At 60.1% G+C, this 138088-nt stretch overlaps 6 protein-coding genes across 8 annotated transcripts in view; 1 reads left to right on the forward strand and 5 right to left on the reverse strand.

Moving 5' to 3' along the window:
* Positions 1–4279, reverse strand: part of LOC135893063 (myosin-10-like) — a 17997-nt gene extending 13718 nt beyond the window's left edge. The window contains 8 exon segments of the mRNA XM_065420852.1: positions 1–24; positions 1446–1528; positions 1944–2035; positions 2352–2432; positions 3051–3068; positions 3333–3422; positions 3689–3763; positions 4150–4279. The exon segment at positions 1–24 is cut by the window's left edge and continues 56 nt beyond it. Of these exon segments, the coding sequence (XP_065276924.1) occupies positions 1–24; positions 1446–1528; positions 1944–2035; positions 2352–2432; positions 3051–3068; positions 3333–3422; positions 3689–3763; positions 4150–4279 (593 nt within the window).
* Positions 4280–11880: 7601 nt separating this feature from the next.
* On the reverse strand, positions 11881–25505 carry EPN1 (epsin 1). The gene is made up of 10 exons (XM_065420810.1): positions 25278–25505; positions 24485–24734; positions 20500–20633; positions 19096–19170; positions 16048–16137; positions 14776–15067; positions 13699–13866; positions 13288–13368; positions 12643–12879; positions 11881–12221 (listed from the first exon to the last, which is right to left on the reverse strand). The coding sequence occupies exons 1-10, from the start codon at positions 25503–25505 to the stop codon at positions 11881–11883; spliced, it is 1896 nt and encodes a 631-aa protein (XP_065276882.1).
* Positions 25506–39909: 14404 nt separating this feature from the next.
* Positions 39910–68296, reverse strand: LOC135893023 (sacsin-like). The gene is made up of 7 exons (XM_065420809.1): positions 68274–68296; positions 63086–63173; positions 62693–62804; positions 53362–53508; positions 51487–52858; positions 50999–51087; positions 39910–50714 (listed from the first exon to the last, which is right to left on the reverse strand). Exons 1-7 carry the CDS (start codon positions 68294–68296, stop codon positions 39910–39912), a joined length of 12636 nt encoding a protein of 4211 aa, XP_065276881.1.
* A 4803-nt stretch (positions 68297–73099) lies between these two features.
* Positions 73100–93947, reverse strand: U2AF2 (U2 small nuclear RNA auxiliary factor 2). 2 transcript variants are annotated; one of them, XM_065420898.1, is made up of 14 exons: positions 93849–93947; positions 87316–87451; positions 86490–86540; positions 84936–84965; positions 84496–84599; positions 84183–84334; positions 83173–83289; positions 78509–78647; positions 77887–77966; positions 77208–77330; positions 76839–76898; positions 75166–75252; positions 74189–74437; positions 73100–73580 (listed from the first exon to the last, which is right to left on the reverse strand). In XM_065420898.1, exons 1-14 carry the CDS (start codon positions 93895–93897, stop codon positions 73446–73448), a joined length of 1512 nt encoding a protein of 503 aa, XP_065276970.1. In that variant the 5' UTR covers positions 93898–93947; the 3' UTR covers positions 73100–73445. The 2 variants fall into 2 exon arrangements, with proteins under 2 accessions (XP_065276970.1, XP_065276971.1); XM_065420899.1 differs by lacking the exon at positions 76839–76898.
* A 10092-nt stretch (positions 93948–104039) lies between these two features.
* Positions 104040–107150, reverse strand: CCDC106 (coiled-coil domain containing 106). Of its 2 annotated transcripts, XM_065420904.1 has the most exons (5): positions 107120–107150; positions 106575–106682; positions 105910–106086; positions 105183–105389; positions 104040–104781 (listed from the first exon to the last, which is right to left on the reverse strand). In XM_065420904.1, exons 1-5 carry the CDS (start codon positions 107148–107150, stop codon positions 104465–104467), a joined length of 840 nt encoding a protein of 279 aa, XP_065276976.1. In that variant the 3' UTR covers positions 104040–104464. The 2 variants fall into 2 exon arrangements, with proteins under 2 accessions (XP_065276976.1, XP_065276977.1); XM_065420905.1 differs by lacking the exon at positions 106575–106682.
* Positions 107151–132415: 25265 nt separating this feature from the next.
* LOC135893121 (zinc finger protein 581-like) lies at positions 132416–133066 on the forward strand. Its single transcript, XM_065420907.1, has one exon. The coding sequence runs from the start codon at positions 132416–132418 to the stop codon at positions 133064–133066; it is 651 nt and encodes a 216-aa protein (XP_065276979.1).
* Positions 133067–138088: the final 5022 nt, after the last annotated feature.

The following is a 138088-nucleotide window of genomic DNA, read 5'->3' on the forward strand; positions in this document are numbered from 1 at the left end:
TGTGCAATGGGCGCCCTGCTCTTCCTGGCGCTGAGCGTCGCGTGAGTGTGAGGAACCCCGCGCCCCCCAGAGTCCGGCCGCATCCCCCACGCCCCCCAGAGCCGGCTCCATCCCCTGTACCCCCCCAGAGCCGGCCCGCATCCCCCACGCCCCCCCAGAGCTGCCCACATCCCCCCGTGCCCCCCAGAGCCGGCCGCATCCTCCGTGGCCACATCCCCCGAGACCCCCCCAGAGCCAGCTGCATCCCTTGAGACCCCCCAGAGCTGGCCGCATCCCCTCCACCCCCCAGAGCACCACCCTCCCCCGAGCTGCCCGCATCCCCTGAGGCCCCCCAGAGCCGGCCGCATCCCCCTCCACCCCCCAGAGCTGCCCCTCCCCGAGCTGCCCGCATCCCCTGAGACCCCCAGAGCCGGCCGCATTCCCGTGCCCCCCAGAGCCAGTTGCATCCCTTGAGACCCCCCAGAGCCAGCTGCATCCCCTGAGACCCCCCCAGAGCCGGCCGCATCCCTGAGACCCCCCTAGAGCCGGCCGCATCCCCCGTGCCCCCCAGAGCAGTTGCATCCCCTGAGACCCCCCAGAGCCGGCCGCATCCCCCGTGCCCCCCAGAGCCGGTTGCATCCCCCGCGCCCCCCAGAGCTGGCTGCATCCTCCATGCCCTCCCCCAGAGCCGGCCACACCCCCTGAAACACCCCCAGAACCAGCTGCATCCCCTGAGACCCCCCAGAGCCAGCTGCATCCCCTGCGACCCCCCTGAGGCCCCCCAGAGCCGGCTGCATCCCCCGCACCCTCCCCCCAGAGCCAGCTGCATCCCCCGAGACCCCCCAGAGCCGCCTGCATTCCCCGCACCCCCCCCCCAGAGCCGGCTGCATCCCCTGAGACCCCCAGAACGGCTGCATCCCCCGCAAGCGAGCGGCGCGCTGTCCAGGCCAGTCTGACTCTGTCTCTCGCCCCCCCAGGGCCGTCACCTACTGGAGGAACCAGCAGTCCCTGAGGCAGTAGCACCCACACACGCACCCCGACCTGGGCCCGGCACCCGCCTGGGGACAGGGCTGGAAGGATGCTGGAGCCGCCGAGGTGGAGATCGCAGACAGGAGGCGCTAGCTCCAGCTGTCAGCCCCCCATCCCCCAGACCTCAGACCCCTCCTACCCCAGCTTGAAATTAAACACAGACAACAAGGTTTTGGGTTGGGTCCTGGCTTCCAGCCCTCACCGCCTTCCCCGCTCTAACCACTAGACCCCACTCCCCTCCCAGAGCCGGGGAGAGAACCCAGGAGTCCTGGCTCCCAGCCCCCCGGCTCTAACCACTAGCCCCCACTCCCAGTGAGGAATTATGTACAAACTACACCAGTATTTTATTTCCAGGCTTACACTGGGGAAGCCATGGGGCCTGGCATGCCCAGGTGGGGGAGGGGCTGGGTCCTGCTGCCCCCTTGTCAGTCCCTCACCTGGCTAACACGCCAGCCACCTGCCCTGTCTGGCCCAGGCCCTGTCCTCCAGCCACCTGCGGTGTCGGCAGCACACGCAGTACCTAGGGGAGAGCGGCTGTCAGGGTCTGCCCTCTGCCCTCATCCCCGGACTCCTGGGTTCTCTCCCTGGCTCTGGGAGGGGAGTGGGGTCTAGTGGGTAGAGTAGGGGGTGCTGGGAGCCAAGACTCCTGGGTTCTATCCCCGGCTCTGGGAGGGCTGTTCAGATTCTCACTGAGTGCTGGGTGGGGTCACCCCACTTTCAGTATCTGCGATGAGCCCAGAGGGGTAGAGGCCCCCAGAATCTGCCTCAGTTAGGGGTGATCCCAGGTTTTGGGGTGTGTGGGGGGCGGGGATGCCATGAAGATGAAGGGGGAAAATATGGGTGTTGGGCATCAGAGGTAGGGAACGTGGGGTACCCAGGGCAGCCCCCCATCCTGAGCCCCCCAGTCTGCCACTCTGTCCCAGCAGGGCACTCACAACAGGGCGGGCCGAGGCCAGCAGCACGGACTGGCAGACCAGGAAGAGATAGAGGGTGATTTCCTTCCTCTCCGCATCCCGCGGGTCCTCCTCTGGGGACAGAAAGGGGGTGAGCCCCAAGCGCCCCCCACACCTCCACCCTACTGACCAGCAGACCCCTGGTTCACCCCACTGCCCAACCCCCAGTACCCCACACCCCCTGCCGCCCCCCAGGTCCCCATTCACCCCACTGCCCCCCAACCCCCAGTACCCCACACCCCCTGCTGTCCCATTCACCACACTGCCCCCAGTTCCCCACAACCCCTGCTAACCCCGTTCACCCCACTACCCATCAGCCCCCCTGTCCTCCCCACCCCCATCTGCCCCCCACTGCCCAGCCCCTCACCCCAGCTCCCCGGCAGCAGCTACCTCCGCAGAGCTCCCCGTCGAAGCACTGGGCATTGATGCGAAGGCAGGTCCAGCAGTCGAGAACTGGCCCCTCTGTAACCGCTGGGATGTGGAAAGGGGGGACCAGTTCAGGGACCCACGGGGAGACCCCGCCCTGCCCTGCAGGGGGCGCCAGCTCCCACCTGGCCCCAGGGCAGGGACTGGCTGGCTCAGGGGGGCAGGGAATGGGGCACGGGGCCTCTCCCCTCTAGGGGGCGCCAGCTCCCACCCGGCCCCAGGGCAGGGACTGGCTGGCTCAGGGGGGCAGGGAATGGGGCACGGGGCCTCTCCCCTCTAGGGGGCGCCAGCTCCCACCCGGCCCCAGGGCAGGGACTGGCTGGCTCAGGGGGGCAGGGAATGGGGCACGGGGCCTCTCCCCTCTAGGGGGTGCCAGCTCCCACCCGGCCCCAGGGCAGGGACTGGCTGGCTCAAGGAGCAGGGAACGGGGCCCGGGGCCTTTCCCCTCTAGGGGGCGCCAGCTCCCACCCGACCCCAGGGCAGGGACTGGCTGGCGCAGGGAACAGGGAACGGGGCCCGGGGCCTTTCCCCTCTAGGGGGCGCCAGCTCCCACCCGGCCCCAGGGCAGGGACTGGCTGGCGCAGGGAACAGGGCCCTGGGCCTTTCCCCTCCAGGGGGCGCTGGCAGGGGGCTGTGGGTAGGCACCAGGGGGGCCACACTCACTGCAGTCCTCGGAGCAGGCTGTGGGGGAAGCACAGACAGACACAGCGTTAGAGACCCCCTCCCATGGGGCACTCCCTGCCCCCCACGCCCCTCAGAGCCCCCCACCGCCCGCCCATCATCCAGAGGGCCCTACCCTGATCTCAGGGACGCTGGACCCAGATCTCCCCGCTCCGCCCTCAATGCTGCTTGCGTCTCATGGGGCTGGAGACGGGGGGTCCCTGACTGTCGCATGGGGGGCGGGAGGGGTGTGGGGGGGAGCCCCCCATCTCCGGGGGCACGTACCCAAGTCGGCGAAGCTCTCCAGGGCCTCTCGGAGGCGGGTTCGCAGGGAGTCACGGTGCTGGGCCAGCGTCAGCTGCAGCAGGTGAACCCCTGGGGGACAGGCAGACATTGCTGGGGGGCAGCCGGCCCCACACGCACCTGGCACCCCTCCCCCAATGCCAGCCGAGATGGCGGGCACCTGTCACGTGGTCCACACCCCCTTCCGGAGACCCACAGCCCCACTCCCGCCCCCCACCTCCCAGCCACTGCCGGCCCCTGCCCAGCATCCCTGCCCCCCGGGACCTCCAGCCCTGCCCCCCCCCCCAGCCTGGGCCACTCTCAGCCCCCCCCGATCCACCCCCCACACACACACTCACCTTTCCAAGGCGTCTCCTTGAGAGTCCTCAGCCAGCTGCTCAGAGCAGCTTTCACAGCCAGCATCCCGCGGACATCTGTACAGGGAACCAAGGGGTCAAAGGGGGCACGCTCTGCCCCCCAGCAGCTGTGCCAGTGCCCCTCACTCCCGACCCGCAGCCCCTGCTAGCCCAGCCCTGGGCTCCCCCCCACCAAGCCCTGCCAGTGCCCCTCACTCCCGACCCGCAGCCCCTGCTAGCCCAGCCCTGGGCTCCCCACAGCCCTGCCAGTGCCCCTCACTCCCGACCCGCAGCCCCCTGCTGTCCCAGCCCAGGTGCCCCCTGGGGAGGGGCCGCACACCCAGCACCCGGTGGTGTTTCTCTGGCAGGTGGGTGCTGTAGAGGCGCTCAAAGGCCTGGACCTGGCGCTGAATTAGGGCGTTCCGGTTGGGCACTTCAGAGGGCACTGCCTCCCCGAGCAGCACCCCCAGCCCCCCGCAGGAAGGGCCGGTCGCAGTGCAGGCAGCCGCCCGCCCCCCAGGGGCGCAGCAGCAGCAGGAGGAGCAGGAGGGAGCAGGACATGGCCATGGATCCCCGGCCCCGCTGTGACCTCATCGCCCCGGTGACATCACAGAGCCAGAGGGGCAGAGTGTTCCCTGGGCGGGGAGGAAATGACATCATAGGCAGACGAGGGGGTTAGAAGGTGTTGGCTGCAACACAGGAAATGATGTCACAAACAGAACTGGGATCTAATGAGAGGAGTGGGTGTAGAACAGGAAGTGATGTCAGAGGCAGAAGAGGCAGTGTGATGAAATGGGAATGTTCTTAATGTTTTCTCTGAATACTGTGTGGGTGCCTCAGTTTCCCCTATGCATTTCTTAACTATCTAGGGTGGTGGGAGAAGGGGATGTGGTTGTTGCAGAGCCCTAGAGGGCCAGTGCGATGGTGTCTGCACAGAGAATGGCCAACACCCTGTCTCCTGGCAACTGATGGCCTGGGGCCCTCCCCTGCAAGTGCCAACTGAAGGTGTTGGAGAACAAAGAGATCAGGTGACCTCCTGGCCTGAGAAAGAGCCGAGGGGCTGGAGAGTTTCAGTTTGAGCTGGCTGGGGAAAGAGAGGCCCCAAGATGGACCTGACTTAGGGGTCCAGTTTCTGTACCTACAAGCTCTGTTTTGGACCGTGTTCCTGTTGTCTAATAAACCTTCTGTTTTACTGGCTGGCTGAGAGTCACATCTGACTGCGGAGTTGGGGGTGCAGGACCCTCTGGCTTCCCCAGGACCCCACCTGTGCGGACTCGCTGTGGGAAGCGCATGGAGGGGCAGAGGATGCTGAATGCTCCGGGGCCAGACCCAGGAAGGTGGAAGCTGTGGAAGCTTCTTGCCCTGGAGACAGTCTGCTCAGAGAGAGGAGGCTCCCCCAGAGTCCTGCCTGGCTTCGTATGGATCAATTCCAGAGCATCGCCCAGTGACAGGCGGTTAAAAGAAGAAGTGGAGGCACAACAAGAGATGATGTCAGAAGCAGAACAGGCATCTAGTGGGAGGAGTGGATGTAGAACAGGAAGTGATGTCAGGGGCAGAAGTTAGGGCTAAAGAAGAATTGAAGGCAATCAGGAACTGACGTCGAAGGCAGAATGGGAGGTGATGTTCGCAGCAGAAAAGGGGCTTAGAAAGGATTGGAGACAGAACAGGAAGTGATGTCAGAAGCAGGAAGGGGGCCCAGAGGTGGACTGAGGCAGAATGGGAAGTGATGCAGAATTGCCAACCCTTGACCTTGATCTCCATCCCCCTGCGCCAGGCGTTGCCCTGTTCCCGCGGGCAGAGTCCCCTGGATCCCAGCCGTGGCCCTGGGGCAGCAGGAGGAAGGGCCGGGCTGAGACACAAACCAGTTCTAGGGAGCTGGCTGGAGAACTCATTCGAATTTTCACGCGCTCGTCAACCCGTGGATGGTGGTGATGGGCTCGTTTCTGGGTGTGGGTCCCGGAGTGAAACCTGATGAGTTAAACTCCCTGTTAAAACACTTTGCGAGCAAACTGAATATTGAAAATAACAACAGTAGCAGTGAAGGTTTGTTGAAAGTGAAGGGGAAAGTGCAGCCATTGAACGTGTCGGGGGAAACTGAGGCACACACAGGCTTAGTACAAATATTACAGAAAATCCCCCCCTTTGTCACAGGAGATCTGAGGAAAACTGGGATGTGATGTCAGCGGCAGAAGAGGAAGTGATGTCAGACGTAGAAGAAGGGGCTAAAGAAGAATTGAGGCACAACAAGAAGTGATGTCAGTGGCGGAACAGGAAGTGATGTCAGAAGTGGCACAGACCTTTATGGCAGGACTGGAGGCAGAACAGGAAGTGATGTCAGAGGCAGAAGCAGCCTCTAAGGAAGGATTAGAACAGAACAGGAAGTGAGGTCATGGTGGTTGCTGGGGCGATGCTGGTGCTGGTGGTGCTGGTGCTGCCCCTGCTGGCCCCGGGCGCCGCCCCCTGCCTGCGCTGCTGGCCGGACGCCCCCCGCTACGTCCACTACGACGTGCGGCTGCTGCTGGGGGCGGCGCAGCCCGGGGGGGCCGCGGGGCTGGAGAGGGAGCTGAGCGCGCTCATCTTGGGGGGGGACCACGGCGTCCGGATCATGGGTGAGGGGTGGGGCATGGGGCCCCCCACAAACACCCCCCTGGCCCACCTGTCACAGCACCCCCTGCCCTGCCCCCCATGGCGTCCCCCACTGAGATCCCTCCCACCAACTCCCTCCTGGTGACCCCATTGAGCCCCCCGACTTGCCCATAACAGCTTCTGACGAGCCCCCCCACTCCCTGCTCCCATAGCTCTCCCCTCCCCACAGCCCAGCGCCCCCTGCTAAGCCCCCAGCCCCACAGCCCAGCGCCCCCTGCTGAGCCCACAGCCCACAGCCCAGCGCCTCCTGATGACCCCCTGCTCCGCTCCCTGCAGCATAGCGCCCCCTGCTGACCCCCTGCCCCCCTTTCCACAGCCCAGTGCCCGCTGCCGAGCCCCCGCCCCACAGCCCAGTGCCCCCTGCCGAGCCCCCGCCCCGCTCCCTGCAGCATAGCACCTCCTTGAGTCAGGACGAGGGGCGTGGTGGGTGCTGCAGGGGCTGACGGGCAGCAAACCTCACCTCTGTCCGTCTGTCCGGCCGCAGAACGGGAGCGCCTGGAGCGAGAAGCCGGGAAGCTTTTCTATCGCCTGGACCAGATCATCAACCGCAACCGGCAGGGTGAGCGCCAGGGGCCCAGCCCCAACTCCGCCTGCCCTGCGCGGAGGGAGCAGCAAACCCCGTGATGGATCAGGGCTTGCCTTTACCTCCCAGAGCCGGGGAGAGGACCCAGGAGTCCGGGCTACCAGCCCCCCCACCCCGCTCCCATAACTAAGGGATGACAAGAAGTTGGGACTTTTTCCCCTTTTGACCTGAGCCATTAGCCGAAATTCAGGGTCTTGTGGCCTGTTGCCAATCAGAGGAGAAATCGAGCCCTAGATTCTAAGGCCAGTGGGGACGGTCTGATCGTCTGGCCGGACCCGCCCCCCCTGGCTAGCACAGGCCCTTGGCCCCCGAACACCGCAGGAGACGGGCCCTTTGCTCACAATCCCGCGCCTCCTCCCACGCAGCCCAGTGCCCAAAAGCTGTCCCGGGCGGTTTGTTCTCTCGTGCACTGAGGTTTCCATCGGGGGCTTTGTCGCCGCCTTCGCCCACATCTCTCTCCCCCTCCCCTAACGTATGACCCGGCCCAGCCCCGGCAGTGGCCCCGGGGCAGACCCCACCGCCGGGACGGGGTGGGGGGTTTCCCATCGCTGGAGGGACTCCACCTCCCTGCGGGACATCGCCGGACGCCGTCTCCTACCCGCATCTACCCCAGGGGCTAGGTCGGCCCAGCCCCGGCACACACGGAGGGTGGGGGGGAGCGACGTCGCCCTGAGTTTTAACCATGGCCCGTGCTCCAGTGGCCTCGTATGAGCGGGTCAGCTCCGGGCCGAGCACGGCGCTTCCTTCCCAGCTGTGTGCGGGGGCCGGGCGTGGCCCAAATAAGGCGTGCAACACCCAGCTCCCCCCACCCCCAACTCCTCCCCTGCCCCGCTCCCCACAGCCAACGCCCCTCCCCCACTCCTGCCCCGCAGATCCAGGGCGCCTGATGAAAGAGGCAGCGCTTGAAAAGCAGAACTTCACCCAGCGCCTGAGAGCAGCGTCGGCAGCCGTCCGGCAGCAAGGTACCCGCCGCGCCCGCCTGCTGCCTGAGCCGGTGCCCCTCACTCCCGACCCGCAGCCCCTGCCAGCCGGGCCCGGGGCTCCCCCCAGCTCTGCCGGTGCCCCTCACTCCCGTCCCGCAGCCCCTGCCAGCCGGGCCCGGGGCTCCCCCCAGCTCTGCCGGTGCCCCTCACTCCCGACCCGCAGCCCCTGCTAGCCCAGCCCTGGGCTCCCCCCAGCTCTGCCGGTGCCCCTCACTCCCGACCCGCAGCCCCTGCCAGCCGGGCCCGGGGCTCCCCCCAGCCCTGCCGGTGCCCCTCACTCCCGACCCGCAGCCCCTGCCAGCCCAGCCCTGCCCACCCCAGCTCTGCCGATGCCCCTCACTCCTGGGTTCTCTTCCCACTCGGGGGGGGGGGGAATCTAGTGGTTAGAGCCGGGGGGGCAGGGAGCCCGGATTCCTGGGTTCCATCCTGGCTGGGGGGGGGGGGGGGGGACAGAAGGCTTGTGGGGAGCTGGATTAGGGGCCGGGGCCGGGGCCGTTCTGCCTGTGCTGATCCGTGCCTCTCTCCCTGCAGTGTGCAGCACGTCCTGTGGTGAGTCCGTCTGTCCGTCCGGCTGCCTCCCGGAGGGTGGGGGGCTGCAGCCCCCGCAGCACAAACCCACCGCTCGCGCCCTGGGCCGGCCCCCAAGTGGGGCCGTATCCACCCCCCAATGCTGCCCCCTGGGGAGGGGCCCCCAGGAATGTGGGGGGCTGGGACGGCTCCCCTGGGGGCGTTTCTCTAATGGGGTCCCCCCCAACAGGCCGGCCCGAGCCCTTCGATTTGTCCGAGTGCGATAGCTGTGAACGCCTCCAAGCTCGGTGCAGGGACCAGAGGGTCTGCGCAGGTAACCCCCGAACCCTGACACCCCCCAACCCCTGACACTCCTCCACACCCCCAAACTCCAACACCCCCTGCCACCGAATCCCAACACCCCCAGCCCCCCAAACTCTGACACCCCTCCACACCCTGCACCCCCCATGGCCACCAAACCCCGCACAGCAGCTCCCCCAAACCCCAGCATCCTCCACAGCCCCCTGAACTCCCCCAACCCTTTTTTCAGTCTCCCCCCCCACGCCCCGTTCACCCTCTAGTACCCCCCATGGCCTCTTCTAGTTCCATCTCCCTACAGCCCCCAAACCTCAGCACCCCCCTGAACTCTCCCCATCAACCTCCCAAACCATTCATCCCCCTGAGGCCCCCCTCCACGACCCCCCAACCCACAGCCCCCTTTCCGCCACCAATTCCCGCCCCACACCCAGCCCCATAACTCCTGCCCTCTCTCTCTCCCCCCAGGCGCTGCTGTGATCCTGGCTGTGGGGCTGAGCCTGGGGGGGCTGGTGCTGGGAGCCGCAGTGGGGTGAGTGGGGATCAGACAGAGGCGGACGGCAGAGAGGGAAGTGGGACCCAGGCGTCCTGGGGAAGAGAATGGAGATGGGCCCCGATCTAACTCTAGGGCTGGGGGCTGGCTGGGAGGGAGAGGGGTGGGGAATGGGGCCACTCCCATCTAGGGGGCACTGGCTCCGGTCTGGAGCGGGGGGGCCTGGCTGGCTGCAGGGGTGGGATGGAGCCACTCCTCTAGGGGGCACTGGCTCTGGGCAGGGGCAGAGGGGACGTGGGGCTGGCTGGGAGGCACCAGCCTGAGACCCCGGCCCGGGGACAGGGCCTTCCTTTGTTACAGGCGGCGAGCAAGGCCGGCAGGCGGCACAGAGGCCGAGGAGGGGCCAGCGGCAGGCAGGACGGAGTCCCCCGCAGAGCAAGGGGCCGGGGCCCCCGCGGACATGGGGAATGGGACCCCCGCAGAGCAAGGGGCCGGGGCCCCCGCGGACATGGGGAATGGGACCCCCATAGAGCAAGGGGCCGGGGCCCCCGCAGAGCAAGGGGCCGGGGCCCCCGCAGACATGGGGAATGGGGCCCCCGCAGAGCAAGGGGCCGGGGCCCCCGCAGACATGGGGAATGGGGCACCCGTGGAGCAGGGGGCCGGGACTCATTAAATGTTGGTGTCTTTTCCCATCCGGCTGTTCTCGAGAATGTGACTGAGCTGCTCCCCCAACCGAAATCCCCAGGTGACGGGCCCCTGTACCCCGGTACCCCCGCCCCCTCCAGCCCCATGGGCCCCTCTACCCTGGTATCCCACCTCCCCCCAGCCCCATGGGCCCCTCTACCCCGGTATCCCGCCTCCCCCAGCCCCACAACCCTGCCCCTCCTCCCAGAACCCCACGGGCCCTTCTACCTCGGTATCTCACCTCCCTCAGCCCCACGGGTCCCTCTACCCTGGTATCCCACCTCCCACAACCCCATGGGCCCCTCTACCCTGCCTCCCCCAGTCCCCTCTACCCTAGTATCCCGCCTCCCCCAGCCCCACGGGCCCCACTACCCCGCCTCCCTCAGCCCCACAGGGCCCTCTACCCCGGTATCCCACCTTTCACAAGCCCCTCTATCCTGGTATCCCACCTCCCTCAGCCCCACGGGCCCCACTACCCCACCTCCCTCAGCCCCACAGGGCCCTCTACCCCGGTATCCCACCTCTCACAAGCCCCTCTATCCTGGTATCCCACCTCCCTCAGCCCCACAGGTCCCTCTACCCCGGTAACCCGCCTCCCACAACCCCATGGGCCCCTCTACCCCAGTATCCCGCCTCCCCCAGCCCCATGGGCCCCACTACCCCGCCTCCCTCAGCCCCACGGGGCCCTCTACCCCGGTATCCCGCTCCCCTTGATATCACACCCCTGCTGGCAAACACCTTGCCTGACTGCAGGGCTCACCCTGAAGCCCAGCCATCACATAAGATTAATTAAGACCCTCCCCCAGCTGACTCCCCCAGCCTCTCCCTCCCCCACATACTCAGATATCTCGGGACCCCCCCATACATCCCCGTGCCCCCCCCCCCCCGAGCAGCCGCCCACAGACGCCCCATCGGTGCCTTAGAAGAATCTCACTTTATTATTAATTCATTTTAGCACGTTCTGCATACACTGGGGGGGACACAAACGGGGGGTAGAAATCAGATGGGGGACCCCTCCCCCCAGCAGGGGGTCAGGCTTAAGGATCAGCCCCCACCCCACTGCAGTTGATTGGTGAAGGGGGTGGGGGGCACAACTGGGAGAATTCATACATAGGTTGTGATTGGGGGGAAATCAGGGGGGCATTATGGGACCCTCCCCTCCAGTGGGGGGTTGAGTCTGGGGGGTGGGGAGCCGGGTTCACGACATCACAGCCACTCACGCGAGCCCCCCGGAGGGCAGCGGGGGCAGGGATCATGCTGCGGGGGGGAGGGGGGGAGAGAGGAGATCAGGGATTACGGCCACACGGCCAGCAGGGGGCGCAGTCGATGCTGCACATCCTGGGCAGGGGGGGGCATGTGCGGCTCAGACCTGCCCCCCCCCCCCACACACACACACACACTTCAGTCCACAGGCCGGCAGCAGAGGCCCGGCGGGGTCCAGTCCTGGGTTTATCTTACTGCTGGCCTGGCTGGCCCTGCTTCGTGAGCTGGGGGGGGGGATTAAGGCAGCCCCCCCCCTCGACTGCAAGTCCCTCGGGGGGGGGTGTCCAGTGGCCCCGCCCAGGTGGCTCCAGAGGAGATGCTGGCGTGGGGGAGGGGGGTCATGGCGGCCATCACTGCCCCCCCCCAGCAGCAGGCCCCCGCCTGTCCGGGGGGGGGGGCAGCTATAACTTAAAGGTGCAGGAGCACCCCCACTTCCGAGAGATGGGGCAGGACTTGGAGGCGGAGCTTAGGGTGAGGCATGGCCTCAAGGGGGGTGGAGCTGTGCAGAGGGAGGGGTTTAACACTGCCCCCCTGCCCCCACTTATGAATTCTCAGGTAAGGGGCGGGTACGGTCCATGAAGGGGAGAATCTGATGCCACACCCAGCAGCCCCTCCCACCTGCCCCCCCCATGGCATGGGCTGCCCCAGGGCTCCCTTCCCCCTCCCCCCAGCAGCCCCTTGGGGGGCTCCCCTCATGCCCCCCACCCCCGGGCCAGCCCCCTTATAGCAGGAAGGGGTTTGTGTTGCCCATGGACTGGACAGAGGCGCTGGTGGGCACGACAGGCTGGGGGGGCATCATGGGGGGCATGGCCATGGGGGACAGGCCAGGGGGCGGGACCCCAACCATGGGGGAGACAGAGGCCAGGGGCACGACTGGCCCCAGGGGGGTGACTGAGACCATGGGGGGGGCAAAGGGGGCAGCGGGGGGGCCCAGCCCCATGACGGGGCTGACGCGGAGCTGGTTGAGGGTCAGCGAGGCGGGCTGGGCCGGCTGGAAAGGGTTGGTGGCAGAGGCGCCGGCGGCTGCTCCTGGTGCCGACACCACGGGCGTGGGCGCCGTCCCTGGAATGGAGGGGGGGAGGGTGAGAGACCAGCCACACGGCCAGGAGAGAACCCAGGAGTCCCCCCAACTGCTAGGCCCCACCCCCCTCCCAGAGCCGGGAGAGAACCCAGGTATCCTGGCTCCCAGCCCCCTCCCCGCAACCACTAGGCCTCACCCCACTCCCAGAGCCAGGAGAGAACCCAGGCATCCTGGCTCCCAGCCCCCTCCCCGCAACCACTAGGCCTCACCCCACTCCCAGAGCAGGGAGAGAACCCAGGCATCCTGGCTCCCAGCCCCCTCCCCCCAACCACTAGTCCTCATCCCACTCCCAGAGCCGGGAGAGAACCCAAGAGTCCTGGCTCCCAGCTCCCCCCCCCCCCAACACTAGACCCCACCCCCCTCCCAGAGCAGGAGAACCCAGGCGTCGGGCCGGGCGCTCACCTGTGGCCAGGAAGGGGTTGGAGGTCTTGGCGGTGGGGGGCGCGTGGGGTTTGCTGAGCAGCGAGTCCAGGTCCACCAGGGCGGCGTTGGGGCCCAGGAAGGACTCGGGGGTCTTGCGGGTGGGTTTGGAGGCCTCGGCCAGCGAGCCCCCGACAGCCGCCATGTCGAAGGTGCTGGGGCTCCGGGCGCCGGCCGAGCGCGACACCGGCACCTCCCCGGCCAGCAGGTCCAGCTCCCCTGGGGGGCAGAGACGGAGGAGGGGCTCAGACACCCGCCCAGCCCAATCGCCGCGAGCCCAATCGCTGGGGGAAATACTGACTGGTCCCGGCGGGACCCACTGCAGACACCTTCCTGGTCTGGCAGCGACCCACTGATAACCCCATAACCCAACCTCCGGACAAGGGGTTAAATCCACCCCCCTCCCCCACATCCCCCAAGCACCAGCTCCCATCCGGCTCCAGGGCAGGGACTGGCTGGCTCAGGGGGGCAGGGAATGGGGCACAGGGTCCCATCAGGGAGGATGTATTCAGTGCCCCCCGCCCCCAATTTCCCAGCAGCCCGGCACACCCTCAGGGCAGCGAAGTACAAACGGGAGGGAAGGCAATGGGGGGAGAGGGAGGCAGCCGGGGGCCCCCCCAAGCCCACCTGTGCTACTCCCTGACTTGGGCAGCGCCGGGCGTAGGCTGTCGAAATCCAAGAACTCGTCCGGCTCAAAGGCGCCACCGACTGGAGGGGGAGGGAAGAGGTGAGTTACGGGGAGCGAGGGGGAGTCCACACACAGGAGAGAACCCAGGCGTCCTGGCTCCCAGCCCCCCACCGCTCTATCCACTGGACCCCACTCCCCTCCCAGAGCAGGAGAGAGAACCCAGGCGTCCTGGCTCCCAGCCCCCCACTGCTCTATCCACTGGACCCCACTCCCCTCCCAGAGCAGGAGAGAGAACCCAGGTGTCCTGAGTCCCAGCCCGCCCCAGCTCTAACCACTAGCCCCCAGTCCCATCCCAGAGGCAAGGAGAGAACCCAGGCGTCCGGGCTCCCTGCGACCCATGGCCCACCCACCTGCGGTGCCGTTGGTGCTGGCTCTCGAAGGTGACCCTCCCCAGCGGTCGGGGAAGGTCTGCGCGGGGGCCCAGGGGTCGGCCGCGGGTTTTCCCTGGGGGGCTGCGGTTGGGCCCGACGACCACGGGTCACCGGCGGGGGCCGCTCCGCTCACTGCAACGCCCCCAGCTGGAGGAGAGAAGAGTAGTTAGCAGCCGGGGCCAGTGGCTCCAGTACCCTCCCCCCCCCATACACCCACAATGCACTGCAGGCCGTGGGGCAGGGTGTCAGCAGGGGGCGCTCTCCCCTGGCAGGCAGTGCTGGCCCCAATGCCCCGTGGTGGCACTAGGCTGCAGGGGGCTCGGCAGGGAGTGCCTGACAGCGGGGAGTGGGGTGGGGGTCTCAGCAGGGGAGCGGGGCTGTGGGGAGCGGAGCGGGGCGGGGGCACTCTCCCCAGCAGGCAGTGCTGGCCCCGATGGCGCTATGGGGCACAGTGCTGCAGGGAGCTCAGCAGGGAGCGCCGGGGGGCTTGGCGGGGGCACTCTCCCCAGCAGGCAGGGTTGTTTGACCACCTCTGCTCCAGGACTGGCACGGACAATCCCCAGGGACAGACCGAGGAGCGTCACGGGCACAGCCCAGAATCCCCCCGCAACACACAACCTCCTGCTTCCAGCCCACCCGCCTACGGGATCTGGAGGGGACTTGGCCTGGGGGTCACCATCTCCCTGCTGTGGGGCCCTTGGGGCTGATCCTAGCCAGGGGGCTGCTTCCCCAGCACTGCGGCCCTATGGGGAGAGGCAGGATTTAGCCGACCTGGGTTCTGTTTCTGGCCCTGCCATGGCCTCCCTCTGTGCCTCAGTTTCCCCATCAGGGACGCGGATACCACCCCGCTGTGGCAAGAGCTTTGATAGCTCCCCTCACGCCCCATTGTGTTCAGTGGGGGACACAGATTTGCCCCCCCTTGCACAGGGATGGGGCCACCGAACTCCCACCACCCCCACGCACTGGGACCCAGCATTTTTTAGTGACAAAGGCAGGAGGGGGCCAGAGGGGCCAGCGCCCAGGGACTGGAGTGATGCGCACGACGCGGAGACGTACCAGGGAGTGGGGAAGGGCCCGTCCCCTCCGGGTTCCAGGGGTCGGAGCTGGCGACGGCCGGGGGGCCCCCCCAGGGGTCTCCCGGGGCCGTGACAGAGGCGGATGCCCCCCATGGGTCGCCAGTGGAAGCCACGCCCCCAGGAGTCCCTCCCCAGGGGTCAGGGGCAGGCGGCCCCGCGGGAGCGGGCACAGAGGCACCCCATGGGTCGGTGGGGGCGGGGGGACCCCATGGGTCCCCAGCAGCAGGGGGGGCCGGCGAGGTGAAGACATCGGCCAGGTCCATCAGCGACGACTGCGGGGGAGAAACGTGGTGAGACGGGGCAGCTGGTCACCCCAGATACACCCCGACACCCAGGCTCCGCCCCCAAATCTAGGCCTAGACCCCGCCCCCTGCCACAGATCTCGCCCCCAAGTCAGATCCCAAACACCTAGATCAGGGGTGGGCAAACTTTCTGGCCCGAGGGCCACATCTGGGTATGGAAATTGTATGGCAGGCCTTGAATGCTCATGAAATTGGGGGTTGGGGTGCGGGCTCTGGGGTGGGGCTGGGGATGAGGGGTTGGGGGTGCAGGAGGGTGCTCCAGGCTGGGACTGAGGGGTTCGAAGAGCGGGAGGGGGCTGGGGCAGGGAGTTGGGGCACGGGAGGGGCTCAGGGGTGCAGGCTTCGGGCGGCGCTTACCTGAACCAGCCCCCGGAAGCAGCGGCACGTCCCCCCTCCGTCTCCTATGTGGAGGCGCGGCCAAGCGGCTCTGCGCCCTGCCCCGTCTGCAGGCACCGCCCCTGCAGCTCCCATTGGCCGTGGTTCCCGGCCAATGGGAGCTGCAGGGGCGGCGCTTGGGGCGGGGGCACCATGTGGAGCCCCTTGGCTGCCCCTACGCATAGGAGCTGGAGGGGGGACGTGCCGCTGCTTCCGGGAGCCAAGCAGAGCCATGGCACGTGCAGAGCCCCCGACCCCGCTCCCCGGCGAGAGCTCGAGGCCGGATGCGCCCCTAGACCATAGTTTGCCCACCCCTGAGCTCGACCCCAGCCCAGGCTCTGTCCCTGAATCTGGGCCCCCTGCTAGACCCCACCCCCTGCAAGAGGCTCCGCCCCCCAACCAGACCCCACCCTCAAGTCAGAGCCCCCTGCTAAACCCCACCCCGTCTCCACCCCCAACTCAGACCCCTGAACCCAAGCTGGGCCCCGCCCCAGCCAGGTAGACCCTGCTCCCTGCCCTGGGCTCCACCCCCATGTCAGCCCCTCCCCCTAGTTAGCCCCAGAGGGAGGGGTTACCTCCTCGCCCTTGGCCGGCACCGCCTCCTTCTTGCTCTCCTCGATGGCCATCTGTAGGCGCAGGTCATCCCCGCGCCGGATCCGCTCCTCCTGGGGGGAGGCAAGGGAAATGGGGGGGGTGTCAGCGGGGAGGGGCGGTCCAGCCCCGATTGGGGGGCGGGGGAGGGGAGCTGGAGTACTCACCTACGGCTGGCCTGGCAGCGTTCCCGGCTGGGGCTCCCTATAGCCAGGGAGGTCGCTGCCTGCCCCCAGCCCGACTCTATCCCATAATTCCCTGGCAACGCAGAGCGGGCTGTGGCATCGCTACTGACTGGCATCTACAGCGTTAACAGATCAAGTCCCGTCCAGAGCTGGGGACTGAACCCAGGAGTCCTGGCTCCCAGCTCCACCCTCTCCCCACCATATCCCACTCCCCGCCCAGAGCCAGGGAGAGAACCCAGGAGTCCTGGCTCCCAGCCCCCTCAGACCCCGCTCCTCTCCCAGAGCTGAGGACAGAACCCAGGCATCCTGGCTCTGCATGGCTGTTACTGGCGCAGCGGGTTTCGCTCGCGGTGGGCAGCGTTACGCGGCTGGTCCGGTATAAGCCGTATCCCTGCCCGAGAAGAGCCAGCAGCAGGACAACGCGAAGGGAAGTGGGGGAACGTGACCCCCAGCTCCCACAATTCCCTGAGGGCACCAGGATCCCACCACACGTTGTGGAAATGTGCCAGAGGGCAGCGCAGGGACGTTTACACGCGGGGCACCCGGTGTGTGCCGGGGCGGGGGGGAGCTGGCAAAGGCAGCCCGTGCTCTAGCACCTGGCACAAACGCAACCGGCCAAACCGCCCGGCGCAGACACCGGCCGAGGCAACGCCACTTTTGGAGGAGATTTGCCGGCTCAGCCGGGCCGGCAACTTCCCAGTCTCCAGGGTGTGCCCCCAGCAAGGCAGTTCTTGGACCAGGGGACCGGGTTTTCTCTGCTGGCCAAAGGACTCTGCGGGTAGAAACTCCACCGGGGGGGTTTCCCGGCACGGCCAGAGGGACCGGTGGCCACAACCACAGGGCTTTGCCGCTACGGCTACAGCAGCAAAGCCCGAGCCGCCCCCTATGGGCCCTGGGGAGCAGGGAACAGCACAGCGCCCTGGCCACGCCCCTGATCTGCACCATGTGCAGACGGCCCATGCCCCTACTCCACTCGCTATGGGCTCTGCGGCCTGCCCCACACAGTGCTGCTCCCTGGGGGCTAGAGGGGGCTAGGCAGGGGATGGGGTTTAACCTGGATCCACTGGGGGGGGGGCGGGTCCTCGATTCTCTCCCGTCAGCTGCAGTCGGAGACACGGCCCCCATCCCCCATCCATGCCCTACAGAGACTGTATAAAAACAGCCCCCCATTGAGGTCTCGACTCCTGAGCCTGCAGCAGCCCCTCCCCCCCAACCTGGTGCAGTCCCGATCCCCCCAGGCATGGCCCCCCCAGCTCCCCTCAATTTTTCAGCTCTGCCCCCACCCCCCAGACACCAGGTACAGACCCCCTCCCCGCTATGCCAGCGGCAACCTCCGCCCCTCCCAACTCCAGACACACCAAATTAAACATGGAGCCCAGACGAGATCCCCATATCAGCACTGGCCCCCACCCCGCCCCAAATCAGGACCCCCGAGGTGGCAATTAACCAGAGCGAAAGCTGGGTGGTGGAGGAAGGACAGACAGAGATTAGCGCTGGGTGTGAATCAGAGTGAGGATTAATGGGGGGAGGGGGGTTAGAGCACAGCGGCCGCGGAGAGACCCAAACGACCCAGAGAGACCCGGCCAGAACCTTTCAGAACCTTCCGCTGCCTCCGTTCGGGGGGGGGGGGAAGATCTGGGTGCGACCGGGGGGTCCTGGCATCGTGCCCCGGAATTAAACAAGGTGCAGAGAAGCGACGAGGGGCCCTGGGGGAGCCGGAGCGGCCCCCCGGAGAGGCCAGGCATCAGGGACGTTTCAAACTGGAGGGGAGGGTGGGGGTCGAGTTTGGGAGAAGGGGCTGGGTGGGTCCATTTGGCAACACTGCCTGGTAGGCCAGCCAGCACCCAGGGGGAGAACCCAGGAGTCCTGGCTCTGACCCCCCTGCTCTGACCACTAGATCCCACTCCCCTTCCAGAGCCGGGGAGAGAACCCAGGAGTCCTGGCTCTGACCCCCCTGCTCTGACCACTAAGCCCCATTCCCCTCCCAGAGCCAGGAAGAGAACCCCAGGAGTCCTGGCTCCCAGCCCCTCTACTCTGACCACTAGACCCCACTCCCCTCCCAGAGCTGGGGACAGAACCAAAGCTTGACGCTCAAAGTGCTCCATCCACCACTAAAAGGCAGCTAGCTGCAGGTTGGGGTGAGGCAGGTGTTTAACGGCCATTTGGGACAGGAAGTGATGGGGGAACTGGTGGAGAGCGTGTGGATTTAGGGAGGGGAAAGGGGATGATCCAAGCTGGGATTGGGCCCAGCCACCAGGGTTCATGCCCCTGACAGGGGAAAGCTGAGGAGCTCACCTGCTAAGCACTTCCAAGTGCATGCGAGGGGGGCACGCAACCAGGAGACCACCCAACAGCACCCAGGAGGTGCTACAGAGCCCGAGTGAAACCGACCCTGGCTCCCAGTGGGACTGAAACTGGCCAGGAGTGAAACTGACCCTGGCTCCCAGTGGGACTGAAACTCACCAGGAGCGAAACTGACCCTCCCATGCAGAGGGACTGAAAGGGACTAGTAGGGAAACTGACCTGGGTACCCAGAGACACTGAAACTGACCAGGAGCGAAACTGACCTGGGTACCCAGTGGGACTGAAACTGATCAGGAGCAAAACCAACCCTGGCACTCAAAGTGACTGAAATTGACCAGGAGTGAAACTGACTGGAAAGTTCACCCCCTTTTAAAAGCATCCTTTCCCTGGAGGAGAGAAAAGCCCTTCGAGGCGATGGCGAGCAGTGAGTGGAGTTAGCGCTGATCTAGTCGGGGGTGGGGGTTAGTGCAGTGGGGGAGGGGGAAGGCCGGCCCCCGCTCCCGTCAGGGGGAGGGTGTTAGATCCTCCGGGGTCGGCTCTAACCTTGTCGTGCTCCTCTTTGCTCAAGCTAAGAGCAAGCTGGAGCTGCAGGTCCTCTTCGGCGACGGCGACGGGGGGCTGGCGGGGGCGGAGAGAGCAGAGAATGAAGGCGCAGCAGGGCACACACCCACACCGGGGGGGGGGGGGGGGGACAGGAGAGGGGCGAGGCGAGGCTTGGTCCATGGATAGGAAAGCAGACAGGACCGGGTGGGCCCGTGACCCCCCCAATGTCCCCCTGGGGAGCTAGATGCACAAACAAAGGGGGAAATGCAGGGGAGGTGAGAAAGAAAGGGCAGCAGACGGGGAAGGGGCACGGGGGGGCCCATGGTGCCGGGCCCAGGCAGGCAGGGCAGTGGGTGGGGGGCAGAGGATGGGGGCGCAGGCAGACACGGCAGTGGAAGTGCAGGAAGGGGATGGCTGGCTCTATTTTGGGAGAGCCCCTCTAAGCAGACAAGTCGCGGCCTGGTCCAGGGGAGCGAATCGGCTCGTAAGGGGATGGGGAGGAGGCTGAGCTGGGGTGAATGAGGGGGGCTGTACAGGACCCTGGCTGGTGCAGAGAGGATCAGGGGGCCGACCCTCCCCATCTACAGCCCCTGCTGGGGGGGGTGAACGTAGATTTGAACAGGCTCTGGTTCTTTGCCCCGCAGCACTGTGGAAGTTTATTGGAGGGCCTGGGGACTGTACCCCCACTGTGTGCAGATGTCTCTCAAGACCTGTGTACCTAAAGCAGCCCAGGATCTCAGATAACCCAGGCCACAAAGAGACACGCCCCAGCTGAGATGCTATGAACAACCCTCCCCCCTCCAGCCGGCTTTCCCTGGCCCCCACCCCACTGTACCTGCCCTCCCCTGCCCCAACACCTGCGCAGGGGAAGGGCCAGAATTCAGCCCCACCGATACACTGAGCAAATACAGGCTTGCTCCTCTGTGGGGGACTGGCTGGCTTGGGAGGGGCAGGGAATGGGGCATGGGGTCTTTCCCCTCTAGTGGGTGCCAGCCATGATCTGGTCCCAGGGCAGGGACTGGCTGGCTCAGGTGGACGAGAAATGGGGCACGGGGCCTCTCCCCAATAGGAGATGCCGGCCCTGCTCTGGCAGCACCGAACCAATCCCTGCCATCAGTGAGAGGAGCTGGGCCGGTCCCAGCCTTGCACCCAGCGTCAGAGGCAGCCTGGCCGCGATCAGGGGCTAACGGGCCTCCCCCCGGACGGCAGCAGGGAGGCCGAGGGCTGGACGCCACCCTGGGAGCAGATGCCCTCGGGGGGGGGACAATCACAGCCGGTCCCGGCCCCGGCCCGACCAACGCCCCGTGGAGCCGCCACAGGGGCCCCATCTCGACCGGCGTCTCAGCCCCAGCCGCACCAACCCCCCTCCCGCCCCGCGCCCCGCAGCCGCCGCTCCAGATTTACCTTGCTCCTTACCTGCTCCGCTTCTTCCTTGCTCATAGCCAGCGCCAGCTGCAGCTGCAGCTCCTCCTCGCCGCTGCTCTGCGGCCAGGCCTGCTCCGCCTCTGCCGGGGCACTAGCGGCTGAGGCCGAGGAGGCTGCGGGGGAGAAAGGGTTAAACTGTCAGCCAAGGGCTCAGAGCAATGGGCAATGCGGTCCCTCTGGGGTGGGGCGCGGGGGCTGGGGACCCGGGGACCCCTCGCCCGGCGCTGGGACGCGGCCCCTCTGGGGTGGGGCGCGGGGGCTGGGTACCCGGGGACCCCTCGCCCGGCGCTGGGACGCGGCCCCTCTGGGGTGGGGCGCGGGGGCTGGGTATACGGGGACCCCTCGCCCAGCACTGGGACGCGGCCCTTCTGGGGTGGGGCGCGGGGGCTGGGTATCTGGGGACCCCTCGCCCGGCGCTGGGACGCGGCCCCTCTGGGGTGGGGCGGGGGGGCTGGGTACCCGGGGACCCCTCGCCCGGCGCTGGGATGCGGCCCCTCTGGGGTGGTGCACGGGGGCTGGGTATACGGGGACCCCTCGCCCGGCGCTGGGAGGCGGCCCCTCTGGGGTGGGGCGCAGGGGCTGGGTATACGGGGACCCCTCGCCCGGCGCTGGGACGCGGCCCCTCTGGGGTGGGGCGCGGGGGCTGGGTATACGGGGACCCCTCGCCCGGCGCTGGGACGCGGCCCCTCTGGGGTGGGGCGCGGGGGCTGGGTACCCGGGGACCCCTCGCCCGGCGCTGGGACGCGGCCCCTCTGGGGTGGTGCACGGGGGCTGGGTATACGGGGACCCCTCGCCCGGCGCTGGGACGCAGCCCCTCTGGGGTGGGGCGCGGGGGCTGGGTATACGGGGACCCCTCGCCCGGCGCTGGGACGCGGCTCCTCTGGGGTGGGGCGCGGGGGCTGGGTATACGGGGACCCCTCGCCCGGCGCTGGGACGCGGCTCCTCTGGGGTGGGGCGCGGGGGCTGGGTATACGGGGACCCAGCCCAGGGAGAGAAGAGGAGGCCCGAGGGTGTGGGAAGGAGCACCAGGAAAACCAGCCCTGGGGCTTTATTTTTATTCTCAGAGTGGAGCACGGACACCGTGGGGCTGGGGTAGGGCCGTGGGGCCCAGGAAGCAGCCGGCCTGTCCTGTCTGGTAAACAAACAGCCGGGGGACCAGCTGGCGTCTGCGCTGGCTCCTGGCCACAGGCTCCCCAGGGCAGCCAAACAACCCACTGACCAGCAACGGTCCAGTGGGCAGGGAGGGGACGCTGGGTCAGGTGTACAATCCCCCTCATCCCCCCCAGAACCCCCTCGCTCCCGTCCCCCACTCCCATCCCCCCCAGAACCCCCTCGCTCCCGTCCCCCACTCCCATCCCCCCCAGAACCCCCTCGCTCCCGTCCCCCACTCCCATCCCCCCCAGACCTCCCTCCCTCCCTCCCGTCTCCCACTCCCATCCCCCCCAGAACCCCCGCCCTCCCATCCCCCCAGAACCCCCTCGCTCCCGTCCCCCACTCCCATCCCCCCCAGAACCCCCGCACTCCCATCCCCCTAGAACCCCCTCGCTCCCAGCCCCCCACACGCAGACCCCCCACCTGCTGTCCCCCACCCATTCCAATCAACAGCCACCCCCCCCCCCCCACACACACACACAGTTATTCCAATCCCCTCCTCCCCATACACACTTCACCAACTTCCCAAACTGCAGGTCGGGCTTGAGGGGCACCAGGAAAGCAGGGGGTGGGGGGAGCCCAGGGCCGGGCTAGCAGGGGCTGCGGGTCGGGAGTGAGGGGCTTGACTCCAAATATATGTTATTGTTATTAGCACCATGGACCATGTGGGAGGGGGGTGGGTGCAGGGTGTGTGTGTCTATAGGGGGGCGCGGGTTGTGGGGGGGTGCAGGGTGTGTGTATAGGGGGGCGTGTGGGGTGGTGCAGGGTGTGTGTGTGTGTGTATGGGGGGGGCATGGGTTGCTTGGGAGGGGTGTAGCACCAGCTCTCTCACCAACAAACCCAGCTCACACCTCGGCCCGGCCCTCATCCCCCCCCCGTCCCCCCACCAGGGGTGGCTCCAGACCCCGGTGCTACCGCCTGAGCCCCGCCCCCAACCGGTGCTGGGGAGGGGGGTCAAGGCGGTGCCAAGGGACAGGCAGGCTCCCCTCCCCCGCAGACACCCTGGCACCAGCTGTCAGCCCTGGTTAGCCGCCCTGCTGAACGGACGCTCTCCCTCGCGTGAAGCCTGCGCCCCCGGGGGGAGGTGCCCGGGTCTGCCCCGAGATCTGCCCCAATGAGCCGACTGCCCCCCAGGCCAGTGAACTGATCGGGGGGGGAGGGGGAGGACTGAGAAACAGAGGGGGCAGCTCTGCTGGGGGGGCACAGAGCCACGTACCCCACGGAGGGATGACGAACGCACAGGAGCGGACCCAGGGGGACGTGACGGGGGCCCCTGGCTGTAGGGCTGGACGGGGGAAGGAGCACCAGGAGCCATCAAGGGGGGCAGAATGGTGTTACTGTCTCTTTAAGGGCTGGCCGTTCCCCTCCCCGCCCTTATCAGCGCTGGCTGGCAGAGGGGCACGAAGGTCGCTGGCAGCTCAGCCCCGATAAGAGCCCGTGGGGCAGGGCCTGGGGGAAGGGACACGTGTGTTCACCCCTTCGCTGCTACCCACTGTGGGCTGGGCGAGCAGGGGGCTGCGGGTCAGGAGTGAGGGGCACCGGGAGGGCTGGAGGGGGGCAGGGCTGGGCTAGCAGGGGCTGCGGGTCGGGAGTGAGGGGCACCGGGAGGGCTGGAGGGGGGCAGGGCTGGGCTAGCAGGGGCTGCGGGTCGGGAGTGAGGGGCACCGGGAGGGCTGGAGGGGGGCAGGGCTGGGCTAGCAGGGGCTGCGGGTCGGGAGTGAGGGGCACCGGGAGGGCTGGAGGGGGGCAGGGCTGGGCTAGCAGGGGGCTGCGGGTCGGGAGTGAGGGGCACTGGCAGGGCTGGGGTGGGGGGGAGGGCCGGGCTAGCAGGGGCTGCGGGTCGGGAGTGAGGGGCACCGGCAGAGCTGGGGGGAGGGGCTCACTCAGCTGCTGTGCTGGCTGGGAGGGGTGCCATGTGGGAAGCAGGGGGCGGAGCCAGCAGTGGTGAAAGGTCAGCAGATGGGCAGAGAATGGCACACCCTCTGATTGGCTCCAGACCCTGCCTGTCTGCACCCTAGATGTCCCACCCCCACAGCTCCATCTCCTCCAGTTGGGGCAGGATCAGCCCCCCCCCCCCCACCCCCCACTCGCAGGCTCCGGCACCCCAGGGCGAACCCTGTGGGCAGCGACCGGGAGCTGCCTGGGCCAGTGGAGGGCAGAGGGGGCCCTACACACAGTTCCCCCCCCCCCCCCCCGGAACCGCACCTGTGCCCCACAGCCACCACCCAGAGCCGCCCCCCCGGGCCCCACAGCCACCACCCAGAGCCTCAGAACCCCCCCCAAGCCCCACAGCTGTCACCCGCCCCCCCAGGCCACCCCCGTGAGCCCCACAGCCGTCACCCAGCCCTCCTGAACCTGAGCCACCCCCCGAGCCCCACAGCCATGACCTGCCCCCCAAACCTCAGAGCCGCCCCCCGAGCCCCACAGCTTTCACCCACTCCCCAGAGCCCCCCAACCATCACCAGCCCCGAGCTGCCTCCTGAACCCCACAGCTGTCGCCAGCCCCCCAACAGTCACAAGCCCCCCTGAACCTCAGAGCCCCCCCCAGCCCCACAGAAGTCACCAGCCACCCAAATCCTCAGAGCCACCTCCCCCTACCTCACAGCCACCACCCTCGCTCTGAGCTGCCCCCCGAATGCCCGAACCTCAGAGCTGAAGGGCGGGTGGCGCTCCGGGGCAAGCAAGGCCCGGTTTAGGACAGGAAGCGAGGGAGGACCCCAGCTCCAGCCAGGCCAGGATCTGAGCGAGGTCCTGGGGGAAAAGGCACCGAGACGGGGGACAGAGCAGGGACCGCCCACCAGCCCCGGCTCACCCGTGGAGGTCTGCGCCAGCTTCTCCTTGGTCTTGAGGGCATGGGCCCGCTCCTCCTTGAGCCGCTCGTCGTCCCGGAGCAGGGCCACCAGCTGCTTGGCCTTCTCCCGCACGTTGACACCCTGGTCCTTGCCATCGCGGTCGACGTACTGGAAATCCTTCAGCGTCTGGATGGCGTAGATGTTCTCTTTGCACTGCTGGGCCACACGCTCCGAGCCCGTCTTGATGAGGTACTCCATCAGCGTCATGGCCTGGGGGGGCAGACACGCCAGCCTCAGCCACGCAGCCCACGCACCGCCCTCCGCCCCACGGCCCCTCTGCCCGCCTCCACCCAGCCCTCCCCTACAACCGCAGCCCCCAAATACACCACACAGTTCCCGCACATCCACCCAAACACCCCACCTGCCTACCCAGTCACAGAGCCGCTCCTCATACTCCACCCCTTCCCAGGCAAAGGGCATGCAGGAGGGGAGTGGGGGCTAGTGGTTAGAGCAGGGGGCTGGAAGCCAGGACTCCTGGGTTCCTTCCCCAGCTCTGGGAGTGGGGGATCAGTGGTTAGAACAGGGGGGGCTGGGAGCCAGGACTCCTGGGTTTGCTCCCCAGCTCTGGGGGTGGTGGATCAGTGGTTAGAGCAGGGGGGCTGGGTTCTATCCCCAGCTCTGGGGATGAGAGGTGGGGCCAGTGGTTAGAGCAGGGGGCTGGGAGCCAGGACTCCTGGGTTTGCTCCCCGGCTCTGGGGGTGGGGGGCCAGTGATTAGAGCAGGGGGTGGGAGCCAGGGCCCTGGGGGCAGCACCTTGTAGACGTGGCGCCAGTTCTTGCCGTGGTCGTTGAGCCGTTTCCAGATCATGCTCATAATCTCGGAGAAGGCCACCACGTTGTAGGTGAGGTCGGCAATCTCCGACATGAGCGAGCTGGACGGGCCCCAGGGGTCGTTGGACGTGGCCTCCCGCACCTTGATCTCCGCCTCCGAGTAGTTGTGGACGATGTTTTTCATCTGGCGCCGCAGCGATGAGGTTGACATGGCGGGGGTGGGACAGGGGGGCGGCCCGGCAGCGGGGCGGCTTCTGATCCCAGTCCTGGGGGGGCGTGAAAGCTCCCTGTGTCTGTGCAATGAGGGGGGACCCCGATCCCAGTCTGGGCAGAAAAGCCCCTGTGTCTGTGCAATGGGGGGCCCCGGATCCCAGTCCTGGGGGGGGGGCAGGAAACCCCCTGTGTCTGTGCAATGGGGTGGAGCTGGCACCAGTGGGCGACAGGGAGGTGGTCAGGCTGCTATCTGTGCCCGGGACGGCACGGGTGAGCCGGGCCTGAGCCGCATCTGCAAGACAGAGAGAGCGAGATCAGTGATTCAAAACACCCAGAGCAGGGCCTGAGGCCGGCATGAGATGCAGCAAGGGGGGCTGGGAGCCAGGACTCCTGGGTTCTCTCCCTGGCTCTGGGAGGGGAGTGGGGTCTAGTTAGAGCAGGGGGGCTGGGAGCCAGGACTCCTGGGTTCTCTCCCTGGCTCTGGGAGGAGTGTGGTGGCTGGCGGTTAGAGCAGGGGGGCTGGGAGCCAGAATTCTGACATCGGTCCCTCCTCGCAGGGAGCGTGTATGGAGGGAGGGCTGGCGGGGAGGGAACAAACCCCAGAGAGAACATGCCCAGCCGCCCGACGGGAGATGACCCCCCAGACAGCAGGAAGAGCCAGCTGCCAACCTCTAGCGCCCCCAATGGAGGGGTGCCAAGGGCAGCCGGAATTCAGCCCCTTTGGGGACGGGGCAATGGACCCCCATTGAAAGGCCCTGAGAAAGGAAGGGACACAGCGGGTCTAGGGGTGCCGGGCTGCAGAGCTCCACCCTCCAGTCAGTGCTGGGGCATAAGAGCGGCCAGACTGGGTCACACCAAAGGCCCATCTAGCCCAGTGGCCGATGCCAGGTGCACGAGAGGGAATGAACAGACCAGGGAATCGAGTGATCCATCCCGTCGCCCATTCCCAGCTTCTGGCAAAAGGGGTCGGCAGGTAACCAGCCCCCCGCGTCCCACCCCAGAGGGGCCGCGTCACAGCCTGCGGCAGGAGGTGCCCAGATAACCAGCCCCAACCCCAGAGGGGCTGTGTCCCAGCGCCGGGCGAGGTGTCCCCGTATAACCAGGCCCAGCCCCACCCCAGAGGAGCTGCATCTTTGTGCCAGGCAAGGGGTCCCCAGATAACCAGCCCCCACGCCCCACCCCAGAGGCAGCCGCATCTCCGTGCCCTGCGGAGTGCCCGGGGACGGTGGCCGCGGCACCAAGCAGAGTGTGGCGCAGCGGAGGGGAGGAAGGAAATCTCCGGGCGTCCTGGCGCCATGACTCACGTCTCAGAAATGCAGAAGGCCTCACTTCCTTCCCCTCTGGTTGCTCCCAGCTGGGACGAGAAGACCCGTGGGGCTGTAGACCACCAGGGGAAGGAATTCAGGTGACACCCCCCCCCCCATCAGAGCCGGCACAATGACCCAGCGGTGCTCCTGGGACTGAGCTGAGGGGCCAATGACCCAGGGGACCCCTCTCCATGTTCCTGTGCAGCACCCCCACCCCACTGCTGCCTGAAGCAGGGCAGCTCTCTGGGCTGGGGGCTGCAGCCACTGATGCACCTGTCTGCATTGAGAGGGGCCAGGGATAGATCCCAGGAATCCAGGCGGCCGGTCTCCCTGCTCTAACCACCAGACTGCACGGCAAGTCGGGGAAGGCAAGTCAAACGCTGAGTGCTAACGGCTGAACAGACAGGCGAGCGCATCCCTGTGGCAGTTGAAGGGACGGGGTAGGCGGGGGTCAGTTCAAAGGACAGGAGCTCCCCATGTTAAGGTGGCCCCAAGTGACAAGCCAGGCCCTCCCCTACTAAGCCCCACAGGGTTCAGTTCAGAAAACACCCCCACATCCCATTCCTAGAGCTCGTTGTTTATATTCTGGTAGTGACTTGAGGTCCTAATGAAGATCGGGGCCCTGTCCTGCCAAGTGCTGCCCAGACACAGAGTCACCGAAATCAGGGCCCCGCCGGGCCAGGTGCTGCCCAGACACAGAGTCGCCGAGATCGGGGCCCCATCGGGCTGGGCACTGTCCAGACACAGAGTCACTGAGATCGGGGCCCCGTCAGGCCGGGTGCCCAGACACAGAGTTGCCGAGATCGGGGCCCCGTCGTACCGGGCGATGCCCGGATACAGAGTCTCCGAGATCGGGGCCCCGTTGGGCCGGGCGCTGCCCAGACACAGAGTCGCCGAGATCGGGGCCCCGTTGTGCCCGGACACAGAGTCACTGAGATCACCCTAGGCCTCCTACCCACTGGACCACCCCAGCCTGAAAACCCCTATAACCACACACTGCTGGGAGGTCTCGTCTCAGCTCTTCCCTGACCCGTGCACCACCATGCCAACCCCAGGGGTCTCTGGTGCCAGATCCAACCCCCACCCAGCTCTGGGGAGCAGGAACCCCGCCTGTTGCCCATCCAAGGTGCACACTGAGGAGCCAAACAGGCTCTGGTCAGTTTCGGGGCGGCTGTGAAATTGACCAGGGCGGCGGGCGCAAGGACGGCTGATACAGGCTCGGGGGAGGCAGGAGAGACCTCCCCACTAGCCAGCCTGGCTGCTCACATCAGACCCTCGCTAGCCAGAGGCCCACGGGCCAGATGGGCGCCCTAAAGCTGCACCCGAGGGAACTCCCAGCACCAGCTGGCAGGCCGAGCGCTGCGGCTACCAGGTGCCTGCTCAGATTTAAGGCCCTGACGTGGCTGGTTTAGAAGTAACCCCCCTCCCGGCTCTGCCACGACCCCTACAGAGGCAGCGACTGCCCCCGCCTCTCTGGGATAAGGGCAAGTACCTTGCGCCCCAGGCCCGGCGAGGGGTGGGAGCGACGGAGACAGCAGCAGCTGATGAGACGCGAGCCGAGGTATGTCCAGCCCTGCCCCAGTCCCCTCTGTACCCCGGCAGCTGCCCGCAGCCCCCAGGTGGCTGCGGCCAGGAGATCGCTCTCTGGATGGGGTGGGAGCAGGTGGGTACGCGCCAGCACAAAGGCACTTCCAGGATGCACTCGCGGGGGGAGGGATGCAATAAATCATCCAGGCCTTATATCACCCCACGGGGCAGCTGGCCCCGCTGCAGTGCCAGCGGCACATATCAGGGCCACACACACACACCCCTACCCTGGGCTGTCAGCCGAGAGCCAGACGGGGAGGATCTGGACAGAGCACGGACAGGGAACCACCCGAGCCACAGTGCTGGGCTGGGGGATTAGAACCACTCCCTGTGCTGGTCAACACCGCTGGCCAGTGGGCCCTCCACCTGCCCAGGGTGCCCCGGGCCAGCCCCACTCTCCCGCCCCCCAAGGATCTCCCGGCCAGGGCATTCCCAGGCCAGCCCCACTCCCCGCACCCCCACCGGCGGGATCTCCCCGGGCCAGCCCCACTTCCCCCTCCCCAGGATCTCCCTGCCCAGGGCGCCCCAAGGCCAGCCCCACTCCCTCGCTGCCTGGGGATCTCCCTGTCCAGGGTACCCCAGGGCCAGCCCCACTTCTCCCCCACAGTGATCCACCTGCCTAGGGCACCCCCAGGACAGCCCCCCTCCCCACGATCTCCATGCCCAGGACACCCCCGGGCCAGCCCCCCACCCTCCTGATCTCCCTGTCCAGGGCACTCCCAGGCCAGTCCCCCTCCCCACACCAGGATCTCCCTGCCCAGGACACCCCCAGGCTAGCCCCACTTCTCCATCCCTGGGATCTCCCTGCCCAGGGCCAGCTCCACTCCCTCACAGCACTAATCCCTCCCTACTTCTGAGCACTCCCTCTCCAGTGCCCCACAGACCAGCTGCCCCCAGGCCTGGAGCTGGTCTGAGCAAGTGACTCCACCCCACCCTCTAAGGGGGCTGCAGTGTCCCAGCAAGATGCCCTCCCACCCCAACCTGGGCACAAGACCGGCCTCTTCTGGATTCCCCCCACGGCCTCCTCCTTCCCCCATTGCAGCCCTCCCACACCCTGCAAAGCTGGTGGGGGTGCGAGAGCCTGCCCCTCCACAATGACTGGGGCCCGGATCCCCCAATGGCAGGTAGCACCGGCCTCTTCCCTGCCCTCAGCAGGCTGCCCCCCGCCCTGAGCCAAAGGCACCGGCCCAACCTCCTCTCCCAGCCCGGCCCTCCTGTGAACTCTGGACAGCACCGTGCACGCCGCGCTATGGGCCCAGCAAAGGGGTGACAGGCAGCTGGCTCACAGTGATGGGCTCCCTCCTCCCGTTCTCCCCTGCCTGCAAAAAGCAATCAGAGCACAGGGGCACCCTGTCCCCATCCCTGATCGCTGGCAAGGGGCAGTGCCCAGGCCCAGAGCCTTCCACGGGAGGATCCCGAAGCACCCGGCCAACATGCAGCGAGGGGAGTGGGGGGGTGGTACAAGCCCTGTTTCACAGATGGGGAAACTGAGGCAGAGAAGAGTAGTGACTTGCCTTTAAATTCACAGCAACAAAGCCAGCAGTTGAACCCAGGAGTCTGGACTCCCAGCCCCGTCTGCTCTAAATACTAGACACCACTCCCCTCCCAGAGCCGAGGAGAGAACCCAGGAGTCCTGGCTCCACCTCACTCCCCTCCCAGAGCCGGGGAGAGAACCCAGGAGTCCTGGCTCCCAGCCCCCCCATGCTCTAACTGCTAGACCCTGCTCCCAGGAGAGCTGACAGCCAATGCCTGAGACAAGACTCACCCCACAGGTTTCACCCAGTCGAGAACTCACCTCACGTCTCCCGTTGAGGGTGGGGTGGAAGCCTCTCAGGTCACCCGGACTCCTGGGTCCGCTTCAAGCCGCACCCAGTCTGCAGTAGGGTGGGGAGGCTGGCGTCCCCTCCTGGCACCTCTCCCCGTTACCGGGGCCTTGGGCCGGCCTGAGCTTCCGTGGGCACCTCCTGTCTGGATTCAGGCCCGATCCGGGCGGCCAGGGGGGAGGCAGAAGCGTCCCCCTGGAGACGTCGAGCCCCCCCGCTGCCCTGCCTTGGGTGGGGGTCTCAGGGGCAGGGAGGGGGTCTCTCGCCCACCTACCCACCCCCACCCCTTACCACCTCTGATCCGCCCCCTACAGCTGGGCTGAGCGGGGGCCTAGGGGGGGCATGTCCGAGGCCCCTATGCGGGGGGGAGGAAGGTGCCCCCCTTTGCCCCTGTGTTGGGGGGGCCTCTGGGGGCTGCTTCGCTCTGACTGGGGGGATTCCCCTTCCCTGGGGGTCCCTAACCCCTGGGCGGGGGGGGGGGCTCTGAGATCTGGAGGAGGTGGGGGGCTGGGCCCCTCCCTAAGGGGGCCCCGGGGGGGGGATTTCTGGGCCAGTGGGTGGAGCTGTGGGGGACCCTTGGGTGGGGGGTCCCTGGGCCGGGTGGGGGCGGGGGTCTCTGGAGCTCTGGCCCCGCCCCGCCGGGGGGCCCCGCTGGCTGACGCGCGCGCGCGGGGGGGGGGGGGCGCTCTAGCCCGTCTCTATGGGCCCCGGAGGCTCCGCGTCCCCGCTCGGCGCTGGGCTGGGGCGGCCGCGGCTGCTGGACCCTCCGCACCGGAAGCGGAAGCCGCCGCCCGCCCGGCCCCACTTCCGCCCTCCTCCTCCCTCCGCAGCGCCTGGCTTCCGCCCTCGCCGCGGCGTCACTTCCGGCCGCGCCCATAGAGACGGGCCCCGGCGCGCGCGGAACCCGGCCGCTCCCATAGCGACGCGAAGCCGGAGGGGCAGCTCCGCGCCTCGTCCCCCGCCCGCCCCGGGGGCAGCGCTGGGGCGGGATGTGCGCCCCTTGCCCCGCCCCAGTGACCCTTGACCCAGTGCCGTGACCCCTTGACCTGCCGTGACCCCTTGACCCCCACATGACCCCCTGCGACATCCCCGTGACTGGCCGTGTCGTGTCGGGCGCTTGGCCCCGCACACGGCTCCTCGCCCTGGCCTGGCCTCCCCGGCTGCACGGCCAGACGGGCCCCTTGTGATCTTCTCGTCTGACCCCCTGTCTGGCACCGGCCTGAGACCACCCTCAAGACCATCCCTGGCGCAGAGCGTTTCGGAAACCATCCCGCCTGGATGTTCAACCTTCCCAGGGATGGAGACTCCACCGGGACCCGTGGCAGTTTGTGCCAAGGGTTAATTACCGTTAAAAACGTACGGCTCGTTTCCAATCGGAACGGGTCGGGCTTTGCTTTCCAGACGTTGGATCGTGGTCGACCTTTCTCTGCTAGATTGAAGAACCCATTGCTCAACATTTATTCTCCGTGTAGGTACTTACAGACTGGGATCAAGGCACCCCGGGACCTTCTCTTTGTTAAGTTAAATAGAGCGAGCTCCTTAAGTCTGTCACTTTTAGGCAAGTTTTCTAATCCTTTAATCATTCTCGTGGCTCTTCTCTGAACCCTCTCCAGTTTATCAACATCCTTCTTGAATGGCACCAGAACTGGACACAGGATTCCAGCAATGCCAGACATAGAGGAAAAAGAATCTCTCTGCTCCTACTCAAGATTCCCCGTTGATGCATCGCATTAGCTTTTTTGGCTACAGTGTCACACTGGGAGCTCATGTTCAGCTGATTGGCCACCATGACCCCCAAATCTTTCTCGGAGTCGCTGCTTCCCAGGATACAGTCCCCATTCTGCATGTCAACATTCGGTGTTCCTAGGCGGATACATTTACATTTAGCTGTATTAAAATGAAATTGTTTGCTTGTGCCTAGCTTACCAAGCAATCTAGATCGCTTTGTATCAGTGACGTGTGCTCGTTATTTACCACTCCACAATCTTTGTGTCATCTGCAAACTTGATCAATGCTGACTTTATATTTTCTTCCAAGTCATTGATAAAAACATTAAATAGCTTATGTCCAAGAACCGCTCCCTGCGGGATCCTACTGAAAGCACAGCTGCTTGATGATGATTCCGCATTTACATTTACATTCTAAGACCTATCAGTTAGCCAGTTTTTAATCCATTGAATGTGGGCAATGTTCATATTCTATTGTTCTAGTTCTATCATCAAAATGTTATGCGGTACCAAGTCAAACCCCTTCCCCGTGGCCCCCCCCAAAACCCTAAAACCTGTAAACCGAACCACATTCCAAAACTACTTTCTGTAAACCACCCTTCCACTAACTAGGAGACAATGCAGGCAGAAGCCCAGCAGCAGAGTGGGGGCTATCCAGTTTATTGCACTGAGTGTTGCATGTATGATTACCTGCCCTGTGGGCGGGTGGCGTATGTGTGCAGTCGGTGCAAGGAGCTCCTGGCCCTCAGAGACCATATACGGACTTTGGAGGCCAGGGTGGCGGAACTGGAGGAGCTAAGAGAGGCAGAGAGGTATGTTGATGAGGTCTTCCAGGACACTGTAGAATTGTCCCACCTCCGGTCAGACAGCCCCTGTGCTGTTGAGGAGGATGAAAGGCCCAGGGAAGCTGAGCAGTCAATGGGAGCAGAGGGAAACCTTCCCGTAGTTGGGACCCTCCTTCCAGATGGTGCTGGGGTTGCCTCTCGCACTGAGGTTGCCTCTCCGGGGGAGGGAACTCCAGTTTCTAGGAAAAGGCAGGTATTAGTATAGTAATGGGAAATTCGATTATTAGAAATGTAGATAGCTGGGTCTGTGATGACCGGGAGAACTGTATGGTGACTTGCCTGCCTGGTGCGAAGGTTGCGGATCTCTCGAGGCATCTAGACAGACTTATGTGTAGTGCTGGGGAGGAGCCGGTGGTCGTGGTACATGTCGGTACCAATGACATAGGGAAGGGTAGGAGAGATGTCCTGGAAGCCAAATTTAGGCTGCTAGGGAAGAGACTGAAATCCAGGACCTCTATGGTGGCATTTTCAGAAATGCTCCCAGTTCCACGTGCAGGGCCAGGTAGGCAGGCAGAGCTTCAGAGTCTCAATGCGTGGATGAGACGATGGTGTAGAGAGGAGAGGTTCACGTTCATTAGGAACTGGGGAAACTTCTGGGATGGGAGGAGCCTATACAGGAGAGATGGGCTCCACCTAAACCAAAGTGGAACCAGACTGCTGGCACTAAACATTAAAAAGGTTGTAGAGCAGTTTTTAAACTAGGAGATGGGGGAAAGTCAACTGCTGCAGAGGAGCGTGTGGATCGGACACAGACTTCTCTTAGGGGAGAGTCTGATGATAGAGAATCTCCAGGTTATAGTCAGGAGCAGAGGAATGAAAAGTATAATGCAAGGGCCGGATCAGATGATAAACAGTCACATAAAAAAGAATCTGGCACATCAGAAAAAGGCAGGCTAATAAACAGGGACAAGTTTTTGAAGTGCTTGTACACAAATGCCAGAAGTCTAAATAATAAGATGGGTGAACTAGAGTGCCTTGTGATAAAGGAGGATATAGATATAATAGGCATCACAGAAACCTGGTGGCCTGAGAGCAATCAATGGGACACAATCATTCCGGGATACAAAATATATCGGAAGGACAGAACAGGTCGTGCAGGGGGAGGAGTGGCACTATATGTGAAAGAAAGTGTAGATTCAAATGAAGTAAAAATCTTAAGCGAATCCACATGTTCCATAGAGTCTCTATGGATAGAAATTTTATGCTCTAGTAAAAATATAACATTAGGGATCTATTATCGACCACTTGACCAGGTCAGTAATAGTGATGATGAAATGCTAAGGGAAATTAGAGAGGCTATCAAAATTAAGAACCCAATAATAGTGGGGGATTTCAATTATCCCCATATTGACTGGGAACATTTCACTTCAGGACGAAATGCAGAGATAAAATTTCTCGATACTTTAAATGACTGCTTCATGGAGCAGCTGGTACAGGAACCCACAAGGGGAGAGGCAACTCTAGATTTAATCCTGAGTGGAGCGCAGGAGCTGGTCCAAGAGGTAACTATAGCAGGACCGCTTGGAAATAGTGACCATAATACAATAGCATTCAACATCCCTGTGGTGGGAAGAACACCTCAACTGCCCAACACTGGCATTTAATTTCAAAAGGGGGAACTATACAAAAATGAGGGGGTTAGTTAGACAAAAGTTAAAAGGTACAGTGACTAAAGTGAAATCCCTGCAATTTCATGGGCCCTTTTTAAAGACACCATAATAGAGGCCCAACTTCAATGTATACCCCAAATTAAGAAAAACAGTACAAGAACTAAAAAAGAGCCACCGTGGCTTAACAACCATGTAAAAGAAGCAGTGAGAGATAAAAAGACTTCCTTTAAAAAGTGGAAGTCAAATCCTAGTGAGGCAAATAGAAAGGAGCACAAACACTGCCAACTTAAGTGCAAGAGTGTAATAAGAAAAGCCAAAGAGGAATTTGAAGAACGGCTAGGCAAAAACTCCAAAGGTAATAAAATGTTTTTTAAGTACATCAGAAGCAGGAAGCCTGCTAAACAACCAGTGGGGCCCCTTGACGATGAAAATACAAAAGGAGCGCTTAAAGATGATAAAGTCATTGCGGAGAAACTAAATGGATTCTTTGCTTCAGTCTTCACGGCTGAGGATGTTAGGGAGATTCCCAAACCTGAGCTGGCTTTTGTAGGTGACAAATCTGAGGAACTGTCACAGATTGAAGTGTCACTAGAGGAGGTTTTGGAATTAATTGATAAACTCAACATTAACAAGTCACCGGGACCAGATGGCATTCACCCAAGGGTTCTGAAAGAACTCAAATGTGAAGTTGCGGCACTATTAACTAAGGTTTGTAACCTGTCCTTTAAATCGGCTTCAGTACCCAATGACTGGAAGTTAGCTAATGTAACGCCAATATTTAAAAAGGGCTCTAGGGGTGATCCCGGCAATTACAGACCGGTAAGTCTAACGTCGGTACCGGGCAAATTAGTTGAAACAATAGTAAAGAATAAAATTGTCAGACACATAGAAAAACATAAACTCTTGAGCAATAGTCAACATGGTTTCTGTAAAGGGAAATCGTGTCTTACTAATCTATTAGAGTTCTTTGAAGGGGTCAACAAACATGTGGACAAAGGGGATCCGGTGAACATAGTGTACTTAGATTTCCAGAAAGCCTTTGACAAGGTCCCTCACCAAAGGCTCTTACGTAAATTAAGCTGTCATGGGATAAAAGGGAAGGTCCTTTCATGGATTGAGAACTGGTTAAAGGGCAGGGAACAAAGGGTAGGAATTAATGGTAAATTCTCAGAATGGAGAGGGGTAACTAGTGGGGTTCCCCAAGGGTCAGTCCTCGGACCAATCCTATTCAATTTATTCATAAATGATCTGGAGAAAGGGGTAAACAGTGAGGTGGCAAAGTTTGCAGATGATACTAAACTATTCAAGATAGTTAAGACCAAAGCAGATTGTGAAGAACTTCAAAAAGATCTCACAAAACTAAGTGATTGGGCAAGAAAATGGCAAATGAAATTTAATGTGGATAAATGTAAAGTAATGCACATTGGAAAAAATAACCCCAACTATACATACAACATGATAGGGGCTAATTTAGCTACAACGAGTCAGGAAAAAGATCTTGACGTCATCGTGGATAGTTCTCTGAAGATGTCCATGCAGTGTGCAGAGGTGGTCAAAAAAGCAAACAGGATGTTAGGAATCATTAAAAAGGGGATAGAGAATAAGACTGAGAATATATTATTGCCCTTATATAAATCCATGGTACGCCCACATCTCGAATACTGTGTACAGATGTGGTCTCCTCACCTCAAAAAAGATATTCTAGCACTGGAAAAGGTTCAGAAAAGGCAACTAAAATGATTAGGGGTTTAGAGAGGGTCCCATACCAGGAAAAATTAAAGAGGCTAGGACTCTTCAGCTTGGAAAAGAGAAGACTAAGGGGGGACATGATAGAGGTATATAAAATCATGAGCGATGTCGAGAAAGTGGATAAGGAAAAGTTAACTTATTCCCATAATACAAGAACTAGGGGTCACCAAATGAAATTAATAGGCAGCAGGTTTAAAACAAATAAAAAGAACTTCTTCTTCACTCAGCGCACAGTCAACTTGTGGAACTCCTTACCTGAGGAGGTTGTGACTATAACAATGTTTAAATGGGGACTGGATAAATTCATGGTGGCTCAGTCCATAAATGGCTATTAGCCAGGATGGGTTTAAGAATAGTGTCCCTAGCCTCTGTTCGTCAGAGGATGGAGATGGATGGCAGGAGAGAGATCACTTGATCATTGCCTGTTAGGTTCACTCCCTCTGGGGCACCTGGTATTGGCCACTGTCGGTAGACAGATACTGGGCTAGATGGACCTTTGGTCTGACCCGGTACGGCCATTCTTATGTTCTTATGTTCTAAACACCTTCTAAGAAGTTTAAGTATATTGCGTCAATGCTACCACCTTCATGAACCAAACTTGTAATAACGATATCAAGTTAGTTTGACAGGATCTATTTTCCATAAGCCCTTGTTGATTGGCATTAATTACATTACTCCTTTAATTCTTTATTAATTGACCTATATCAGCCACTGGATCGACATCAGGATGACAGGTCTATAATTACTCAGGTCATCTCTTTTACACTTTTTAAATATTGGCCCAACATTAGCTTTATTTCAGTTTTCTGGAACTTCCCCCGTGCTCCACAACTTATTGAAAAACACTAAGAGGTTAGAGAGCTCCTCGGCCGGCTCTTTTAAAACTCCTGGATGCAAGTTATCTGGACCTGGTGCTTTTAAAATGTCTAACTTTAGTAGCTTCTGTTTAACATCCTCCAGAGATGGAATGGGAAGAGTGTTCTCATCACCATACGATGAGACGATATCATCTGTTTTTTCTCCCAACCCAGAACAGACTGTACTTCTGCCTTTTCTGCATTTCAACAGAACCTAGCGGCTGAAGCCTGGCGTCCATTTAATAAGCAAAGCCAAGAACTTAAAAAGCCCTCTTGCTCCTTCCTAAATAGGTGTATAACCATTCATTTTAACAATCCAGTCGTGCAAATCATCCCGCCAGGTTTCAGTGATACCAACTAGATTGCATTTATGCTCACAAATGAGCAATTTCACTTCCTCTTCTTTGTTCCCCAGGCTGCCAGCACTGGTGCACAGGCAATTCAAGAATTTCTTCTCTTCATGCCCTTCGGTTCCTTGGTTAATTTGCTTCTCAGCATCTCAATTTTGTGCAGCGTGTTAGTTTCTTCCCTCTTTCTGCCTGCTCCTTATGCTAAGGCCGAGGGATGTGCTGGCCGCCCTTCCTGCAGCCCCCATTGGCCGAACCTGTGGACGCGGGAGGTAAACAAACTGGCCTGGCCCGCCAGGGGCTTTCCCTGAACAAGCAGCGGCCCTAGTTTGAGAACCACTGGTTAACACACACACCAGCTACTCTAGCCCGCTTATCCATAAGGAGATTGGTGCCCCTTCTCCTGAGGTGGAGGCCATGCAACCTGTACAGCCCCCTCTCCACACAGAAAGTGGCCCAATGTTCAACCAGTCCCTGCTCACCTCGCCAGTGGTTCACTTCCACACTCTCCAGCCTTCTGTTTCCCTTTGCTTGTGGGACGGGAACGATCTCAGATAAGATTGCTTGGCTATTCTTCTGCTTCGACACGCTCCCGCGGTCCCTGAAGTCCTCCGCTGCCTGCGAGGTATCCCACTAAAGCAGCATCCATCGCTAGGAACCATCACCAGTGCATCCATGCCTGAAGGCCTCTTGACCCCGTCAGATGACTCTTTGGCCCAGTCCGATGCCCCCTTAACCCGATGCGATGATCTCTTGACCCAATGAGATGATCCATTTGACCCATCCGTGCATCAGGTTCATGTGTGATGGCCTCCAGCCCCTCAACAGCAGTGCAGCTCCCCCCCTCCCAGGCCAAAGACAGGGGCAAAACAGGCAACACAGGAAATGACTGCAAAAGCCCCCCACACACACACACACCAGGGTTACATCCACTGGTTTGTTGTTATAGGGTATCTCATGAACAATGGGGATGTATATGCTGCTTTATTATTGTAGGGTCTCTTATGAGTGGTGGGACTGTGTATTGATTTGTTAGTGTAGGGTCTCTTGGGAGAAATGGAGGCTGCCACCATCCTAGTTTTTTATTGTAGGGTCTTTCTGGGGTAATGGGGCTGCCACCATCACTTTGTTATTGTAGGGTCTCTCTGGCATAACAGCGCTGCACCCACTGTTATTGTAGGATCTCTCTGGCCCTTACTGACTGCAGGGCATAGTGGAGGAGTGCCCATCCTATGGAGCTGGGGGCAGGCATCAACTCATTGCAGGTCCCCAATGAACTGGAGCATGGTCCATTCCAGCAAGGCCCCCAGGGCAGGGCAGGGCAGGGCAGGGCCCCAGGGTAGACACCCTGAGAGGGGCTGGGCCCCAAACCTCACGGTCAGCAGCCCCCAGAACCCAATGGCAGCATGAGCCCCTGTCCCCACAGCCACCTCCCACCCTGGGGGACCCACCGCTAGGGGGCAGAGCAGGGCTCAGGCTCCGAGGCCCATCCCACGAGGAATTGGGCTGAGACCCAGTGAACCCATTTCAGGCAAGGGCCACACAACAGCTGGAAACCACAGCTAGTCACGGAGGGGAAAGGGCCTGTGCCCCATTCCCCATCCAGCCAGTCTCTGCCCTGGGGCCAGATGGGAGCCAGTGCCCTGTGCCTTATTCCCTGCCCCCTGGCCACACGAGTTCTGGGTCATCTGTGACCCACCCTAAAGATGGAATCCCCCTGCCCCCCAGCGCCTGTTCTGAGTTGGGCAAGGCCCCAGCCCTGACAGTGTGTGTGTGGCAGGAGGGGGGGGGGATGCCCAGCTCTGTCACTGCCAGCCTCGGGGAAGGGACCTTGGCGGGAGGGGGATGGGCAGCCGGAACCCACCCACCCCCAGAGAGCAGGGCTCATCCCCTCCAGCAGGGGGCAGGACCCTCCCCCCAAAAGAGGACTGTCCTGGAGCGAAGGGCTGACACCATGACTTCAAGGACGCTGGGTTACTGGAGTAACTGGGTTTATTCCTCCTAATACAAAAGCCAGCTACTGCAGGAGCAGAGACGAGGCAAACAGCAGGGCCGGGGGAGAGGGTCAAGCCGCCTTTGGAGCAGCCCCATACAAGCCATCACAGCATCAACCTTACGCTAACCCCCTGCCCACAAAGGCCCCTGTCCCTCCCCCATCCCCCTGTACCCACAGTGACAGCAGCTTGGAGCCAGTGCCCCCACCCCTGCCACGGGTACGGTCACTGCTGAAGAAGCCGGGTTTCCATGGCATAGGCTCTGGTAGGGGGTTGCCCTTGCTACTACCAGTAGTAGACGCTAGTCCCTATGGTGCAGTCCCCAGTGGCTACCCCAGGGGGGTGCTGGTCCCTATAGTGCAGTCCCCAGTTGCTCCCCCCGGAGGCGCGGTCACTGCTAGAGAAGCCAGGTCTCCATGGCACAGTCCCTGATTGGGGGTTGCCTTGCTGCTAACAGTAGTAGGCGCACGTCCCTCTGGTGCAGCCCCCGGTGCCTCCCCAGGGGGCGCGCTCACTGCCCTGAGTAGCACCATCCCTATGGCACCGTCCCCAGCTCTCAGTGCCTGGCCACGTGCGCCTGCACCACATCCAGCAGACCCTGCGCCAGCCGCAGCACCTCCTGCTCCTCTCCGGCCGGAAAGGCGTCTTTGGGGATGGTGGGCGGGGGGTGGTAGCTGGGATACTGCGTGGTCTTGTCGTCCACGCCGTGCCGGCGCAGTTCAGCCACTTGTGCCGGCAGCCCCTCCAGCCCAGGGTCGTAGGCTGCCACCTTCTGCGCCAGCGAGGCCAGCGTCTGCTCCCGCTCGAAGCGCTCCCCCCGGTCGTACACGGCAGCCGCCAGGGCCTTCTCCACGGTACGGTGGACCTTGTAGAAGACCCAGTTGGTGCAGCGCTGCCCCACGTCATGGCCAGCCGCCCGCAGGTCGCTCTGGGCCTGCCGGAGCCAGCGCCCGGCCTCCTCGGCTTGGGGACGCCGGGCTGCCTTGGCCCGGTGATACGACCAGAAATCGTAGTGGAAACCATGGTCCCTTTGGCCGGTGAACTCCCTGCGGCTCTGCCTGTGGCGCCTGGCCTCCCCGTCCCATTCGTCCCACGAGGCTGAGAAGCCCCGGTGGCTACTGGAATGGTGCCAGCCGCCCGAGGCCTGGGGGCTGCAGGGATTGCCTGCTGCCCGGGGCTTCCTGCCCTCCTCCAGCTCCTGGATCCTCTCCCGCAGGTACTTGCAGACCTCGTTGGCCATTTCCTCCTGCCCCACGTTCTTGTCGGGGTGATAGCGAAGGTAGAGCCGCCGGATCGCCTTCCGCCGCTCCCCCTCGGGCAGCTCCCAGATCTTGGCCATGCAGGTGTCCACCTCCTCCTTCACCTGCCCCAGCGACTGGCGGTACCACGCTTCCTGCCTCTCCTGCTGCCGCTGCTGGTCCGGCACCGGCACCAGCGCCCGGCCACGGCCATTCACCTGGATCCTCTTGAACTGATACAGGTCGTTGGCGCTCACCTCCTCCTGGCGCCCGGCTCCCAGGTCGATGCGGTACATGGGCACCGTGCCATCCGGCAGGACTTCCAGCACCACGGCGTACTGGTAGCGCTCCTCGGGTGCCGCCGGGTCCAGGTAACCCACGTAGTCACCCGAGGCGAAGGTGTTGAGGATGCTCATGTCCAGGCTGTCATACCACTCCTGGGGGATCTCCGTACCGGGGCTGGGCAGGGTGTAGGCGTCGGGGTGGGTGCTGGGTTGCAAGGGCACCCCATTCCTCTCCAGCACGCTGAGCACTTCGCCGGGGTCCTTGCAGGCCAACATCTGCATGAGGATTGACATGGATTTCCAACGCACCATCCCTCCCATAATACTGTCCACCTCCTGGGCCAGGCTGCCCAGGATCTGGACTAACAGGCCCATATCCATCCTCTCCTGGTGCAGCAGGTAGACCCGGCGCCTCCCGTCGGCATGCAGGACCACATGGACAACCTGGGAGTCTTGGCTCCCCTCCAGCCGCTTCCCGCCGTGCATCATCACTGTCTGGATCTTCTCACAGCACACCACCTCCAGCCGCTCGGCAGAGAAAGCCACCTCCCGCTCCCTCCTGGCCATTTCCGCTTCTTCGTCCTCGTCCCGTCTCTGCCACCTCAGCAGTGCCGCCAAGCCCTCCCGGAATTCAGGAGACACCAGGATGCCATGTAGCTGGTTCCGCCTCTCGCAGAACTCGCGGTAAGGGCACAGCTCTAGAGAGGCCTCCTCCAGCTGCAGTTCCGTGATCTCTGACAGGAGCTGGGGCCTCAGGGGCTGGGGCAGCTGCCGCACCAGCTTCCAGGGGTCGTATTCTGGAGAGGGCAGGTGGCATCTGGAGAGGTCCACCAGGAAATGGAAGGTGCTCCCCAAGGCTTGGCTAACGTCGGCAGAGGCACAGTCGCTGAAGACCAGGGTATTGGAGCGGTAGAGCTTCCCATCGGTGCAAGGCAGATGGAGCTCTTCCACCCCGGAAAAGTCCGCTTTCCCTTGGCTGAGCAGCTGGAAGAGATGCTGGGTGGCCCGCTGGACGGTCTTGGTGAGGTTGGGCTGCAGGGTTTCCTTGTCTTGGGTCTCCTGGTGGATCCGGCGCAGCACCCGGGCGTAGTGCCGGACGGAGGGCTCCTGCTCCACGCCCAGCTTCTGCAGCAGCTCGCTGTAGACAGCCACCAACGGGGGCACGGTGTAGAGATAGGGCCGAAACTCCTGCTCATGCCGCAAGGAGAAGACCACCTGGCTGGCCTCCGCCACCTGCTTCTCCTTCACCAGCACCACCGGCAGCCCTGCCAGGCAGTCGGCGTTGAAGCCCCTCAAGTCGCGCTCCAGGTAGCCGTATGTCTGCATGAAGACACGGGTCCGGGTTTCCCACCCTTCCTTGGTCTCACACCGCGCTTGGCACACGTTCTTCAGGTTGTCCAGGACCACCAGGGCTGGCACGGCCTGCAGCACTCCCAGACGCTCCAGCACGGACCGGGCGTTCTTCATGCAAGGGACGAAGGGCAGGGCAAGGATCACAGCCGACGTCCAAACCAGGGCCACATCCTCCTTCCGTGGCACCACCAGAGCACCCTTGGGGGCCACGGGCTGTGTCTGAAGGACGCAGGGTGGATGGAAGTTCCTCAGATCGTCCGGCACCCTCCGTGGGGTGAGGAAGCGGATGGACGAGACTCTCTCCAGGAAGCGGTCCGACAGGGAGTCACTGGGCTGGGACAGCAGATGCGACAGAAGCGCCTTCCGCTGGTCGGGGAGGTCGCCGGCCGCCGCACCTTCCTGCCCCGCCTGACGCTCGATCCGCGTGGCAAACTCCACAAAGTCGTCCTCCGAGATCTCCCACTTCATGCCCACATCCCGCAGGAAGGAGTTCACCGTGAACTTCTCCACCCTCACCTCCTGGAAGAACGCGTCGGGCACAAACCTGGCGTCGAGCTGCAGCGTCTGGAAGAGCAGCACCTCTCTGTCGTAGAAGTAGGAAGCTGGGTGCAGGACCCCCTGCTTGTCCCGGATGAAGCTGACGGGCCCGAAGGCCGAGACGATGGTCTTCTTCTCCGCCAGGTACTCCTCCCGGTACTGGCTTTGGATGGTGAAGAGCAGCCTTAAGGCCTCAAGCAGCTGGGATTCTGGGAGACGGGGCAGACGGGGCAGGAGATGGCGGATGAATTGCTGCAGATCATTCAAGACGCCAATGCCAAGACTTTTGGAGAGCCCCTGATGGAGATCGTTGTCCTGGAGCAAGACTGTCTGCTGGTCCAGCTGGTACAAGGCCTGGAAGTCCTTCGAGAGCTTGGGAAACTTGGTCTCTAGGATGTAGACGTTGTGGTAAAAGGCCAGCGCCACCCACGTCCCCTGATGCGTCTGGAACAAGGGCAGGGACTGGAGCTGAGCCAGCAGGTCATGCGCCAGCTCCTCCACCTTTTGCGTGAGGAACCTCAACAGCCCGAAGGTCTCATAGGACTTCAGCTCATCCCAACGGAGACCAGTCCTAGCGGCCAGCTGCTTCAGCACCGAAACGGGGTCGTGTGTTTGCAGCAGGTGTGGGCGGATGCAGTGGAAGCGGATATCATGGGGGATCATCAGGATATCCAGCTTGGCAAAGCCAAGCTTGCCCAGAGAGTTTTCCACCTCGCTGGTGTACCCATGGATGATGCTGGGCAGGGAGACCAGAGGAACCAGGCGCTCGTCTCCAGGCTGGTCGCTGCAGATGGGGAGGATGGCCGAGTACTCGAAGAGGGAGACCAACTCTCTGAAGGCCTTGCTCATGACTTCTTTCTTGAGTTCACTGGCCTCATAGATCATGTGGTTGAAGAGTTCCCACACCTCTTTCAGCCACTGCCGGGACTCTGCCGACTGGGCCTCCCAGTCCGGCTGCCCCAGCACCTCCTGGATGAACCTGGCCGCCTCCTGCAGGGTGAATGCCTTCAGGAAGCCGGCCTGGAGCAGCAGCGGCTTGTGGCTGACGTGGTAGGCGAGGAATTGGTGATGCTGCCGCGGGAAGAGGCAGTGGGCTCTGTTCCGGAACACCGGCTCCCGGGTGCTGAACGGCCGCAGCATGCCGTCGTGGGTCACGGAGAGTGGCAGCCCCTCCAGGTCCACGACGTCCCCTATCTGCAGCTCCTCCAGGCAGAACTCTAGGAGGCGGCGGCAGCTGGACTGGTCCTTCAGGGGCGTCTCCGAGACCCGACAGGGCGGGTCCAGAGGCAGCGCTTTGAGGAAGCAGCGGAGAGATCCAGGATTCAAGGTCAGGACCTTCACGCCCGCCCGGGTGAACTCGGCGTGGATCTGTCGGAGGCTGTGGAAGGCCGGGACGAGCTTCATCTCAAGTCTTTGGAGGACACGGCTCATGGAGTCATGGGCCTCCTCCTGCAGGAAGAAGGGCTCCTGGAGCACGTGGCCCTGACCGGTCGCAGTCCATGTGATTCTCACCATCTCCACACTGTGCACATGGCGGCGGATGGTCTCTGTCTGGTAAATGGGTATCAGGGGCTGCTGCATCTCCGCAATGAGCTCGTAGACCCGTTTGACCAGCTGGTGCCAGGGCGGGGGCACGCGCTCCCTCACGGCTGGGAAGTATCTGAGATATTTTGGCTCCAGCATCTCCAAGCAGGCCTGCAGTGTCACGAAGCGCAGCCCCTCCCCCAGCTTCTTCCGCAGCCAATCCAGCAGCCGGCAATAGAGCGGGGCCAGCAGCCACTGCATCAGGAAACCGTTCCAGGCCGTGTTCCGGCTCCCGCCGTCCTCTTTGTGCAGGTCGCGGCGAGCCGAGTCCACCGAGAAGTTGCCGTTGATGTGGACGGGCAGGCCGGTCTCCAGCGGCAGCGGCAGGGTGCAGAAGGCCCTGCCAGGCAGGACTGCGTCCAGGCAGGCGGCCACGGCGCCGTACGGTAGGCGCTCCGGGTCTGGACACTCCTTCTTGGCTGCGTCGTCCACCCCGGCCTGCCACACTACTCCCCAGCTGGTGGGAGGCCGAGAGCGGCCGTGACTGACTTTCATCGTGTAGACCACCCTCACCGGCGTGGCCTCCTCGCTGCCCGACACAGCCATTTGGCTCAGCCGCTCCTGGAATGCCCTTCGCAGTGCTAGGCTGCCTTCCTCCATCTCCGTCTCCACCCGCAGCAGCTCCCGCGGCTGCACCCCGCCCTCGGTGATCTCGGAGAAGACGACGGTCCTCAGATGGCGAAGGAACAGCACCAAGCTCTCGGCCTCCTGCGCCAGCGCCTCCTGCATCTCCTCCAGGACCTCTTCGTGGATAACCCGCGGGCACACCCGCGAGCCAGCCGCGCCCTCCGCCGTCCGCAGCGGCAGCCGGAAGAGCACGCCCTGGCTCAGGTCGAAGAGGTCGGGTAGGAAGGTGGTGTAGACATCGGGGAAGGTCTTCTTGAAGTCCCCGTTGACGCTGAACATGGCGCCCGGGTACTGCTCGTTGGCTGTGGGCACATAGCGGAGATGGGGATCAAAGACGCCCAGGGCGCTGTCGCCCGTCATGAAGGCAGGGCAGTCCGTCAGGTGGAAGACAGCGTTAAAACCCAGTCCGTACTTGCCCGTCTTGTCCTGCCGCCCACCTTTGCCCCCCACGCCCAGCCGCTGGATGCCCTCGATGTCCTCCTGCGTCAGGGGCTTGTCGTTGTAGACGCAGAGGGCGGGGCCTTGCAGGCCACCCCACTCCTCGGAGATGATGCGCTGGGTGGGGTGGTGGCGCCGGTCCCAGACGAAGTGGATCCGGCTGGCACCGGCGTCGTCAGCGTTCTGCAGCAGCTCCTTCAGCACGTCGCGGGAGGACGAGGAGTATTCCCGCAGGATGTTCTGCAGCCGCACGGTCAGCTCCTCCCGGGCGCCGAACTCCGACGCCCACGGTGCCAGCTCCAGCCCCCGGATCTTCCCCTGGACCAGCGCCCGGTGCCTGGTGGTGGGCACGCCGTAGCACAGTGCCACCTCCCGGGGGATCCGGCCGTGGCACAAGGGCGTCCCCTCCTCCCGGGGCAGCCAGGGTGTGTCATCGAAGTGCAACTTGGCCACCGGGCGCAGGACACCCTGCTGATCCGGGAAGTAGATGCCCTGAGTTTCGTAAGCGCCCACCGGCTGCCGATCCGGCGACTTCTCCATCAGCCCGATGGTCACTAGCCTCAGCACCAACTGCAGCTCCTCTGGGGACAGACTCCGCCCAGCTGTCTTCCCGGCCAGGTCCCGGAGCACCCACGTGTAGTTCTCCAAGGCGAAGGTCTCCTGCAGCCCCACGCACCCCCACAGCGCCTTGAACCCCCAGTACTCTTGCGGCAGCTGGTGGAGATACGGGGAGGCCTCGAATGACAGCTCCCGGGCCACTGCCTTCACCGACACAAAGTGCGCCCCCACCAGGACAAAGGAGAATGCCACAGCTTTCTCAGCTACCTCCTCCTTGCATGTGGGCTGCTCGCTCAGCAGCTTGTCCAGGTAGGCGTAACACTGCCGCGCGGTCTCCTGCAGCTCCAGCTTGGGCAGGGCGTTGGAGCCCTGGCACGCCTCCGCCAGCTGCCGCAGCACCATGCCGGCCGGTGGCTTGCGGCTCAGCCCCAGGAAGTCCTGGAGCGTCTTGGAGAACCTGCAGTCCCCTCCCAGGTCCTTGCCGGCCAGGACGGGTTGGATCAGCCCCACCAGGCTCCTGTGCTTGTGGTGGTAGAGATCGGTGGGCCGGCAGAGCTCATGGCGGGCACCAGGCAAGGCAGCCGGCAGGAAGGGGATGGCACGGAAGGCCACCTGGGCAGTGTTGTCCAAACCCTGTTCCAACAGCTGCTCCAGCAGCTCCAGGATGCAGCAGGTTCGCTGACAGCCCTGCCGCTGGTCACGCTGCCAGACAGCCTGCACGGTGCGGGCCCGCTCCAGCAGCTCCTTCATCGGCACCACGTCCTTGGCCATGCCCAGCCCCTCCAGCCGCAGCAGCCTCTCCGGCGCCAGGAAGCCAGTCCCAGTGGGGAAGCGCCCGTCCTGGGGGTCGTACAGCAAGGCGGCTCTGCCCCGGGGGTGCACCAGCTTCCTGATGGGCTGCAACTGCCCTCGGGGGGTGGTAGGGATGCAGGACACAGAGGCCAGCAGCTGGTCTACCGTGGCATCGCTCATGTCCAGGGCGTGAAGAATCAAGGCGTCACGGTCGGGTGCGTCCAGCGTGCCCATGTTGGCAAACACGATCTTCTGGTAGAACCTCACCCAGTCATAGGTGTTGGGCAGCAGGGTGTCCTCCTGGCCACTGGCCTGGAACCCAGATCTCACCCAGTTCGGCAGCTGCACGGCCAGGAGGGGCTCCGGCAGCAAGGTGGCAAAGACCTTCGCAGCTGTCTTCCCCACCCGCGTGTTATGGGTGATGGTGGAGTCCAGGAAGCGGGCGTTGTTCATGGTGCACCATCGCCAGCCGTCAGAGAACAGCGCCAGGTCCCGCCCATCGGCCAGCGCGTGGTAGAAGGCCTTCACGGCCTCGGTGAAGGGATGCCTGGCTTTGCCGGCGTCCGGCCAGAAGGTGTGGTATTCGTAGTCCTCCAGGTCACCCTCCCGGTGCATGTCTCGGAGCAGGCTCAGCGCTTGGAGCCAGGCAGCCGGCACCGCGTCGCGCAGCAGCGCCCAGTTCCACTCGCCCTTGACTGTGGCATCCCAGAGTCCTTTGCGATTGGAGAGGACGGCGAAGGCCCCGTGGAGGTGAACCGGGAGGCCGGAGGCAACGGGCAGGGGCAGGAAGCAGAAGACGCGCCCTTCAAAGCCATCCAGATGTGGAGCCCACTTCCCCGGCTCAGTGCGGGCGAGCGGCAGAGCCACTCCAGCACTGGGGGGCGAGGGCCGGGTCCCGTCACGCAACCCCTGCTGAAACAGAACCAAGGACTCTCCGGTGCCCTGGGCAGTGTGTACCAGGTAGTGGCTGATGGTGATGTCCGACTCCCACTGTACCGTCAGTTGTTCGATGCTGGACTGGCCCATCCTGGAATCTCCAGCATCCTCAAGACTCTTGATCTGCTCGCGGCACAGCGTGGCCAGGGACTGGGTGGCCTCCGGGGAGGGGGCCTGGTTGGGAAGGCGCTTCAGCGACACCTCCCGCACCCCACGTAGGAAGAGCAGCAAGAGGTGGCAAAAGTCCCGGAAGCCGCTCTGGAGCCTCTCGACCCGGTCGACGCTGAAAGCCACCTGGCTGATCCGCGACTCCCGGGCCTCCTCCTCGGTGCGGAAAGGCAGGCGAAAGAGTGTCCCCGGGAAGTCGAACGGCTCCTGCGTTTGGAACCCAAACAAGCCCCGGTAAGGCCGGAACTGCTCGGCGAAGGTGGTCAGCGTGGCCGGGCGCTGGCGCAGGTCCAGCCGGATGCCGGGGCAGGCTGGGTTGGGGATGTGCTTCCGCAGGTGGGTGACGTTGGGGTCGAAGATCAAGAGGCTGCTGCCGCTCAGCACCGAGGGCACATCGGTCACGTGGTAGACGGTGTTGAAGCCCAGACCGAACTTGCCGATCTTGCCCTCCTGCCCTTCCTTGGTGGCGGCTCCCACCCGGATGATGTTGACTAAGTCTTCCTCGGTAAAGGCTGCATCGTTGTAGGACCAGAGGGCCGGGCCGTGGCAGGCGGCCATGCCGGGATCCAGCAGCCCGGCCGTGCCACCACCGTGGCACCGCAAATCCAGCAGGAAAGAGCATGCCCTGGCACCGGCGTCCTCCGCGTTCTGGATCAGCTCTTTGAAGAGGTCGGCCTCTTCCGTATACTCCCGCAGGATGTTCCAGATCCGCGTGGTGATGGGCTCCGAGGGCCCCCACGCCTCAAACAGCTGCGGCTGCAGCACCCGCGTGCTCAGCAGCGCCACCCCCAGGAAGGTGGCCGTAGCCGGCGCCACCGCCTCATGCACCACGGCCAACTCTGCGTCGTCACCTTCCAGATCTGCCAGGCTGGCCCGGTCAATGTCGCAATACAGGGCCAACGAGGCTGGACGCAGAGTGAAGCCGGATCCTCCCGGAGCCTGCACTGGCACTGGCAGGTCTCTGTCGCCCTGGTGCCCTCTGCTTTTCAGCCAGTCTAGGATGGCCACGGTCAGCCGCAGCTCTGCCTCGGTGCCACCTCCGGCGCGGCCCTCGATCTCCTTCCCCAGCCGGCACAGGGCCTGGCTCAGCTCCTCCTCGCCCACTGTATCCCGCGCCCCCCAGGCCAGGAAGAGCCGGCGGTAAGGCAGCAGCTCCTGGGGGACCCTCGGCACCAGGCAGCTCAAGTCCAGGCCAGCAGGGTAGGCCAGCACCACCTTGGCTGGGACGGAGAATCCATTGCCGGTCCAGACGACAGCTTGGGACAACGCCACCTGAAACTGCCTCAGATTCTGCTGCATGTGCTGGTAGACGACGTGAAGCTTCGGCAGCAGCGTCCTGGTGTCCTTGGGCTGGTCCCCCTGTGCCAGGAGCAGCAGGTTCACCAGCACCTTCTCCGGGGGGGGCGGCCGGCTCAACCCCAACTTCTCCTCGGCCGGCTCTCTGAAGGCATCCGTCAGCGGCATCGCCAGCCCCGCCAGGCCGGCGTAACGGGCCGATCGCAGCCTCTCCGGGGGAAGGAAAGGTCCATTCGGCTGGCGCTCGGTCGGGTCGGTGGCGGGCACCCAGGCCAGGTCCCGCAGCCGCTGCAGCTTCTTCTGGCAGAAGCGGCCCAGCACGGAGGTCCGGTTGCACAGGTCAATCAACGCTCGGGATTTGGCCGTGGCCCCGGGGGCATCTCTGCCCTGCTGGAGCCGGCCCACCTCCTGGGCAGCCTCTAGCATGTGGTCCGGGGTGATGGCTGTCTCGCTGGTCTTCAGGCCCAGGGCACAGAGGGACCGGAGCACGGCCGCCTCCCGGAAAGCCATGGGTGGGAAACACCGGGGGCCCAGCAAGGCCCGGAAAATCATGTTTTGGGGGTCGAAGAGCTCGTTGGCACGTGCCAGGGTCCCGCCGCGGTCCATGAAGGCCAGCTCCTCGCACAGCGTCTGCAGCTTCTTGCTGTGCCCGAAGAGGGTGTCCCCGTGCCGCAGCACCCACAGCATGAGCCGCTCGGCGTCCGGCGCCTGCTTGGCGTACACCTCCTTCTTCACCGCCCTCACCGCCAGCAACGCCAGCTCTGCCGCGCCAAGCAGCCTGTCCCGGCTCTGCAGCAAAAGCCGGCGGTCCGCCTCGTCCCGGCACTGCAGCACCGGCTCCGGCAGCACCAGGTCTTCGGGCACCGCCGGCACCGTGCTCCTCTCCAAAGCTTGGTAGCTGCCAGCTGCCACCAGCCCGGCTGGGCAAGGCGGCAAGATGGAGGGCAGCTTCTGGAAGATGGGCAAGCTGCCCAGCACCACGGCCTCCCGGTCGGAGAGGGAGGAAGCGGGCGCCTGGGAGAGAAATTGGCAGAGGATCCTGCCGCGATCTGGGGGCAGGGAGCGCAGCCGGGCAGCCACGCCCACCACGCCCAGGTGGTCGAAGGCTCTCAGCGCGTTGCCAGCCGTGGGCCCCAGGACGTAGTCTATCAGCTGCCGGTGCCAGAGCGCTTGGTCCCAACTGTGGATCACCGTGCAGCCCAGAGCCTCCAGAACGCCAGATTCATCCTCAGTGAGGCTGCGCCCCTCCCAGCTCCGGAAGAGCAGCGTAGGCGTGGGCGAGAGCCGCGCCAGCTGGAGGCTACGGGCGCCCTTGCCCGGGGGGGTGAGGGGGACGAGCGGGTGGCCCTCAAACGGCGCCAGGGACCGGACATGGTGCTGTAGGAAGTCCCAGAAGGCAGCCAGCCACTGGCGGGGAGGCTGGCGAGGGTGGTCGCCCGGGCACCAAGTGACGTGGGCAGAGCCGCCTTTGAACCAGTCTGCGGGGAGGGCGGCCTTCAGGTTCTGCTTAATGACAGCCAGGTCCAGAGAGACGAGGTTCCTGAACAGCCCTGCAAGAACCAGAGACACCCGGGATCACAGCCGGACCAGAACCACGTCGGCTCCCAGTCCCGCAGGCAAACCCAGAGCAGCGTAATATAGTCCACCGGAAATGCAGCCACCTCTGGGGTGGGGTGCGGGTGGCTGGTTATACGGGGACCCCTCACCCGGCACTGAGATGCGGCTGCCTCTCGGATGGGGTGCAGGGGCTGGGTAACAGGGCCCAGCAACGTTCATGTTGCCCCAGGCACACCGGGCAGAGACGGGCACCAAAGGACGGATGGTTCCCACTTACCCTGCTCCGCGATCCAGTGCAGGTGACTCAGCAGGGCGGGCGTCAGATCCTCCGGCAGAAAACTGTCAGCCAGGCCAGGGAGCAGGATCCTGGAAACCAGGAATTCAGAGAGTTAAGACAGTAGGGCTGGGCGGGGTTGGGGGGGCAGGGAATGGGGCCTGTCCCCTCTAGGGGGTGCTTGCTCCCATCTGGCCCCAGGGCAGGGACTGGCTGGCTCAGGGGGGTGGGGAATGGGACATGGGGCCTTTCCCCTCTAGGAGGCACCAGCTCCCATCTGGCCCCACACCAGGGGGCTGGCTGGCTGGGCGGGGGCAGTGGGATCCCTGTTCCATGGGCTGATTCGTGGCCCTGGCGTGGCCCGGGTCCCTGCGTCTCAGCCCGGCTCCCAACAGAACCTGCTTTTCCCAGGTGCTGCGGGCTGGTGAAGCCGCGCTCACTGGGTGTCCTCTGGCCTGGGAGGCGGGTGGAGGGGCCAGGGGCTCTCTTACCTGGGGAAGGCCTCACTGTCGGCATAGACCGTGCCGCTGGCACCCCCAAAGCAGGCAAAGCCCCCATCAGCACGTGGCAGCAGCTCCAGGCCCGCCAGTTCCCCGTAGTGCTTGTCTCCAGCCACGTACTCCAGCAGCTGCCGCTTGTCGGCCGGGTATCGGGCAGGCCCCACACGGCCCAGGACCTTTCGCACATAGGCCGGAGTGGCCTCCTTCACCGCCGGGCCGCCCGCGGCCAGCGCCCGGCGCACGTGGGCTGGCACCGTGGCCAGCGGCTCGCCCGCCTGCACCAGGGTGTCCTCCAGCACCCGGAGCGTGGCTTCGCCGGCCCCGTTCTGCGGCAGGAACACGGCGTCCGTGGCTCGGAGCCGGCGTGTGCCGGGTTGGCCGGCTGGCACCAGGGCTTCCATGCCCCACAGCTGCTGGCAGATCCGTTCCGCCAGGCTCCGGTAGCGCTGCTGGTGCCGGCTCAGCTCTGGGTCGGGCCAGGCGCCATAGGGGTCGCCGGGACAAGCTGCCGCCACCACGACGGCCTGGCGGTAGGCGAGCGGCAGCACCGCCTCGGTCAGCAGCTGGTTCCACCGGGCGGCGTGGTCCCGGCTGCAGTCTTCTTCAGCCCACTGGACGTGCCGCCGGTCGTCCGTCAGGTGGAAGGGGGCGTTGATGTGGAGGGGCAGTCCTGTGGCATTCTCCTCCGTGGCTGGCAGCGGCAGGAAGCAGCAGAGGTGCCCAGCACAGCCGCCCCGCAGCGGGTACGCCAAAGCCACGCCAGGCAAGCTCCCCAGCGCGCCCGCCAGCTCCGCCAGCTCCGGGAAGGCACCTTCGATCGGCACGGCCGAGACCACCAGCCACTCGCGCTCTGCGTCCCCGTCAGCGGCCGTGCCGTGCGCAGCCACGGCCTTGATGCAGGCTGCAGTGGCCAGCGCCGCAGCGGCCACATCGTCCTGGACCGAGCCTGGCCCGTTGAGCGGGCGCGGGGCGGCTGTGGTTTCCAGCAGCTCCGTCGTGGCCCCCTGGCCATCCACCATCTTCAGGGCCAGGCGCCGGACGTGGCGGAGGAAGAGGAGGCAGGTGGGGGCGTCGTGGATGAAGGCCAGGAAGAGCTGGCGCACGCGCTCGGGGCTGTACAGGTTGTCCGAGATGCCGGAGGGTTCGTGGCGCAGCGGGAAGCGGAAAAGGGTGCCGGGGAAGCGGCCGGCCGCCGGGGACCCCTCGCCGTGCCCCATGACTTCCAGTGCCCCCCAGAAGGGCGCAAATTGGTCGGCCAGCTCCCCCGCCTCCTCCAGGTGCCACTGCTGCCCGCCGTCCGCCAACGCCACCCGCTGCGGGTCCAGCACGCCCAGCCAGGGGCCGCTCAGCACCGCCGGCAGGTCTGCAGGGAGAGGGGATGAGAGGCAGGGAGCCCCAGCTGTGACCCCGAACCCGCCCAGAGACCCCCTGGCTGTAACACAGACCCCCCGAGCTCCCCCAGAGACCCCCTGGCTGTGACCCCAAACCCCCTAAGCTCCCCCAGTCCCCCCCCGGGCTCCCCCAGAGACCCCCTGGCTGTGACCCCAAACCCCCTAAGCTCCCCCAGAAACTCCCCCAGAGACCACCAGGGCTGTGACCCAGACCCCCCCAAGCTTCCCCAGAGACCTCCCCAAGGCTCCCCCAGGGCTGTGACCCAGACCTCCGCAAGCTTCCCCAGAGACACCCCTGGGCTCCCCCCGAGACCCCCCGGCTGTGACCCCGAACCCCCTGGACTCCCCCAGAGACCCCCCGGCTGTGACGCAGACCCTCCCGAGCTGCCCCAGAGACCCCCCCCAGTTGTGACCCAACCCCCCCCCCCCCCCCGAGCTTCCCAGCGCGTGAGGTCCCTGCCCCCGGGGCGCTCACCTGTCAGGTGATAGACGGAGTTGAAGCCCAGGCCGAAGCGGCCGACGGTGCCGGGGTCGCGCAGCTTGTGACTGTCGCCCGTGCTCTGGATCCCGTCCCAGTCGGCCTCTGAGAACAGCCCGTCGTTGTAGGCCACCAGCGCCGGGCCTGGAGCCAGGGACAGCGAGTCAGGGGCGGGGCCTCGACCCCCCAGACAGCACACGAGGGGCGGGGCCTCAACCCTCCAGACAGCGAGTCAGGGACGGGGCCTCGACCCCCCAGACAGCGTGTGGGGGCGAGGCCTCGACCCCCCAGACAGCGTGTGGGGGCGAGGCCTCGACCCCCCAGACAGCGTGTGGGGGCGAGGCCTCGACCCCAACCCCCCCAGACAGCACACAAGGGGCGGGGCCTCAACCCCCCAGACAGCGTGAGGGGCGGGGCCTCGACCCTAACCCCCCCCAGACAGCACACGAGGGGCGGGGCCTTGACCCCCCAGACAGCGTGTGAGGGGCGGGGCCTCGACCCCAACCCCCCCCCAGACAACACACGAGGGGCGGGGCCTCGACCCCCCACACAGCATCAGGGGCAGGGCCTCAATACCCCAACCCCACCAGACAGCGAGTCAGGGGCGGGGCCTCAACCCCCCAGACAGCGTGTGGGGGCGAGGCCTCGATCCCAACTCCCCCCAAGACAGCACACGAGGGACGGGGCCTCGACCCCCCAGACAGCGTGTGAGGGGCGGGGCCTCAACCCCAACCCCCCCCAGACAGCACACAAGGGGCGGGGCCTCAACCCCCCAGACAGCGTGAGGGGCAGGGCCTCGACCCTAACCCCCACCAGACAGCACACGAGGGGCAGGGCCTTGACCCCCCCCACAGCATCAGGGGCAGGGCCTCAATACCCCAACCCCACCAGACAGCGAGTCAGCCTGTGATGGTTGAGAATAGTGCAGTTGTCTCAGAGTTGGTTCTGGATTCAACTAAAGCCCAGGAGGGGAGTGGTCCTAAGTTTGTGTCTGCTGGGGAGAATGGCACTGTAACTAGGCTGCATCCAGTTAGTGTCTTAGCACAGTCCCAGAGACCAGACAATTCTGGTGCTTGTATTTTGCCTGTTGCTAATGTGTGGCTGGAAAAGGGTGTAGCATCTCTGTCTGATCAGGGTGATACCCTAGCCAGGGCACAAGGAGAGCAGAAAGGTGATTTGATTGTGTTACCTACTGATGGTGTGGAAACTTGCCACAAGGAGAAAATGATTCCTAAACTTGTGTGTGTTGAGCTTAACAACTTGCAGGTTGCCAGTGACTATGAGGAAAGTTGCAGAGGGAAGGAGAGTACCTCTAACCTTTCATCTAGTGAGTCTATGAGTTTGCCTGAAAGGGGATTGTGTGGAAATCCGCCTGATGGGCCAAAGGTGATCATGGATGTAAGTAAGACCCAGAAGAGTCTGTTGTGGCTCAGGGAAGTGTTCATTTAGAGCAAGCCCTAGGTGAAGAGGGTAAGAGCAGAATTTCTGTGAGGGGTGAATTGTTGCTTAGGCTACATCTTCACTACCCGCCTGAATCGGCGGGTCGAAATCGATCTCTCAGGGATCGAATTATCGCGTCTCGTCGGGACGCGACAATCGATCCCCGAATCGACGCGTGTACTCCACCAGCGCAGGTAGGAGTAAGCACCGTCGACGGGGGAGCTGCGGAGGTTGATTTGCCACCATCCTCACAGCGGAGTAAGTCGGCTCGGATACCTCGAATTTGCATACTAAATCAACACCTCCCCCCCCCCCACACTGAAGACTTAGCCTTAGGCCTTGGCTACACTCGCAGATTCACAGCGCTGCCGTGTCAGCGCTGTGAAGCGCGAGTGTAGTCGCGCCGCCAGCGCTGCGAGAGCTCCACCTCTCCGAGGGGAGTAGCTTGCAGCGCTGCAGGTGCTGATTACACTGGCGCTTTACAGCGCTGCACTCGCTGCGCTCAGGGGGGGTGTTTTTTCACTCCCCTGAGCGCAGCAAGTGCAGCGCTGCAAAGTGCGAGTGTAGCCAAGGCCTTAGAGAAGCTGCTAAGGAAAGAAATCCTCATGGTAATCTGTGCAAGCAGTTTGCTACAACTGAAGGGTGTAAAAGTGGTTTAATCAGGGAAGTATCAGTTCCTAACAGCCAGAAATTTTCTGTTGTGAATGGATTCACTGACTTTCCTTTTGAGAGATCCAGTGTGGATAGCTTTGAGAAGGTCTCAGATGGAGTAAAAGCTGTTAAGGAATTTAAACAACCCTATGACCAAGTGGCTGGGCTGGGCCAGCTTGTTGGAAAGACAATGGTGTTGGGACAGGACTGTCTCCATGCTAATTCTTTAAGTGAGCAGTCTGTGCTTCAGGGTCTGAGGACAGATTTGGTTACTGGGGTTTCAAAGCAGAACAGTTTGCAGGGGACAGCAAGCAAACTCTCACCCTCAGACTCTTTGGATTTGTGTGGTATCTCTGTAAGACAGAGTCCAGCCTTGAAATTGGTAGCAGCTAAAAATCTAAAAGCTAGCACCTGTGTTGATGCAAATGACCTGGCTGATGGGGAGAAGAAAGACTTGCTAATAGCTAAAAGAACAGGACGACTTGTGGCACCTTAGAGACTAACACATTTATTTGAGCTATCACTGCTAATAGCGGTTAGCACAGAGAGCCCATCCAATCAGCCAGTGAATTCTGTTAAGCAAGAGAAATCCGGGTTTAATCCTTCAGGAGGAGGAGGAAAGAGAAAATGTACTTTTGCAAAGGGAAACCACAGGGTAACCCTAAACGGCCCAAACCCCAATGGTATTGAGCCAAAGGTGTGGCATAGCAAATGGACACTTGCAATGAATTTGTTGTTGTTGCTAATGGTAATTTTTGTAACTAATGTGTTGCTATTACCAAGAACTGTAAAAATGTACAATGTGCCTAATCTATTGGAAAATCCCTTGAACAAGTTGAAAGTGATACATAAGAACACACCTTATGTTAAAAGGCCTTGTAATGCTAATGTTGCACTGTTACTGCCTGTAAACAGTATTAGAACTTTGCACAGGAGAAAAGACATTCCAGACTTGATGTGCTGTATGAAAAGGGAAACGGGGAGACACTACCAGATTGCTTTCACGGCTAAGGCCTTGGCTACACTTGCGAGTTGCAGCGCTGTAAAGCCGCCCCCAGCGCTGTAACTCACTCCCTGTCCACACTGGCAAGGCATTTGCAGCGCTGTATCTCCGTGGTTGCCGCGCTGCATGTACTCCACCTCTCCGAGAGGAATAGCGAGTATTGCGCTGCCGCTGCAGCGCTGCGGCGCCAGTGTGGCCGCCCAATGCGCTGTGAATGGCCTCCAGAATTATTCGGCAGTATCCCACAATGCCTGTTCTAGCCACTCTGGTCATCAGTTCAAATTCTACTGCCCTGGCCTCAGGTAACCAACCATGTGACCCACCCTTTACAGTCCCCGGGAATTTTAAAAATCCCCTTCCTGTTTGCGCAGCCCAGTGTGGCGTGGAGTGCTATCAGCGAATCTTTCCAGGTGACCATGCCTCCACGCGCCAAGCGAGCCCCAGCATGGAGCAATGGCGAGTTGCTGGACCTCATCAGTGTTTGGGGGGAGGAAGCTGTCCAGTCCCAGCTGCGCTCCAGCTGTAGGAATTACAATACCTTCGGGAAGGTATCAAAGGACATGATGGAAAGGGGCCATGACCGGGATGCCCTGCAGTGCAGGATTAAAGTCAAGGAGCTGCAGAGTGCCTACCGCAAAGCCCGCGACGCAAACGGCCGCTCGGGTGCTCCCCCCGTGACCTGCCGATTCTACAAAGAGCTGGATGCGATACTTGGGGTTAACCCCACCTCCACTCCGAGCACCACCATGGACACTTCAGAGCCGGGGGGGGGGGGGGGGGGAAGGAGGAAAACGGAAGTGATGGTGGTGGGCCGGATGGAGACACCCCGGAATCCCTGGCGCCATGCAGCCAGGAGCTCTTCTCGAGCCAGGAGGAAGGTAGCCAGTCACAGCGGCCGGTACTTGGTGGAGGACAAACAGAAGAGCAGGTTCCTGGTAAGCATTTTTTTTTTTTCGGGAAGGAATTTTTTCGGTGCGGGCTCTTTGGGAGAGGAGGGTTAGGCATGCATGCCTAGATGCGGAATAGTGCATTGATGTGGTTTATCACATCGCAGTAATCGGCCTCGGTAATCTTCTCGAATGTCTCATCCAGAACGTGTGCAATGCGCTTGCGCAGGTTTATAGGGAGAGCCACCGTGGTCCTTGTCCCAGCCAGGCTAACGTGTCCACGCCACTGTGCTGCGAGGGGCGGGGGGACCATTGCTGCACACAGGGCAAGCTGCATATGGGCCAGGGCGGAAGCCGCATTGCAGTAGAAGACCCTCCCTTGCTTCCCAGGTCACCCTCAGCAGCGAGATATCGTCTAGGACGAACTCCTGTGGAAAATGTTGGGACAGTGTTCAGTGTAGGTATCCCCTGAAGCTGTTGGCTCTCCCCAAGGCACAGAAACCCAGAGGATAATGCAGCCCTGAAACAATCAGTCCCCATTACTCACCATTTTGAGGCTCCCGTGGGATATGTGTGCTCTGTTTCGGACGGGAAAATTATTATGCTATTGTGTAGACCCTGTGTGTTTTCTACTCCTTAAGTGCGGGGGGAATCATTACTCTGTCTGGTATAAACAATGCTGCCTCTGTTAAATGTTGCATTTTGCCTATACAGCTGCATCAACCTTGAGACCTCAGCCGTCCCTCTTATCGCCTGCTCAGAGACTGCAAAGACTCAGGAAGAGACCGTGAAAAAGCAAAGAAGACATGCTGCAAGAAGTGATGCGGCAATCTATTAAAGAGAACGAGAAGGCACAGGACTGGAGGAATAGAGAAAGCAGGATCCGCCAGGAAAACGCAGCACACTGGCGGCAAAGCACCGCGCACCGGCAGCAAAGCACTGATAGGCTCATCAGCATCCTGGAGCGCCAAGCAGATGCTATCCAGGAGCTGGTAGCCATGCAGAAAGAGGAGCAGTACCGCAAACGCCACCCCTCCCTACAGCCCTTGTCCCAAAACTCTTTCCGTTGTGCCCCACTGTCACCTCCAACCCACTTTCCCCATCTTCCGTGTTCTTCACGCCACCCGCTGCCTCCAACACCAGTATCTTCACCACCCAGCCCTGAAAACCATGACCCTTACCCTCTGCACTCAACCCCCATCACCATGCAGTATAGCTATCCTGAAGTGCAGCACTCACTGCACAGCACACCAGACAGGACATATGCGAATCTGTGATTGTACCATTCCCCGCTCCACCCCCTTGTTTCTTTTCAATAATTTTTTTTTCTTTTCAATAAATGGATTCTTTGGCTTTGAAAACATTCTTTATGCAATAATAAAGTAAAAGACTCCTTAGCCCAGGAAAAAAACAGGCACTGCAAGTCTGCTTGTCTGCCAAGCAGACACTGATTCCTAAAGATTGGAACTACTGCACTTCACTCCCGTGCAGGGCACCAGATATCACTGCTGGTTTTCAGCCTCAAATTGCTCCCTCAAGGCATCCCTAATCCTTGCAGCCCCACGCTGGGCCCCTGTAATAGCCCTGCTCTCTGGCTGTGCAAATTCAGCCTCCAGGTGTTGAACCTCGGAGGTCTATGTTTGAGTGAAGCTTTCACCCCTCCCTTCACAAATATTATGGAGGGCACAGCACGTGGATATAACCGCGGGGATGCTGCTTTCGGACAAGTCCAGCTTCCCATACAGAGACCGCCAGCGGGCCTTTAAACGGCCAAAGGCACACTCCACAGTCATTCGGCACCGGCTCAGCCTGTAATTGAACTGTTCCTTGCTGCTGTCAAGGCTCCCTGTGTAGGGTTTCATGAGCCACGGCATTAACGGGTAAGCGGGATCTCCAAGGATCACAATGGGCATTTCAACTTCCCCTACCGTGATCTTCCGCTCTGGGAAAAAAGTCCCGGCCTGCATCTTCCTGAACAGCCAAGTGTTCCGAAAGATGCGTGCGTCATGCACCTTTCCGGGCCAGCCTGTGTTAATGTCAATGAAACGCCCACGGTGATCCACAAGCGCCTGGAGAACCATAGAGAAATACCCCTTACGATTAACGTACTCGGATCCTAGGTGGGGTGGTGCCAGAATAGGAATGTGCGTCCCATCTATCGCCCCTCCACAGTTAGGGAACCCCATTTCTGCAAAGCCATCCACTATTTCCTGCACGTTACCCAGAGTCACGGTTCTTCTGAGTAGGATGCGATTAATGGCCTTGCAAACTTGCATCAGCACGATTCCAACGGTCGACTTTCCCACTCCAAACTGGTTTGCGACCGACCAGTAGCTGTCTGGAGTTGCCAGCTTCCAGATTGCAATAGCCACCCGCTTCTCCACTGGCAGGGCAGCTCTCAATCTCATGTCCTTGCACCGCAGGGTGGGGGCGAGCTCCTCACACAGTCCATGGAAATGGCTTTTCTCATCTGAAAGTTCTGCAGCCACTGCTCGTCATCCCAGACTTCCATGACGATGTGATCCCACCACTCGGTGCTTGTTTCCCGAGCCCAAAAGCGGCGTTCCACGGTGCTGAGCATGTCCGTGAATGCCACAAGCAATTTCGTGTCGTACGCGTTACGCGTCTCGATAGCATCGTCGGACTCCTCACCCTCACTCTCACTGTCACTTTGGATCTTAAGGAATAGTTCGACAGCCAAACGTGACGTGCTGGCGAGACTCGTCAGCATACGCCTCAGCAGTTCGGACTCCATTTCCCACAGACAGATCGCGCTGCCCAGAAACCGTTGAAAGATGGCGCCAAAGGTGGACGGAAACAAAGGGATTTCTGGGATGCGAAGTGATGCATCACGGGGCATTGGGACAGGACCCAGAATCCCCCGCACCTACGCCCCCTTCCCACAACCCACGGCGCCAGAATGGGAAGAGGTGCTCTGTGGGATAGCTGCCCATAATGCACCGCTCCCAATAGCGCTGCAATTGCCGCAAATGTGGCCACGACAGTGTGCTGGGCAGCTGTCAGTGTGGACAGACTGCAGCGCTTTCCCTACTCAGCTGCATGAAGTCAGGTTTAACTCACAGCACTGTACAGCTGCAAGTGTAGCCAAGGCCTAAATGCCAAGATTCCTACACTGTGAACAACATTAATATCTACGTTGATTTGATGTTAATTGGGTTCCAAACATTTGCCAGAGCTTGTATGGATAAAGTAGCTATGTTCTTTAGCTCTGGACAAGATCACATGAGTCATACGGGAACCAGAAGATCCAATCCACTATGGTGCTAACCACGTTTTACCGTAAGTTCATAAAGAGATTCAATCATGTTATTGAACAGGACTTTAATAAGCCATTTCTGTTATACCCTGATACGGCTTCTAACCCAGTACAAGCTGTAATGAGACAGACCCAAGGATGGGGAGCTTTTGGGATGCAATCAGTGATGTTTGTGTCATCCCTTCCTGCATCAATTTTGCATTGGGGGTGTGACGTTCTGAGTGTAAAATAATATTTCATTGAAAGGTGACAGGGCCAGAAAGAGTTAATTAACTCACAGACTGACCTGACCCATGGGTGAACTGTAGAAACTGGTTAGGAAGATATGTAACTGAATAGAGCTTTGAAATGCAAGTCTGCATTGTTAGAGATAAAAGGGTAGATGTTTGCTCAGGGCTTGTGATGTAAGCAAACAAGTCTTGTCTATTGCTATAATTTTAATTCAAAGATCAAAAAGGAATATTAACATTTATGATGATCCTTGAGTGAAATAGTATTATTGTCTCTATGTCTCTTTGAAGGTTGTGGTAACCGGGATCTGAACTGTTTAATGGATAAATTACCCTGTGCTAATTGCCAGGATGTTTGGGAGAAGGAGAGTTAAGCCTATTGTTTTCTCAGGCCGAAAGGCTGCTGGAAATGTATAAGAACCCTGGGACACGATCCTTCTTCATCTCAGATCTGCTTTGGGTTTCAAGAGGGGGAAACCTTAAGCCATAAGGATTGAGATCCCCAGTCACTGACTGGAGCCACCCTGAATATGACTATAACCTATGGACTATATCTAAAAGGACTTTTGGCAACTACAAGCTCACCTCTGCTATGCATCTGAACCTCAAGAATTGAGCTCATGTCTGTACGAATATTGATCTTTTAACCAACACTCGCTCTCTTTTCTTTTTTAATAAATTTTAGTTTAGTTAATAAGAATTGGCTCTAGCGTGTATTTTGGGTAAGATCTAAGTTATAATTGGACCTGGGTATGTGGCTGATCCTTTGGGGTTGGAAGAACCTTTTCTGTTATATGATGAGATAAGATTTTTAGTAATCATCATCATATCTGACAGGTGGGTCTGGATGGAGGCCTGAGCCTGGGTACTTTAGGGGAACTGCGTTGTTTGGACTTCTGAGTAACCGGTGAGGTACTATAGAAGCTGTTTTGTGCTGGCTTGGGAAATCTAAATCTTGGAATATCCACCAGCTTGTGGGGTTTGTCTGCCCTGTTCTGTTTGCAGTTCACCCTGATTGAGTGACCTCAGCTGGCTCCCACGGGCAGCACCGTCACACTCCAAACCCCCCCAGACAGCACACAAGGGGCAGGGCCTCGACCTCCCAAACAGCGCATGAGGGGCGGGGCCTCGACCCCCCAGACAGCGCGTGGGGGCGCCCCCCCCCCCCGACAGCATGTGAGGGGCAGGGCCTTGATTCCCCTGACGCCCCCAGACAGCACGTGAGGGGCGGGGCCTCGATTCCCCCCGACCCCCCACACACAGCGCGTAAGAGGCAGGTCCTTGATTCCCCTGACGCCCCCAGACAGTGCGTGAGGGGCGGGGCCTTGACCCCCTCCAAGACAGCAAGGTATAGGCGGGGCCCCCATCCTCCCCCCCCCAGACACTGCGTGAGGGGCGGGGCCCCAATCCTCCCAACCCCCCCAGACAGCATGTGAGGGGCAGGACCCTGAACCCCCTAGACAACACATGAGGGGCGGGGTCCCAATTCCCCCAACCCCCCCAGACAGTGCATGAGGGGCGGGGCCCCGATCCCCTCCAGACACTACATGAGGTGGGACTTTGATTCTTTGATCCCCTAAACTAGCCCCCCCCCCACAACACTATGTGAGGGGCAGGACCCACAGCCCCCCAAAGAGGTGGGAGGTGTATGAGAGATGGGACCCCCGATTCCCTAGCTCCCCTTCCCCAACCCCCCTAACCCCCCCATCTCCTCACACACACCCCTTCAGTCCTGCCAGGCCCCCCAGGGTCCCCCACCATCACCCAACATAAATCCCTTCCCCAGATCTGTCAACCTCAGCCTACGCCCCCCCCCCCCCCAGCTGCTGCCCCCTCGTACCCTGCGCTCGCTGCAGCCCCTCTGCGGCCAGGCTCTGGGTCCCGTAGTGGCGCTCATCGCACAGGAAGATCACCTCCGTGGCCCCCGCATCATCCGCGTTCTGGATCAGCTCCTGGCGGGGGAGGGGGGCACAGCGCCCGTCAGCACAGATCCCACCCACCCCCGGCTCATTACCAGCCCCCCAGCTTGGGCACATGGCTCCACTGAGTAGGGGAACTAGGACTCCTGGGTTCCCTCCCCAGTTCTGGGAGGGAAGTGGGGTCTAGTGGTTAGAGCAGAGGGGCTGGGAGCCAGGACGCCTGGGTTCTCCCCCAGGCTCTGGGAGGGAGTGGGGTCTAGTGGTTGGAGCGTGGGGGGGTGTCCTGCTGTGAACCCCCCAAACCCAGGACTCACCTTCAGAATCTGCCCCCCATCTGGGTACTTGCGCAGGATGCTCTGCAGGTATTTGAGGAAGGGGGGGGGCCTCTGCCGGAACCCCCTCCTGTGGAGAGGGGGGGAGAAAGACATGCATCACTCACCAGGAGAAATCTCCCATCCATCCCCCAACACAGGCCCATCTACCCCGGTATCCCGCTCCCTCCCTGCCCCCTGGATCAGCCCCACAGGCCCACCTACCCCAGTATCCTGCCTCCTGGATCAGCCCCACAGGCTCACCTACCCCGGTATCCTGCCCCCTGGGTCCTCCACACGGGCCCATCTACCCTAGTATCCTGCCTCAGGAACCAGCCGCCCCCTTCCCTGCCTCCAGACCCCTAACAGCCCCTGGGGGACATGGGTGGGGGTGGCCGAGCCCTGGGAAAGGGGGATTGGCCTTTCCTGGGGGCTGGAGGGCCAGGCTCTGGGCCGGGGGGGTGGGGGGGGAGAAGATAAGGAGGGGACCTCCCTGCAGGGGTGAACGAGAGCCCTGCATGGCTTGCGAGGTGGGGCAAGTAGAACAAAGGGAATTGGGGGCCTGGGGTATGTGCCAACTCTGGGGAGGGGGATCGGACTCCCTGCCGTGCAGAGCAGGACAACGACCCCCGTGTCTTCACATAAGAACGGCCACATTGGGTCAGACCAAGGGTCCATCTAGCCCAGCATCCTGTCTTCCTACAGCGGCCAACGCCAGGTGCCCCAGAGGGCATGAACAGAACAGGGAATCATCATGTGATCCATCCCCTGTCGCCCATTCCCAGCTTCTGGCAAACAGAGGCTAGGGACACCATCCCTGCCCATCTTGGCTAATAGCCATTGATGGACCTATCCTCCATGAACTTATCCAGTTCTTTTTTTAACCCTGTTATAGTCTCGGCTTTCACAACATCCTCTGGCAAAGAGTTCCACAGGTTGACTGTGCGTTGTGTGAAGAAATACTTCCTTTTGTTTGTTTTAAACCTTCTGCCTATTCATTTCATTTGGTGACCCCTAGTTCTTGTGTTATGAGGAGGAGTAAACAACACTTCCTTATTTACTTTCTTCACACCAGTCATGATTTTATAGACCTCAATCATATCTCCCCTTAGTCGTCTCTTTTCCAAGCTGAAAAGTCCCAGTCTTATTAATCTCTCCTCATACGGCAGCCGTTCCATACCCCTAATCATTTTTGTTGCCCTTTTCTGAACCTTTTTCAATTCCAATGCATCTTTTTTGAGATCGGGTGACCACACCTGCACCCAGTATTCATGATGTGGGCGTACCATGGATTTATATAGAGGCAACATGATATTTTCTGTCTTCTTATCTATCACTTTCTTAATTATTCCCAGCATTCTGTTCGCTTTTTTGACTGCCGCTGCACATTGAGTGGATGTTTTCAGAGAATTATCCACAATGACTCCAAGATCTCTTTCTTGAGTGGGAACAGCTAATTAGACCCCATCATTTTACATGTAGAGTTGGGATTATGCTTTCCAATGTGCATTACTTTGCATTGATCAACATTGAATTTCATCTGCCATTTTGTTGCCCAGTCACCCAGTTTGGTGAGATCCTTTTGTAGCTCTTCGCAGTCTACCTAGGTCTTAACTATCTTGAGTAGTTTTGTATCATCTACAAATTTTGCCACCTCACTGTTTACCCCTTTTTCCAGATCATTTATGAATATGTTAAATAGGACTGGTCCCAGACCCCTGGGGGACACCACTATTTACCTCTCTCCACTCTGAAAACTGACCATTTATTCCTACCCTTTGTTTCCTATCTTTTAACCAGTTACCAATCCAGGAGAGCACTTTCCCTCTTATCCCATGGCAGCTTACTGTGCATAAGAGCCTTTGGTGAGGGACCTTGTCAAAGGCTTTCTGAAAATCTAAGTACACTATATCCACTGGATTCCCCTTGTCCACATGCTTGTTGACCCCCTCAAAGAATTCTAGTAGATTGGTGACGCATGATTTCCCTTTACTAAAACCATGTTGACTCTTCCCCAACACATTATGTTCATCTCTATGTCTGACAATATTGTTCTTTATTATAGTTTCAACCAGTTTGCCTGGTACTGAAGTCAGGCTTACAGGCCTGTAATTGCCGGGATCACCTCTGGAGCCCTTTAAAAAATTGGCATCACATTAGTTATCCTTTGGTCATCTGGTACAGAAGCTGATTTAAATGATAGGTTACAGATGACAGTTAGTAGTTCTGCAATTTCACATTTGAGTTCCTTCAGAGCTCTTGGGTGAATACCATCTGGTCCTGGTGACTTATTGCTGTTTAATTTATCAATTTGTTCCAAAACCTCCTCTAATGACACTTCAATCTGGGACAGTTCCTCAGATCTGTCACCTAAAAAGAATGTCTCAGATTTGGGAATCTCCCTCACATCCTCAGCCGTGAAGATCGATGCAAAGAATTCATTTAGTTTCTCCGCAATGGCCTTATCCTCCTTGAGTGCTGCTTTAGCATCTCGACCATCCAGTGACCCCACTGGCTGTTTAGCAGCTTCCTGCTTCTGATGTACTTACAATTTTTTTTGCTATTACTTAGTGTCTTTGGCTAACTGTTCCTCAGATTCTTTTTTGGCCTTCCTGATTGTATTTTTACACTTCATTTGCCAGAGTTTATGCGCCTTTCTATTTTCCTCACTAGGATTTAACTTCCACTCTTTAAAGGATGCCTTTTTGCCTCTCACTGCTTCTTTTACTTTGTTGTTTAGCCACGGTGGCTCTTTTTTGGTTCTCCGACTAGGTTTTTTAATTTGGGGTATACATTTCAGTTGAGCCTCTATTATGGGGTCTTTAAAAAGTTTCCACGCAGCTTGCAGGGATTTCATGTTTGGCACTGTACCCTTTAATTTCCGTTTAACTAACCTCCTCGTTTTTGTGTAGTTCCCCTTTCTGAAATTAAATGCTATAGTATTGGGCCGCTGTGGTGTTACATTTAATTATATTATGGTCACTATTACCAAGCGGTCCAGCTATATTCACCTCTTGAAGCAGATCCTGTGCTCCACTTAGGACTCAATCAAGCATTGCCTCTCCTCTGGTGGGTTCCAGGACCAGCTGCTCCAAGAAGCAGTCATTTAAGATGTCAAGAAACTGTATCTCTGCATCCTGTCCTGAGGTGACACGTACCCAGTCAATATGGGGATAGTTGAAATCCCCCATTATTATTACTGAGTTTTTTATTTTAATGGCCTCTCTAATCTCCCTGAGCATTTCACAGTCACTATCATCGTCCTGGTCAGGTGGGCGGTAATATAGCCCTACTGCTATAGTCTTATTGTTAGAGCATGGAATTTCTATCCATGGAGACTCTATGGGACAGTTCAGTTCATTTCAGATTTTTACTTCATTTGATTCTACGCTTTCTTTCACATCTAGTGCCACTCCTCCACCAGCACGACCTGTTCTGTCCTTCCGATATATTTTGTACCCTGGTTTTACTGTGTCCCGTTGATTATCCTCATTCCACCAAGTTTCTGTGATGCCCATTAGATCAATATTTTCATTTAATATGAGGCACTCTAGTTCACCCATCTTATTATTCTGACTTCTAGCATTGGTATATAAGCACTTTAAAAACTTGTCACTTTTTAGCTGCCTACCATTACCTGATGTAATTGAATGGGACTCTTTTTTATTTGACTGTTTCTAATCAGCTCCTACCTGTGGAGAGTTCTCTGAAAACATCCACTCAATGTGCAGCGGGAGTCAAAAAAGCAAACAGAATGTTGGGAATCATTAAGAAAGGGATAAATATTAAGACAGAAAATATCATATTGGCTCCATATAAATCCATGGTACACCCACACCTTGACACATGCAGATGTGGTCGCCCAATCTCAAAAAAGATACATTGGAACTGGAAAAGGTTCAGAAAAGGGCAACAAAAATGATTAGGGGTATGGAATGGCTGCCGTCTGAGGAGAGATTAATAAAACTGGGACTTTTCAGCTTAGAAAAGAGACGGCTAAAGGGAGATGTGATTGAGGTCTATAAAATCATGACTGGTGTAGAGAAAGTAAATCAGAAAGTGTTATTTACTCCTTCCCATAGCACAAGAACTAGGGGTCACCAAATGAAATGACTAGGCAGCAGGTTTAAAACAAACAACAGGAAGTATTTCTTCACCCAACACACTGTCAACATGTGGAACTCCTTGCCAGAGGATGTTGTGAAGGCCAAGACCATAACAGGATTCAAAAAAGAACTAGATAAGTTCATGGAGGATAGGTCCATCAATGGCTATTAAAAACATTAATGGACTTAGCCTCTGTTTGCCAGAAGCTGGGAAGGGTGACAGGGGATGGATCACATGATGATTCCCTGTTCTGTTCATTCCCTCTGGGGCACCTGGCACTGGCCACTGTCGGGAGACAGGATACTGGGCTAGATGGACCTTTGGTCTGACCCAGTCTGGTGGTCTTTATGAGCCCCAGAATTCTGCCTCAGGCAGCTCTTCCCACAGACGGGGTCTGGTTTCTGCTGGAAGGGCGACCCCGGCAAGAGAGGGTGAAGGGTTGGGGGCCTTATCCCAGTCTGGTGCTACCCGCACAATCCTGATGGAGATGCTGTCATCCAGGGAGAAAGGTGCCATCTGCCTGGCTCGTTATCCCACCTCCCACGAAGGGCCACGCCCTGCAGGCCAGGCCAGCTGCCCCCCTGCCCCCTCGAGGGGTCCCGGCTTTCCCTGGCCTGAGTGAGAGCAGCCAAATCAGGGCTATTCCAGCCCCCTCTGCTCCCCCCAACAACGCCCAAAACCTCCCTACCCAAACACCCAGCAACCCTGACCCAAAAGCACCCACCCCCCAACAATGCCCAGCACCCCCATACCAAAAGCACCCACAACCCAAATGCCCAGCAACCCCGACCCAAAAGCACCCACCCCCCAACAACGCCCAGAACCTCCCTACCCAAACGCCCAGCAACCCCGACCCAAAAGCACCCACCCCCCAACAACGCCCAGAACCTCCCTACCCAAACACCCAGCAACCCCGACCCAAAAGCACCCCCCCCACAATGCCCAGCACCCCCATACCCAAAAGCACCCCCCAACCCAAACGCCCAGCGTCCCCATACCCAGAACACCCCACAACCCAAACGCCCAGTGTCCCCATACCCAGAACACCCCACAACCCAAATGCCCAGCACACCCAAGCACCCACCTCTTCGGCTCTGTGGCAGCCATGGGGAAACCTGCAGAACAGAAAACAGAACCGAGCATTAAACATGTGGACGTAAATCCAATCCCACCCCCTGGCATAGGGCGACACAGGGCGACAGCCGGTCCCTGCCCCCCAGTGCCCTCCCGATGGAAATAGGCCCCGGATGGGGAAGGGAAACTGAGGCGGAGCAGGGGGTTGTGTAAGGACATCCAGGAGGACAGTGGGAAAGCCAAGGGGGGAACCCAGGAGTCCTGGCTCCCACCCACCTCTGTAAGCACCAGACCGCGACTCCCCTCCCGGAGCCAGGCGGGAACCCAGGCGTCCTGCCCCCCAGGGCCCGGCTGGTTCCCACCTCGCTCGCGCTTGGGCTGGTGCCGGCGGGTCCGGGTACTCTCTGGGACCCCGGCGAAGAAGCCGAGCCCCGCCGCTTCTCTGGCTTTATGGCGCCCCCCCCCCGCCCCAGCTCGCCCCGCCCCGTTTCGATTCCTCAGACCCAGTTCGGTTTCGATTCCGCTCCGCCGGACGCGCCGCGCGGGGCAGCGCAGGGGCGGTGGGGGTGGGAGGCTGCGGCGGTGGGGGGTGATGGGGCAGGTGAGGCGGGGGTCTCTGGGATGGGGTTATGGGGCTTAGTGGGGAGGTGGGGGCTGGTGGGGTGTGGGGCGGAGTCAGTGGGGGGAGAGTGGGACAGGGGATGGGGGTATCAGTGGGGAGGTTGGAGGCTGGTGGGGTGTGGGGCGGAGTCAGTGGGGGTGAGTGGGGCAGGAGATGGGGGTATCAGTGGGGAGGTTAGAGGGGTGTGGGGCGGAGTCAGTGGGGAGTGAGTGGGGCAGGAGATGGGGGTATCAGTGGGGAGGTTGGAGGGGTGTGGGGCGAAGTCAGTGGGGGGAGAGTGGGGCAGGGGATGGGAGTATCAGTGGGGAGGTTGGGGGCTGGTGGGATGTGGGGTGGAGTCAGTGGGGGGTGAGTGGGGCAGGAGATGGGGGTATCAGTGGGGAGGTTAGAGGGGTGTGGGGCGGAGTCAGTGGGGGGTGAGTGGGGCAGGGGATGGGGATATCAGTGGGGGCCTGTGGGGGGGGATGCGGGACCACCGTGACAATCTGTGCCCCCCCCCCCCCCGCCACACACACACAGACGAAAACTAAACCCAGGTGCCGTGTCCAGCCGGCTCCATCGGGGCAGGAAAGGGGATTGGTGCCTTGGGCAGGAATTGGGGTGCCTGAGCCCCTCCCCCCCAGCTTGAGGGTCCAAGGGGGGTGCTGGGGGCACAGGGAACTCATCCCCCTTATACTCCCCCTAATGTGCATCCCCCTGTGACCCCACCAATCTCCCCAGCCCGGCGACCCCCCTGGCACCACCCCACTGCAGCTAGGCGAAGGACCCAGCGATCCCCCCAGCCATGAGGCCACAGGCCAGCGAGCCCCTTGACTGCTCAGAGCAGCTCCTGGAAGCCTTGTCAGGGCGGGGAGCCGCACCCCAGGCATCCTGTGGTACCCAGGCGTCCTGATGCCCAAATGGCCCTTGTCTTTATCCCACTGACCCCCACCTGGTGCCAGATGGGAGCCGGCGCCTCCTGGAGGGGAAAGGTCCCATGCCCCATTCCCTGCCCCCTCAAGCTGGCCAGACCCCTGTAGAGTCACATCCTGTCCTTGGGGGGCTGCGTGTGGGGCAGCAAGACACGGCCTGGGGCACTGGGGAAAGAGCACACGAGCCCCCCACCCCCGGTGGCTCCAAGCCCAGGACTTGACAGCCAGATGCTGACGGTGCCTGTTTCGCTCCTGCACGCCTCCATACAGCCGGATGTGCGGGGGGGGAGGGGGGCTGTCCTCATTGCATGGGAGAGGGGCAGTGAGCCAACAGGGGCCCAGGACTCCTGGGTTCTCTCTGCCGGTCTAGGAGGGGGGTGGAGTCAGGAAAACTGAGCTTTCACCCCAACGCTGCCACTGACCTGCTGTGTGATCTTTAGCAGGACACAGCCCCTCTCTGTGCCTCAGTTTCCCCTCCCCCACTTTGCCTATTTAGACTGAGAGTCTCTGAGTCTGTCCAGGTGGTGCCCGGCCCAACAGGGCCCCGATCTCAGTGACTCTGTGTCTGGGCAGCGCCCGGCCCGACGGGGCCCCGATCTCGGTGACTCTGTGTCTGGGCAGTGCCCGGCCCGACAGGGCCCCGATCTCAGTGACTGTGTCTGGGCAGCGCCCGGCCCGACGGGGCCCCGATCTCGGTGACTCCGTGTCTGCCCCCGTATCTACTGCAGCCAATTGTTAAGCATTGGGGTCCCTGCCCTTCCGTGCAGGCGCCGTGATCCCTTTACATTAATGTCCAGGAATGGTTCCGAGGAGTGGGCTAGAAAGCAGGGCAAGGCCTTCCGCCCGCAGCCAGATGGGCTCTGAGACCTTACGCCAGGCAAAGGGGATGGGAGCAGCAGCCGCCACAGCAGGAGACTGGGGCTCAGGCCTCCAGGGGTGGAGCGCCCAGGGCAGCTGGGCTTTCCTGGGCCGCTGGGGTCATGGAGCCCCGGGCCAAGGGGACCACAGTGAGCACCCAGCCTGACCCTCTGGCTCTCACCCGCCAGAGAACGGCCCTGAAATCAGCCCTAGAGCGGAGCCGCTCGGCCACAGCACGAGCCTGGGGAAAGAACGACCCTTCTGGGTAGTCCGTTAGTGAATATTGGTCCATCGATGGTACTGACTGGCCGGGATCAAGTCACCCCACACTGGCAGCTGCAGCAGGTTCTCCAGGCCTTTCGTGCGGGCTGGGGCTGGTCTCCGCCCCCTCATTTTGCACCCCCTCCGCAGGACCCGGATGCCGCCATCACGAGCATCTCCCGGGCTGGGACTTGTAGGGCAGGCGGCCCCGGCGCGCTTCACGCAGCTGCCGGCTCTTCCCCTTCCCCTCAGTCTCGCGATTCAGTTTCACTTCCCCGGCGGCCGAGCACCCACCCGCCCTTGGGCGCCCAGCCTTGAGCAACCAGCAACCCCTGCCCTGCGTGGCTGCCCGGGAGGTTTCGAAGAACAAAGCCCTGGCGTGTGGGGCATGGGCGGCACTCAGCAACGGCCGCCCTGGAGCCGGCTGCAGCGTGAGGGACGCACTGGGAATTGGGCATGATTCTACCGCGTGCCTGGCTGTTTGCCCATGTGCTGCAGGATGCATAAAAGGGTTTATGAGGCTTGTGGGGCAGTGCAGGAGCTGTGGGGGGGAGGGAACCGAGCTGGACCCCCAGCTCGCTGCTAGGAAAGGGCTGTCACCAGCCGGAGCACCGGAGGGCAGCTCCCCACCCTGTGCTGAGCAGCGGCCCCAGTGGGGGGGCGGTGAGGGGCAGGCGGGGCTGGGCGGACAACGGGCCACCGAACCGACGAGCCGGGGAAGCGGCCGCTGGTTCCTCTCTCGCGGTCTTCGAATCCCGGCTGGCAGAGACACTTTAGCCAAACGTGGCCCAGAGGGAGCGGGGGGAAGCCCCCGGCCGGTGCCATGCAGATGATAGAAAGCAGCGGTTTTCAAACTGCGGGCACTGGGTCACGGCGGCTCTGGTCCGCACCACCGTTCGGCCCATTGAAAGTCCTGTCGCTGGTGCTAAGGCTGGCTAGTTCCTACCTGTTCTGACACTGCGCTGTGGCCAGCACCAGGTCCGGCTCCTAGGCAGGGGGGCCACGGGGCTCCACGCGCTGCCCCCACCCTGAGCACCGGCTCCACCCCCCCATTGGCCAGGAACCAGCCAATGGGAGCTGGCGGGGAACGGCGCTTGCGCTCCTCTGCCTAGGAGCGGGACCCGCTGCTGGCTGCTTCTGGGGCACAGTGTGGTCCACGGTGCCAGGACAGGCAGGAACCCTGCTTTAGCACCCCCGCTGCACTGCTGACCGGGAGTTAAGCCTGCGCCCCAGTCCCCTGCCCCACCCAAACCCAGAGCCCCTTCTTGCACCCCAAACTCCTTATACCTGGCCCCACCCCAGAGCCTGCACCCCCAGCCCAGAGCCCTGCCCCCCTCCCCCAACCCCCTGCCTGGAGCCCCCTCCTGCACCCCAAACCTCTCATGCCCAGCTCTGTTGGGTCACAGGCATCAATTTTCTTCAGCTGGGTCACCAGAAAAAGTTTGAAAACCACTGATCTAAGGGGCCATCCTCTATAGCACCCTGTGCCTCAGTTTCCCCCCAGCTATAACCAAGGGTAACAACTCGCCCTTTGTGTCTTGGCCACAGAGGTTGGGAGCTTTACGGGCGCCCGAGGCCCAGGGGAGCTTGAATCTCTGCTGTTCTATGGTGCCAGCCAGTGGTCCAGACAGCACCGAGCGGCTGCTCCGGGTGCGAGACGCTGGCTAACGGAGCGGGGCCGAGGGCTGACAGCAGTGGCTCATGCTTTGGTCTGTGGCCCGCTGATACCCAGCTGGTGGCATCAGTCCCATGGAGATAACAACCTGCTATAGCTACACCCACCCAAAGCTGGCTCCCCAGGGGCTGCGAGGGGTGGTTAGAAGAGCACTTGCTCTTGATGGGGACGGACAGCCTGACCCAGCAGGCACTTGGGTTCTCCTCCCACCCGACACCTTCGGGTAAGTCACAGCGCCCCCGTGCCTCAGTTTCCCCTCCCCCATAGCCCCTCATCTCTTTTGATTGCAAGTTCTTTCAGGCAGGGGTTTCTCCCACACTCTGCCTGGCCGTGGCCCCAACCTCAGCACCTCTCTGCCTGAACCGCAGCTGAGAGGATGACCCCCCCCATTCCAGCCCCCGAGGGGTCCCCAACCCCCCCCGTTCCAGCTGCGCCGGAGAGCCAAGCCCCGGCTTGGCACTGCCGCGTGGAGACAGACACAGGCGGGCGGAGCCCAGGGGATTGGAAAAAGTGTTTAATTACGACGGGAAATAAAAGGGGGGGAGGGAACACTCCATACGCACACCGAGGGGGGAGCTAACAGAACAGGCGGGGGGGGGAAGGCGCGGAACGAGGAGATCCTTCTCAGCCAATATGCAACGGCAGAGAGAAAGGCGCAAGGAGACGTCTCTACTATGGAATAACCATCACTGGCAGCCGTCGGCTGGGGGGGCCCCTGGGGGCTGGGAGGAAATTGGGGGGGGTGTCTTTCTTTTTGGGGAGGGGCCAGAAAACAATTGAAAAAAACAAAACAAAACCATTTTGGCCATAAAATAGAAACCCGCCACGTGGCCGAGGGCCGGCCCGGCCCGGCAGCTACCAGAAGTCGCGGCGGTGGTAGGAGTCGGGGTCGCAGTACTTGGTGACCACCACTCTGTTGGCGAACTTGCGGCCGGTGAGGCCCTGCATGGCCTTCTGGCAGTCGAAGACCGAGGTGAACTCCACGAAGATCTGGGGGGGGCGGGAGGGGAGGGGAGGGATTACAGCACCAGCCAGATGTGGAGATGAGGGTGCGGGGGCCGAGGTTGGCTCTGTCCCACTCCCCCATCCTCTGTTGTAGCCACCAGACCCCACTCCCCTCCCAGAGCCAGGGAGAGAACCCAGGAGTCCTGGCTCCCAACCCCCCCTGTTATAACCACTAGCCCCCATTCCCCCTCCCAGAGCCAGGGACTGAACCCAGGAGTCCTGGCTCCCAACCCCCCCTGTTATAACCACTAGCCCCCATTCCCCCTCCCAGAGCCAGGGACTGAACCCAGGAGTCCTGGCTCCCAGGCCCTCCCCTCTCCCCCCCCCCCCCCCGCTCTAACCACTAGACTCCCCTCCCCTCCCAGAGCCAGGGAGAGAACCCAGGAGTCCTGGCTCCCAGCTCTCCTGTGCCAACCCACTAGACCCCACTCCCCTCCCAGAGCCAAGGAGAGAACCCAGGAGGTCCTGACTCCCAGCCCCCCTGCTCTAACCACTAGCCCCCACTCCCCTCCCAGAGCCAGGGAGAGAACCCAGGAGTCCTGACTCCCAGCCCCGCACCCTCCCCCCACCCGCTAGCCCCTTCTCCCACGCACCTTGCCGCAGCCGGGCACCTCGACGCCGTCGACGGGCCGGGGGATCTCGATGGACTTGACCACCCCGTACTTGCTGCACTCGTCCCGCACGTCCTCCACGATCTCCTCGTACTCCTCATCGTCGAGCAGCTCCTCAGGCAGCACCATGTTCATGAGGCAGAGCACCTCGGTGGGGTGCCCGCCCATCTGCACCTGCGAGCTCATCAGCCCGGGCACCTGCAGCGTCACTGGGGTCTGGTTTATCGTGCTCTGCAGAGACGGGGGTGTGTGTTATGCACTGGCCCAGGCCTGGCCCCGAGAGCCCCTTCCCGGCCAGCTTGCCATGCGCTCCGGCCTGCTGATCCTGGCCTCTGAGCTCGCCCCCACCCCTGGGATCTCAGGGAGGCTGCCACCCCACCCCTGGGGGCTCTTCGAGAACCCCAACCCTTGTGGTTGAAGGCGGGACACTGCCTGCGTCTGCCGAGAGCCTGAGCCCGTCGCTGGAAGAAGGGGAGCTCCCCTGAGCCAATTAACACTGCCTGGGTTTGCCGAGAGCCTGAGCCCATTGCCCTTTGGGGAGGATAAGCAGGGCTCCCCCATCCTAACCACTTGAAATCACCCCCCGCCCAGCCTCTCCAGTAAGATACCCAATGGGACCTCCCGGAAACGGCCCTGGCACCCCAAAATAACGTGGGAGAAAGAAACAAGTTTTCTGTTTTGTTTTGTTTTTTTTGGGGGGGGGGGAGAAAAGGCAAGTTTTGCAAGGAAAACTGCCCCACCCGTTCTAGGAGCATGGGAATTGCTCAACTAGACCAGACCAAAGGGCCGAGCTAGCCTGGGATACCAACCCCGCTTGCTCTAACCCACTCCCCTCCCAGAGACGAGGAGAGAACCCAGGAGTCCTGGCTCCCAGCTCCCCTGCTCTAACCACTAGAGCCCACTCCCCTCCCAGAGCCGGGGAGAGAACCCAGGAGTCCCGGCTCCCACCCCACACTCACCAGCGTGGCGTTCTTGGCTCCGACGCTGGCTCTCTGCACCAGCAGTTTCTTGTCACCCAGTTGCATGCCGTTCAGCCCGGCGATGGCCTTCGAAATCAGAGGGGAAATGAATCTGGCTGCTCCCAGCGCCGGAGCGGGCGGCTCCTCCCCCCGGCCCCCCGCTGCAATCAGCACAGGCGCGAAGGGCGACGGACAGACGGACGCGCACACACACACTCACGCAGCTCTCCTCTGCCCCCGGGGCGCCTGGCTGGTCCTGGGAGGGCAGGAGCGGCTGGCTCCGAAGGCTCCCCTGCCCTCCCCCAGGGGGCGCTGCATTACCTGCATCTCTGAAGGCCTCCTGGGCCGCGGGCGCACGGCCAGCGGGGGGCGCTGGGGCCAGGGGCCAGCCACGGACGCCCCCTTGCCGGGCCGGCAGGGGAACCTCTCGACCGACTGCGCAACCTCGCTGCATTTCCCCACACAGCAGGGGGCACTCCGCCCCCAAAAAGCCAGGTGGGGGGCAGGAGCACAGCCTGCCTGGGGACAAGAAGTGTGTGTGTGGGGGGCCCACAGCCCGGTGACCCAGACAGGCTGGGGACAGGAAGTGGAGAGGGGGCATAGCCCCAAGACAGGCTGGGCACAGAAGTGGGGGGCGGGGGAGGCATGTGCCCAAAAGACGGGGCCTCACAGTCAGGCTGGGGACAGGCCCAAGTCAGGCTTCTGCCAGGAATGGGGGCTGGGGCAGCACACGGAGGTCCAAAACACAGGCTGAGGACAGAAGTGTGGGCGCCGTGGGGCTCAAAGGACAGGAAAGGGGGCGGGGGTCACAGGCCTAAAGGACAGGCCGGGGACAGGAAGTGGAAAGGGGAGCGCAAGTCCGAAAGACAGGCTGAGGACAGGAAGGGCCGGATGGGGACAGGCCCACAGAGACCCAGACAGGCTGGGGACAGACCCAAGTCAGGTTTGGGACAGGAAATGGAAAGGGGGGCGCAGGGACAGAAGGGGTTGTGGGGCACAGACAGGTTAGGGACAGGAAGTGGGGGGCAGGGGGCGCAGGCCCGAAAGACGGGCTGGGGGCAGGAGCCCGGACGACACAGACACACACACGCACCCTCTCGCAATTCACCCAAGCGCCGAGGTCTCGCGCCCAGCATGCACCATTAGACCAGCTCTTTCTAAGCCCTCCGGGGGTGGGGGGTGGGGGGGGGAGGAAGAGTTGGGGGGGGTTATGAAGTTACGCGTATCTAAGGACCCTCTCTGTGGCAGGATGCCCCTCTCCCGCCAGCGCCGGGGCTGACTTTTTGTGGGGGGCGATTTGAAGGGGCGCACGGGTTCGGGGTGGTTTGGTTGGTTGCTTGGTTTTTTGCTTTTTTTTTTTTTAAATCCAAAAAAAAAATACATTAAAAAAAATTATATATATACTTGCATTTGAACAACTACCGCTGGGAATGCAGCGCACAGAGGGCCCCTGCTGTTACGGTTCTCTTCCTCCTCCTCCCGCTATAACAAAAAGCACAGCGGGAGAAGAGAAAACACCGTTATATAGAAAGTCCGAAGAGATTTCTATAAGGCTGCGACCGACGCGGGCAAGTCAGGATCGGCGCTGGAGGCAGCTGCGGCTAAGGGAGGAGATTTCCCGGCCATAGCGGGATCTGATGGGGGGGTTTTATTTGGAGAGGGGGGGATCTTACCGGCTTGCATGGGCAGAGCAGAGCTGGGGTCTTCGGATTGGTTTGTGGCCGCTGTTCGGGCTAAGATTGGGGAGAAGGGGGGGAAAAAGGGGGTGGGGGAGAGAAAACGAGGCGATCACAGCGACGAGGCGCGGCCTATGGGGGCCCCCGGAGCTGTAAAGGAGAGAAAGGCTGGCGCTCCCTAGGGGTGGAGGAAAAAAAATTCACCTGCTCAAGGAGGGGAGGAGGAAAAACCAAACAAAAGAAAACCAAAAAAAAAAGGAGAAGGCACACACCCCCACGGCTGGCTGGGCTGACGGACGCAGGCCCCTCGGAGGGCGGCAGAGCTGCGAGGAGAGGCGGGCGGAGGAGGGGGGAGTTGGGAAGTACCTGGTCTGTGACGTTGATGTCCACGTACTCGCAGAAGGCGTAGCCCTTGGACAGCCCGGTGGCGCTGTCCTTCACCAGGTTGAAGGCCTTCAGGGGCCCGAAAGAAGTCAGCAGCTCCTTCACCTGGGGCGGACGGGGAAGGGCAGGGTGAGGAGGGCAGGCAGCGAGGACTCCTGGGCGACTGTGGGCACGCCTCCCCTGCCTCAGTTTCCCCTCCCCACCCTTTGTCTGTTTAGCCCAGGAGCTCTGTGGGGCAGGGTTGGCTGTCACTGTTCTGGGTGCTGCCCGGGCACACGACGGGCTCCCCTGGGCTTTGGCTGCTGGGTGGCACTGGCACGACGCTCCCCCCAGTCTCGGTCGTTGGATGCCCAGGCAGCGCCTGGCGCGGCTCTGGCTAGAAGCTAGGCACGACGAGGGCTGAACGCCGCCGCCGCCACCGCCACCTCCCGTAATTCAAAGCCCTCCCCAGCAAAGATTTCACATCAGCCCCCCTCTCAGGGGGCAGCTCGGGCTCAAGCCAGAGCAGATGGATGTTGAGAGCCGGGAGCCGCAGGCTGAAAAGCCAGCGGGCTGGAGCTACTCGTGGGAAAAAGCCCCTTCCCAGTGCCCTGCGGGGCGAAGCGGCCCTGGGTTGATCCGGGCGCTGTCCAAGGGAGGCTGCCCGCTGCCCTGTGCTCACCTGATCGTCGTTTAGGTAGTTGGGCAAACCCCCGATGAAGAGCTTGTGAGCCGAGTCCGGGACCACGGTGGACACCACGCCTGCCGGGGGGAGAGGGAAGGGAACAGATGGGGGTCCCACACCGTCCTGCATCAAGGCAGCCATGCCCCACAAGACAGCAACGCAGCCCCCGCTCCTCCCACAGGGCCACCTCTGAGGTGGTCCCTGCAGTCACAGCCCCCGCGCCCCAGCCCAGAGGAGCCATGTCCCAGCACCAGGCAATGGGTCCCCCTATAACCAGGCCCCCACGCCCCACCCCAGAGGGGCCACATCTCAGCAACGGGTGAGGGGTCCCCATATAACCAACCCCCCACGCCCTAGCCTAGAGGGGCCATGTCCCAGCGCCGGGCGAGGGGTCCTGCCGGGTGTCTGGTCCCTCCCTCCAATTTCTCCAGCCTCCCCGATCCTGGGCTCCCTGCCCTGCTGCTCCACACCCAGACGGACGGACGTTACAATGCCATGCAGCACGTCTCTAGGGAAGGACCGGGCACCCGGCTGGATCTCCCTTGCCCCAATGCACTCTGGGAGAAGGCGCAGGCCCGCTCACCCGTTGGCCCCACACCGGGGCGTGGGGGCTACTCACCTGGCACGTAGACAGATGGGTTCTCAGACATGCCGGGCAGTGGCTGATAATCATGGGGGCGGCGGATCTTCAGCGACTGCCCCTGGAAGATGATGCCATCGAATGCCATGGCCTGGGTGGTCTCGTCCACAGAGCGGAACTGCAGGAGAGCCGGGGGAAGCCGATGAGGGACACGGACGCCCGATTGGCACCGCAGCCCAGAGTCCCTGAGCTCACGTGATCCGCCAGCGATCTGGCCCAGATCTCCCCCCACCCGAGTGGGACCACTGCCCGACTGCTCATGTAACCCAGTCTCCGAAAACAAGCAGACAAGGTACGTGGCACCCCTGTTGTGTCAACTGCCTGCTGCACAACGCCCCCCTACTGGCCACGTCCGGAATAACCTGGCCCTGGAGGGAGCGCTGTCCCAGCCCATCGCTAGGGGGGGGTGTCAATCCAGGCTCTGAGCAGGGTTTTGACCCAATTCCCCCTACCAGGCACACAGAAAACCCTCTGACCTGGTGCTTGAAGTCGAAGCTCCGTGACCCGCCTGGGAGGGATTGGGGGGAGCGGGAGGGTGCTAGAAGCCAGGTTCCCTGACCCGGGAGGGGGTGTGTGCAGTTAGAACCCGGGAAGGAACTCGCTGTTTTGCAGTATGGACAGGGGCTAAGTCACGCGAGCACTGATAACACTCCAAGGCCTTCCCACAATTCCCCCGCAGGCCAGACGAGTTCCACACAAAGACCCCTGGAACCCGGGCCCAGCCGCGAGGTCCGGCCGAGCGGCGCGGTTGCTCACGCCCAGGCTAGTTGTCCCATGCAGACATAGCCACAGCGGTCGGCTGACGCCCCGGGGCAGGGTGGGGTGTCCATCACGCTAGAGCTGGGGAAAAGATTTCCACCCAAACTGATTTTCCACGGAGAACAGGGATTTTGGCAAAACAAAGTTTTGCACAAGAAGCGCTTGCTTCCCGGAGAAAAAAACCCACAATTTTTAGACACAAAACCCAAATGCCCTAAAACCAAAATATTCCTATTTAACGCTGGTGTAGACTCCAAGCAAGCAAACTGCTCACCTCTACAAGCTGGACTTCCTGGCTGCATTTCATCTCCCATGATGCTCCACAGCCAGGGACTCCCAGGATGCACTGCCTTCCCAATCCAAGAGGATAGGTCATGGTGCACCATGGGAGTTGTAGTTCCCTTATTTGCATCTACAGGCTTGGGTCCCTGCTGGCCAGACACCACCACCCATGGAGCAACACAGCCAGGGACTCCCATAATGCACTACTCCCCTCTCCAAGAGGACAGCTGGGGTGCATCATGGGAGATGGAGTCCAAACAGGTGGCCCAGGCTGTAGAGGAGAATGGGAGCATGAATCATCCCCTGAACTACAACTCCCATGAGGCACCGCAGCGGCCTTTCAGCATTTCAGTTTTCAGCCAAAGTATTTTGGTATCCAAATTTTTGCTGAAAAATAGAAACTTTCCAGGGAGGAGGAAACATTTTTCCCTACCAGCTCTGGATCACACTCCCTCCCTTGCACACGGCAGACGTTCCGTTATCCCCACCAATGTCTCATCCTCCTTCCAAATGTCGAACGGACCCTGGCCTCAGTCCCATCATGTGGCAAGGAGTTCCACCGGCTACCGGCGGGACCCAGCTTCCCGCTACAGGCCCCTTCAGCCAGTAATTCCACTGCCATGCTGCCCCATATCAGACCACTAAGTCCAGTATTCCCCCCCGCCCCTCCCCCCAGGACAGACTAGATCCAGTCCTGCATCCATGCCTCATGGGCAACACCCACCAATAACGCACTACGGCCCATGGTGCAATCCTCCTCCTGTCCCTGCTGCAATCACATATGGACCTTTCACAGATTCCCACGTCCAGAAGGGACCATTGGGATCATCAAGGTCTGGCTAGGGTTACCATATTTTGAGTGTCCAAAAAGAGGACACTCCACGGGGCCCCGGCCCCGCCCCAACTCCACCCCTTTCCCAAAGTCCCCGCCCCAACTCCGCCCCCTCCCCTGCTTCCCGCGAACATTTGATTCCCGGGAAGCCTGAAGCAGGCAGCAGGTAAGCTGGGAGGGGTGGGGGGAGGTGGCGCGGCCCAGTCTGGCCCCCCCAACCGAGTGGCTCCCTCCGGCCGAGCACCGCCGGGCCCAGCCCCGGCCCCCGGCCCAGCACCGCCGGGCCCGGCCCGGCCCCGACCCCGCACCGCCGGCCCCGGGCCAGCCCCCAGCTGAGCACCCCCGGCCCAGCACCGCCGGCCCCCGGCCCAGCACCCAGCGGCGCCGGCCCCTCCCTATTTTCCCGGACATGTTCGGCTTCTTGGGATTTCCCCCCGGACGGGGATTTGAGGCCCAAAAAGCCGGACATGTCCGGGAAAATCCGGACGTATGGTAACCCTAGGTCTGGCCTAAGCCCAGACCACCTCACCCAGTGATCCCAGAGCTGATCCTACAACCCATTATGAGACCAAAATGATTAAACAGGCAATTTGTCAGCACCTGGAGGGTAACAGGGCTATAAGGAATAGCCAGTATGGACTTGGGGAGAACAAATCCTGACAAACCAACCTAACTTCCTTCTTTGGCAGGATTATTGGCCGACCAGACAGGGGGACGCGGTGAAGTATCTTGATTTAGCAAAGCTTTGACACGGTCCTCACAAGCAAACTAGGGAAAGCCGCTCCAGATGAAATTCCTGTACGGTGGGTGCACACCTGGTTCAAAGACCAGCAATCTGACTAGTTAGAAATGGGTCGCTGTCAAACTGGGAGGCCGTTCCAGCAGGGGTCAGTCCTGGGTCCGGTACTAGGCAATATTTTCGTTAGTGACTTGGATAACGGAGTGGAGCGTGCGCCTATAAAATCTGCAGATGAGACCGAGCAGGGAGGGGTCACCAGCGCTTTGGAGGTTAGAATTCCAAACAACCATAAACTGCATCTGAGATCAACCCAATGAAATCCAACGAAGACAAGCACAAAGTGCTTCCCTTCGGCGAGGGGGAGCCAACGCAGAGCTACAAAGTGGGGACTAACTGGCCGGGGGTGGGGGGGGGGGGTCGCACTGGCTTCCAAGGGAGGTTTTTAAGAACAGGTTGCACAAACTCCCATCAGGGATGGTCTAGGGACATTTGGTCCTGTCTCAGCGCAGGGGGCTGGACTCGATCTCTCAAGGTCCCTTCCAGCCCGGTATTTCTGATCTGTAATTTGAGGGGGGAGCTCAAGAGGTGCTTTCAGAAGGAGAATCCGGTCTGAATTTCAACCGGCCGAGAGACGGCAAACCCACCCCGACCCTAGGTCAATTGCACCAATGGCTCATTCTCCTCCCGGGACCCTAGAATTTGTCTCGTTATCTTCCTGGCCCTGCCTCTTTCTGCTAGACCAGTGAGTCCCAAACTTTAACAGCCCGCGAACCCCTTTCACTAAATTGTGAAATCTCGTGAACTCCCTCCTAAAAATGAGTATTTCCAGGGATTTAAGTTTAAATTTCCTCAGTGTGATGGATGCGCTTGCTTTGCTCTGCATAGCTCTTGGAAGTCCGGAACCACTGGAGAAAGATATAGTCTCAGGTCTGGTTCGGCGTCAAGCCTGTTTCTGTATTTGGTTTTCAGATGTGCATACGAGGAAAACGCTTTCTCGCATAAGTACGTTGTTGAAAATGGTAACAAAACTGCAGCAGCTTTCTCTGTCAGAAAGGGGTACTCGTTTCTTAAACTCAGCCAAAAGTTAATTGGAAGGCTGGGGTTCGGGCTGCCTGGCTCCCTCACTGACGGGGGCAGGGCTCGGGCTGCCAGCCCAAACTGCCTGGCCCCGCTCTCCCTGGGACTCGGGCTGTCTGCCCTGCAACCAGGTCCCACCTGCTGCCTCCAATGCCTGGGGTCCTCTGAACCCCCTGTAACGTTCTGCGAACCCCAGTTTGGGAATCATTGTGCTAGACTGAAGTGTTCTCTGCCAGCAGAAGTCTCCTCCACAGGGAGGTGCTTGCAAGCTGAGGACCAATTCACCTTTGAACTATGTCCAGAGAGACTAAATCTGCTGTCTCCCCAAAACAGCCCACGGGGGGTCCAATCTGGCTCTCATTAACGCAGAAGGGATTCACAGATTCAATAGCCAGAGAGGGACCACTGTGATCATCTAGTATCTAGTGCATAACACAGCCAGAGAACGTCCCCCGAATAATTCCTGTTCGAACCACAGCGGATCGGTTCGAAAAACAGCCAGCATGGATTTCTGGGGCCAGAAATTCCACCCCGGCCCTCGGTAGTTTGCTCCAGTGGTGAATTCCCCTCGTGGGTAAATATGCGCCTTATTTCCAGTCTGAATGTGTCCAGCTTCAACTGGCAGGCGTTGGAGCAGGTTAGACCTTGCTCTGCTAGACTAAAGAGCCCACGATCACATCTCTGTTCCCATCTAGGTACTTAAGAGACTGGATCAAGTCACTCCCTAAGCTCCTAGCTAAGCAGATTGACCTCCTGGAGTCTGTCGCTATAAGGACTGTTTTTCAATCCTTGAATTGTTCTCGTGGCTTTTCTCTGAACGCTCTCAAATTTAGCAACATCCTTCTGGAGTTGTGGACACCGGAATCGGACAATAAGGTATGTTACGGGAGCACCTAGGAGCCCAGGGCCTCATCGTGCCAGGCGCTGTACGGACAGAACGGAAAGCCGACTCACCTCCAGGAAAGCAAAATTCTTGTCCTGATTGATCTGCACAGCCAAGACGGGGTTGCCAGGGGCCTGGGTCAGCCCTCCAAGGCGCATCTGAGCGTTAAAGAAATCCATCATGGCCTCCTGCGGAGAGAGAGAGGGGAAAAGAAGCGATGTAGGGCAGCGCACCACCGGGCCCGGAATTTCAAATAGATAGCAAAGAGCAGGTGGGAAAACTGGAACAGCCTACTTGCCTTGCATGATGGTAGCAAACTTTTGTGCTACGAGGGATTTCAGCCCCACAATTTTCACTTTAAAAAGAAATGGAAACAACTTTTTGATCTTGGTTTTTTGGTTGAGCGAGAGTCAAATTCAAATACTAAGAAAGAGAGCACTTCCCCTACCGCTATCTGGAAGGGGAGCTGGCCCCAGTTGTCACCAGGCAGGACAAATTAAAAGAAAGGGCTCGCAAGTCACTGGAGCGGAGGATGTTAAAACCACGCCAGCGTTCCTGTTACCACGTCCAGGAGCAAAGAGGGCAAATAACTGAGACCCAAATTGCACTGCTCACAGGGGTAAGTAGAGCGACCCGTCTGCACGTGTCAGAGGGATAGAGACCTGAGCCCACTCGGGACAGGTGCAGCTACCGATTCCCAACAGCGTTCACCGACACAGTTCCGGTTCCCGCCCCTGGCACTCCCAGGCCTCCTGGGCTTTCAGGACTGATCCCCCTCCCTCCCCCACCCCAAGGCTATAATGCAGCTGAGGGAGCAGTATATCCTTCAGCCACCTAGCTCAGGCGGTCGGCCCCAGTGAGATGCTACGGTCAGTGTTTGCCCCGAAGCCGCCTATGTGTTTAGCCGCATGGCGTCAACCTCGCTCCGTGGATTCTGCTCTCCTTTGCGGCCAGCGCTGCCCTGTTTTGGAGAGAAAAGTTATATCCTCCGGCGCTCCTCAACGGGTCCCGGACAGAGAGAGAGTGCGGGCAACACACGGACAAGAGAGAGCGGCAGCCGGGCTGCCGAAGCCACCAGTACCTCAGTGATGCCGAAGGGGATATTTCCAACGTAGAGGCGGCGGGCCTGTCGGGTCATCTGGCTGCCGACCACCGGGACCGGGGTGGGGGTCACGGCCAATCCATCAGGGGTCATGGTTGGGAGGAGAGCTGTGGCTGGAATCTGACCCGCGGCTAGGAGAGAGAAACACCAATCCACACGTTCAAAAGCCGATTCCCTCCCCCTGCGCCGATGGGGAGTGGGGGGCAATGGGGCAGAGAGAGCTAGAGGGCCGGGGCGGTCAGCAGAGGTCTGCTCCCTGCTCGGACAGATGGCACCTAGGCGGGATAGATACCTTGCATGGCTTTGTACTGCATGGGGGTGATGTGCTCAAACCCGGGCGGGGGCACGTCCCAGTACTTGCGGATCTTCTTCTTCTTCTCATGGCGGGGGGAGCGGCTGCCGAGAGAGGAGAGATGCGTCACCAGGCAGAAGGGGTGAGGTTTGACCCAGGCTAGGACGACCGTTTCTGCACCACGAGGTGCTTTGATCCAACCCAGCCAGGGTCGCCACTCAGGATTTGGGGAGAGTTCCCAGCCCACTAGGCCCTACCCCCTTTTTTGGCCAATCCCGGCAGCGGCTTGAGGCAAGAGCCGAGCACCTAGACCAGCAGGGGGCAGCATGGAGAAGCCATGCTCCACCATTGCTGACACGGAATCCCTCCCCCCTGGGGGTAAGCTAGTCCCTCCCATGCCTCGGTTTCCCCACCTGTTCAACGAGGAGAACGGCACTCACCTCAAGGGACCAGCGAGATTTAGGGGTGACCTGCAGAGGGGAGGGAAACAAAAGTCAGGTTCGCGCCCTTTCCTGCTTCTTTATGGCCGCTGAAAGGACCGTTCAGAGATTTCATTCCTGCATTCGCCATTCAGAGACTCTGGGGGTGACTGGAGAACTGGCTAGGTCGGGGCATTACAGGAACACCAGCAGAGAGACCCGATTCACCGACAGGGGAAGGAATCTTCCGCTGACTTCCCCCAAAAGCCTGACACGTGGTTCAGAGATCCCGGTCAAAATTCCCCTTCCAATTAAGGGCAGAGCAAGTGTCTAACGCACTCTCCCCACAGCTCAACAAGGGGAGCTTCAGATGCGATGACCAGCACACCCCCAAACAGGCTTACGTGGATGTCTTGTCCCACCCCAAACCCCCAAGAATTTCAGGCCATGTTACAGGGCAATTGCCGCGTCTTTCGGGCTTTATAAACAGCCAGAATGCCACTGGGAGATCAGAGCCTGGGGGACAGAGGACAGCGCCGGCTGGCGGTAACGGAGGCAGTGGAGGGCCCTGGCACACAGCTTCTGGGGCGTTAATATCGGCTGCGTGGTAACCCTATCGGCTCCTTTCAGGTCTCGCTGAACCTGTGTCCTGGCCCCGGCCTGTCAGCCCCCCAAAGGGAAAGGGCTCTGCGGCAGAACCCTCAGTCTGTGCTGCCTGGACTCCTAGGGCACTGGGCCCCCCCAAAACTCCAGGCAGAGGGGAGTTATGTCTGAGAACGTGCCCAGAGAATGGCCAGTGTCTCTCCCTGCCCTCCTAACGGCAGGAGGATAGAGAGGTAAAGAGATTTATTCTCCCCCCACACGTATACAGGTCACAGAACAAGTTACTGCAGAGCTGGGGATAGAACCTAGGAGTCCTGGCTCCCAGCCCCCTGCTCTAACCACTAGACCCCACACCCATCTCAGAACTGGGGATAAAACCCAGGAGTCCTGGCTCCCAGCCCCCTGCCCTAACCATTAGACCCCACTCGCCTCCCAGAGCCGGGGATAGAACCCAGGAGTCCTGGGCCCCAGCCCCCCTGCTCTAACCACTAGACCCCACTCCCCTCCCAGAGCTAGGGGCTAGAACCTGTGTTCCCTCTAAGCTGCGTAGCTGCCCAGGAGTCAATCAAGTGCCGCGCACTGATTAGCAGAGCCATGCACATCTGGCGGCATGTGCTCGACGCCTCCCACACGCCTGCTGCTCCTGCCCTCTGCCTTGGAGCCCCGGCCAGCTGCTCGCAGGACCCTCCTGCTGGCTGTGCAGAGCGGGGGGAGGGCACGGATATCAGGGTGTCCCTCTCCACCCAGCCCATGTACCCCATCTCTGCGGGGGGGGCAGGGCTCAGGAGCAGGAGAGCTGCTGCAGTCTAAATAACCAGCTTTCTGGTGAGTGAGTGCCTTAAAGAGAGCGCACGGGTCTCTCATAGACTTCCCCAGCAGCACACCCACACAGTCTCTGTGACATACACACACACATACACACAGTCTCTCTCTCTCTCACACACACACAGTCTCGGTCTCTGACACACTCACCTCCCAACACATACTTGTGTTGTTGCTGTTGTTGTTAATTCTTGGTTCTTCCTGCAAGGCACATATAGTCTCTGTAATGTTACTCTTTCAAAGGGTGTTATTTCAGTGGTCTGGCTGGTCTGTGCATTTCAGCATTTTACTTCTCTCTTAGCCTTCAATTTAATTCTTTGAGAACAGCGAGTTCTAAAATGCCTAACCTGTCCTGGCTGGAGTAATTATCCCTATGGGAACTTTTCAAACATATATTCTAGCTAGGTTTTTGTTTCTACTGGCGGTGCACAGCCGCACATTACCTGCACATGGATGGAAAAAGTTAAGAGGGAACATTGGAGAGAACCCAGGAGTCCTGGCTCCCAGCCCCCCCTGGCTCTAACCCACTAGACCCCACTCCCCTCCCAGGATAGAACCCAGGAGTCGTGACTCCCAGTCCCCCTCCCCCATTCTAACCACTAGACCCCACTCCCCTCCCAGAGCTGGGGGTAGAACCCAGGAGTCCTGGCTCCCAGCCCCCCCTGGCTCTAACCCACTAGACCCCACTCCCCTCCCAGGATAGAACCCAGGAGTCGTGACTCCCAGTCCCCCTCCCCCATTCTAACCACTAGACCCCACTCCCCTCCCAGAGCTGGGGGTAGAACCCAGGAGTCCTGGCTCCCAGCCCCCCAACTCTCTTCCCAAGGCTGGCGCTTGGGGCTAGCCATTCCCCCTCCGGCTTCTCAAACCGGCCATGGCACCAGTGAGGATGCGGGGGGGGGGGGGGGGGGGGGGGGGGAAGGAGAGGAGAGGAGACGACACGACGAAGGGTTCGGCTCAGCCTACCCCTCCCTACCTGCGTCGCCTGCGGTCCCGCGAGACGCTGCGCTGGTCTCTGTTGCGCCTCTCCCGGCTGCGGCTGCGGCGCTTCCGTTCGCGGCTCCGCGAGCGGCTATGGCTGCGCTTCCGGTGACGGTTCTCCTTGTCGCGCTCTGCGGGGGGGAGGAGGGGGCGGGTTAGCGGGGGACGCACGAGCCCTGCCCCCGATTCTTGGCATCCCAGCTACTCATCTCCCCCCACGGGGGCCTGGGCCTTGCCTGGCTCCGCTGCGGGTCCAGTTGAAATAACAGGCGCTAGTTTGCCTAATGCAGCATGTGGGGGACTCCAGCTCCCAGCATGCAACGCCCCCTCCATCTCAGAGGTGCAGCCAGCAGAGACTCCAGCTCCAGCCATGCCACACTGCATGGCATGCTGGGAATCGTAGTTTTGGGGCTCTACACTTTGCCTTGTGATGGGGGTGGCGCAAGCCCCCTAGGGAAGCCAGCCAGGCAGACAGCCACAAGGAACCACAAGGCCTTCTATCCGAGGGTCCCCCCACACCCCTTGCCGCACCTACAGAGCAGGGACAGGCTGCCCTAGATGCCAGGGCACAACCTTGATGCCAACTCTCCCCTCGATGCCACATGCCATGCAGCTCCCCATCCAACGCTACCCCTTCTGCCTTCCCTCAACCATCCCCACCCGATCCATCACCCCGTAGGAGCGCCAGACTAACTCCTCGTGGGCCCCTTGCCTGCTGGGCTAGATAACACCGGCCGCCGAGCGCTCCCCACTGATTGCTGCTTTATTGCCCCTGGCTGGGAGGGTCTCCCCCCTATCCCAGAGAGAACAACAAAGGCCACATTTAGGTACCGAAAGGGAAGGCAGCAGAGCCTAAGTGAATTAGGCACCGAACTTTGTAAACCTGACCCAACAGGAAACAAAACCCAGCAGTGCGGACGCCCAGTTCTCCTCCCCCACTCCCCTCCCAGAGCTGGGGAGAGAACCCAGGAGTCCTGGCTCCCAGCCTGCCCCGCCGCCTCCTCGCTCTAACCACTAGACTCCACTCCCTTCCCAGAGCGGGGGGATAGAACCCAGGAGTCCTGATTCATATGCCAGTGATCTAACCACTGGACTTCACTGCCTCAAACACCCCTGGCTCTGCTGTTTGCCCTGTCAATGTGACATTGAACGGTGCCTCTATCCCAGAGCCACAGCTGTATTCTCCCACTGTATCCAGCCCCAGATTTAGCCCCCCCCCAAGTGAACCTCCTGCCTGATTTTAGCGCCGAGCACCTGCCAACCTCATCTCAGTGTATGGGGGGGAAAAAAGGTCAGGGTTCCGGGTTTTTAATAGGCTCTGCTACTAGAGAAACTACGCTTCGAGGGGGGACTTTAAAAAGGTTTGAAGGTAAAGAATAAGACACTATTCAAATATACCAGCATAGGGCTCCTGGGGCACCATGGGTGCCCCCCCACCTGCCCCATAGCTTCCCAGTCACCCCCACAGCTCCCCCTCTGGCCCCCTGCCTGCTCCATAGCCCCTGTTTTCCCAGCCCCCCTCTTCCCTCCATGTGCCCCATAACTTCAGCCCTCCTAGAAACCCTTCCCCCAGCCTGCCACCTCCCCATAGCTTCCCAGCCCCCCACCCCATAGGCCCCATTCCTCTAGACCCCCACCTGCCCTATAGGTCCCCTTCCCCAACCTCCCCCAACTCCCCACCTGCCCCATACCTTCCCAAACCCTCTTTATCCCCCACCTGCCCCTTAGCTCCCCTTTCCCACACACCCCCACTCCCATCGCCCCGTGCCTCAATTTCCCTTACCAAACTGGGAAGGGGGCTAGACAACCACCGGGGCTACGTTTCTCAGGTGCCCCTGCAACACCCTCAGGGTCCCAATCCCAGCCCCAGTGGTCCTGAACCCCACCTTCCCTCACATCCCAAAGGCTCTGCATTTTACACTGGAAACGGTCTGAGCCAGGAGGGAGTGGGGGGACCAGGCTCCAGATCAGAGCAGGTGCCGGCCAGGGACCAGGCCAAGAGCCCACAGCTGTGCTGGGAGGGAAAACAAAGGCCTGCATCATAGGCCGGGCTGTACAAAGCCTCATTTGTGAGGACTGATCTGTTGATCCAGCCATGTGCGCGGGGGGGGGGGGGGGGGGGGGGGGTTAGATTTCTCCATGGGGGGCAGGGGAGACAGGCTTGGCGAGCTCTGGAACTGCGCAGGACAGGCAGCAGAGTGTGAACCACCCCGCTCCTAGCCCTGGGAGCCACAGGGGGGAGTGGTTTGGCACCTGCTTGGGAGCCAGGGGAGGGGTTTCAGCTCAGGGATAATCGACGCTCCCAGAGGTGGGGTCCAGCCCAAGAGGGGAAGGCCAGCCCTGCAGCTAGGGTGCCAGCTGAAATCCCGGCTCAATTCCCTGCTCCGCCACAGACTGCCTGCGTGTCCTTGGTTCAGTCACTTAACCAGTCTGTGCCTCAGTTTCCCCACCGCGCTGCCACGCGGGGGTGTTGGGAGCGCAAATACACTAAAGCGTGCGATGTGCACAGAGATCTACCAATGAAAAGCTCTAGGATGATACTGACCAAGTCCAGGAAGCAGCCAGAACTGCTGGGTTTGCATCCTGTCTCTAGAACGAACAGGGGAGAGCCCCTGGTCCAGACACCCCGTTTACAAAGCGGAGAGAACACCCACCATTTTATCCGCTGATCCTGGGCAGAGTCAACGTTCCCTGGCGCCAACGACTCAGCAGGCGGCTGCGGGTCAGGCTGGACGGTTTCAGAGCCAACGGGACGTGAGGGAGAGACCACCCTTGACTGTCCCACAGCCCGGTTTGGTCAGGGGGCGGTCAAGCGAGCCTCGCCCCCACGACCTTCAGGATTGTTACCGAGCTCCTGAACCACTCAGCCACCACACCCCTGGGTCCTCGTCTGCTCGAGTTCATTGAGCCCGCTTGGTATCCTTGCAGCTAGCGAGCTGGGCCCCGTTTCAGTCACAACCCGACGTCCTAGGGACCGGGGGTGCTCAGCTCAGCCCGGGCGGCGTGACAGAGAGGGTACTAGCGTGGCTTGACCTCGGGGAGATCGGCTGGTCTCGTGGCAAGGCGCTGAGGGGACATCTGGACTCCAGCGTTATACAAACCCCCACATCTAGCTATGGTAATTACCCGGCCCCCAGGACCTGTGGTAACTGAGCCTCACAGTCCTTGATATATTGTCTTCTCAGCTCCCCTGCGCTATTATCTCAATTTTCCAGATCACTCCCCAACTACCGCTTCTCAGCTGGAGATCTCAAAGCACTTCAAAAAAAAGAAGTTGGTTGCATTAGCCCCATTTTACGGATGGGGAAACTGAGGCATGCAGGTGACTTTCGCCAACACAGGGAATCTGTGGCCAAGCAGGGAATTGAATATGGATCCCCTAAGCACCGGACCAGCCTTACAGGACTCAACCGCCTTCCCCCAACCATGCCATGGCCCTACAGCCGCCCATTGTCACTCTGAAAACCGGGCTCAAGGATCACAGCAGGACTGTGTTAGCAGGGGTTGATTTTCCATCACAGGCAGCGCCTAGCACCACCAGGACAGGTACATACAGATTTTCATGGGTAAATGTCCGTAAACATCTATTTCTCTCTCACACACACATACATGCAAACAGACAAAAAAAATTCTCATCAATGATCGACATTTACAGATGAGGAAAGTAGGAAAAATGCTGCCTGAGAACAGGGTCCCACCTCAACGCGTACCAAATGCACGGTGGCGTTAGACCGTTATTGTCTGACCCACCCAGAACTTGCCCCAGCCGTGAAAATTCAAATTGATAAAAATCTAAAAAAAAAAAAAAAAAAAAAGCTTAAAAACCCCCTAATTTCAGGAAACTGTGAACATTTTAATTGATAAATAGAAAAAACATTTAAACACCCATCATTTTGCACAACTGTGAAAATGTAAATCAGCACACACAAAAAAGGTTTACTTCTTCCAATTCCATGCAACTGTGAACATTTAAATAGATAAAAAGATAAAAATGTTTAAAATCCATAATTTTGAGCTACCGAAAATTTAGAGATAGAAACGTTTAAATCCCATAATTTTGTGCAACTGTGACATTTAAATAGAGAAAAATGCTTAAAACCCCATACATTTTCACAGTTCCTCAACATTAAGTCAGGAAACATTGAAAAAAAGGGTTAAAACCCCATAATTTTTGCACAACTGTGAAAACGTAAATAAACATAAGAAAAAATGCTTTAAAAAAATCCATATTATCCGTCTAAATTTCAAAAAAAGGAAGACTCAAATTCTGCCAAGCCGAGGAATATAATACCCCACACCTCTGAGGGGTTATTTATAAAGGCTTTATGCTTTTAATAGGATGCTGGCTCTATTGGCTTCAGAACTACCCTCCGCTTTGACGTAAGCAAGCTCCCAAAACACAATCTTTTTTGCTGTTTTTACACGGGGGTCGGCTGACAGGGATGGACTTGGAATCCATTCCAGCTTCACCCCAGAGCGGGATGTCCCATGTGCTTCCTTCCTAACACAAGGGAAATGATCAATCATACAGCCAAGCAAGGGGGTTTTAAACCCTTCCAGGTCCTGGCCCAGAGAAACCCACCGACCCATGGAGGGGTTTCCCCGAAGAGATCAAGCCACAGTCCCTACGAGATCAAGCCTACAGCCCCAATGCTGTAACAGGCAAGAGATTCACATCTGGCCCCTAACATGTGCCCATGGCTGCCATCACCCCTGCATCCAAGTGCAGGGCAGAGACAGTAGGCCTGCCCTGCCCCCAAAAATGCCCCCAGTGGTGACATGTGGCCCTCCCCACCCCATGGGACTTATTTGCCAGGAGGGGACATCAGTTTCCTGCTGTAAAGAGGAAAACGGGTGATTTGGGCTTCCCTCTTTCCCCAGTCTGAGGGGCCTGAGTCTCCTGGGGTTGGGGGTGTTCCTACCCTTCTCTCCCCCGAGCCGCCCCCCCCCTCCCAGTCCCAGGGGGCGAGAGGGGAGGGGGTAAAACATCCAAATGTTTTACCCCCTCCCCCCAGCCTGCTAAGGTTAATTATGGAGCTCAATGTCTGCCCAAGGGGGTGCTACAGGGAGGAACAGGGGCTGGCTGGCGGGATGCCAATGGGGGGGGCTAGCAGAAGGGGTGCAGAGGCCATGGATTGAGAGGGGCACAGGGAGGGCTGGTGGGTTGGGGAGTTCAGGGTCAGGCTGGGGGGTTGTGGCAAAAGGGTGCTGGTGGGGGGCTATAGGGCAGGCACTCAAGGAGTGCACAGGCACTGGGGGCAGGCAGGGGTGCTGCTGGAGGGCATATGGAGCAGGAGTTTGGGGCTGGGCAACGCTATGGGGCAGGAAGGCAGACACTGGCAGAAGAAAGGGGAAGTGGAGGGGGATGGAGAAGTTGGGGGCAGGCAGGAGAGCTGCCTGGAGACCATGTGGCAGTGGGGGGGCCATAAGACAGGCACTCAGAGGTTGGGGGAGTACAGGCTGGAAGGGGGCTATGGGGCAGGCTGTGGAAGGGTGAGCTTGGGGGGAAGGGATGCTGAAGGTATGGCCCACAGGAGGGTGTCGGGACTAGGGGAACAGGAGCTATGAGGCGGGGGGGGGGGGGGGAGAAGCCGTGGGGCCGGCCCGGGGAGGGCGCTATGGGGCGCGGCGTAGGGGATGCCGTGGGGCCGCTATGGGGCGCGGGGGGGAGCCGTGGGGCCGGCCCGGGGAGGGCGCTATGGGGCGGGGGAGCTGTGGGGCCGCTATGGGGCGCGGGGGGGAGCCGTGGGGCCGGCCCGGGGAGGGCGCTATGGGGCCGGGGAGCTGTGGGGCCGCTATGGGGAGCCGTGGGGCCGGCCCGGGGAGGGCACTATGGGGCGGGCGGAGCTGTGGGGCCACTATGGGGCGCGGGGGGAGCCGTGGGGCCGGCCCGGGGAGGTCGCTATGGGGCGCGGCGTGGGGGATGCCGTGGGGCCAGCCCGGGGAGGGCGCTATGGGGCGGGGGAGCTGTGGGGCCGCTATGGGGCGCGGGGGGGAGCCGTGGGGCCGGCCCGGGGAGGGCGCTATGGGGCGGGGGAGCTGTGGGGCCGCTATGGGGCGCGGGGGGGAGCCGTGGGGCCGGCCCGGGGAGGGCGCTATGGGGCGGGGGAGCTGTGGGGCCGCTATGGGGCGCGGGGGGGAGCCGTGGGGCCGGCCCGGGGAGGGCGCTATGGGGCGGGGGAGCTGTGGGGCCGCTATGGGGGCGCGGGGGGGAGCCGTGGGGCCGGCCCGGGGAGGGCGCTATGGGGCGGGGGAGCTGTGGGGCCGCTATGGGGCGCGGGGGGAGCCGTGGGGCCCGGCGCGGGGAGGGCGCTATGGGGCGGGGGGGAAGCCGTGGGGCCGCTATGGGGCGCGGGGGGAGCCGTGGGGCCGGCCCGGGGAGGGCGCTATGGGGCGGGAGGAGCCTTGGGGCTGGCGGGAAGGGCCCCCCCGCGCACGCCGCGGGCCGGGCCCCATAGACGTTGGGGGGCCCCAGGCCCGGTCCTGCCCGCTCCCCGCGGCCCGGTTCCGGCCCGGCCCCGCCCCCACCTTGCTTGTTCTCGTTGAGCTGCCGCTCGAACTCGTCGAAGTCGGACATCGCGGCCCCTGCCTCGCTCCCGCACAGGCCGCGGCGCCTCCCGCTCGGCCACTTCCGCCCCACGCTCGGGAATCTCCGCCACCCCTCGGCCACTTCCGCCTGGCGCTCGGGGATCTCCGCCACTCCTCGGCCACTTCCGCCCGGCGCTCGGGGATCTCCGCCCGCACTCGGCCGCTTCCGCCCTACGTTCGGGGATTTCCGCCGTCGCTCGGCCCCTTCCGCTCCGCGCTCGGGGATCTAGGGATCACTCGGGGATCTCCGGGCTCCGCTGCTCCGAGACTTCGCCCACGCCCGGGTCCCGGCTTCGGGTGGTTCCGTCAGCTCTTCGGCTCCGTCCTCTCCTCCCACCCCTTCTCGACGCTGCTTCGGCTATTTCCGGAGACTGGGGGCGCAGGCTTCGGCTCTTTCCGCCGTCCCGGGTCTGCCCCGGGCCGCGAGAAAGGAGAAAGCGCGGAATGTGGGGGAGGGGCCAGAAAGGGAGTACTTCCGGGTGGGACCGGAAATGGTATATAAGGCAAAGGGCAATCACTCCCAGCCCCATAAGTCCTCCCTGTGCCCCACAACTGCCCTAGAGCCTTACAGCCCCCCCAGCGAGACCCCCAGCACCATCCCCGCCCCACACTGCTCCCCATAGCCCCCCAGCCCTCCATGACCACACCCAGCCCCACCCACCCCATAACCACCACTGAGCTCCTCAGTGACCCCAGCCCCCATTGCCACCCCTGCCCCATAGCCCCCCCCCCCATAGAGGGTTGCTAATTCCTGGAGGTTTCATCATGTGACATAGTTTTCAATTCCTGGAGAGTCCGGGACAGCCCTAGCCCCATAACTTCCCTGTAGCCACCCCATGGCCCCCCATTGAGCCCCACTGTCACCCCATAGCCCCCCACCACTGTGCTCCCCACTATCCCAGACATCCCATAACCCCCACAGACCCAACTGAGCCCCATAACTTCCCCATCATCCCCCATTGAGCCCCCTGCCATTCCACTGAGCCCCATGGACCCCCCACTGTGCTCCCCACTACCCCAGACATCCCACACCCCATGTCCCACAACAGCCCCATAGCCCCAACTGAGCCCCATAACTTGCCTTTAGCAACCTCATAGTCCCCCACTACCCACACATCCCACCGACTCCAGACACCCCACAGCCCCCCATAGCCTCAGCTGAGTCCCATAAATTCCCTTTAGCCACCCCATAGTCCCTGACTGAGCCCTATAGCCCCCTAGCCATGCCATAGTCTCCGCTGAGCCCCACAACTATCCTGTAGCTCCCCACTGAGCCTCACAACTCTCCTATACCCCGCACTGAGCCCACAACAGTCCCAGAGGCTCCCCCTCCCGATTCCCATAATCCCCACTGAGACTCACACCCCCACAGTCAGGCGCTGCCCATGCAGTCGCTGGGATCGAGGCCCGTGTCGTGCTGCCCAGACACAGAGTGAGGCGCTGCCCTGAAGCTCTTATAGTCGAAAGAGACAAATGTGGGTGTTACGGACTCACAGATCGTGCCCACTCTTGGCCCCGTGCGGTCCGTGGGGGGTGCCCCTTTCAGTGAGACAGCCCTTCTCCCGGGGGTCCACTCTCTCCCGGGGTTAGGCCCCTCCACCTCCTGGAGCCGCACCTCTCTGAGCTTTAGCACGCCTGTCTCTCGCCGTGGGCCCCCTCAGGGAGTCCATTCGCTCTGGACCCCCGGGGCCTCCACCCCCCGAAGGGGACGATGCAACCCTGTTCTCTAGACCGGAGTGACTCTCAGCCAGCGTAAAACAAGACAGTTTATTGAGCGTTGAACACAGCACAGGAAACTCTCAGGACCTCAGGCCTGGCCTCCCTCAGCCCAGCACTTCCCAGTCTCCCCTGCATCCAGGTGGGCTCTGCCTGCTCCCTCTCTCCAGCCCAGAGCCCCCCCTGCTTCCCTGATATCACCGGCCCCAAGTCCCGCCTCTGTCCATTGTCTTCTCTCCAGGGAAACAGGGGCGGAAACAGGGTCGCCTGGGCCTCCTCTCCTCTCTTCTGTCCTCTGGCTCCCTCTGGCTGGAACCGGCTGGTGGTCCTCTCTTTAGGTCACCAGGATCCTCTCTTTACAGCCCATTGTCCTCCCACTGACCAGAACTGGCTGCAACTCCTGAGCTGGGCCTCCGGGTCACCAGGACACCAGTCGCTGAGGTATCCGTCCTCCAGGCCATTGGCTGGGGTCCCAAGTTCCCTCTCCGGTCCTCTGTAACAACAAACTCCCTCTCCCCTCACCTCGTTAAACCAGTAACCCCCAGGGAAACTGAGTCCCACCCCCTCTGGATGCAAAACATTGGAAAAACAAGAAAATCCCCCACATTGTCACATCTCTCCCCCCTTCGAGGCTGAACGGAGCAGGGTCTCTTAGCCAGTGACCTGGGGAAGTTCAGGGCCCCCGCCCCGTGATAAAGCATGCGTCTGACAAAGTGGGTATTCACCCACGAAAGCTTATGCTCCAATACATCTGTTAGTCTATAAGGTGCCACAGGACTCTGTTGCTTTTTACAGATCCAGACTAACACGGCTACCCCTCTGATACTTGGCTATAACATTGGCACTCCCCCTCACATGGACCACCTCCATGTCATACCCCTGGAGGAGCAGGCTCCATCTCAGCAGCTTGGCATTAGCTCCTTTCATTTGGTGCAGCCACGTCAGGGGTGAATGGTCGGTGCACACGGTGAAGCGCCGCCCAAATAGATACGGCTGCAGTTTTTTAAGGGCTCACACCATGGCCAGGCATTGCTTCTCTTTGGCCGCATAGTGCTGCTCCCGGGGCACCAGCTTCTTGCTCAGGTACACAATGGGGTGTCTCTCCCCCTTAGTATCAGTCTGCATCAGCACCGCACCCGCCCTGTGTCTGAGGTGTTGGTGAACACCAGGAAGGGTTTGTTAAAATCCGGGTTTCCCAGCACCGGGCCCTGGATAAGTGCCCCCTTCAGCGCACAGAGAGCCCTCTGGCACTGCTCGGTCCAGACCACCTTGTCCGGCTTTCCCTTCCTACACAGCTCTGTGAGGGGAGCTGCCAGGGAGCTAAAGTGGGACACAAACCTACGGTAGTACCCCGCCATCCCAATGAAAGCCAGAACCTGCTTCTTAGTCTGGGGAGCGGCCAATCCTGGATTGCCTCCACTTTGGCCGGCTCTGGCTTCAGGTGGCCACCCCCCACCTTGTGGCCCAGGTAGGACACCTCTGCCATCCCCACCTTGCACTTTTCAGCTTTTATGGTCAGTCCTGGAGGCAACCCAGCACCCTCTTCACCTGGGACACATGTTCCTCCCAGGTCTGGCTAATCTGATCCACCAGGCGCTGGAAGGTGGCAGGTGCCCCCTTGAGGCCGAAAGGCAGGACCAGGAACTCAAAGAGCCCTACTGGGGTGGTGAAGGCGGACTTCGCCCTGGCCTCCGGGTCCAAAGGCACCTGCCAGTAGCCTTTGGTAAGATCCAGGGTAGTGAGGTACTGGGTGCCCCCCAACTTGTCTAGGATCTCATTGGTCCTAGGCATGAGGTTGGCATCAGACACGGTGATGGGATTGAGCTTCTGATAGTCCACACAGAACCAGATCGACCCGTCCTTCTTGGGGACGAGCACCACCGGTGAGGCCCAGGGGCTGGCAGATGGCTGGATCACCCCTAAAGCCAGCATGTCCCTGACCTCTCTCTCCAGGTCCTGGGCTGTTTTCCAAGTGACCCCGAATGGGGAACACCTGATGGGAGAGCTGGTTCCTGTCTCCACCCAGTGGACAGCCAGGTTAGTGAGCCCAGGCTGGCTGGAGAACAGCTGCCAGTATGAATGCAGCACGGCTCTGATCTCTGCCTGCTGGGCAGGGGTTAGCTGGTCTGAGAGGGGAATTGATTCCAGTGAGGGGTTAGCCCCAGCTTGAGGGAAGAGTCCCACCAGGGGATCCTCTCCCTTCTCCCACTGCCCCCACACAGCCAGCACCAACTTCTCCCTGTCCCAGCACGGTTTCATCATGTTGACATAGTACATCTGGTGGCTGTGAGCCCAGTTGGACAGTTCCACCACATAGTTCACCTCGTTTACTTGTCTGATGACTTTGAAGGGGCCGTCCCAGGCAGCTTGCAGCTTGTTCTTCCTCACGGGGATGGGGAGCATCACCTGGTCCCCGGTAGCATAGGCACAGGCACGTGCTGAGCGGTCGTACCAGACCTTCTGCTTCCTCTGGGCCCTTGCTAGGTTCCCCCTAGCCAAGCACATGAGCTCCACGAGCTTTTCCCAGAAAGTCAGTACATATTCTACCACTGATTCCCCATCGGTAGAGGCCTTTCCCTCCTACTCAGCCCTCATCAAGTCCAGGGGACCCCTCACCCTCCTTCCGTACAGCAACTCGAAAGGGGGAAACCCTGTGGATTCCTGGGACACTTTCCTGTATGCGAACAGCAGGTGGGTCAAATACTTGTCCCAGTCCTGCAGGTGCTGATCCATAAAGGTTTTCAGCATCCGCTTTAGGGTCCCATTGAACCTCTCCACCAGCCCGTTGGACTGAGGGTGGTAGGCTGAGGCCCAGGTGTGTCGGACCCCACACTTCTCCCATAAGCACTGGAGCAGGGTTGACATGAAAGACCCCTGGTCTGTAAGGACCTCCTTGGGGAACCCCACTCTGCTGAAAATGGTCAGCAGCACGTCTGCCATGGTGTCTGCCTCGATAGAGGACAAGGCCACTGCCTCGGGGTAACGCGTAGCGAACTCTACCACCACCAGGATGTATTTCTGCCCTGACCGGGTCACCCTGCTGAGGTGGCCCCTTGCCCCACAACTCCATCTAGCCCCCCCACAGTAAAATCTTGTCATCCCCCCCAGCTGGGCCCCTCACACCCACCCCCACTAAATCCAGGTCCGCCCTCCCCCCAGCCAGGGCCCCATTTGCATTTAAAGGGCTGGCCTACAGGACTACCCTCTAGTAAGCCGGTGCCTGTGATTTCCAGCAGCAGGGGGTGCCCCAAAGGGGCTGTGGGCCTGATTTTCGTGTGTTCCCTTTCCCACCAGAGAGATGCCCAGGGCATGGCCAGACATTTGGGGCTGGTGGCATGCAGCGTTCCAAAGCTTCCCCCCTACAGATGGACGGGGAGAGGCCGTGGAGTCGAGCGTTCTCGCTGGGCCCCTTCGCGCCAGGCGCTGTCTGAAACTTGTGGAGGAGGCAGAGCCTGCCCCAAGTGCAGGGAAGAACAGTAGGGGGACAGCCGGTCCCAGGTGCCCATAATTAGTAAGCCCTGGGGCCACAAAATCATGACAAGCCCATTAGGCCCCATTCCTTTCCCAGAGCTGGGGAGAGAACCCAGGAGTCCTGACTCCCAGCCCTCCCCTGCTCTGACCACTAGATGTAGATAAGTCTCTGATAATTTTCATATGACTTTACATTGTGCCTCTTCATATAACTTTGTGGTGGGTCTACCCACGTGTGACCTCTGTTTTCATGAAACTTTGTATCAAAGCCTCATATAGACACTTTGCATTGAACCTTGGTATAATGTTATAGCCCCTAAGGATAGAATAAGATAGAAGAAAAATGTCTCTTTGCTAGCAGTAGGACAAGATCTTCCCCCCACTCTTAATCAATTGCCATGTTAACATAGAATAGAATATCAGGGTTGGAAGGGACCTCGGGAAGTCATCTAGTCCAACCCCCTGCTCAAAGCAGGGCCAATCCCCAGACAGATTTTTGCCCCAGATCCCTAAGTGGCCCCCTCAAGGATTGAACTCACAACGCTGGGTTTAGCAGGCCAATGCTCATGAAAGAGTTGTGAATGAGTAAAGGCTTGGAAGGTACCACCTCCAGACAGCTGCAACCCTTGGAGAGGGGATGGAAGCCAGACCCAAGGACAATCAAACTTGTCAAGTGGGCTCACTAAAGTAGAGCTGACATATTGACGGCCTTGGGGCTTAGAAGCAAGCACCTCTTTGCAGCATTGGGACAACACCCAAAAGGAAGCAGCACAAAGGACCAATGGACACAGACACAGATTTTGAATCTGGTGTACATTTGCATGAGAGGGCAGCTGCTATAAAAGTGAGATGTCTTGCAGAGGACCCCGGGTCTCGTCTTGTCAACATGGGAGCATCGATCCGGATCGGCAGAAGCCCGGCTCCACCCCTCCCCCATCTAACTCACCTGGCCAGTGCAGTTAAGGGGAGCAACTAATTGGTAATAACAACAAGACAGAGTGTGTGTGTATGTGAGTGCATGAGTGTAATATAGATCATATGCATATGATACAGTGTTAATTAATACATGTATTACTAATAAATGTGGCGTTTTGCCTTATTCCCCCTGAAAAGAACCTCTGCAGTACTTTAAGTACAACATTTACCCCACTTCCCTCCCAGAGCCAGGAAGAGAACCCAAGAGTCCTGGCTCCCAGCACCCCCCCTGCTCTGACCACTAGACCGCACACCCCTCCCAGAGCTGGGGAGAGAACCCAGGAGTCCTGGCTCCCAGCCCCCCCCCCTGCTATCTAATGCCTGTGGAGGGTGAGGAGCCCTGGTGGGCCAGCCTTTATTCTACCTTAGTCCCACGGCCCGCCGGGGACACTGGTTGGCGGCTCCTTCACGGAGCCGTGAGCACGGGCGTGTACCTGGCGCGGTTCACCCCTATTCCCGAGGCCTGCCCATTCTGCGGCATACGGGAGACCCTGGCACATGCCTACCTCGAGTGCGCCAGGCTGCAGCCCCTGTTCCGGCTCCTCCAGAACCTCTTGTTGAGTTCTGGCTGCACTTTTCCCCACACCTGTTCATTTACGCACACCCTATCCGTGGCCCCACTAAGTCGCGAAACCTCCTCGTCAACCTCTTCCTGGCTTTAGCCAAACTCACCATCTATAATACCAGGGAGAGGATGTTGGACGAGGGGGTGCTCTGCGACTGTGGGGCCTATTTCCGTACCTCCCTAGTCTCACGTCTCCGGGCAGAGTTCCACTGGGCAGCGTCCGCTGGCTCCTTTGCCACCTTTGAGGAGCAGTGGGCGCTGTCCGGGGTTCTCTGCTCGGTGTCCCCATCTGGCACCCTGATTTTGAACCTTTAACCGTCACCTCACTCCCTGTTTTTTCATTAGTTGTCCCAAGAGATTACTTGGTTCCTGGGTCCAGTGGTCCCTCCTGCTAGGCTGGGGGAGGGGCCTTTAGAAGTTAACCAATAAGGCCCCCCCTGCTCTAACCAATAGCCCGCACTCCACTCCCAGAGCCGGGGAGAGAACCCAGGAGTTCTGTTCAGTATGACCCCGCGTCGGATGGATTCAGCCGCCCTCTCCGAAATCCTCTCACCCTGGAGAACTCCGCTGGGGTAGGTGGCGGGTTTCTGAGCTCCATAGGGGATTCTGGGCCGTGGCTCAGAAAGGGGCGGGGGGCAGGGTGTCCCTGGTCAGGGATGGTCTGGGCCCAGCCATGCCCTGCGTGTTCACAGCCTCAGTTAATCTTTGCTCCAGCCCCTTGCAGTGGGCCTCTCTCCCCGCTGCTCCACTGGCCCCACAAGGGGAGGAGGGGCCGATAGCGCCCCTTAAGGGCAGAGGATCAGACCGATGCGCCCATCTAGCCCGGTATTGCGCCGGCTTTGCACGAGATCACACCCATGGGCCCTCTCTGTGCCAGGCATGGGGTCCCTGTAAAAACAGCCCTGCACCCAACCCCAGAGGGGCCACATCTAGTGCCAGGTGCAGGGTCCCCATCTTAACAGCTCCTGCCCCAGAGGGGCCATGCCTAGCACCAGGTGAGGGATCCCTGTATAAACAGCCCCCGTGCCCCACCCCAGAGGGGCCACATCTCAGCCCCATGCAAGGGGTTCCTGTATAGAGCCCCCCACCCCAGAAGTGGTCGCATTTCCGCACAGGGCGAGGGGTTCCTGTATAAACAGCCCCTGCCCCCCACCCTACCCCAGAGGCAGCTGGTTTTAGGCCCAAGGGAAACAAAAGATTTTTGGTAATTAAATGAGACACAGGCCTTGATTTATTCCAAATTTTCTTCTTTTTTTTAATTTAAATTCTATTAATAAATTGATTTTTTTTTTAGATTTTTTTTTCTTTTCTCTTTTTTTTTTTAAACATAGAGAGAGAGGGCATGAAAGAACAGGCACAGTGGAGAAGAGAGTTTGTTACACTGAATAAAAAGGGATGTCCCGGCCACGCTGCTGCGTACAGCCCCTTGCACTCACGCACACATACAGGCCTGGCGGCTCAGGGCCGCAGTGGGGGGCGGGGAAATCACCCCCCAAAACAGGGAGCGAAGTGAATCAATGACAACCCCCATGAGGGGGGCGGGATGGGGGACCCGATCTGGCGCTTCCATTGGTGCCAGGCGGGGGCAGACGGAGTAGGAACCCCAGATTGCCCTCGGCATAGGGGGTGCCCCCGCCCTGCTGAGCGGAGGGTGGTGTCCGCAGGCGATGGAGCAGGGCGGGGGGGGGGGGGGGATGGGGAGCATGGGGGTCAGGTTTGGTCTCTAAGCAATATGGGATGTGGGGGGGGGGGATCTGTACGTGGAACGGATCAAAGGGGGGAGCTCAGGGCAAGGCAGGCAGGTTGGGTCCAGAATCCGGACCCCAAGTTGGAGACGTAGCCAGGGCAGCTATTGGCCAATCAGCACAGCCCCCTGCAGCCTGTTCGGCCAATCAGCTCAGCGCAGCTGCCTCTCCCCCCCCCCCCCCATAACTTTAACAGCACTGTAGAACCTAGGGGTGAAATTGACAAGCTGGGTCATGATCAGAGCTGGTGCCCCCTAGAGGGGAAAGGCCCCGTGCCCCATTCCCTGCCCCCCTGAGCCGGTCAGTCCGTGCCCTGGGGCCGGATGGGAGCTGGCGCCCCCTAAAGGGGAGAGGCCCCATGTCCCATCCCCCACCCTGCTGAGTCATAGAGGTCTGCTCAGGCCTAATTTTTAGGCCTGAAGTGGACCCGAGTCCAAGAGGGTCAAATTGTTTCCCAACCTGACCCCACCCCTTCCTCCAGTGCCAGCTCCCGCCCGTGGGGCCAGCCCCCCTCCCCCTCCCGTGGCCCGTTCCCAGAACACAGCCAGACCGACCTCACGGGCAGGAGAGCCGGGCGTTTTCCTACCTGACCCGACTCCTGGAGTCTGCTCCAGCCAGCCCCGCCCCACCCATGTCACCAGAACCCCTTGAGCCACAAGAAAGCACCCAGCTCATGGCCCCTTGCGCAAGCCCCCCAGCTAGCCCCAGCCCAGCCCCTGCTATCACAGCCCTCCTACCCCAGGACGGGGGTGTGGGAATGGGCCTCTCAGAGCCACGCCCCGATGCCAACCTCCGCAATGGCCCAGCAGCTCAGCTGCTCCCATGGGCAGGCCTGGGACAGGGTGGGAGGCACAGCCTCCTCCCAGAACTGACACCGCCCCATGACTCACTCAGCCCCCGGGAAAGGGGCAGGATCCCCGCTCTGCCAGTGGGGAGGAAAAATGGAATTTCCCCAAGACCCCAGAGAGGGCAAATGGAACCCAGGAGTCCTGGCCCCCCAGCCCGCCCACTCTAACCACTAGACTCTGCTCCCGTCCCAGAGCCGGGGAGAGAACCCAGGCGTCCTGGCTCCCCGGCTGTGCGGAGACCAGCAGGTGGTGTGCACAGAAAGAGGGAGGAACGAAGCCATTCATCACGCGTTGGGGTGGAGAGATTCAGCAAGGGGTGGCTGCAGACCACAGGGAGAGGGCACTGGCAGAGGAATGGGACGAAGTGCGGCGGTCGATGGTAGCGGGGGGCCTGTTGGAGCAGGGCAGGGTCCCACCGTTGTTTTAAGCAATAGCGGGTGGGTGGCAGTGCCAGGGGGATGGTACCGGGGTGATGGTGCTAGAAGTGGGATCACATGCGGTGGGGGTGGGATGTCACATTACTCCCAGAAGTGATAGGTGCGGGACAGAGCCTTAGTCCCATCATTGCTTGAAGCAAGAGGTGATCTGGGGGGCAATATTTGTGGTAGCAGTGGGAGGAGGTGTCCCGGGGGGCAGTAGTGTGTTTGGGGGGGGGGTATCCCATCACTGCCTGAGGTGATGGGCAGCAGGGATTGGGTACGTATTTGTGTCAGCCATGGGATAGGGTGCTTCGAGGGGCCCCGGGGGGGGCGGCGTTGGTGTTAGCCGTGGGATAGGATGGTTCAAGGGGGTCTCAGGGGGCAGTGTTTGGTGTTAGCAGTGTGATAGGCAGGTTCGTGGGGTGACAGATGCTGAGGGGTGGGGGCAGCATTGGTGAGATAGGCCAGTTCAGGGGAGTCTTGGGGGACAGCGTGGGAATAGGCCAATTCACGGGATCACAGATCCCAGGGGATGGGAGCGGCATCGGTGGTAGTAGTGGGATAGGACGGTTTGAGGGAGTCCCAGGGCAGTGTTGGTGTTAGCGGTGGGATAGGGTGGCTTGAGGGCGTCCCAGGGGGCAGCGCTGGTCTCGGCAGTGGGATAGGACGGTTTGAGGGAGTCCCAGGGCAGTGTTGGTATCAGCGGTGGGATAGGGCGGCTTGAGGGCGTCCCAGGTGGCAGCGCTGGTGTCGGCAGTGGGATAGGGCGGTTTGCGGGGTAACGGGTCCCGGGGTGGGGGGGCAGCAGGGGGCCCCATCACCGCTTGAAGCGGTAGGTGATGGGCAGCAGCAGCTTGCTCTTCTTGAGGGCCTGCACCTTCTTGAGGGTCTCGTCATCCAGCGCCAGGAAGCAGCGGCGCGAGTACTCCAGCAGCCGCTCCTTGGATGGGTCGAACTCGCCCACCTCAGCCAGCTTCTCGGGCGCCACAATGAGCAGCTCGGCGATGGGCGTGGTCAGAGCCACCGTGTTGCGATCCACCCGGTGGTGCTCGAAGGCCCGGCTCATGCTCTTCAGCTTCTGGAAGGTGTTGAGGATCTTCTTGTAGCGGCACAGCACCCCGTCGGCGTCCTTGACTGCCAGGCAGGCCACGGCAAGGGCGAGAAGGACGGGGAGATGGCCGGGGGGAGGGATAGAGGGGGACAGCGGACAGAGGAAAGGAGGGGGACAGAAAGGCCCAGGAGAGAAGAGCCTGTTCATTCCTTTCCTTTGACACAGACTCCCCCCCAGCCCCCTCAGGAGGACCTGTCCCCACCCCAAAGCCCCCTGCCCGCCCCAAGCCCCTCCCATTGAGTCCTCCCCCCACATGCCCCTCCACCCCACGCATGCCAGACCCCTCAATCCCACAGTCCCCCTCCTCTTCCCCACCCCCCACCCACAGCCCCCTGCCTCATCCCTGCTCCTCACCCCATGGCACATGCCCACCCCACAGCTCCCTCCTCCCCACACCCAGCGCCCCCTGCAGGCCCCCACTCACCTCGCTGGCGCTCACGGGCCTTGGGCTTGCCGAAGCGCCGCCGGCTCACACCCGCCTTCTGCTTCTGCTTCTTGCGCTCAGCGGAGCCGCCCTGCTCCGAGGCGGCGCTGAGCGAGGACGCCAGGCTTTCGTTGTCCGTGGCCTCGCCAGGCCGGCTCTCGGCCGCCTCCGCCCGCCGCGGGGGCTGCTTGCTGCGGCAGTGATCTTCTGGGGGGGAGGGGGGCAGAGACTGGGTCCCAGCATGCACCTCACCGGAGCCTCCCCGCCCTGCTGTGTCAGTGACCCGACCCCCCACCCCAAGCTCTTCTGGCTGGGAGATACGGCGCCCCCTAGGGGCTGCCCATGGGAGGGATAAAAGCCCTACCACACCTGCTGCCCAGGGAACTGCCCCTCTAGAGCGGGGAGCTGGGACCTGGGATCGGGTCAAACGGGGACACAGAGGCTGTTCCCCCAGCTAGTGCCCCAACACGCCCCCCTCTGCCGCCTCTGACTTCTAAAGTCACTACAGGGGGGCAGGGATCCAGAGCTGGGGAAGGAACCCAGGAGTCCTGGCTCCCAGCCCCCCCATGTTCTAACCACTGGGCCCCACTCCCCTCCCACTGCCTCCCCTCCCACCGCCAGGGAAGGGACCCAGGCGTCCTGGCTCCCAGCCCCCCATGTTCTAACCACTGGGCCCCACTCCCCTCCCAGCACCAGGGAAGGGACCCAGGCGTCCTGCCCGGCTCACCGGCGTCCACCTTGGCGGAGGAGATGAACTTGTCGAGCTGGCAGCGCAGAAAGTCCCGCTCCTCCTCCAGGTCCTCGATGCGCTTCTGCAGCCAGGAGTTGCGCTCCAGGGCCATGTGCAGCTGGGTCTTCATGCTGCTCATCAGCGCCAGGGCGGGCGGGGGCGGCTCCGGCAGCTCTGCGGGGGGGGGGGGGGGGGGGGGGGGCGGGCACGTGGGCAGGGGGCACCACCTGACCCCTCCACCCCTGGCCCTGACCCTCTACAACCTCTGCCCTCTGACAGGGCCCTGCCCCCTGCCGGAATCTTCCTCCCAATGGGGCCTGCCCCCCTCGTTGCCCCCCAGCAGTCTCTCCCCGCCCCCCAACAGGACCTTGATCCCCCCCAACAGGGCCCTGACCCTCACTGGCTCCACCCCACCGGCCGTTCCCCCCACTGACAGGGCCCCACTGCCCCTGGTGGCCTCCCCCCACACTATGCCCCCTCCTTTCTTCCCTGGCCCCCCAGCCCCCCCAAAGAAACTAGCCCTCCAGCCCTGGACTCCCCCCCCATCTCCCCCTGAACCCCCCCAAACCTAACACCTCCCATCTCCCCACCCCCCCCGGTGGTGAGGGTACAGGGGAGTCTCTGGGGATGGGGGCATGGGGTAGAAGTGCGGGGGGGGCTACCTTCGAAGTTGCTTTGGGGGGGGCTGAGGCTGTAGAAGATCTGGGGCTCTAGGTGGGGCGTCTCCTCGAAGGGGATGGAGATTTCGTAGGCCTCATCGTCCTTCTTCACTGCAGGGAGAGACATGTCACGGGGGGACCCCCAAACCAGCCCCACCCCCCGCACAGGCTGGAGCCCCCCCCTTGACAGCCCCGGCCCAGCCCCTACCCCAACGGGGCAGGGACCCCTCCTCACAACAACCCCCCATCCATACCCTGGGACTCCCCTCCCCCCAGGAAAAGGTCACCCCAAAACCTGACTGCAAGCCACTGCTTCCCCCTCCCAGATCATATCCCCCACCGGCTCCCCTGCCCCTCCCCCACTGACACCCCCCCAGCTTTGACACGCCCCAGCCCCCACAGCTCCCTTTCACCCCCAGAAGTCCCTCCCCCTGAGCCCCAGCTCTGATGTGCCCCCCCCCCCCAGTACCCTCCTCTCGTCCCTATGGCTCCCCAGCTCTATGTGGGCCTGGCTCCGGGGCGCCCCCTGCTGCCCGCGCCCTGCGTACTCATCCGCCTCCGGTTATTCCTCTCTGTCATTTTCCTTCCGTCCCGGCGCCCCGGCCTGGCGGGCCCCTGGCTGCCGCACGGGGACGCTGGTGAGAGAGAAAAGTGAGGTTTTAACCCCGGGCAGCCGCTACCCGCCCCAGAGAGCCGCCACCCATAACCCCCTGGGGCAGACGCCACCCATAACCCCCTGGGGCACCCGCCACACATAATTTCCCGGGGCAGCCGCTACTCACAACCCCCCGAGGAAGCCCTCACCCATAACCCCCTAGAGCAGCCTCCACCTATAACCCCCTGGGCCACCTGCCACCCATAACCCCCTAGGGAAGCCGCTACCCATAACCCCCCAGGGCAGCCGCTACACAAAACCTCCCGGGCCACCTGCCACCCATAACCCCCTAGGGAAGCCGCTACCCATAACCCCCCAGGGCAGCCGCTACACAAAACCTCCCGGGCCACCTGACACCCATAACCTCCCGGGGCAACCACTACCCGCCCCCAGAGAGCCCCTACCCACAACCCCCTGGGGTAGCTGCTACCCATAACCCCAGAAAACCTCTACTCATAAACCACTGGGGCAGCCGCTACCCGCCCCAGAGAGCCCCTACCCATAACCTCCCAGGGCACCCCCCATACTCCAAATCGTCCCAGCATGCCACCCATCCCCCATCACTGTATATATGCCCCCCCCACTCTGGTGTGCCATCTCCATCTGTACCCACCGTGCCCCAGAGCTGACTCAGGCTGGCTATGCCCAGAACCGGGTGCCAATCATCCACCGGACTTGGGGGGCACAGCCTGGTTCCCCACAGCAGGCGCTGTGATGGGAGAGGCTGAGACTGACCCCTCACAGTCCCGGTGGGAATTGCCCTCGGACCCTCCCCGCCGGTCAGCCAGGGACCTACCTGAGACGGACGGGCCGTGCGGCAGCCCAGTTCCGAACCCGTCCTGCGCCGCCCGCCAGCCAGCCCTGGGGGAGAGAGAAGAGATGCACGCAGTCAGGTCGCTTCTCCGGGAGCAGGACTCGAACCCGCCACCTGCTGAGCCACGCAGACGCTGCTGCATGGGATCAGAGGGCAAGGGCAGGAGCAAAGCCAGTCTGTGGGGGTTCGTGAAAGCAAGGGGGAGGCTGGGAGCCAGGGCTCCTGGGTTCTATCCCCAGCTCTGGAAGGGGAGTGGGGTCTAGTGGTTACAGCGGGGGGGTGCTGGGAGCCAGGACTCCTGGGTTCTACTCCTCAGTTCAACACCTAGTCAGCAATAGCTCCAGGCACCCTAGCCCACTAAGCTGGAGGAGAATCCCCCTCCGCCATGCACTAAGTGTGCTATGACACATGGATGAGCATGCGTCACACACGCAACAACACACTCCTGGCCTTGACCCCCCAGATTGTCCAGAACCCCCCAATTACCCTACCCCCCCCCCCATGCCTGGACCCTCAGAGATCAGCAAGAATTTTAGGACATGGGGGATGGGCATTTCCACTTTGAAGCAGCCCACATCACAGCCCCTCCCCCTACAAACACCTCCCAAGTGTTTCTTCAGTCCCATGCCCCCCCACCCCGCATTCAAGGCCCCAGCGTCCCCCAGTCCTGTACATCAGATCCAGGGCCCCCCAGAACCTCCCAAGTCCTGTACATCAGATCCAGCGCCCCCCACAGCCCCCAAGTCCTGTACATCAGATCCAGCCCCCCCAGTCCTGTACCTCAGCTCCAGTGCCCCCCAGAACCCCCCAAGTCCTGTACATCAGATCCAGCCCCCCCCCAGAGCCCCCCAGTCCTGTATCTCAGCTCCAGGGCCCCCCAGAACCCCCCAAGTCCTGTTCATCAGATCCAGGCCCCCCCCATAGACCCTCAGTCCTATACATCAGATCCAGCACCCCCCATAGACCCTCAGTCCTGTACATGAGATCCAGGGCCCCCCAGAACCCCCCAATCCTGTACATCAGATCCAGGGCCCCCCACAGCCCCCCAATCCTGTACATCAGATCCAGCACCCCCCATAGACCCCCAGTCCTGTACATCAGATCCAGGGTCCCCCATCGCCCCCCAAACTTTCAGATAGACTCTAACCCTCGCCCCCCCCCCACGTCTAGACTCCTGGTCCCAGCCCTCCCCGCCCCGATTCCTTCGAGTGCCCCAAAATGGGGGGAAATCGCCCTAAAAATGGCTTCTGTGCCCCTCCCCCCTCCGCTGGGTGTTTTGCTGTGAAGCTGCAATAACTCGGCTGCTCCCAGCCTGGATTGCCGGGGGGGGGGGGGTGCAAAGGAGATGGGGCCGTGGGGGGGGCAAAAAGTATCCCTCGATCCCCCCCACCTCCCTAAAATGGATACAAAATAGACCCACAGCAAAGAGACTTTTCCCCCGGCCCCAGGGCTGGGGGGAACGGGGGGGGGGAGACTGCAAAGGGAGGGGGTGCACGGGGGTTCCCGGGGGGGGTCTGGGGTCTGCAGAGAACAACCCCCCCATCCCCACTCACCCAGATCTGCACGCGAACCCCCAGCAACCGGGCTCCAAAGCCAGCCCCCCCCTCCCCTGGCAGAGCCAGGGAGCGTCTGCAAAGCGCCGCCGGGGGGGGGGGGGAAATCGCCCACGCACGCAGGGCAGAGACACGCGTGGGGGGGGGAGCGCTGTGCCAGAGAGAGCGGCGGGGAGCGACACCCACCCACCAGGGCCCAGCCTCTCCCCCAGCCAGCGCTCCCCCCCAGCAACTTCCCCTGGGGGGACTGAGGGGGGGGTAAAGGCTTGGAGAGAGAGAGCTCCAGACATCCCCATAGACACCCCTCTATCCTCACCAGGCGCAGCCATCAGCCACCCCAAACCCCCTCCATCATGCAGCCACCCACCCCAACCCCCTCCATCATCCATCCATCTCAATCCCCTCCATCAGCCACCCCCAAACCCCCTCCATCATCCATCCATCCATCCACCCCAACCCCCTCCATCATCCATCCATCTCAACCCCCTCCATCAGCCACCCCCAAATCCCTCCATCATCCATCCCGCCCCCCACCCCACTCCATCAGCCACTGCCAACCCCCCTCCATCATCCCTCCCCCAGCCCCCTCCATCAGCCACCCCCAAACTCCCTCCATCATCCATCCATCTCAACCCCCTCCATCAGCCACCCCAAACCCCCTCCATCATGCATCCACCCACCCCAAACCCCCTCCATCATCCATCCAGCCACCCCAACGCCCTCCATCAGCCACCCCAATCCCCTCCATCTGCCATCCCCCAACCCCCTCCATCATCTCTCCCCAGCCCCCTCCATCATCCATCCAACCACCCACCCCACTCCATCAGCCACCACCAAACCCCCTCCATCATCCCCCCAGCCCCCTCCATCAGCTACCCCAAACTCCCTCCATCTGCCATCCCCCAACCCCTTCCATCATCCATCCATCCACCCCATCCCCCTCCATCATCTCTCCCCCAGCCCCCTCCATTATCCATCCTGCCCCCCAACCCCCTCCATCAGCCACCACCAAACCCCCTCCATCATCCTTCCTCCAGCCCCCTCCATCAGCCACCGCCAAACCCCCTCCATCATCCATCCATCCCCCAACCCCCTCCATCAGCCACCCCCAACCCCCTCCATCATCCATCCATCCCCCAACCCCCTCCATTAGCCACCCCCAAACCCCCTCCATCAGCCATCCAGCCATCCATCCCCCAAACTCCCTCCATCAGCCATCCCCCAACTCCCTCCATCAGCCACCCCCAAAACCCCTCGATCATCCATCCATCCACCCCAACCCCCTCCATCAGCCACCACCAACCCCCTCCATCAGCCATCCATCCCCCAACTCCCTCCATCAGCCACCCCCAAAACCCCTCGATCATCCATCCATCCACCCTAACCCCCTCCATCAGCCACCACCAAACCCCCTCCATCAGCCATCCATCCCCCAAACTCCCTCCATCATCCATGCCCCAACTCCCTCCATCATCCATCCCCCAACCCCTTCCATCAGCCACCCCCAAAACCCCTCGATCATCCATCCATCCATCCCCCAACACCCTCCATCATCCGTCCCCCTCCATCTGCCATCCCCCAACCCCCTCCATCAGCTACCCCCAAATCCCTCCATCATCCATCCATCCCTCAACCCTCTCCATCATCCATCCCCCAACCCCCTCCACCAGCCACCCCCAAATCCCTCCATCATCCATCCATCTCAACCCCCTCCATCATCCATCCAGCCCCCACCCCATCTAACTTAGCGATTCTCTATCCGCCCACACGGGGGCGGGGGGCTGTTTCTCGCTTCTCCCCCGCTTCCCATGTTACTTTCCGCCTCTAGAAAAGCGCGACTCTTTAGCGACGGCCCCTTCAGAGGCCCGCCCCGCCCCCGCCGCACTGTCAGGGAGCGAGGCGCAGTTCCACAGCCGTATGGGAGGCGAAGGGAGGCGGATCATTACGGGGGGCTCATGGCTGGGGGGGGGGCAGGGGCTGCTATCACGCTCAGTGAGTTAATGTCCCCCAGCTTCTCCCTCTGGGGGGGGTCTCAGCTGCCTGCCCCCCTCAAAGGGAAAAGGGGGGGAGCTGCCCCCCAGCCTGGGAATTAGGGAGTATCTGCAAAGTGTGAGATTCTTTAGGGAGCAGCCCGGCCGGTGCCCCTCACTCCCGACCAGCAGTCCCTGCCAGCCCAGGCAGTACCCCTCACTCCCGACCCAAAGCCCCTGCTAGCCTAGCCCCCGCCCCCCCAGCCCTGCCAGTGCCCCTCACTCCCAACCCGCAGCCCCCTACTAGACCGGGCCTGGGCTGCCCCGAAGCACAATCCCTCAATATCTCTCTGGAAAACACCACCCGTGCAAGGGCAAGACCCCCACACACATGCAGCCCCCCCCCCCACACACACACATGCAGCCCCCCCCACACACACACTGCCCTGGGGAACCCCAGCAAGGGATGCTCCGTTTTGCTGGCCAATTGAGCCACTGGCCTCCTTCCTGGGCTGAACTGGCCAAATAGTGCCACTCATGATGGCTTTGTGGTAGGGTGATCAGATGTCCTGATTTTATAGGGACAGTCCCGATTGTTGGGTCTTTTTCTTATATAGGCTCCTATTACCCCCCACCCCGTATCCCGATTTTTCACACTTGCTGGCTGGTCGCCCTACTTTGTGGTGAGGGACCCCCTAAGCCAGCCAGCCAGTCCCTGCCCTGGGGTCGGATGGGAGCCGGAAAGGCCCCAAGCCCCATCCCCCACCTCCCTGAGCCAGCCAGTCCCACCCTGGGCCCAGCCCCTAGAGGAGAAAGGCCCCATTCCCTGCCCAGGGGGCGGGGAAATAGATGCCTTTGTGAAGAGTTTTTGTAGGGACTACTTTATACCAAGAGGCGGCAGAAGACAGCGGTAGCGGGGCCAGGGGCAGGGATTCCAGACCTGCCTGTACAGGCCCTGCCGAGGCGCTGAGCAGGCAGATGCGCCATCCCAACCCGTCATTAGCCACTAAACATAGAGCCGGGGAATCCGCCACCTGCCACTTATCCCGGCGGGTGAGACCGGTCATGTGACCCGAAAAGAACAGTGACCCCCAATTACCCCTCCAGCCCCCGCACCTGATACCCAGCCCCCGCCCTGCCATCCTCCAGCAGCTCATGCTGGGGCTTGTTATACGGGGACCCCTCGCTTGGCGCCGGGATGTGGCCCCTCTGGGGTGGGATGCGGGGGCTGGGTACAGGGAGACCCCTCGCCCGGCGCTGAGACGCAACCCCTCTGGGGTGGGGCGCGGGGCTGGGTATACGGGGACCCCTTGTCCAGCACTGAGATGCGGCCCCTCTGGGGTTGGGTGCGGGGGCTGGGTATAAGGGGATTCAGTCATTTGTGAGTACAGGTACAATTTGGGCCCCAAACTCCCCCCAAATTCTGCCACCCTTTTAAGCACCTTCTCTAGTTCCAAGCCTCTGTGTTTAAATGCTGCCCCAAGGAGACCAATTAGCCCTCATTAGTCAGGGAGCGGATAAAGGGGTGGGGGGGTCCCTAGTTCCCCTGTCTGAGGCCAGAGGCCCCCATCGCACCAGGAATAAATAAGCAGGGCTGAAGTGTGTGTGTGTGTGTGTGTGTGCGCGCGTGTGTGTGTGTTCCCTGCTGGAGGGGCTGGGTCCTGCTCTGTGCGTGAGAGAGAGCGGTGCTGCCTCGATGGCTGCAATCAGAACTGCGCTCCCCCATCTGTGTCCTGCCCCCTATAGTGCTCCTGGCTGGAGGAGATTCCCCAGCAGCTCAGGGGGCTCTCAGGGCAGGTAGAACTCAGCCTGGTGTTGGTAGGAGCTAAGCTCTTACGGCCTGAAAGATTCAGGACTTCTGGGTTCTATCCCCAGCTCTGGGAGGGGAGTGGGGTCTAGTGGTTAGGATGGGGAGCCAGTACTCCTGGGTTCTATCCCCAGCTCTGGGAGGGAAGCGGGGGCTAGTGTTTAGAACAGGGGGGCGCTGTGAGCCAGGACTTCTGGGTTCTATCCCCAGCTCTGGGAGGGGAGTGGGGTCTAGTGGTTAGGATGGGGAGCCAGGACTCCTGGGTTCTATCCCCAGCTCTGGGAGGGAAGCGGGGGCTAGTGTTTAGAACAGGGGGGCGCTGTGAGCCAGGACTTCTGGGTTCTATCCCCAGCTCTGGGAGGGGAGCGGCACCTGATGGTTTAGAGCAGGGAGGAGTGGGGCTGGGCATCAGCATTTCTGGCTTCTATTCCTGTTCCCTGTGGGGTGACCTTGGGCATGACCTTTCCACATGCCTCAGTTTCCCCATCTCTAGACCAGGGCTCACGAACTTTTGCAAAGCAGTGGGAGGTGTGCGGATGAGCTGCCCTAGGGCTCAGCAAGGTGACTGATTTATTAACTCTCCGGCGTCACTCCGTGTGCAGCGCTGTCCAGCCGTATCTCGGCCCTGACGCAAGCGCACAGAATTAAACCAGAGGCTGAGGTTTCCCCCCGGGATCGGGGCCTTCCTCCCACCACGAATCGCCAAATGAACCTTCCCTTTCCGATGCCGTGGGGAGCCGTGGCAAATCCCGCCGCTTGGAACACCCACCCCGGTGGAAAAATTCTTGGCGATTTTGGCAAAATCTACTGGTCATTTTTCGGGGGAGGGAACATGGGATTTTTTGGTCATTTTTTTAGCCCCCAAAATGTTCTTCATTGATATTTTTTTTTCCCCTTCCTACTGTCGCCATCTTTAAATGGTCGGGGATATCGGTAGGCTCAGCATGCCTGATTTCTCATTCCTTCCTCTGCCACTGGCCGGCTGGGTCAGTCCCTTGGCTGCTGCCTGCCTCAGTTTCCCCATTTGCATACCAGAGCATAACAATACTAGTCTGACTAGGTAAAGCACTTGGAGGTCTGTGGATGAAACGTGCCATTAATTAATACAGGATGTTCTTACATTATGACTAGATTCCATCAGCGCCAGGCCCGACAGGGCCCTGATCTCGGTGGCTAGGGGGTGAGGGATGGTTTTCAGTACCCAAAAGCTGTCTTTGAGGTAGAAAGGGATCAAGTTCTTGCCAATGCACAATGTAAAAGGAAGGGCATGGAAAAGTTCAAAAGGCACAAAATCAACACAGGGTTTAAACCCGAGCGGAAGGAAGCCAGTGGCCTCCTTTGGGAGAGTCCAAAACGTTTGACATTTTTCTGGTAAAATTGTTGGGTTTTTCTCTGCCTTTCTCCAGGATTTTTTTTTTTTTTAATTAAAGCCATTTGGCTTCATTTCTTGACTTATGGATGGGTCATTTGTCCTGCCCCCAGCCTCCCCCCTTGCTCCATTCGGTCCCATGACGGCGTGTTGCTGAAAGACACATTACTGGTGTCGAAATGGAAAAGCCAAATTTTTGGCAAAGGACATTAAAAATCAAGGGTCGATTCAGATTCAATATTAGTGGGAGGGAATCTTTGAAATGCACAGAAATTGACAACGGAATGAAAACACCTTGGGAAAGTTTTGCCAAAACTGGTTTAAATTTTGAGGGAAAAAGTTGATTTTTCTCCTAATTTTTTTAGCAACAACTTTTTCTTCTTTTGGACATATCTAAATGTCTGCATCCTCATCCACCTCATCTATCTATCCCCATCCACATCCACCCATCTATCTATCTCCATCCATCCCCTCTATCTATCTATCCTCATACATCCCCTCTATCTATCTATCCCCATCCACTCCCTCTATCTATCTATCTATCTATCTACCCCCATCCACCCCGTCTATCTATCTATCCCCATCCACCCATCTATCTATCTCCATCTACCCCCCTCTATCTATCTATCTATCTCTCCACATGCTTCCTCTCTCTCTCTCTCTCTCTCTCTCTCTCTCTGGGCCATTTCCTCATCACCTATCATGGAGACCCTGAGACCCTTCCACATAAAACCGTTTCAATCCTTTCAAAAATGGTTTGCGAAAAATATTGATTTTTTCTTTGCAAAACAGTTTCCCCCCCCCTTGTAATTTTTTGACATCCAATTTTTTTTCTTCTTCTCCCTTGGTTTCTATTTAAATTTGCCTCCCCCCACCTCTGTCACTTATTCTGATTGGCCGGATCAGTCACATGGTCAGTTTTTTTTTTTTAAATCAACATTCCCCACAAACACAATTTTTCCATTTTTGGGGGGGGGGGGGGATTTTCCCCAAAAGTAAATGTAAACAATTGGATTCAAGGTCAAATATTTGCAGAAACATTTTGAAATGTGGACATTTGTGCAAATTCGTCAGCCAGCAGGAGGGAAATGGCTGGACAGCTGTGTTCAAAGGATGCGCTTGACTTCAACACCAACTTTATTTTCCAAAGTGTTTCTTGGGCGTTTGAGTTACATAAGTGGATGCAACTAACACTGAGTCCATAGAGCTCTGACAGTTAACACCAGCTATGGGTTGACTCCTGAGTGAAAACAGCTTGTCTTTGTGGTTCTGTGTGTGACCCTGGGCGAGTCGCTGCAGCTCCTTGCCTCAGTTTCCCCATCTCTAAAACAGGGGAAATGATCTTTCCTTTGTCTGTTTTGTAGATCGTGAGATCTATGAGGCATGGAATGTCTCTCACTGTGTGTCTGGGCAGCGCCCAGCGCGACGGGGCCCCGATCTCGGTGACTCTGTCTCACCTCCACAGAGTCTCTCAGATTTCAGGAGACCAAAAGAGTAAAGTTAAAAAACAGTGAGTGTTAAACTCTTCGTTATCACGTTATCCAGCAAAGGGGGGTGTTGGGGGCGGGCTGGGTGTAGGTTGATGGTGGGAGGGGTTCCATCCCATAATATCCCCTGTTAATGGTTTAGCTCTGTGAGTTCATGCACCTACAGGTTCTGCTGGATGGAAAAATTGCCAGGAATGGAAGGGTTAAAGTCCCACCTGAGCGACCCCCCCCCCCCCTCAGTATGGAATGGACCCCAATAGGTCCAGCTCTGGGAGGGGAGTGGGGTCTAGTGGTTAGAGCAGGGGCCAGCTGGGACCCAGGACTCCTGGGTTCTCTCTGCAGCTCGGGGGGCGGGGGCGGGTGGAGAGTCCCTCCCCAAATCCTCCTATGCCGGGGCACCGTGTCCGTGTCCCTCCCGGTCCATGCCGGCTGCTGCTGCTGCCTATCTGGTCTTTCCTCCCAGCCCCTCCCACCGCCCCCCAGCTGGCAGCACAAAGGGAGCCACCAGGAAAAGCTTCCGATGAGAAACAGGCAGCCTGTTGGGGGGGTAGCTTAGTGGTTTGAGCATTGGCCTGTTGACCTCAGGGTTGTGAGTTCAGCCCTTAAGAGGGCCATTTAGAGAACTGGGGTAAAAAAATCTGTCTGGGAATTGGTGCTGCTTTGCACAGGGGGTTGGACTAGATGACCTCCTGAGGTCCCTTCCAACCCTGATATTCTATGACTCGCTCCTGACCTGCAGGCCCCACCTCACCCTCAGCCAGTTAGGGGTGACCAGATGTCCCAATTTTATAGGGACAGTCCTGATTTTGGGGGCATTTTCTTATATAGGCTCCTATTACCCCTCACCCTGATTTGTCACACTTGCTGTCTGGTCACCCTACAGCTGGTGGCCCTCCTGACCCAAAGCCCCCCCCTGCTTGGCCTGTGCCCCTCACTCCTGACCCCAGCTCCACACTAATGTCTATCTATCCCTACACCCCCCTCTATCTATTAAATTAATGCAGATATCCTATCTCCTAGAACGGACCTTGAAAGGTCATCAAGTCCAGCCCCTGCTTTCACTAGGCGGACCAAGTACTGATTTTGCCCCAGCTCCCTAAGTGGCCCCCTCAAGGATTGAGCTTACAACCCTGGGTTTAGCAGGCCAATGCTCAAACCACTGAGCTCTATCTATCTATCTATCCCTAGCCACCCCCTATCTATCTATCTATCTATCTATCCCGACACCCCCTCTATCTATCTGTCTATCCCCATCCACCCCCTCTATCTATCTATCCCGACACCCCCTCTATCTATCTATCTGTCTATCCCCATCCACCCCGTCTATCTATCTATCTATCCCCATCCACCCCGTCTATCTATCTACCTATCTATCTGTCTGTCTATCCCCATCCACCCATCTATCTATCCCCATCCACCCCATCTATCTATCCCCATCCACCCCATCTATCTATCTATCTATCTGTCTATCCCCATCCACCCCGTCTATCTATCCATCTATCCCCAGCCACCCCATCTATCTATCTATCTATCTATCTGAGGGGTGTTTCACCAAGGCTGGGGCCCAACTTGACTCCCAGCTCTGACACACACAGACTTCCTGTGGGACCGCTGGGAGCTCTGTGGGAGCTCTGTGGGAGATATTCAGTGGGAAGTCACTGAATATCTCCATCCAACCCGTTCCCATCTGCAAAAAGGGGAGAAAGTCCAACCTCTGTCTATTTAGACCAGGGGTTCTCAAACTGGGAATCAGGACCCCTCAGGGGGTTGCGAGGTTATTACGTGGGGGGTCACGAGCTGTCAGCCTCCACCCCAAACCCCGCTTTGCCTCCAGCATTTATAATGATGTTAAATATATAAAAAAGTGTTTTTAATTTATAAGGGGGGGTCGCACTCAGAGGCTTGCTGGGTGAAAGGGGTCACCAGTGCAAAAGTTTGACAACCACTGGTTTAGACTGAGAGATTGGGGCAGGGAATGTCTCTCAGTTTGTGTCTGGGCAGCGCCCGGCGCGATGGGGCCCTGATCTCGGTGACTCTGTGTCTGGGCAGCACCCGGCCTGATGGGGCTCTGATCTCAGTGACTGTGCATCTTGGGACCCTTAGTGTTGGACTCAAAGTACTGCACAGGATCTTTTCAGGGGGAATAAGGCAAAATGCCACATTTATTAGTAGTACATGTATTACTTAACACTGTATCATATGCATATGATATAAACATTTTATTAAAGTGAATGTTTAAAATTAAATATACACAAGTTAAGAGGGAAGGTACTGTACATCTGGGGTCAGGATTGAGTTATGAGGGATTACAGGTGTCGGTTGCAAGGGTGAAGAGATACATACATATCACATAACTGGCATAGACCCAGATTGGGGTCAAGAGTTTTTCAAGTGTCAGTGGATAAGTGGGTTTGGGTACGCCACCCATGGAATGTATAAGGAGTCCAAGTCATATGCATCCGAAGAAGTGGGCTGTAGCCCACGAAAGCTTATGCTCTAATAAATTTGTTAGTCTCTAAGGTGCCACAAGTACTCCTGTTCTTTTTGCGGATACAGACTAACACGGCTGCTACTCTGAAACGAGTCCAAGTCAGTATCGGTGTAGCGAATGAGTACATGGGTGGGGTGTGTCCCTTGGTTCCTCAGGGAAGGAAGGTATTACACTCACACTCACACACACAAGCACACTCCGTCTTGTTGTTGTTACCAACGAGTTGCTCCCCTTAACTGCACTGGCCAGGTGAGTTAGATGGGGGAGGGGCAGAGCCGGGGTTCTGCCGATCCGGATCGATGCTCCCATGTTGACAAGACGAGACCCGGGGTCCTCTGCAAGACACCTCACATTTATAGCAGCTGCCCTCTCATGCAAATCTGTACCAGATTCAAAATCTGTGTCTGTGTCCATTGGTCCTTTGTGCTGCTTCCTTCTGGGTGTTGTCCCAATGCTGCAAAGAGGGTGTTTCCAAAAGAAGGTGCTCGCTTCTAAGCCCCAAGGCCGTCAATATGTCTGCTCTTCTTTAGTGAGCCCACTTGACAAGTTTGATTGTTCTTGGGTCTGGCTTCCATCCCCTCTCCAAGGGTTGCAGCTGTCTGGAGGTGCTGCCTTCCAAGGCTTTACTCATTCACACGTTCATTCAACAGGGCAATTGATTAAGAGTGGGGGGACGATCTTGTTCTACTGCTAGCAAAGAGACATTTTTCTTCTATCTTATTCTATCCTTAGGGGCTATAACATTATCCCAAGGTTCAATGCAAAGTTTCTATATGAGGCTTTGACACAAAGTTTCATGAAAACAGAGGTCACACGTGGGTAGACCCACTACAAGGTCATATGAAGAGGCACAATGTAAAGTTATATGAAAATTATCAGAGATTTATCTACATTAGGACACCCTGGGCGCTGGGCAAACTGCACAGAATGGTGGGATCTAGGGCAGGGAGCGTCTCTTTGGGTATGTCTACACTACAGGATTAATTCGAATTTATATAATTCGAATTTAGGAAACCGATTTTATAAATTCGAATGTATTCGGCCACACTAGGCACCATTAATTCGGTGGTGTGCGTCCAAGCTACCATAGTAGCATCGATTTCCAGAGCGTTGCATTGTGGGTAGCTTTTACATAGCTATCCCATAGTTCCCGCAGTCTCCACCCCCCTTGGAATTCTGGGTTGAGACCCCAGTGCATGATGGGGCAAAAAACATTGTCGCAGGTAGTTCTGGGTACAGCCTCCCCCTCCCTCCCTGAAAGCAACGGCAGACAACCATTTCGCGCCTTTTTTCCTGAGTGAACTCTGCAGACTCCATTCTGCATCAAGCATGGATCCCGTTGTGCTCCAGAACGCAGTCTTGAACATTATAAACACCTCGCGCTTTCTCGTGGAGTTTATGCTTACACAGGACCAGAAAAAAGAGGCGAGGAGGAGGAGGAGGCGGCGATTGCAGCGCAGCGACCAGCGTGATGAGGACATGGACACGGACACAGAATTCTCTGAGACCGCGGGCCCCGGTGCTTTGGAGATTATGATGTTAATGGGCCAGGTTATAGGCTTTGAACGCCGATTCTGGGCCCGGGAAACAAGCACAGACTGGTGGGACCGCATAGTGTTGCAGGTGTGGGACGATTCCCAGTGGCTGAGAAACTTTCGCATGCGTAAGGGCACTTTCATGGAACTTTGTGACTTGCTTTCCCCTGCCCTGAAGCGCCAGAATACCAAGATGAGAGCAGCCCTCACAGTTGAGAAGCGAGTGGCGATAGCCCTGTGGAAGCTTGCAACGCCAGACAGCTACCGGTCAGTCGGGAATCAATTTGGAGTGGGCAAATCTACTGTGGGGGCTGCTGTGATGCAAGTAGCCAAAGCAATCACGGAGGTGCTGCTACGAAAGGTAGTGACTCTGGGAAATGTGCAGGTCATAGTGGATGGCTTTGCTGCAATGGGATTCCCTAACTGTGGTGGGGCAATAGATGGAACCCATATTCCTATCTTGGCACCGGAGCACCAGGGTACCCAGTACATAAACCGCAAGGGGTACTTCTCAATGGTGCTGCAAGCACTTGTGGATCACAAGGGACGTTTCACCAACATCCATGTGGGCTGGCCGGGAAGGGTTCATGACGCTCGCGTCTTCAGGAACACCAATCTGTTTAAACGGCTGCAGCAAGGGACTTACTTTCCGGACCAGAAAATAACCGTGGGGGATGTTGAAATGCCAATTGTTATTCTTGGGGACCCAGCCTACCCCTTAATGCCATGGCTCATGAAGCCATACACAGGCAGCCTGGACAGGAGTCAGGAGTTGTTCAACTACAGGCTGAGCAAGTGCAGAATGGTGGTAGAATGTGCATTTGGCCGTTTAAAAGGTCGCTGGCGATCCTTATTGACTCGCTCAGACCTCAGCCAAACCAATATCCCCATTGTTATTACTGCTTGCTGTGTGCTTCACAATCTCTGTGAGAGCAAGGGGGAGACCTTTATGGCAGGGTGGGAGGCTGAGGCAAATCGCCTGGCTGCTGATTACTCGCAGCCAGACACCAGGGCGATTAGAAGAGCACACGATGAAGCGCTGCGCATTAGGGAAGCTTTGAAAACCAGTTTCATGACTGGCCAGGCTACAGTGTGAAATTTATGTTTGTTTATCCTTCCTGAAAACCCGCCCCCTTTATTGACTCATTCTCTGTAAGGAACCCACCCTCCCCCTTCCCCCAGCTTGCTTTCAAAGGAAATAAAGTCACCATTGTTTAAAAATCATTTATTCTTTATGAATTGATTATAAAAAGAGGGAGAGAACCTGAGTGGGGTTTGGGAGGAGGATCAGCGGGAAGGAAAAGCCCAGTAAAAAAAGGTTAAGAAAATGGCAGCCTTTTGCTTGGGCTGTCCACTGGGGTGGAATGGGAGGGTGTACGGAGCCTCCCCCCCCGTGTTCTTACACATCTGGGTGGGGAGGCTATGGAAAATGGTGAGGAGGTAGGGGGGTTATACAGGGGCTGTAGCGGCACAGAACCTGAGTGGGGTTTGGGAGGAGGATCAGCGGGAAGGAAAAGCCCAGTAAAAAAAGGTTAAAAAAATGGCAGCCTTTTGCTTGGGCTGTCCACTGGGGTGGAATGGGAGGGTGTATGGAGCCTCCCCCCCCGTGTTCTTACACGTCTGGGTGTGGAGGCTATGGAACATGGTGAGGAGGTAGGGGGGTTATACAGGGGCTGTAGCGGCACTCGGTTCTCCAGCAGCCGTTCCTGAAGCTCCACCAGACGCCGGAGCATGTCTGTTTGCTCACGCAGCAGCCCCAGCGTTGCTTCCCGACTCCTCTGATCTTCCTGCCGCCACCTCTCATCTCGAGCGTCTCTCCTCTCCTCACGTTGGTCCCTTCTGTCCTCACGTTGGTCCCTCATGTCCTCACGTTGGTCCCTCATGTCCTCACGTTGGTCCCTCCTGTCCTCACGGTCACTGGCTTCTTTCCTATACTTGCAAACCGTCTCCTTCCACTCATTCAGATGAGCTCTTTCATTCCTGGTGGATTGCATGATTTCGGAAAACATCTCTTCTCTCGTTTTTTTTTTACGACGCCTTATCTGGGATAGCCTTCGGGAAGGAGGAGGGAGGCTTGAAACATTTGCACCTGCTGGAGGGAGTGAAAAAAGGAGAGAATTTTTTTAAAAGATACATTTTTCAGAACAATGCTTATACTCTTTCACGGTGTATACTATTCACATTACATAGCACATGTGATTTCTGTGCAAGGTCGCATTTTGCCTCTTAATATTGAGTGCCTGTGGCTTTGCTGCTAGAGATCACAGACGCAGGTCGGGGCAACAGAATTCACCTTGCATGCTGCCATGGTAAGCCACTGTCTTTAGGCTTCTGCGCCCTGCTTTCCCACATACCAAGCAAAGCCCGTTGTGCTGCAGTTTTCCTGTTAGCTTGTTTTCTGCTGCTGAAGGTTAACACCCCCCCCCCCATCCAATTCTCTGGGATGAGTGCTTTATCCCTCCCCCCACCGCCTGGCTGGTATCAGGGAAGATCCCTGCAGGAACCAAACTAACACCCCCCCCCCCACCCGCCATGAATTCTCTGGGATGAGTGCTTTATCCCTCCCCCCACCGCGTGGCTGGTATCAGGGAACATCCCTGCAGGAACCAAACTAACACCCCCCCCCCACCCGCCATGAATTCTCTGGGATGAGTGCTTTATCCCTCCCCCCACCGCGTGGCTGGTATCAGGGAAGATCCCTGCAGGAACCAAACTAACCCCCCCCCCCCCCCGCCATGAATTCTCTGGGATGAGTGCTTTATCCCTCCCCCCACCGCGTGGCTGGTATCAGGGAACATCCCTGCAGGAACCAAACTAACACCCCCCCCCCCACCCGCCATGAATTCTCTGGGATGAGTGCTTTATCCCTCCCCCCACCGCCTGGCTGGTATCAGGGAAGATCCCTGCTAGCAAAACGCGAAAAGCTCTGGGCCAATCCTCCCCCCCCCCTTGCACTTGGCTAAATGCAGGGAAGGATTTCTTTTCAGCCACAGGCAAACAGCCCAGTAGGAACGGCCACCTCAGTCCCCTTAATTAAATTCCCTTATTTCAACCAGGTTACCCTAAGCGATATCACTCTCCTGAGGATTACACAGCAAGATAAAGAACGGATGTTGCTTGAATGCCAGCAAACACCGGGACCATACGCTGCCAGGCTCTGTCAGGCAATGATACCAGATTACTTGCTACTAGCATGGCGTGGTCAAGTGTCCTACCATGGAGGACGGAATAAGGCTGCACTGCCCAGAAACCTTGTGGCAAGGCTTTTGGAGTACCTCCAGGAGAGCTTCATGGAGATGTCCCTGGAGGATTTCCGCTCCATCCCCAGACATGTTAACAGACTTTTCCAGTAGCTGTACTGGCTGCGAATGCATCCCAAGTGCTCAGGGCAAATTAATCATTAAAAATGCTTGCTTTTAAACCATGTTTTATATTTTAAAAGGTAAACTCACCTGAGGTCCCTTCCATGGGGTCATGGTCTTGGGTGCTGGCTTGGGAGGCTTGGGAGGGTACTTCAGTCAGGGTGAGAAACAGTTCCTGGCTGTTGGGGAGAACGGAGAGCTGGGTGCTCTCTGCCAGCTCGTCCTCCTCCTCCTCCTCTTCCCCTTCCGCGGAATCATCAGGTGTCCCTGATGAGATTATCCCCAGCTCGGAATCCACAGTCAGAGGTGGGGTAGTGGTGGCGGCCCCCCCTAGAAATGCATTTAGCTCAGCGTAGAAGCGGCATGTCCGCGGCTCTGACCCGGAGCGACCGTTTGCCTCCTTTGCTTTTTGATAGGCTTGTCTGAGCTCCTTGACTTTCACGCGGCACTGATCTGTGTCCCTATTGTGGCCTCTCTCCATCATGCCCTTGGAAATTTTTTCATAAGTTTTGGCATTTCGTCTTTTCGAACGCAGTTCAGCTAGCACTGAATCCTCTCCCCATATAGAGATCAAATCCAGTACCTCCTGTACGGTCCATGCTGGTGCTCTTTTTCGATTATCAGCCTGCATGGTTACCTGTGCTGATGAGCTCTCTGTGGTCACCTGTGCTCTCCACGCTGTGCAAACAGGAAATGAAATTCAAATGTTCCCGGGGCTTTTCCTGTCCACCTGGCCAGTGCATGCGAGTTCAGATTGCTGGCCAGAGCGGTCACAATGGTGCACTGTGGGATAGCTCCTGGAGGCCAATAACATCGAATTGCGGCCACACTAACGCTAATTCGAATTGACAAATTCGATTTTGGCGCTACTCCGCTCGTCGGGGTGGAGTACAGAAATCGAATTAAAGGGCCCTTTAATTCGAATTAAATGGCTTCGTTGTGTGGACGGTTCCAGAGTTAATTCGAATTAAAGCCACTAAATCCGAATTAAAGGTGTAGTGTAGACCAGGCCTTTGTTCTGTCTGTCCAGCACCTGGCACAATGGGGGTCCTGGGCCGCAGCTGGGGGACCTTGCGCTGCGATACTACAGAGAACTGCTGCGGGAGGCTCATGGCCACCCTCCCTCAGGTCTTCACTCAGGTGTGAATGTTTAACGGTGAGAGTAATGAACCATTGGCACTGGTTCCCTAGGGCTCCGGTGGATTCTCCATCACTGGCCATTTTAAATCCAAGACGGGTCGGTTTTCTCCAAGACCTGCTCTAGGAATTATTTCGGGGCAGTTCTCTGGTCTGTGTTATATTGCGTGTCAGGCTAGATGATCACAATGGTTCCTCCTGGCCTTAGAACCTATGAATCCTTGAATCTATAGACAATTCCAGACCTGGGGAAAGCTAATGGCCGTCCCACGCTAAAGAGAAGGAGCAATTAAACACCCCTTTGTGTAGTGATAACTGTGGATAATCAGAAGCCCCTGCCCAAGGCACTAGGTTGCATGGCAAAGCTAAGCAGAACTAGAGTGTATGGGCTGAAGGGATGTCCTGGGACAGGTTGCAGGAGGTGGACAACTGGTTGCTTGCTGCAGAGGGTGTCTTCTGTGTGACAGACACAGAGAGACAGCTGACAGAGGGAGAGGGTAGCCCTTGGGGGAGGCACAGAGACATTGCTGCTTGGGACACGGGACAGGCTGGAAGCAGGCGTGGCTTGCTGAGTAAGAAAAGTGCCTGGTGCTGATTGGGTCTGTTGTGTTCAGGGAAACAGGCCTGTGGGGCTCTCCTTGGTAAATGAATAAATACTGTAGTAAAACTAATAAATAACATACAGTGCCTAGCCCAATGGGGTGCTGGGCCATCACTGGGGCTTCTGGGCACTAACGTAATACACCTAATAGATAACAATTCTGAAATTAAAAAAAACTTGGTTTCAATCCAGGTCTCTCTCCATTCTCCAAGCCAATAAAAGGAGGGAATCAGAGGTTTGTTTGTGTGTGAAAAATCCTGAGGTGGGGCACCCCAAACTCCGAGCGAAGTCGCGTCGGTTTTGACGAACGGGTCCTGTCGGAAAAACCTCAGAAAACTCCCAAAAAAGTCGAAACGTTTTGATGTAAAAATGTTACTTAAAAATCCAATTAAAAAGAAAAATCCCTCCCTTTAAGCTCAAAAAAAAAAATCACAACATTTCATTGGTCCCCAAATGAATCCCCCCCCCTCCCCGACCTTTCTGTCAGACAATTGGAAAAACAATGCATTTGGGGGGTGTAACGGGTTGGACCCTGTGATAAATGAAGGGGGGGGGGTAGCTCCCTTTGATGGACACCCAGCCAGCCAATTAGCTATAAAATTCCTCTTAGTAGCTGTTCTCTACTTGCTTTACCTGTAAAGGGTTAAAAAGTCTCACTGCGATGCATAGGTAACAGGAAGGGAGTGGGCACCTGGCCAAAAGAGCCAATGGGAGGCTAGAACATTTTAAAATTGAGAAGAGACTCCCCTTTTGTCTGTCTGTGGTTGTTTTCCAGGGAGAGGCGGACAGGGCAGAGCGATGCTGTAAGAAGCTTGGGCCAGGTATGAAAAATCATCAGTATCATACCTAGAAACTACTTATCTAAAACCCCAGATATGTACGTAGATCAGGAAATGTCTAGGAAGACGCAATTAGGTTTATTCCTTTTATTTCTTTCTGGCTTGTGGATTCCTCTGGGCTAACCCCAGGTGCTTTTGTTTTGCTTGTAACCTTTAAGCTGGACCTCAAGGAAGCTATTCTGGGTGCTTAATGCTTGGAGTTGCTCTTTTAAAATCTAGCAGTAGCCTCAGTTCCCAGATGTATTTTCTTCCTTTTTAAAAAAATAAAATTTACCTTTTTTAAGAACAGAATTGGTTTTTTGTGTCTTCAGAGGTTTGTGCGCATGTTGTTTAGATAGCTGGTGGCAACAGCTGATTTCTTTTTTTGTTGTTTCCTTTCTCAGCTCGTCCCCGGAGGGTGGGTGAAAGGGCTTGAGGGTTGCCCCACAGGAAGGAATTCCCAAGTGCACTTCCTGGGCTCTCAAAGGGGTTCTGCACTTGGGTGGTGGCAGCATCTCCCCAGCCAAGGTCAGAGAGAAGCTGTCACCTTGGGAGTTTAATACAAGCCTGGAGTGGCCAGTGTTCATTTTTAAAATCCATGGGGGGCCCCACTTCCTGCGCTCGGAGTGCCAGAGTGGGGAATCGGCCTTGACAGACCCCCCTGGGAGGTCACCTGGGGAGCTGGGACATCACTGAGTCAGACTATTCCACCATTCTGGGTCCCCTTGACCTGGTCTTGCTGGGCTAGGCTCCTAACCCTAACCCTAACCCTAACCCTAACCCCAACCTTTTCCAGCCAAGCACACGGGCAGGGCCACACCCAGCCGCACAGAGAGACAGAGATCCGCTCTGGGAAGGCTCAGCTTGAGGGGCTTGCCACAGCACCCAGACAGGGCCGTCCTTACCCACATACAAAGTACGCAGCTGCGTAGGGCACCAGGAAATTTGGGGCACCAAATGCAGCTGCGCGCTGCTCCAGCGGCCAGCCCAATCCCCCGGCCGGCTGAGCCACCCAGGAAAGCTGCCCCCCCGTGGAGGCCTGGGGACGCCCCCCCATGGGGGGGCTGCGTAGGGCACCAAAATGTCTAGGGATGGCCCTGCACCCAGATGTCCACCCCCCCTTGGAGTACAAACCCCAAATTATATGAAATTCGCCTCTTCCCTTGATGTGGAGGAGGGTCTGCACAACTCCTTCCCCCCCGTTAGAAATCACACAAACTGGGTTCTATTGTAAACCAGAACTAAATGGGTGAACTCTGCCGGGGGTATTGTAAGTAGTTAAGGAGGCAGCAGACAGAACAAGGCAGATTACTAAGAAAATAAAGCAGATCATGGAAACTAAGCTTAATACACTAAAGAAACTGGTTACACGTAAGTTCTCACCCTAAATGTGCTTCTAATAATCTTCACCGGCCAGACGCCCTTCCAGCCTGGGCCCCGTTCTTCCCCCTGTTCAGTCTTAGTTGTTTCCAGCAGTCACCTTGGGTGGGGTAGCCGGGGAGAACAGAGAACTCACTCCCCACCCTTAACTCGGATTTGCATAAGGCCTAGGGTGACCAGAGAGCAAGTGTGAAAAATCTGGACAGGGAGTAGGGGGTAATAGGCACCCATAGAAGACAAAGCCTCAAATATTGGGACTGTCCCTATAAAATCGGGACATCTGGTCACCCTAATAAGGCCGGAGTCCTCTGTTCCCTAGTTTGACTCCCCTTCCCTTACAGTGGAAAGTGACGAGAAATCCCAGGTAGTGTTTTAGTATCAGGTGACAAGACCACCTGACTCTGTAGGGCCCTTGTAGCTAGGGTGACCAGACAGCAAGTGTGAAAAATTGGGACGGGTGGGGTGGGGGGTAATAGGAGCCTATAGAAGAAAAAGACCCAAAAATCGGGACTGTCCCTATAAAATCGGGACATCTGGTCACCCTACCTGTAGCCATTCTTCACAGGCTGACCCACAGCTCTTTTACAGAACCGAGCTGAAATACAGATGCAGATAGGGTGACCAGACAGCAAATGTGAAAAAACGGGACGGGGTGGGGGGGTAATAGGAGCATATATAAAAAAAGGATCAAAAAATCGGGACCGTCCCTATAAAATCGGGACATCTGGTCACCCTAGATGCAGAGTCAATCTTCCTAACTTCAGATACAGACAGGATCCAGGCGTACAGAGAGAAGAATCGCATTCAGTAAATCGTCACCTTTCCAATGATCTCTCGCCTGCGCCATCTGGCATAAAGTACATCTCAGTTATGGCATATTTATATCATAAGCCTATTTTCATAAAGAATATGGACTGACCCAGGGTGACTGCTTCACCCCGCAGGTTTTCAGACCTGACAGCGAGCCCGGACGTCGGGCCTTTGCCCGGCTCTAGGGGATGTACAGAGCCAAGACTCAAACATCAAATCCAGCCTCTTGCAGAGCCGAGAGTCAGGGCCGGTGCAAGGAAGTTGCGCGCCGCCCCCCCCCCCAGCCCTGCAGCAGCTCCCCACCCCCCTCCGCCCTGAGGCGCCCCCCCCACGGCAGCTCCCCCCCCCCGCCCTGAGGCGCACCCCCTGTGGCAGTTCCCCCCCCCCGGGGAGCCATGCGGCAGCTCCCCACTCCAGCTCACCTCTGCTCCGCCTCCTCCCCGAGCATGCTTTCCCCGCTCTAATTCTCCTCCCCTCCCAGGCTTGCGGCGCCAATCAGCTGATTGGCGCTGCAAGCCTGGGAGGCGGGAGAAGTGGAGCGGCGACCGCGCGCTTGGGGAGGGGGCGTAGGAACGCTGTAAAAAAAAATTGGGGGCACCGCTTTTTGGCGCCCCCAAATCTTGGCGACCTAGGCAACCGCCTAGTTTGCCTTAATGGTAGCACCGGCCCTGCCGAGAGTCACAACTTCCCAGGCTAGAAGGGAGCAGTTTGCTCATGTCTGACCTCGTGTCGAACCTGGGCCGGAGACCTGCCGCACAATAACGCCGAGAGCAGATCTCTTCAACTTCCAGCCATCGGATCGGGTTCGACCTTTGTCTGCTAGGTTGTTAAATATTTGTTCCTTTTGTAGGTGCTTCTAGCCAGGGATCAAGGCAGCCCTGAACCGTCTCTTTGACTGAGCTCCTGGAGTCTGTCACTCTCCAACCGGTTTTCTCATCCTTTAATCATTCCCAGGACTTTTCTCTGACCCTCCTTGACTCAGCCGGCATTGCAGAGACGTGTGGGTGAGAGCAGCCGGCTGAAATAGCGGGATCGAGGGGTACAGCTGGTCAAGGAAGGTCAGGCAGTGCAAGAAGGGGGGAAATGCTGAACTGTATCTCAAGAACGTGTACACTTGCTCTGAGATCTGAAGATTGGAGAGGGGCAGAGATGCCGAAATTCTCTCTGGGTGAAGATAAAACGAGGAAGTGGAAACCAGGGCCAATGTCATGGTAGGGCTCTGCTCTATTTAGTTATAATGTCAGCAGATTGCATCAACATTTCTTCTCCCCCCCTCCCCCCGTTTTTATCTATTTACATCTTAACCGTTGTGGGAAATTATGGGGGGCAGTCAGACAACGGGGAGGGTTAATGATTTAACGACGGCAGATGCTGAGATTCAAAACGTGAATGCTTTATAGCGCCATTTGTCACCAGCACACATCGAAATATACGCAGCGACTTATCAAACCCGACCAAGTCCTCCAGCAGCGCGGTGCTGACTAGGCCTAGCTGGAAACTGCAATGAATAGCCATGGAGGTAGTTCTTCATGGGCCCAGGCATGTGTGGGGAAATTGACAAGGAAATTGACGTCTACCGAAGTTTGCTGATCAATCCTCCCATGTCTAGCTACAGGCCACCAAATGAGGAGGCAGACGAGACATTTTTAGAGCCAATAACAGATGTATCCAAAGCACTGGACCTGATGGGAATCAGGGACTTTGAACCCTCCAGAAGACAAGGCGGAGCGTCTGAGTTCTTGGATGGCATTGGGGACAATTCCTTTGTTTCCCAAGGTGGAGGACGGAAGTGGGGTGGGGGGTGTTTTCAAGTCTGACACGCAGGGAGGATCTGGCTGAGAGCCGGGTGGTGGACAGCCACGTGGGGGGAAAGTGATCGCAAAATGATCCGGTGAAAGGCAAAGAGCGAAAGCAGCACAATAAAGCTGCCGGACGGGGACGAGCCCGGGGTCCCCGGGGATGCGATTCTAGGGGGAAAGGGGAGCTGGTGGCTTCTACAAGAAACAATATTAAAGTTACAAGAGCAAACTAGTCCAACATGGAGGGGCTGAGCCCTGGAGAGAGAGAGAGAGTGTGTGTGTGTGTGTGTGTGTGTGTGTGTGTGTGTCTCCCCCTGCTGGAGGGGCTGGGCCCTGCTCTGTGTGTGTGTACAGACCAATCTCTCCACAAAAACCCTTCTGAGCAACCAACCACACAAAGGGGAGATTGGCCCAGAAAAACCAGGGCAGGGACTGGCTGGCTTGGGGCGGTGAGGGAATGGGGCACGTGGCCTCTCCCCTCTAGGGGGCGCTGGCCCCGATCCAGCTCACTGTTCTGCTCTGACAGACACCCTAACTCAGTGGTTCTCAAACTTCTGTCCTGGTGACCCCTTTCACATGGAGGCAAAGCGGGGTTTGGGGGGGAGGCTGACAGCTCGCGACTCCCATGTAATAACCTCGGAACCCCCTGAGGGGTCCCGACCCCCAGTTTGAGAACCCCTGCCCTAACTAGTGAGGTGAATTGGAGAGCACTCAGCACAGGTCCCACTGGGCAGCTGCTGTCCACAGCCCCCCACCTCCCAGCAGTGTGGGGAAGTGAGAAAATACCCTAAAGAGAAAAGTGGGGAAATAGGGATAATTTCGATTCATTCAATTAGTGGTTAGAGCGGGGGGGCAGGGAGCCAGGACGCCTGGGTTCTCCCTCTGGCTCTGGGAGGAGAGTGGGGTCTAGTGGTTAGAGGGGGCTGGGAGCCAGGACGCCTGGGTTCTCCCCCTGGCTCTGGGAGGGGAGTGGGGGTCTAGTAGTTAGAGGGGGCTAGGAGCCAGGACGCCTGGGTTCTCCCCCGGCTCTGGGAGGGGAGTGGGGTCTAGTGGTTAGAGGGGACTGGGAGCCAGGACGCCTGGGTTCTCCCCCTGGCTCTGGGCGGTGTATGCAGACAGCCGGACACAGGCGGCGTGCGAGGAGTTGCCTGGGGTCAGACATCCCCCCAGGTCGGTCTGTGGCTGGGTTTTCCCTCGGGGGCTGAGGTGGGGGGAGGGGGGTATCTGCCGCCCCCCGTCTCGCTCGGAACCCAGGCGTCCGGGGCCGGATTGGAGCGCGGCGTTTCCACCCGGTCGGCTTTTGCAGCGACACCGGCTCCTGCTGCGGGTGGAGGGACGGACGGACAGAGACAGACGGGACCCCCCCGACCCCCCCACGCCGGGGCCGTCACAGGGCGCCAGAGCCCGCAGGGGGCGGCACATGGCCCCGGGGCGCAGGGGGGCGCCGGGCGCGTAGAGCCTGGACCGGTGCCGCCCCCCCCGCCTGGACCGGATCGGACCGGTGCCGCCCCCCCCAGCCTGGACCGGACCTGTATCGCCCCCCCAGCCTGGACCGGATCGGTTCCGCCCCCCCTCAGTCTGGACCGGACCGGTACCACCAAATCCAGCCGGGTTTGGACCGGTACCGCCCCCAGCCTGGACCGGACCTGTGCCGCCCCCCCAGCTGGATCCCTCCCCGGGCCTGGCTCGGAGCCGGCCCCAGCGCTGCCATGAGCTGAGGGCACCGTGCCCGGCGCTGGCCCGGCCGGCCATGTGGGCACCAGAGCCGCAATGAGCCCGGGGCCGGGACACTGGGCACAGGTACCTGGGAAGGTAAATTAACCCCCCAGGGGGGCGGTGCCAGGGGCAGTGGAGGATGGCAGGGGTGGAGGTGTGCTAGGGGCGGCAGGGGGCTAGGAGGGAGCAGTGGGGGTGAGTTGGGGCAGTGGGTGGTAGCAGGGGGTGGCACGGGAGCACTGGGGCAGTGAGGGGGGGTCAGGGGCCAGTGAGTGGCCATGGGGTGAGGTGGGAGGCCACTTCTCCCACTGGGAACTGAGCTGGGACCCAGAAACCTCCAGGGGCTGAGTGGGAGCCCGCGCCCACCAGAGGGAAAAGGCCCCATCCTCGCCCCTGCCCCGAGCCCTCGGAGACTCCTGTACGGGGTGCGGGGTCTATGACACATACCTGATCGTTCCCCTCCCATCCCCCCCCCCCCCCCCCGTTTCTCCTTCCAGACGCTCTGAACAGGTCCCGCCAGCGGGGGGCGCCGCCCGCCCCATGGATCTCCACCCCTTCGGCCCACGGCCCCCCAGGGACGGAACCGCCGACCCCCGGCACCAGCCCCCGGCCCGGGAGGAGCCGTCCGGGCGCCGGCTCAAACTGGAGGAGGACGAAGAGGCTGGGCGGCCGCGGGCCCCCCGGGCCCCACCCTGGCCCCCCGGCCCTGGGGAGGCTGAGCCGGAGCAGGGCGAGGCCGCGCGCTACGGCCGCTACCTGCTGATCGACAGCCAGGGGCTGCCCTACACGGTGCTGGTGGAGGAGGCGGGCGCGGCAGGCGAGCGGGCGGGGCTACGGAAGGTGTACTGCTGCCCCGTGTGCTCCCGCACCTTCGAGTACCTCTCCTACCTGCAGCGGCACAGCATCACCCACTCGGAGCACAAGCCCCACGTCTGCCGGGCCTGCGGCAAGGCCTTCAAGCGCACGTCCCACCTGGAGCGGCACAAGTACACCCACGCCGGGCGCAAGCCCCACCAGTGCCCCATCTGCCAGCGCAGCTTCCGCGACGCCGGCGAGCTGGCCCACCACCAGCGCGTGCACACGGGCGAGCGCCCCTTCCAGTGCGAGGACTGCCACATGCGCTTCGGCGAGCGCAACACGCTCCAGCGGCACATCCGGCGCAAGCACCGCCAGCAGCCGCCCACGCCCTGACGGGCACGGGAAGCCGGACCGGCGCGGCCCACGCCCTGACGGGCACAGGGAGCCCCGGAGCCGGACCAGTGCCGCCCACGCCCTGACGGGCACGGGGAGCCCCGGAGCCGGACCGGCGCCACCCACGCCCTGACGGGCACGGGGAGCCCCGGAGCCGGACCGGCGCCACCCTGATGGGCACGGAGAGCCCTGGAGCCAGACCGACGACGCCCTGATGGGCACGGGGAGCCCCAGAGCCGGACCGACGCCGCCCACGCCCTGACGGGCACGGGGAGCCCCAGAGTTGGACTGGTGCCACCCTGACGGGCATGAGGAGCCCCGGAGCCGGACCGATGCCACCAATGCCCTGATGGGCACGGGGAGCCCCGGAGCCGGACCGGCGCCGCCCTGATGGGCACGGGGAGCCCCGGAGCCGGACTGGCAACTCCCCATGGCTTAGCCACATAGCAACCCTTGTCCCCACATGGGTCCCTGACTCTGGGGGCATGGTGGTCTCTACTGTACCCCCACACCCTGTCTAGGGGAGGGGGGCGTGCCCTGTATCCCTGTGGGCAGCCCCCCGTGCCCTAGCCCAAGGCATTGGCCTCCTCACAGATGCCCCCCATGGCGCCCCATGACAGGCTGCCCCTCGCAGATAGGGCAGGGCAGCCTGGATCGGGTCAATCCAAGCCCATGTGGGTCCTGGAGCACTCGGGTAAATACTGGGCTTATCGGTGGTAATTCACTAGGGGGCAGGGAATGGGCATGAGGCCTTTTCCCTCTAGGGGGCGCCGGCTCCCATCCGCCCCCAGGGTGGGGACTGGCTGGCTCAGGGGGGCAGGAAATGGGGCCCAGGGCCTTTCCCCTCTAGGGGGCACCAACTCTCCCCTGGCCCCAGGGCAGGGACTGGCTGGCTCAGGGGGCAGGGAATGGGACATGGGGCCTGTCCCCTCTAGGGGGCGCTGGCTCCCATCTGGCCCCAGGGCATGAACTGGCTGGCTCAGGGGGCAGGGAATGGGACATGGGGCCTGTCCCCTCTAAGGGGCACCATCTCCCATCTGGCCCCAGGGCATGGACTGGCTGGCTCAGAGGAGCAGGGAATGTGGTACGGGGCCTGTTCCCTCTAGGGACAGATAGCTCAGTCCTACAGCCAGTGGTTGGGGGGAGGAGGGGGGTTGTCCTGGCCACCCCCATAGAGGGTCGTGGTGACTCTACATTCCCTAGAAATAGGCTCATATTGCTCCTGATGGCCCATCTACCCAGTATCTGGCCCTCTCCTGCTCCCTGGAGCAACCCCACTGGCCTATCTAACCTGGTATCCCACCCCCTCCCTGCCCCCGGATCAGTCCCAGAGGCCCATCTACCCCGGTATCCTGCCTCAAACAGTGACCAACGGCTGGGGGCCATCACGGAAGGCCCACCATGCACTGGGACCAATCTGCACATGGCGTTTTTCGGTCTGGCGCCCCCAAATGGCTGCAGGTGGAGGCAGGGGAGCGGGACGCCCCCCCAAGGACTCCCCACCTCCCAATCGCCCCGGAGAAGGAAATCCAACGACAGAACTGGACCCACAGGCCCTCAAGCCCAGATCACTCCAAGGTGCCCGGCCTGGCCAGCTGCTCCCTCTCCACAGCTCCGATTTACGGTGGAATCTTCGTTATCTTGGTTTTTTAATTATTATTATTAATTAAAACACTTTTTTTTGGTTGTTTTTGTGTGTGTGGAATGAAGTGTCGGGCCTGGGGTTTGATTTCCAGCAGGGCAGGGGCTGCAGGTGTGACAGAGTCCAGTTCATTGCTGGAGGGAAGCTAGGGGGCTGATTTGGTACCAAAAATTACATCAGGCAAGATACGGCTTTGGGTCCCAAGTGGCTATTTACCATGCATTTCTCACCACAGTTATTTTCCAGCAAAACCCTTTTTTTTACCAGGTGTTTGGACCAAGAAAACTGACATTTCGGGGGTGAAAATCTTCAGTTTTTCATTAAAAGTTTGGGGGTTTTGAGAATCCAATGTTCGTACCAAAAGCAAAAGAAATGGACGGAGAATGTGGTTTAAAAACCAATTTATTTGACTGAAGATGCATTTTGAAACCCCAGTTTGTTTCAACTGAAAATCGTGTTTAAAATCCCAAAACTTGTTATCAAAAAATACATTTTCTAAACTGAACATAGTTTTGGAAAAAAAACAGTTTTTGAAACTAAAAATTTTCACTGCGAATCACATTATTCAAATAAAAAATAGTTGCAATTATTTTTAGCAGAAACACACATTTTTCCCAATTTTTAATCCATTTTTTTCCAACCCTGAAATTTTTTTTACTATCATTTTACTAAAAATGTTTTCCCAACAGCAAGAAAACTTTTGCTGAAAAACCGACATGTTTTAACCAACCGTTTTCTTAAACAAAACCCCCAAAACTTTCACCAAGCAACAAAAATATTCGAAAGGTGAAACTTATGACCAGAAACAAACCAACTAAATTGTTTACCCAGTCGGTTTTCAAGACCCAAACATTTTGACAACCAGAATTTTTGCACCAGAATTTGTTTTAACCAAGATCTGGTCATTTGCATCAAAAATGGTTTTCAAAGACTGCCATTTTTTCAGGTGTGTGTTGGTTGGTTGGTTGTTTTTTTGGGGCAGCTCCCTCAAAAAATTTAGCAGGGGATTTTGATAAAAAGAAGACAGGTTTTCAAAATGTCCTGCCAGAAATGATGGGTTTTGTTACCTGGTAGGATGTCTGGCCCAGACCCTCATATGTCTGGGCCAATTAAGGTACGTCTACACTGCACTGTGTACCCAAGTCTTTGGGACTCGCAGTGGCCAAGCCCGTGTCTGTGCGTCCACACTGAATTGGAAACCTGGGTTTACAGCTGCGTCCGCACTGCAGAAAGAGGGTTTGGCTCGGTGGCTCAGCAGAATGCGGGCTCTGCCCCACCCCCCTAGCGGGGCCCTGGGAGCCAGGTCCCGAGTGTGGGCTGATCCGAGTCGGGCTGATTTGTGTGAGGGCTTCAGCTCAAATGTGAGTCAGAGCCAGGCTGTGTGTGCTGTGTAGACACACCCTGTGTGTGCGCCAGCCACTCGAGGGGGCCATTGGCCTGGCTCATTGGCGGCCTTAAAGGTGAACTGGGTTTGGATGTCAGTTCTCCCATAGACCCCCCCTAAGGTCTGGTGGCTTAGAACGGGGGGGGGGGGCGAGGGGGGCTGGGAGCCAGGACTCCTGGGTTCTCTCTCAGGCTCTGGGAGGGGAGTGGGGGCTAGTGGTTAGAGCAGGGGGGCTGGGAGCCAGGATTCCTGGGTTCTCTCCCTGGCTCTGGGAGGCGAGTGGGGGCTGGTGGTTAGAGCAGGGGGGGCTGGGGGCCAGGACTCCTGAGTTCTCTGCCCAGGCCTTGGCCACACTGTGCCCACCTGGGTGGCTGAATGTTCATTTCACCACCGAGAATACCTGGCTTGGAGCAGAGCCCTGGGGGTGGTGCTGAATGTGGCTCCAGGCCCCATGGGACTCTGGGATATCTGACCTTTGCCCTCCTTGTGCCTCGGTTTCCCTTCCTCACTGAGGTGATGCTGCTGTGCCCCAGGGTGCTGTGGGGGGGAACTGTTGATGGGGTGGGGGTACTGGTGGCGATGGTGGGAGTTTTGGGGGTGTCGGGGGTAGGGGTTACAGGTCAGGCTCTGCACCTCGAATGCACCTCGAGTGGGGTCTAGTGGTTAGAGCCGGGGGGCTGGGAGCCAGGACTCCTGGGTTCCATCCCAGCTCTGGGAGGGGAGTGGGGGCTAGTGGGTAGAGCGGGGGGGGGGCTGGGAGCCGGGACTCCTGGGTTCTCTCCCTGGGTCTGGGAGGGGGGTGGTCGCTGGGGGGAGGGAGTCAGGACTCTTGGTTTCGCCCTTCACAGCCCAACCTCGGGGGAGGGGGGTGTATCTGTTCCTTCTCTGCTGGCGGTGGGGGCAGGGGAAGCCGGGGGGGACCCCTCCCCCGCCCTGTCTCTTGAAAGAAAAACAACCCAGCTTTGATTTTTTGACCGCAGACAAGAAAGGCCGGACACGAAAATCTCCGCCGCCCTCCCCTTTAAATCCCGGGATTTGGGCCCTTAAAGGGGCGGGGCGGCCCGGGGCTGGGGGAGGCCGGGGGCGGTGCTGAGCCGGGCCAGGTGAGGGGGCGAGGGGACAAAGGGAGGGGAGGGCTGTGCATGGGGGTGGGGATCCTCCCGGCCACTCGGGGGTTAAATGGGCCAGGGGGAGACTCCAGCTGGGGGGGACCCTGCCCCCCCTGCTCCGTGCGGGACCCAGCGCCGAGCCCGGCTGCTCCCTGTGGGCCCCCGGGGGTGGGGGCCCAGCCCCCCCCCCAACATCCAGCAGATTCACCTGAAGGGCTGGAGCCAAGACGCCTGGGTTCTCTCCCTGGCTCTGGGAGGGGAGTGGGGGCCAGTGGGTAGAGCGGGGGGGGCTGGGAGCCAGGACTCCTGGGTTCTCTCCCTGGCTCTGGGAGGGGAGTGGGGGCCAGTGGGTAGAGCAGGGGGGGCTGGGAGCCAGGACTCCTGGGTTCTCTCCCTGGCTCTGGGAGGGGAGTGGGGGCCAGTGGGTAGAGCGGGGTGGGGGGTGGGGGCTGGGAGCCAGGACTCCTGGGTTCTCTCCCTGGCTCTGGGAGGGGAGTGGGGGCTAGTGGGTAGAACGGGGGGGGGGGGGCTGGGAGCCAGGACTCCTGGGTTCTCTCCCTGGCTCTGGGAGGGGAGTGGGGGCCAGTGGGTAAAGCGGGGGTCGGGGGCTGGGAGCCAGGACTCCTGGGTTCTCTCCCTGGCTCTGGGAAGGGATGTGGGGGCCAGTGGGTAGAGCGGGAGGGGGGGCTGGGAGCCAGGACTCCTGGGTTCTATTCCCATCCCCATTTGTCTCTCCCTTGTGTTTACACCCTTCCTTTCCCTCTTTCCCGCAGGGGTTGGGAAGCGGCCCGGAGACCCCAGCCACCATGAGGGGGCAGCGCAGGCTGGCGGGGGAGCCCCTGGAGATCCAGGTGGTGAGGGTGAAGGAGGAAGAGGAGGAGGAAGGA

The sequence above is a fragment of the Emys orbicularis genome, chromosome 21, assembly GCF_028017835.1.
Source record: "Emys orbicularis isolate rEmyOrb1 chromosome 21, rEmyOrb1.hap1, whole genome shotgun sequence".
Lineage (NCBI taxonomy): Eukaryota > Metazoa > Chordata > Testudines > Emydidae > Emys > Emys orbicularis.

Coding starts and splice junctions, on each gene's coding strand:
- EPN1 (XM_065420810.1), bottom strand. CDS start 25,505: ATGTCAACCTCATCGCTGCGGCGCCAGATGAAAAACATCGTCCACAAC. Junction 20,634..24,484: donor GCTGGCGCAGACCTCCACGG/GTGAGCCGGGGC, acceptor TCTCCCCCGCAG/CCTCCTCGGCCTCAGCCGCT. Junction 12,222..12,642: donor CAACCCCTTCCTGGCCACAG/GTGAGCGCCCGG, acceptor CCTCCATTCCAG/GGACGGCGCCCACGCCCGTG.
- LOC135893121 (XM_065420907.1), top strand. CDS start 132,416: ATGGATCTCCACCCCTTCGGCCCACGGCCCCCCAGGGACGGAACCGCC.
- LOC135893023 (XM_065420809.1), bottom strand. CDS start 68,296: ATGGCTGCCACAGAGCCGAAGAG. Junction 62,805..63,085: donor ATGGGGGGCAGATTCTGAAG/GTGAGTCCTGGG, acceptor CTCCCCCGCCAG/GAGCTGATCCAGAACGCGGA. Junction 52,859..53,361: donor CTCCGTCTATCACCTGACAG/GTGAGCGCCCCG, acceptor CTCTCCCTGCAG/ACCTGCCGGCGGTGCTGAGC.
- U2AF2 (XM_065420898.1), bottom strand. CDS start 93,897: ATGTCCGACTTCGACGAGTTCGAGCGGCAGCTCAACGAGAACAAGCAA. Junction 87,452..93,848: donor GCTCAACGAGAACAAGCAAG/GTGGGGGCGGGG, acceptor TCCCCCCCGCAG/AGCGCGACAAGGAGAACCGT. Junction 77,331..77,886: donor ACTACCTAAACGACGATCAG/GTGAGCACAGGG, acceptor CGTCCGCCCCAG/GTGAAGGAGCTGCTGACTTC.
- CCDC106 (XM_065420904.1), bottom strand. CDS start 107,150: ATGACAGAGAGGAATAACCGGAGGCGGATGA. Junction 106,087..106,574: donor CCCCCAAAGCAACTTCGAAG/GTAGCCCCCCCC, acceptor CCCCCCCCGCAG/AGCTGCCGGAGCCGCCCCCG. Junction 104,782..105,182: donor GGCCCGTGAGCGCCAGCGAG/GTGAGTGGGGGC, acceptor CCTGCCTGGCAG/TCAAGGACGCCGACGGGGTG.